The sequence below is a fragment of the Equus asinus genome, chromosome 2, assembly GCF_041296235.1.
Source record: "Equus asinus isolate D_3611 breed Donkey chromosome 2, EquAss-T2T_v2, whole genome shotgun sequence".
Classification (NCBI taxonomy): Eukaryota; Metazoa; Chordata; class Mammalia; order Perissodactyla; family Equidae; genus Equus; species Equus asinus.
This window is the reverse complement of record NC_091791.1, coordinates 99,964,706-100,106,101: the sequence shown is the minus strand read 5'-3', so window position 1 is coordinate 100,106,101 and position 141,396 is coordinate 99,964,706. Positions and strand designations below refer to the sequence as shown.

The 141,396-nt window shown below is 49.8% G+C and overlaps 2 protein-coding genes, 1 long non-coding RNA gene and 1 pseudogene across 14 annotated transcripts; 2 read left to right on the top strand and 2 right to left on the bottom strand.

Annotated features, from left to right (window-relative positions):
• Positions 1–29,740: 29,740 nt before the first annotated feature.
• Positions 29,741–45,121, bottom strand: LOC123281639 (uncharacterized). 2 transcript variants are annotated; one of them, XR_011497172.1, is made up of 5 exons: positions 44,803–45,121; positions 41,577–41,727; positions 34,363–40,318; positions 33,967–34,096; positions 29,741–32,675 (listed from the first exon to the last, which is right to left on the bottom strand). It is a non-coding gene; the product is annotated as an uncharacterized lncRNA (long non-coding RNA). The 2 variants fall into 2 exon arrangements; XR_011497173.1 differs by having other exon boundaries at positions 34,363–40,279.
• A 652-nt stretch (positions 45,122–45,773) lies between these two features.
• On the top strand, positions 45,774–108,061 carry ZNF710 (zinc finger protein 710). Of its 9 annotated transcripts, none has more exons than XM_070495119.1 (6): positions 45,774–46,186; positions 47,597–47,678; positions 97,402–98,890; positions 100,946–101,137; positions 101,636–101,810; positions 105,377–108,061. In XM_070495119.1, exons 3-6 carry the CDS (start codon positions 97,430–97,432, stop codon positions 105,544–105,546), a joined length of 1,998 nt encoding a protein of 665 aa, XP_070351220.1. In that variant the 5' UTR covers positions 45,774–46,186; positions 47,597–47,678; positions 97,402–97,429; the 3' UTR covers positions 105,547–108,061. The 9 variants fall into 9 exon arrangements, with proteins under 9 accessions (XP_070351220.1, XP_044617183.1, XP_044617197.1 ...); XM_044761255.2 differs by lacking the exon at positions 45,774–46,186 and adding an exon at positions 50,350–50,485 and having other exon boundaries at positions 46,496–47,678; XM_044761243.2 differs by lacking the exon at positions 45,774–46,186 and adding an exon at positions 50,350–50,485 and having other exon boundaries at positions 46,496–47,678; positions 97,362–98,890.
• A 1,540-nt stretch (positions 108,062–109,601) lies between these two features.
• IDH2 (isocitrate dehydrogenase (NADP(+)) 2) lies at positions 109,602–128,443 on the bottom strand. Of its 3 annotated transcripts, XM_070495128.1 has the most exons (14): positions 128,252–128,443; positions 127,209–127,386; positions 126,232–126,368; positions 125,377–125,430; positions 116,700–116,791; positions 115,557–115,722; positions 113,916–114,076; positions 113,689–113,832; positions 112,733–112,869; positions 112,398–112,549; positions 110,860–110,972; positions 110,601–110,698; positions 110,419–110,511; positions 109,602–109,962 (listed from the first exon to the last, which is right to left on the bottom strand). In XM_070495128.1, the coding sequence occupies exons 4-14, from the start codon at positions 125,405–125,407 to the stop codon at positions 109,875–109,877; spliced, it is 1,275 nt and encodes a 424-aa protein (XP_070351229.1). In that variant the 5' UTR covers positions 125,408–125,430; positions 126,232–126,368; positions 127,209–127,386; positions 128,252–128,443; the 3' UTR covers positions 109,602–109,874. The 3 variants fall into 3 exon arrangements, with proteins under 3 accessions (XP_070351229.1, XP_070351236.1, XP_014698066.2); XM_070495135.1 differs by lacking the exon at positions 127,209–127,386 and having other exon boundaries at positions 128,252–128,440; XM_014842580.3 differs by lacking the exons at positions 125,377–125,430; positions 126,232–126,368; positions 127,209–127,386; positions 128,252–128,443 and adding an exon at positions 124,646–124,887.
• A 641-nt stretch (positions 128,444–129,084) lies between these two features.
• Positions 129,085–140,754, top strand: LOC106832036 (acireductone dioxygenase pseudogene; annotated as a pseudogene).
• The last annotated feature ends 642 nt before the right edge of the window (positions 140,755–141,396 follow it).

Below are 141,396 nucleotides of genomic sequence, written 5' to 3'. Positions count from 1 at the left end.
AAGTCAAAGATCAAGTTGCCAGCAGATCTGGTGTCTGGTGAGAACCCACTTTCTAGTTCACAGACTGCTGTCTTCCCCTTGTGTTCCCACATAGTGGAAGGAGTGAGGGCGATCTCTGGGGTCTCTTTTTATAAGGGCACCAGTCTCACTCATGAAGGCTCCACCCTCATGATCTAATCATCTCCCAAAAACACCCCACCTCCAAATACCATCCCATTGGAAATTAGGTTTCAACCCAAGAATTTGGGGGGAACACAAATATTCAGTCTATAGCAGGTCAGGAGAAAAATAGATGTTTTATTTCTGTTTACAGTGGTATAATTTCCTGAACTGCTGTAAGTTATAAATAGCTTATAAGAAAAGAGAAAAAGTGTTCCTTGTGTCCAGAAAATAGAACATTAAAGAACCAGCAAAGTTTCAAACAAAAAGGCCATAAAGAATTTATAATCATCCTCATCAGTTTATTCAATCCTATGTAATTAATTCTTGTTCCGCTTGATCTTGTGGTAACAATTCTGTGAGTCCATTAGTTTCTTTATTAGAGTTCTGGAAATTTTTACCCAGTCCAGTGGTAAGATCTTAAAGTTACCAGAAACTTATACTTCAGAGTATTGTCAGAGTCTTTTCCACGGATCTCTGTGAGGATTAAGTACTTTGGGATTGTGGTTAATTGTAGAAGATTTCAGGAAAGCATCAGAGTAAAACAATAATTGTCTATGAATGACAAAAGACTTAAAATGCCATGGCTAAAGATCTGACGAGAGTTCATTATAACGCAATTGATAAGGAAATTTTGTTACTTCCGTGGGATACAATATTTTAAGATAGTAACTGGAATTATGACTGATTACATGGAAAATAAAGATATTGACAAATTTCTAGGAATTTCATAGAATTGCTGAAACGTTTATCTTACTAACACATATCCATACAAATATAACCTAAAGAAGGTTAAAGATTATTTTTTTACAATGATTCCCATGTAATTTAACATATAAAATAAATCTAATCAATTTAATATCTCTCTTTTTACCAAGTGAGTGAACAAATCCTTTGAGATTTTCCAGGGGCCCTCCAGAAAATCTCAAAGTTAGTTTGAAGTCAAAAAGACTTTATTTGGGGTTTGATTTTGTAAAGTTTGTCAAAAATGCCAAAAGGTTTGAACACTTGATTAAATAGGATCACAGATCACTATGAAACAATACTTATTAATTTACCAAAGTGACAGTGAAATATTTCAAAGGCAAACGTAGGAAGTAACATAGCTGAGGGGAAAAACCCAAACACCTGAGCCCTTTTAAACTTGAGAAGGCTTGGTTTTCATAACTAATCAAGGACCTGATAAAGACAACATGAAGCACAGGAAATTGTTTTGATAAGACAAAATAGACAGAATCTTTGTTTTATAGAAAAACTACTCAGCAGATTTTAAAAAACACACTTTTTGCAATCTCTTGTTAGGAATAGACCAATAATCCAAGAAAACTTTATCTTGTAATAGAGAAAGAAAATCAAACTTCCCTTTTGCATTGGTACACTATTGATATTAAAGCTCATTTAAACTCTCATAATAAATGCATTCAATTTTAGCCAGCTTAACCCCATGAGACAAAATTCTCTCTCTCGCTTTCTCTTTTTAACCTTCTATATGCATTTAGATTTTTGTCCTCTATTTTCCTCTTTCTCACTCTGAAACAACCCTTAAGCAATCTCTAAAATAAGACAAAATTGCTCGCCTTTTCCTTAACAAAAAATGCATCTTCGTACCTTATATCTTTCCTTAAAAACACACCTTACTTTCCTTGCACACTGCATATAAGATTTTTTCCTTTACCCGTGTTATTCTTGTAGCTCATTTAAATGTATTGATTAGAATTCTTAAATATTAGTAACCTTAATTTCCAGTGAAAACTAGGAAGTAAACAATTGTGAACTGTCTGTCATATATCAGCATTCTGTAGTAGATTAGTAAATTTATGAATATACCATTTCATAATTTCTACAGACATTTTTCCATAGTACAATTTTTCAATGTGGTAAAAAGAACATGCTTATTAACAGACCCACAAATCTTTTGTCTCTCTGTAAAAACTGAGATGCCAAAGTACATAAATTTAAATTGAAGTTGAGAAATTAATGTTTCAGTATTTCATTTTATTTGGAAATGATCTAGATATTCAATGAATATCTATCATTTAACTAAATTAGTATAACTTAAAGGTTTCAAGTTACCAAAAAGATTTTGGAAGCCATTTTTTAAGTAGATATATTATAAAAAATAATTATTGTTGAAAATTTCATTTATAAACTTTTATCCCACTTACATTTATTTAGTTCACTTGTTTTTAACAATTATGCTTGGATTACTCATGACATTTCATGAGACATTAAACAAAGCTAGCCATCATACTAAGTTTTTTTTGTTGACAAATCAGGCAAGTAATAAAAATCACAGAAACAAAGAACCTAAAATTTAAATATATAGCTCTCCTCCCCTCCGTTTTTTAATGCCATGTTTGGCATACACCAAGCAATTCATCTTTATTGCGCATTTTGTTCTTAGGTTGAACTTATGATTTTATAATCTTAACTCATAGAAATAACATAAGCATATTTGACTAATAAACCCAGGTAGAATAAAATTGTAAGTCTGCATTATATCTAGTGCTGACAACTCTGAAGACATACCTATTTTTATTTAATCAACAATCTTTATCTTTATTTACCAAAGATTATCCCACATTACATGAAACTGAAAAATATTCAGGTCAGTTTTTATTTTTTTAAAGTTTTAGGAAGACAATTTCTATAAACACTTATTTTTTAAAGTCAATTAATAGAGCTCTTCTACAAATTAAATTTTGACAATACCGTCCAACCATAGAAAAATACCATATGTACATAACATAAATACATAAACAAACAAATGCAAGTAGAGATTTTGTAGCTTTTATCCTAAATCTTAGCCACGTTTCTGGCAGAGGGAACAAGTTAAGATTACCTGCTCATGAGAGCTAAAGCTTTTTACCAACGTTTGTGGAGAAGAATTTTAGAATTTTTTATTGGCCTTGATATATAATATTTTGGAGAGTTTGGACTAAATTTTGGGCCAGGGACCCTTTGGAGACCCAAATTAGCAGTTTGTTTCCCCAAATCCTCCTTTTCCCTTCTTCATTTCTTTTAATCTCTGGTGGCTGTATTAGCCAAGAGTTATCTCCTTGGATGTTTACATTTCAAAGATATAGTAAGTTTTAATCTCAAAGGGACAGAGAAAGGATGTAAGTTTTCTGTAAGAAGGAATTCAAGGGGCCTACACGCCTATTATCAGAAATCTCAGGCAATTACTTTTTAATTCCCCCTCCCTTTTTTTCTTAAGTATAGGACAATTGTTTTTGCAATGTCCTGGCTTTGTACAGTATCTACAAGTGTCTTGAGGTAAATAAGAAAGGTACTGTGGTTGATGAGGAGGGTTGGAGTCATTAAAAAAAATTTTTTTAATGTGCTTTATTTTTTAGGGCAGTTTTAGATTCCCAGTAAAATTAAGCAGAAGGTATAGAGATTTCCTATATACTCCCTGTACCCGCACATGCATAGCTTCCCCGTTATGAACATCCCCCACTAGACTGGTACATTTGTTGCAGTTAATGAACCTACATTGACACATCATTATCACTCAAAGTCTGTGGTTTACATTAGACTTCACTTTGGTGGTGTACATTCCGTGAGTTTGTACAAACGGATAATGATGTGTATCCGCCATTACAGTATCATGCCGAATAGTTTCACTGCCCTAAAAGTCCATCATGCTCGCCTATTCAGCCCTCCCTCCAAACTCCTGGTACCCGTTTATCCTTTTACTGTCTCTAGAGTTTTGCCTTTTCCAGAAAGTCACATAGCAAGAATCATATAGCATATAGCCTTTTCAGATTGGCTTTCTTCACTTAGTAATACGCATTTGGAGGGGAGGAAAAAGCATTCCTTGACCTCCTTAGGATCCCTGGCTGAGCCTGAAAATCAAACTGACAAAGATTAACAGGAGAAAAGCATACAAACTTATTTACTGTAAGTCTTACATGACATAGGAGCCTTAATAAGGAAATGAAGACCTGTGTGTTTTTATCCAGATTTGATGAAATTGTGCACGAATATGCTAGGTTAAGGAGTACAAAGCAATTGTAATCAACTGGGGGAAACTGAGCAAAGTCTGTTTGTTAGGATTCTTCTTGGCATCTCTTTGTCTTCAGAGACAAGGATGCTCCTTTCCTCCAGGTGTAGGGAGAGCACCTCTCACATGAGGGTTTTATGATGTGTTTCAGGAAAGAAGAGCAAAGGGGAGAGGAGGTTGGAGTGACCTTCCTGTTTTTGCTGTTTTCTTGAATTCCTTCAGCTTGAAATATTCAATATGCCAAAGTATCATGTTTTGGAGTAGTGAGTCCTGAACTCCATCACATTTAAGTTTCTTCCATGTCCTTTTATGGCTCGATAGCTCATTTCTTCTTAATGCTGAATAATATTCCATTGTCTGGATATACCACAGCTTATCCATTCACCTAGTGAAGAACATCTTGATTGCTTCCAGGTTTGGGCAATTATGAATAAAGCTGCTATAAACATCCTTGTGCAAATTTTTGTGTGGAAATAAAATTTCAACTCCTTTGAGTAAATACCAAGGAATGCAATTATTGGGTTGTGTAAGAGTATGTTTATTTTTTTAAGAAACCACCCAACTGTCTTCCAAAATGGCTGTAGAATTTTTCATTCCCACCAGCAAAGAGTTCCTGTCGCTCCACATTCTCACCAGCATTTAGTGTTGTCAGTGTTACGGACTTTGGCCATTGTAATAGATGTGTGTGGTGTGTGTGTGTGAGGAAGATTGGCCCTGAGCTAATATCTGTGGCAATCTCCCTCTATTTTGTATGTGGGATGCTGCCACAGCATGGCTTGATGAGCAGTGTGTAGGTCCATGCCTGGGATCCAAGCCTGCAAACCCTGGGCAGCCAAAGTGGAGTACGCAAACTTAATCACTACAGCACCGGGCCAGCCCTCATTGTTGTTTTAATTTGCAATTCCTTGATGACATATGATGTGGAGAATCTTTTCACATGCTTATTTACCATCCGGTGAAGTGTCTGTTAAGGTTTTTGGCTTATTTTTAAGCTGGTTTGTTTGTTTCCTTGTTGAATTTTAAGAGTTCTTTATATATTTTGGAGAACAGTCCTTTTTCAGATGTGCTTTCGTAAGTATTTTCTCCCAGTCTACGGCTTCTCTTCTCATCCTCTTGACATTGTCTTTAACAGAGTATAAGTTTTAAATTTTAACAAAACCCAGCTTATCAATTTGTTCTTTCACGAATCATGCCTTGGAGCTTTATCTAGAAAGCCATCACCTTATCTAAGGTCTTGTAGTCTTTCCTCTATGTTATCTTCTAGGAGTTTTACACTTTTGCATTTTACATTTAGGTCCGTGATCCATTTTGAGTTAATTTTTATGAAAAGCATAAAGTCTATGTCTAGATTCATTTTTTTGCATGTGGATGTCACTTGTTCAGTATCATTTGTTGAAAAGATTATCTTTCTCCATTGTATAGCCTTTGCTCCTTTGTCAAAGATCAGTTAACCATATTTATGCAGGTCTATTTATGGGCTCTCTATTCTGTTTCATTGATGTATTTGTGTATTATTTGCCAAGATCACAGTGTCTTGGGTACTGAAATTTATGGCAGCTCCCTTGTATGCAACAAATAGCTTTCCACCTGTTGCTTTCCAAATTCTGTCTTTGACTTCTGATAATTTAATTACAGTGCGTCTCAGATTAGACCTCTTTGGAGTCAGACTAGTTGTGAACCATTAGACTTCATAACTCAAGATATCTATTTCCCACCCTAGATTTTAGAAGTTCTCAGCCATTACTTCTTTTTCTTTTTCTTTTTTTTCTGAGGAAGACTGGCCCTGAGCTAACATCTGTTGCCAATCTTCCTCTTTTTTTGCTTGAAGAAGATTAGCTCTGAGCTAACATCTATTCCAGTCTTCCTCTATTTTGTATATGGGTCACCACTACAGCATGATGACTGGTGTAGGTCAACCGGGGATCCGAACCCATAAATCTGGGCTGTCAAAGCAGAGTGCACGGAACTTTAACCACTATGCCAGTTAAGCTTTCTGCCCCTTTCTCAATCTCTCTTTTCCCCTGGGACTCCCAAATGCATGTATTATTTCACTTTACAGTGTCCTATAACTCCCAAATACTTTCGTCATTCTTTTTCAATCTTTTTCTTTTTGTTCCTCTGACAGGATAATTTCAAATGACCTGTTCCTTATCAAGCAGTTCATAGATCTCTGCTTCTTTAGGATCAGTTACTAGAACTTTATTAATTTCCTTTGGTGTTGTCATGAGTGCCTGAGTTTTTGTGATCTGTGTAGCCTTGCATTGGTGTCTGTTCATTTGGAGGAGCAGATATTTCTTCCAATCTCTGCAGACTGGTTTTAGTAGGTAAAGACCTTCTCTTGCCGGGTCCCAAGACTGACAGGACTGCCTCTGGGATGGTGGTAGAGCCAGATTGAAGCTAAGTCACATGGCTGCTGCCAGGTCTGCAGTTTGATCTGGTCAACAGGTTTATTACCAGAGGCACAGGCAGTCATGGTTTCCATTGGGTCCCTAGGCTGGTGGAAATGTCTCTAGGACCATGGTCAAGTGGAACTGAAGCCAGGTCACAGGGCCACTTCCAGGTCCACAGTTGGCTCCACAGATAACAGGCTTGTTACCAGGGTCATGAATGGGTTTAGCTCCTGCTGGGTCCCTGGATAAACTCTTGCTGGATCCCTGGGTGAGTCCCCAGGCTGGCAGGACTGCCTCTGGACCATGATAGAGTGAGGCTGGAGCTGTGTCATACGGCTGCCTCAAGGTCGACAATAGAGTCTATGGTTGACACGCCTGTTACTGGAGATGCCAATGGGCATGCCTCATCCTGGGTCCCTGTGCAATCAGGACTGCCTCCAGGATCATGGCTGAGCAGAGCCAAAGCCAGGCATAGGCTTGCTTCCAGATTTGCAGTTGGGTCTGCAATCAGCAGGTCAGGTGCCAGGGGCATGACAGGCGTGGCCCCTCCTAGTTCCCTTGCTAGCTGAGGCTGATGGCATTACCATGGATAAGCAGGCCTGGAGCCAAGTCCATAGGGGTTTGGGGCTGCTTCTGGGCCATGGTCAGTGGGCCGGCCACTGGGGTGCTGGGTCTGCTTTCTCAAAGCTGCCCTCTTCAGTCTACCAGGATCCCAAAGCTCCACAAAGGCACTTTTATTTGTGATGGCTGCCAAAGCATTGTTTCTGTTGGGGGATGAGGGTGGTAACCTTCTATTCTGCCATCTTGCTGACATCATCTTCTAGAGGTTTCTATTGAGATATCCTCAAGCTCAGAGATTCTTTCATCAGCCATGTCCAGTCTACTAATTAATACATCAAAAGCATTCTTCATTTCTGTTGTAGCGTTTTTGATCTCTGGCATTTCTTTTTGAGCCTTAGAATTTCCATTTCTCCGCTTACGTTGCTCATCTGTTCTTGCATGCTGTCTACTTTATCCATTAGAGCCCTTGGCATATTAATCATAGTTGTTTTAAACTCCTGGTGTGATAATTCCAATGTCCCTGCCATATCTGAGTCTGGTTCTGAAGTTTGCTCTGTTTCTTCTGATTGTGTTTTTTGCCTTTTAGTACGTCTTGTAATTTTTTCTTGACAGCTGGACATGATATACTGGTTAAAAATAACTTCTGTAAATAGGGCTTTAATAATGGGGTGTAAGGTTTGGGGAGAGGAAGAGCATTCTATAGTCTTTTGATTAGGTCTCAGTCTTTTAGCGAGCTCATGGCTCTGAACTGTGAACTTCATGCATGCGTCTTAGTCCCCTGCCCACTGAGGTGAGAGAGAATGGCTAGAGTGGGCTGGAGCTGGGCTTTTCCCTTCCTCCAGGTGGAACGCTAGAGCCTGCTAGAGTCAGATATTCTCTTTCCCCCGGGTCAATTAGGCTCTGATAAAACCCCAGCAGGTTAGGCTTTGGTTAATTAGTTTCTCCTGAGGGCAGATCTTATGAAGAACAGAATGCATTATTTCAAAATGATTCCTTTTTCCCTCCCCTTGCTGGAAGCAAGGGGATTTTTCTCTGATATTCACTGTGAGAATCAGGTAGGTATCCAGAAGGTAAAACTCACAAAATGACAGGGTCTCCCAATCACAGGGTCCTCCTGGAGTTTTAAACTCTGAGTCAGCCAAACTGAGCCCTCAGCCACTGCAATTCAGGTTTCCCTACCCTGGCACTAATCCCCACGCCCCCCTCCCCAGGTTGCAGCTGTGGTAAATTGTGATTCTCTCTATTTGACTGCTGGTCTCTCCAACTTTAAGGGCAGATGTTTGCCCTGTGACCTCACTTCTCTTATGGATCGAAGAAAAGTTGCTGATTTTTTCAGCTTTTTAGGATGGAGTGGTGACTTTCAAGCTTCTTACATGCTACACCAGAAACTGGAAGCCTTGAGTCATTTTTGTAAAGACTCCATTTGGAAGCCAAGGACTGTTGATTTTAATTCCTTCTTTTTCTCGCTTACCTGGCTATCAGTATTTACATATGTCTCATGCCTGCCCGAGTGCCTTTTGTAATCCTTAACTTTTGTTCAAAGTCTAATTTTTTGCTTTTTAATTTAAGGGAGTCCCTCAGGCTAATTGTAATGCCCTTTTTTGGGGGTCCTTTCTTTCTTTCTTTCTACCTTCCTTCCTTCCTTCCTTCCTTCTTTCCTTCCTTCCTTCATTTCCCTCCCTCCCTCCCTCCCTCCTTCCTTCCTTCCTTCCTACTTTCCTTCCTTCCTTCCTACCTTCCTTCCTTTCTTTCTTTCTTTCGTTCAAGATTGGCACCTGAGCTAACATCTGTTGCCAATCTTTATTTTTCTTCTTCTTCTCCCCAAAGCCCCCCAGTACGTAGTTGTATATTCTAGTTATAGGTCCTTCTGGTTCTGCCATGTGGGATGCCATCTCAGTGTAGTTTGATGAGCGGTGCTGGGTCTGCACCCAGGATCTGAACCAGCGAAACCAGGGCCTCCAAGGCAGAGAGCGTGAACTTAACCACTCAGCCACGGGGCCGGCCCCAGATGTCCTTCTTTTAATTTGAGCTTTCCATAGGTACCAGTATAACATTTATTTAGGATGAGAGCTCTCTAAAACTCTGCTTAGATATAAAATTTTTTCAAATCAAAAGATCTATCATCTGGCCATTAATAAATAGGATCTCCCAAGGACACCCATTCCAAATGCACCACAAACCAGAGAGCCTTTTTATGGAAAGACCCAGAGGCAACCTTCCAGACTTAGAGTAAATTTTTACCATGGATGCAGGAGGGGTCCCTGGAGCTGGTGCAGATGATGTATTCCCCATGATCCAAAAACGTCACTCCCAGGGATAGTCAAAGAAAGCAAAGACCTCTGTGTCATATGCGATAAGGAAACTCCAGCGTCCCACAAAAGTGAGAGGCCTTTAATTGCAAACCCACTAATCCGTGATATCAGATAGGCAATACAAGGATGGGATTTTCCCAGCACTGACAAGTAAGTGAAAGTAAAAGATGACAAAGTCTTCTTATGGGCTGTGACCCCTTAGATAAAGTCCCCTGAAAGATGGTGTCACCAGCTACCTGACCAGAGTTGCTTAAAGAGTTGCTTTGGCTTAAAGAGTTGCTTTTGGCTTGGGAGCTTAAAGAATTGCTTAGCAAGTGCAATCAGCATTCAATAGTTCCTCAAAGTTGCTTTTCAGGATGAACAGCTACCCACTAGCTTGAACCAGCTCAGACCAGTCCAAACCACACTGCAGTAATGATGCCTGTGCAGAAGAATGGAAAAGTGCACGAAAGTAACCTTGACCTCATTATAATATGAAAAACACTGCCCCGGGAGGAACTAAAGTCCTATTAACATAACATGCGACGTATGTGGAGGTGTGTATTTGAACTGCACATGTGCCAGCCCATGCCTGCCTCTACGTGGAATGATGAAACTTCCTTCTTGTTTATTCATCCCTTACCCCAAATAAAAAGCACCCACTCCCTGTGCTCAGGGAGCCATAGCTTTGTGAGATTCTTCCCTATGGTCACCATTTTATTTGCTGCATGCTATAAATAAAATTATGCTTTGTGTGACGATTACTTCTGGTGCAGTTTGATGAACTCGCCAAGGAGAAGACTCACGTTGTTCCAGTGACAATGGCACAGTCAGTAAGGCAGCGTCTCTGGTCCCCAGCCTGACAGCTGGCCACCCACAGCTGCAGGCCCCAACAACCTACACCCACCAGTTGGCAGAAAAACCAGGGAGAGTACATTCTCACTGGATCCAAGCCAAACTCTCAAGGCACAAAATAAGACGAAAGAATTTCACCCAGTTTTTTTTTATTGGTGACCCACAACAAAGTTTTCCAAAAAAGATGATAGACTGGTGAGAATTAAACCCACCAGTCTTTGAGGCCAGCTCAAACAACAGGCTTATAGGACCTATGCCTATGTTTTATCTTATAAGTCTCCCCATTATGGCAAATGACGCAAAAGACAAAGACAAAGAAAAATTATGTCTGGCCTTAGGAGAGAATCAGATCAAAAACAAATAGCCAAAGCTGCACAAACCCAAAGAACTAGTTCACAGAAATGTTTTCTCCTGTTAATCTAAATTTGGAGGGGAAAGGGGACAAAGAGAAATTCCTTCCTCGCTCTCTCAACCAGACACTACAGACAGACATTCAGAAGACTGGCATGGTAAGAATTCTTACCTTTTGACAGCTCTTATCTGTCCCAGGATCTCATCTGTAGGTTTCAGAGCGAGTAGGGTATCCCAGCCATTTGCTGTCCCTTTGTGATCACCAAAGTTGTAGGGGAGGAAAAAATGTTTCCGTGAAACGGACCATCATTAATTGACCAGGGCCCTGCAAATTAGACTGACAAAAAATTAACAAGAGAAAAATAAACAGAAGTTTATTAACATGTGCACAATGCATACACATAGGAGCACTCAACAGTAAGTAAATCAGAGGAGTGATTAGAATTTGGGCTTATATAGTATCTTAACAAAAGAACAATAAATTATAGAGAAGTGACAAGACAAAGAAAAGAGACTTTGAGCTTCTATGAGTGGCAAACTGTGGGAAGGTGAGTATACAGGGGAGGAGGTTTGTTATGTATCTCCTCTGGCACCGTCTCCAGACTGAAAAGAGTTTAGAGTTGTCTCTGTTGATGAAGAATCATCCCGTCCTACAAAGAGAACAGATTAGTGGCTACCAGGGGAAAGGGGGGCGTGGGGGGTGGGCACAAAGGGTGAAGGGGTGCACCTACAACACGACTGACAGACAATAATGTACAACTGAAATTTCACAAGATTGTAACCTATCATTAACTCAATAAAAATAATAATAATAATCTAGTTAAACAGGAAAAAGTCAGCGAGAGAGGGAGAAATTGGAACAAGAAGAAAGTATTGATTTATTTTGCAGAAATACAAATGTAAAGATCGAGAGAAAAAAAAAAAAGAATCGTCCTGTCCTTCCTGGTGGGGGCAGGTGGGGATAGTAGAGAGTTTTTCTTCTGTTTGCTTCTTTTCAATTGCCTTTAGCTCAAAACAATCCTTATGCCAGAGTGGCATATTTCTGGCTAGAATACTCTGCTATCCTTCACTTGTAACTGAAAGAGATGAAAAATCCATAAGAATTCAGAAGATTAGAACATTAGTAACACACTTGATTTAATTGATGTACATAGGACTCTGTATCTAACAATCACAGAATCCAAATTCTTTTCAAGTGCAATAGGAATATTGACTGAAATTGATGATATCCTGGGCCATAAAGCAAGTCTCAACACATTTCAAAGTATTAAAATCATACAATATATTCTATGACTGCAGTGGAATTAAGCTATAAATCAATTTCAAAAGGCAGCTAGAAAATCCACGAATGTATGGAAATTAAGCAATACACTTCTAAGTAACCCAAGAGTCAAAGAAGAAATCACAAAGAAAAATAAAAGATATTCTGAGCTGAAGGAGAATAAAAATGTGACATCAAAATTGTGAGATGCAGTAAAAACTGTGATTAAAGTGTAATTTATAGCTTTAAATACATATTAGAAAAGAAGATCAATTATCTAAGTATCTATCCTTAAAAAGCTAGAAAAGAACAAGAAAACCCAAAGAAAGGAGAGTTAAAGAACAAAGAGCAGAAATTAATAAAATAGAAAACAAACTTTGTTTTCTTTGGGAAAAAACTAATAAAATTTATAAGCTTTGTTCCAGAGAGAGAGAGAAAGAGGACACCAATTACCAGTATCAGGAATTGAAAAGAGAATATCATTATAAAATCTGCAGACTTTAAGAAGACAATAAGAGGAAACATGAAAAACTCTGCCAATAAATTTGAAAATGGACTAATTCCTAGAAAAAAAATAATTTACCGAAAATAGATATAAGAAGAAATAGAAAATCTGAATAGACTTACAACTAACTAGGAATTGAATCTTGTGTTAAATGCTTCCAAATATTTATTAAAGAAATAATTCTAATCTTAAGCAAACTCTTTCAAAGACTAGAAAAAGAAAGAATACTTTTATAACTCATTTTATGAGGTCTACATAACCTTTACACCGAAAGTACATTACCAGAAAGAAAAAGTACAGATAAATCTCTCTAATAATCATAGACACAAAATCCTAAATAAAATCTAAAATAAAATATTAGCAAATCTAATCAGCAATATGTAAAAAGGATAACACATCACAACCAATTTCAGAAACGCAAATTTGGTTTAAAATTTGAAAATCAGCATAATTCACATTAAGAGAATAATGGAGGGAAACAAATGATCATCTCAATAGATGAATTTGATAAAATTCATCACAAATTCATGATTTAAAACTTAACAAACTAGGAATAGAAGGTAATTTCTTTAATTGGATAAAACTCCAGCAACTTTTTAATAATAATATATTGAAAGCTTTCCTGAGACAAGGAACAATCACCTGTGATCACCACTCCTGTCCAGCTCGTACTAATGGTCCAAAAAGAAATAAAACAAGACAAAGAAATAAAGGTTATAAGGTTTGGAAAGAAAAAATAAAGTTGTCATTATTCACAGAAAATATGATTGTATATGTAGAAAATCCAGCAAAGTGTACAGAAAAATTATTAGAAATAAGTAAATTTACCAAGGTTGCTGGCTATAAGGTGAACATACAAAATCAGTTATTCTTTATGTACTGTAAGCAAAGAATTACAAAATGTCAATTCTCCCCAAATTGATCTACAGATTCAATGTAATGTCAATCAAACTCTTAATGGGATTTTTTTTTTTTAACAAGATGTGACAAGTGGATTCCAAATTTTATAGAGAAAATGGCAAAGTGTAAAGAATACCCAAGGCAATCATGAAGAAAAACAAAGTTGGAGCACTGATAATACCTAGTATCAAGACTTATTATGAAGCTATAGTAATAAGACATGTAGTATTGGCACAAGAAAAAACAAACAGACGAATGGAACAGAATAAAGAATCCAGAAACAGATAAACTGATGTATGGTGACTTGATTTATGATGCAGATGATACTGCAGACCAGTAGGGAAAAGAAGGTCTTCCTGATAAATGGTGTGAGGTCAACTGGATACCTATATAGAAAATGAAAGGAAGCTCAATTCCTACCTCATACAATATACAAAAATCTGTTCCAAGTGGGTAATAGATCTAAATAGGGAAGGCAAGACAAAAAAGCTTTTAGTTATAGTTACAGGTAACTAAAGCACTAGAAATGTGGCTAGTCTGAACTGAATGGGTTCTGTGTGTGAAATATACACCATATTTCAAAGACCTAGTACCAAAAAAGAATTTAAATATCTCATTAAACTTTTTATATTGATTACATGTTGAAATAATATTTTGATATGTTGGGTTAAATAAAGTATATTATTCAAATTAATTTCACCTGTCTCTTTTAATTTTTTTAAATGAGAATACCAGAAAATTTAAAGTTACATACATGACTTGCATTTGTGGCTCGTCTTATATTTCTAGCAGCTATGCACTGGAAGATAGCACAGGAAAAGATGTTTATAACCTTAGGATAGCAAAGATTTCTTTAAAAGGACACAAAGAGCACTAACTGTAAAAGAAAAGACTAATAAATTGGACTTTACAAATATGAATAACTTCTGTTCATCAAAAAATGATATTAAGAGAGTGAGAAGCATCAAAATTAAAAATATTTCTGCTTTTAAGGATACCATTGAGAAAGTAAAAAGATAATCCACAGAACGGAAGAAAATTTTTGCAAATCATATACCTGAGAAGGGTCTAGTATCCAGAATATATAAAGAACTCTTACAACTTAATAATAAAAACAAACAATCCAATATAAAAATGGGCAAAGAATCAGAATAAGCATTTCTTTAAAGAAGATATACAAGTGACCAATAAGTACATGAAAAGATGCTCAACATCATTAGCCGTCAGGGAAATGCAAATCAAAACAACAGTGAGATAACACTTCAAACCCAGCAGGATACCCATAACAAAAAAAAATAGATAGTAAAAAATGTCAGTGAGAACCTGGAGAAATTGGAGCCCTCAACACTGCTGATGGGAATGTAAAATGGTAGTCACTTTGCCACAGTCTTGAAGTTCCTCAAAAGGTTAAACACAGTTACTATATGACTCAGTAATTCCACCCCTAAATACATACAAATTTATATGTATATATCTCCAAGAGAAGTGAAAACATCTGTCCACATAAAAATTTATAAGCAAATGTTTGTAGCAGCATTATTCATAGTAGTCAAAAAGTAGAATAACTCAAATGTCCACCGACTGATGAGTGGATAGATAAAATGTGGTATATCCATAAGATCCATACAATGGAATGTTATTTGGCAATAAAAAGAAATGAAATACTGATAAATACTACAACATGGATGAACTCCGAAAACATTATGCTAAGAGAAACAAGCCAATCACAAAGGATCACATATTGTGTGATTCCATTTATATGAAATGTCCAGAACAGGCAAATCCATAGAGACATAAAGTAGATCAGTGGTTCCCTAGGACTAAGGTAATGGATAGATTGGGAGATGACAGCTAGGGGGTGTGGGGTTTCTTTTTGGAGTGATGAAAAATATTCTAAAATTTATTGCGGTGATGGTCACACAACTCTGTGAATATCCTAAAAGCCATTGAATTGTACACTCTAAATGGGTACATTGTATGGCATGTGAATTATATCTCAATAAAGCTGTTTTTAGAAAAGGGTATGATGGCAAATCACAGCATAAGAGAAGATATTCACAATACCTGTAATTGAAATAGAACTCATATCCAGAAAATATAAATAACTTCAGAAGTCAATAAGAAAAAAATAAAGACAACCCAATTGAAAAAAGAGCAAAAGACTCGAATAAGTATTTCACAAAAGAGAATATCTGAGTGGTCAATAAACATCACATCAATAGTCATGATGGAAATGTGTATTAAAACCATAATGAGATACCACTACTTACACATCAGAATAGCCAAAATTTAAAATTACTCATAATATCAAGAATTAGAGGATGGCCCATGGCCAAGTGTTTAAGTTTGTGCACTCCACTTTGACTGCCCAGGATCTCGCCGGTTGGGATCCTGGGTGCAGACATGACACCGTTCCTCAGGCCATGTAGAGGTGGCATCCCACATAGCACAACTAGAAGGACATACAACTAGAATATACAGCTATGTACTGGGGGGCTTTGGGGAGAAGAAAAAAATAAAAAGAAAGATTGGCAACAGATGTTAGCTCAGGTGTCAATCTTTAAAAACACAAAAAAAGAATTAACAAGGGAGTGACATCAGCAAGATAGTGGAATAGGTGGTCCCCAGCCCTCATTTCCCCACACAGAAACAATTAACAGCCATCTACAGACAAAAGTGCCTTTGTGGGAGCTTTGGAATCCAGGTCACAGTTTGCAAAACCCCAATGGAGCCCAAGACTAGGGAGGGCTGCTTTGAGAAAGGAGACCCACACTCTGGTGGCAGGCCTGCCAACCTTGGTTCTGACTGCAGACCTGGAAGCAGCCCTTTCCCCCTGTAGACTCAGCTCCAGCCCCACAGTCCTGCCGCCAAACCTATCCACCAAAAGACCTAGAAAGAACTATACCCGTTGGCACCCCTGGTAACAGGCCTGCTGACCTCAGACCTGATTGCAGACCCTGAAGCAGCCCTGTGACCCAGCTCCAGCCCCACTCTATCACGGTCCCAGAGGTGGTTCTGCCTGCCCAGGGACCCAGCAGAATCCATACCTGTCCATGCCTCTGGCAACAGACCCACTATCTGAGGACATGACTGTGGACCCAGCAGCATTATGACCTGGCTTCAGTCGTGCTTGATCATGGCCCCAGAGGCAGTACCACCAGACTGGGGAACTTGCAGAAGGTCCTTAGCTGCCAAAACTAGTCTGTAAAGACTGGAAGAGATGTCTTCTCCTTCAAATGCACAGGCACCAATGCAAGGCTACACGGGGCATGAAGAATCAGGCAAACATGACAAAACCAGGGGGAACTAATAAAGATCCAGTAACTGACCCTAAAGAAATGGAGATCCATGAACTACTTGACAAGGAATTCAAAATAATCATCATAAAGAGACTCAAAGGGCCAATGGGCTGTAAGAGAACACAAATAGACAACTAAACAAAATCAAGAAAACAATACATGAACAAAATGAGAAACTTAATAAAGAAGTAGAAACCATAAAAAAGAACCAAATAGAAATCCTGGACTGAAGAATACAATGACTGAACTGAAAAATTCAATAGAGAACTTGAACAGCAAACTCATTCATGCAGAAGAAAGAAGCAGTGAACTCAAAGACAAGTCTTTTGAAATTACCCAGCCAGAGGAACAAAAAGAAAAAGAATGAAAAAGAATGAAGAAAGCATTGGGGACCCCTTAGATACTATCAAGTGAAATAATATATGCATTATGGGAGTCCCAGAGGAAAACAGAGACAGAAACGGGCAGAAAGCTTATTTAAAGAAATAATGGCTAAGAATTTCCCAAATCTAGGGAGGAAAACGGACATCTTGATTTACGAAGCACCAAATAAATAAGGAACTCAAACAACTCAATAGCAAAAAACCCAAGTAACCTGATTTTAAAACACACAAAGGATCTGGATAGATAGTTCTCAAAAGAAGACATACAAAAGGCCAACAGATAAATTCAATTGTGTACCTTAAATATATACATTTTTTATTTGTCAATTATACCTCAATAAAGCTGAAAAAATTTTTGAAACTAAAAAAATTAATCAATTAACAAGGTCATGAAGCAACTAAAATTCCCCTATGCAGCTGGTGGGAGGGTACAATCATTTTGAAACATTGTTTCAGTGTCTATGAAACCTGAATATATGCACACCCTATGACCAGGTCTTCTACTCGTAGGTATACAACCAAAAGAAATACGTGCATATACACACCAAAAGGTATATACAAGAAAATTTATAGCAGCTCAATCCATAGTAGTTCAAAACTGGAAACAATCCAATGCGTATAGAAAGTAGAATTGATAAATAAATTGTGATATAGTCCTACAATGGAATATTATACAGCCAAAATAATGGATGAACTATTATTGCAACCATATGGAGGGCTATTATAAGTGTAACATTGAGTGAAAGAGCCAGGCACAAAAAAATTCATTGATTATGCAATTCCGTTTCCACAGAGTTTAAAAATTAGGCAAGACTAAAGTATATTCTTTAGGGAAAAAGCTCAGGTGGCACAATCCTAAAAAACAACCAAGAAATAACCAGAAAGGTATTTTTGTCAGGGAGGAAGCAGTGATTGAGAAGCACAAGACGGGCCTCCAGGCGCTGACGTGTATTTCTCAACTTGAGCAGTGGTTACATGGGTGTTCACTTTGTGATAAATTATTGAGCTAAACAGGTTAGTTTTGTATACTTTTCTGTATGCATGTTATATTTTACAATAAAAAAGTTTAAAAAGAAGAGTACTTACTAGCAAGGAAACATATTCCTGAAGTATCATAAGGTGAAAAAACTTACAAAACTGTTTATATGGCATGGTCTTAATTTTACTCGATGAATGTATTTTTACACGCTTAGGTAAATTAAATGATCTGGAGAGGCACACACCAAGGTGAAAAGGCAGTTACCCTGGGATGCAGTCACAGTGTTTTTGTTTGTTTGTCTGTGTCTACGTATTTCCTGGTCTTTCTGTAATAAGCCTTTATTGCTTTTCTAATAAGAAATAAAGTCATTTTGTAGTATTGGCCTGGGACTAAACTAACAGATCAATAGAACAGAGTAGAAAACTGAAAAAGAGACTCAATGGATATGAGAATTTGATGTGCGATAACGGGAGGATTGCGAATTAATGGGGAAAAGATGGGTAGTTGATTCATTTCATTGGTTCAACTGGCTAACAGTTGGGAAGATGAAGTTGAGCTCTACCACATACCATTTGCTAAATAAGCCCCTATGTTATTTAAATACAAACAAAAAACTTTTAACCATACTAAGTAAAAGCGTAAAATTTTAGAAGACAATATAAGCATGTCATCCCACAATCTTGGAGCAGAGAAGGCCTTTCTAAGCCTAGCATCAAAGTTGGCAAGCGCAAAGGAAATGGTTGACAGATTTGACAATATAAAACGATAAAAGTACAATAAATATATTTTTCACAGCACCATAGGTTCACAATTAGAACAGCTCTAAAATACTGAGGAATAAATTTAACAGGAAATGTGGAACGCCTATACGACAAAAACATGCAACTTCACTGGAAGTCATTAAAGAAGACAGAGAAATGGAGAGCTTGGCGGAGGGAGTGGAATTTACGCACCACAGCTTTGCTCAGATTTAGAAAGAGAGAGAGAGAGAACCTAAATGTTCACGAATGGATTGATCCTCCTGACTGAGTGAAGCGCGGTGGGACAAGAATGCGTCAGCTCTGCGCACCCCTTTATGTGCAGAGAAGGTTTCTCTGCCACTTCCTCTCACACACCCCGACTCTAGAGGAGGGGCAGTAGCTGAACTCTGATTGGCCCTGTTTAGCAGGGGTAAGGTCCCCGTGTTAAACGGACATGCCCATGCTTGGTCTTCCCTATGCTGCCCCTCCGTGCATGCCCTGGTGGTCTTGGAGCTCCCCAGCTGCCCTGGGGCTGACCTGGTTGTGCCTCACCTTCTGCCATCACCCTGGGGTCTGCTGACCTGCTCCAAACCCCCTTACCCTGGAGCTGGCCATATTCCCAGACTCTCCCAGGCTGTGCCCTGCGGTCCAGTTTCTACGCCCGAATCCCGTCAGAAGCTGTGGCAATCATGGCTAGGCCTGCTAGTTCAGATCAGCCTCCTGACCCAGAAGACACATGAGGACGCACGCCCACACAGTTGCAGTGTGCCTGCCAACAGGCAACGTCTAGTCATCGATTTATAACCAGAGAACACTGCAGCAATGTGGCATCACTCTGTAGGAAGAAGTTATCCCAGATGCTAGACCTGGATGATGTAAACAACCAAAAGCCATTAGAAACTCGCCAGGGAGGTAGAACAGCATATTGGTGAAGAACTCAGATTTCAGACGGCCTGGCTTCAAATCCGAGTTCTGCATCTAGCTATCTGTGTGACCTCTGGACACTTACTTAACCACTCTGTGCCTCACTTTTCTCTTCTGCAAAATATTATCCGAAAATACTATTACACTAGTATCCACCTTTCAGGGCTCTTAGGAGGAGTAAACAAGAGAGCATATGCAAAGAATCCTTAGAATCATGTTCATTGTTATCCTCATTCCAACGGTATCCAAGGGCCTCAGAGAAGCCCTGCTCAGGCGGGGCTCTCCCCCCGCAGCTGGCTGTCCTAGCACCTCTCCTGAGAGGCGCCCAGGAAACTGGAGAAGTCCCCTTCTGACACTCCTAAGCTGCTGTCACCTAGCAGTACTGGCTGAAACTCACTCCTGAGTGCTAATCGCAGTTGAATGGAACTGCTGGAAGATGGAGGCATCAGGGCACACACTTTGGGCTGGTTCTTAAGCCCAGGCCTCTCTGGTATAAGGCATTTGCTCAGCTAATAACAAAATGGATGTGCTTTGATCCTCCTCTGGCTGCTGATCCATGTCCATGAGCTCCTTTGGGAACTTTCTGGGTGACGGTAAGTGCAGCCTGGCTGTGGCTCCTTCTGAACCCCACCTCCACCCGCTTGGGGCTGACATCGACAGACGCCCAGCATGTGTTGCTGAGTGAAAAAGCAAAAGGCAGAACAGAGTGTCTAAGACAAGTATCGTTTAAGACATACATGCAAATGCATTTTCGAAATCTAGAAGGACGGATGCCAAACAGTTTGTGCTGGTTGTCTGGGGCGGGTTTTCCCAGAGACAGGGGCCAGGGTGTGGAGGCGGGGCCCTTGCACTGTTTGCTGTAGTCCCGTTCGTATTGTTTGGCGTTGCCACAGCAAGCATGTGAACTCTTGCTATTAAAAAATAAAGATTTTTTTTCGACAAACATCAGATCACGGGAAAATATTTACCACACATGTGGCAAAGGGTTAAAGCAATATCTATCAGTGTTTGCGGATAGAAAAAGTCGTCGGGAAGAATAGACTAAAACAACAGCGGCGAGCCCTAGAGGAGAGCTTAACGGGATATTTTCATTGTCTTCTTTACACCCTTTCCTACATTTTCCAAACATTTAGCAATAAAAATGCATTACACTTTTCGAGTCAGAAAAATAGGATTTTTAAATTGAAGGGAAATATAACAATAAAAACAGATAATTAAAGAGAAGATATGAAAGGAAACCAGAAGGCTTAAAAGGTTGGAAAAGATAGAAGGTACAATGCGACTGTTTAAAAAGGAACAATAATGGGAACGAGTCAGAGCGATAAAATGCATATGCTAAAATCAGACAAAAGAACAAGGTAAGATACTAAAAATCAATATGAAAAAATATTGAAAATCAACAGACAGAAAGGTTGTAAAGAAACCACTAGAAAGCAGACCAGTAGAGAGTCCTTGCAGGTTTTAGAGGCGGGGGACCCTGGTGAGGTCCAGAGCATCCTGATGAGAGCGGGGCTGTTCGTGGGGCTCCCTAAGAAGCAGAGGATGGGCTCTTTGGCAGCTCCGTCGCCACCCAGCAGCCAGGGCTCCAGCTTTAGGGCTCCTCCATGTTGTCTCAGAGTCCTGTGCACATCTGTCTAACCCACCCAGGCCTGCAAACTCTGCGAGGGCCGGTGCTGGGCTCCCAGATGCTTCGGCCCCTGCTAGATCTGTACCTTCCCCATCCCTTGCTCCAGACGACCCTGAGGCCTTCCAGCCTCCCCACCCTGGTGTTCTCAGGTCAGGCCTGCAGGGCAGCCTGCTGTGCAGCCTGGGTAAGTCCCCTGCCCAGTCTGAGCCTCCACTACCAGCCCACGTTACGGAGGTACTGTGGCACAGAGTCATCACACGATGTTTGCAAAGGGCCTGGCACACCGTAAGCGATCAGGAAATGCTTAGGGAATGAGTGCCTCTCAGTGGCATCCCCTTCCCCGGGTTGAAGCTCAGAAACCCAGAATTCCCCCGAGCCACGTCCCGCAGGCGCTGCTCTGCCTTCCCACGCAGCCCCTGAGAGCCCCAGCTCGCCCCCGCATCACAGAAAGCCCTAAGTTGCCCCACACTAACCCCAGGCCAGCCAGGAGGCTCACTGTGCAGAGGGAACACGGGGCTCCGTGGGCACGGAAGACGCCCTGAGAAGTGAGCCTGCAGCAGGCCCCTCCCCACCCAGACCCCAGACTTGCAGCCCCTGAGTGGCTGGCTCGCGATGCTTTTGTGGTTGTCAGTCAATATTTAGGGTGACCCTCCTCCCTAAATCACAAATAAGTCCTTCAACCTACAGCTGTGGTCAGCCCGGGACGGGCCGTTGCTGGTGAGAGCAGTGGAGCCTGTCGGGGGCAGGGGCAGTGCCTCTCACACCAGGATGAGTACACGAGTCACCTGGGAGCTCGTGCAAATGCACGTTCTGATGCAGTAGGTCATGGGCGGGCCAGAGCTTGGCATTTCTAACAGGCTCCGGGCTGGTGCCATTGGTCCAGGAATCCGCTTTGAGTGGCAGGCTGCTAGACAGTGCCTTCATGCCCGTGAAATCGTTACACCGGGAACAGACTCCAGACATCATGTTTGCCTGCTTCCCCTTAAGGCCAGGAATTCTTCCCGCAGCATTTCTGATGGCAGGACCGTGCCTGGCAAGTCCTAGGTGCTAAATTGATGTTAGTTGGCCTGAAATAAAATTATTTCCAGGAACAGGAAGCTCTTCTGGTGGAGGCAGGTCTCTCATGGTTAGCAAGCTCCTTCTGTCGAGCCAGCACAGGCTCCCTGAAACTGCCACCCACTGGCCCTGGCACGCCCCACGCCGCTTTGCCCGCCAGGCACCGTGGCGCAGTGCCGAGGCCCAGCGAAACGTCTGCAACCGAGAAAATGAACAATGAGCAAACAAAAAAGATTGACTCCAAAAGCGGAAAACAGCACGGTCACAGTTAATAAACGTTTGTCTGCAAAATGCAATATTTGTCAAACAGGCAGCTGCAATGTGACTTCTACGCGGTTAGATATAAATTATATTTCATTGTGGACACAGGTGCATTTTAATATGCTTCAGGCGACCTGGGGTGGGGCCTCCCAAAGTAAACGTGTTGCTGGCCCTCAGAGATCTTAGACGGCTGACTCTTTTCTCCCATCGGAAGTTGGCAATGGTGGCCTCCCCAGCTCACTCCTCCTCTAAGTTAAACCAGTTCCGCAGGTCTCCAGGCCGGGTGCGGAAGGGAACACGCCTCAAAAACAGCTCAGAATGCTTCCAATTTTTTTTCTTTCAAAAATAGCGGTGGAATCAGTATCTTTTTTTTGCAGAAAGCCTTTTTAATAGTTAGGCTTATTTCACTAGCATATGAGCTCAAAGAAGGTGAACATCACTCTTTCACCTTCTCATCGAATTGGTTACCAGGTCCCATGAATGCTTTCTTTTTACCATTTCTTGAACTCATCTACTCTTTCACATGTGCTGTTTAAGTTCGTGCCCAGATCTCGGTCACAGCCTCCTCCCTAGTCTCCTTTACACTTGTTTTGCCTTCTCCCATTTACCTTCTGTATTTCTGCTGGGATATTCTTTCTAAAATTAAATTTTAGGGAATCATCTCTCACACAAGATCGTCCATGGCTCCCCATTGCCCCCAGAGCAGAGCCCCGACTCCTTAGCCTGGTCCACAGCCCTCGATGCCTGGACCCTCCTACCTCTCCAGCCAGTTCCTGGGGCTCCCTCCCTCACCCCCTCCTAGTGATGTTGAACCCGTTGCAGTCCCTCTCCCCTCCAAGAAAAGGAGAGGCCATGCTATTTCTTGCCCGTATGTTTCCATGCACACGCTAATCTCTCTGCCTAGGACGGCCTTCCCAGGTGCTCCATCTAAAAAGCACAACCCTCCTTCAAGCTCAGTACATGTTTGAGGAGTGAGGGAGGGAACGACGAATATGTATGCAAACATTCCAAAACACACATGCCAAGCATTCGGTTGGGCTCTGGGAAAACAGAGGCTTAGAATCCCCTAATGTTAGAGCAGGAGGAAGGGGGCTCCAATCTCTCCACTTGGTGAGCAGGAAGCCTAGGACTGAGAAGGGCACTGACTGGTGTCCAACATCACATAGCAACTGGCGTCAAATCCGGGATGAGAACCCAGGCCTCCCAATGCCAGGCTGGACTTTCCTCCATTGCTCCACGCTGCCTTCCAACCACGGAGTGCTCTTCTGAGTGGCCTGTCATTCTTTGAAAATTTCCGTCACTCAGCTATCTACCCTGAGTACCCCATCCTATCAATGCCTTAGTTCTTTCCAATAAAATGCTGGAGTCATATGTCCACTTACTTGAGAGATGATTAGAGCAGTGATTCTCAAATCTGGAATATCTGAATCACCAGGAGAGGAGACTTATTAAAAATACAGTTTTCTGGAATCCAACCCAGGTCCGCTATATCAAAAACCAGGAAGGGCCCCAGACATATGTATTTTGTTTAAAGCTCCTCGAAAAGACCCAAGAAACTGGTAACACTGGTGCCCTCAGCAGAGGAGAACTGGAGGTTGGGAGACAGAAATGGAAGGACTTATTGTACTTTAAAAATTCTGAACCATGTGAATGTATTACCTTTTAATATATAGTATAATTTTTTTTTAAAGGAAAGAAATAGAATAACCAGACAGACGATCAATAAGTAAATATGGGACTTGAATGATAATATAGACCAACAGGACCTAACAGACCTATACAGAACACTCCACTCAACGACAGCAGAATGTACATTCTTCTCAAGTGCACATGGAACATTCTCCAGGATAGACCACATGTTAGGCCACAAAACAGGTCTTAACAAATTTTAAAAGATTAGAATCGTAGAAAGTATCTTTTCCAATAACAAGGGAATGAAACTAGAAATCAATAGCAGAAGGAAAACTGGAAAATCCACAAATTCATTAAAATTAAACAATCCACTTTTAAACAACCAGTGGCTCAAAGAATGAGTCACAAGGGAAATTAGAAAATACCTTGGGACAAATGAAAATGAAAACACAACATACCAAACCTTATGAGATGTGGTGAAAGCAGTGCTAAGGGAGAAATTTATAGCTATGGATGCTCACATTAAAAAGAAGAAAAATCTCAACTCAACAGCCTAAGTTTATACCTCAAGGAACTAGAAAAAGAAGAACAACCAAACCCAAGCCAGCAGGGGGAGGAAACAGTAAAATTAGAGCAGAGATAAATGAACTAAGGATAGAAAAACAATGGAAAAAATCAACAAAATTAGGAGCTGGTTTTTTAAAGCTCAGCAAAACTGACAAATCCTCAGTCAGGTTAACTAAGGGGGAAAAAAAAGATAGAAGACTCAAATAACTAAAACCAGAAATGAAAGAAGAGAGATTACAACTGATTCGACAGAAATAAAATGGATTATAAGAACATTATGAACAATAGTACACTAACGAATTGGATAACCTAGAAGAAACGGATAAATTCTTAAAAATACACACCTACCAAGACTGAATCATGTAGAAATAGAAAATCCAAACAGACCTATAACTAGTAAGGAGATTGAATTAGTAATCAAAAACCTCCCAAGAAAGAAAAGCCCAAGACCGGATGGCTACACTGGATAATTCTACCAAATATTTAAATAAGAATTATCACCAATCCTCTGTAAACTCTTCCCAAAAGTTGAAGAGGAGGGAACACTCTCAAACCCATTCTATGAGGCCAGCATTACCCTCTTACAAAAGCCAGACAAAGACATCACAAGAAAAGAAAACCATGGACCAATATCCCTGATGAACACTGACGCAAAAATCCTCAACAAGATCCTAGAAGAATGAGTTCAAGAGCACATTAAAAGGATTATATACCATGACCAAGTGCGACTGATTCTGGAATGCAAGGATAATCCAACATACAAAAATCAATCAATGTAATACACCACATTTACAGAATGAAGGACAAAAACCACATGGCCATGATCATCTCGATGCAGGGTAAGCTTTAAACAAAACTCAACCAACTTTTATGATAAAAACCCTCAACAAACCGGGAATAGAAGGAAACCACCTCAACATGATAAAAGCTACACATGACAGGCCGATGGCTAACATCATACTCAATGGTGAAAGACTAAAAACTTTCCCTCTAAGATCAGGAGCAAGACAAGAATGCCCGCTCTCATCACTTCTAGCCAACACAGTACTAGAAATTCCAGCTAGAGCAATTAGCTAAGAAAAAGAAACAAAATGTGTCCAGATTGGAAAGGGAGAAGTAGAATTATCTTTGTTCACAGATGACATAATCTTTTATGTAGAAAACCATAAAAAAGTGTTAGAATAAATAAATTCAGCAAAATTGCAGGATACAAAATTACCACATGAAAATTAGTTGTGTCTCTATACAGTGACACAGAACTATCCAAAAAGGAAATTAAGAAAACAACTCCATTTATAGTAGCGTCAAAAACAATAAAAATACTTGGGAATAACTTAACCAAGGAGGTGAAAGACTTGTACAAAGAAAAACTACAAAACATTGCTGGAAGAAATTAAAGGAGATACAAATAAACCAAAAGAGATCCTGTGTTCACAGATTGCAAGACTCAATATTGTTAAAATGGCATTAGCACCCAAAGTGACCCACAAATTCAGAGGAATCCCGATCAAATCCTCAATGACTTTTTTTGAAGAATTTTTTTTAAGAAAAATCTATCCTAAAATTCACATAGAATCTCAAAGGACCCCAAATAACCAAAACAACTTTGAAAAAGAAGAACAAAGTTGGAAGACTCACACTTCCTGATTTCAAAACGTATTACACAAGTAAAATAATATGGTACTGGCATAAACAGACAGACAGACCAATGGAACAGAATAAAGAGCCCAGAAATAAACCCACACATATATGATCGAATGATCTTCAACAAGGGTGCCATGATCACTCAATGGGGAAAGGACAATCTCTTCAACAAATGGTGCTGAGAAAACTGGACAGCCACATGTAAAAGAATATGGACACCATATACAAAAATTAATTCAAAGTGGATTAGGACCTAAACATAAGACCCAAAACTATAAAACTGCTTGAAGAAAACATAAGGGAAAAGCTTCATGACACTGGATTTTGCAATGATTTCATGGGTATGACATCAAAAGCACAGGCAGCAAAAGCAAAAACAGACAAATGAGATATCACCTCACATCCATTAAAAAACCAGAAAATCACAAGTATTGAGGAGGATGGGAAGAAATTGGAACCCTTGTGCACTGCTGGTAGGATTGTAAAATGGTGCAACTACTATGGAAAACATCATGGCAGTTCTTCAAAAATTTACATAGAAATACTGTATGATCCAGCAATCCCGCTCCTGGGTAGATACTCAAAATAATTGAAAGCAGGGACTCAAAGAGAATTTTGCACACTCATGTTCATAGCAGCATTATTCTCAATGGCCAGAGATGGAAGCAACCCAAATGGATGAATGGATAAGCAAAACGTGGTAAGTACATACAATGGAATATTATTCAGCCTTAAAAAGAAAGGAAATCCTGTCGCATGCTAACCATGGATGAACCTTAAGGACATTATGCTAAGTGAAATAAGCCAGGCACAAAAAGACAAATAGTGTAAGATTCCATTTATATGAGGCACCTAGGGCAGTGAAATTCATAGAGACAGAAAGGAGAACGGTGGTTGCCAGGGGCTGGGGGAGGGGAATGGGAGTTTTTGTTTAATGGGTACAGTTTCGGTTTTGCAAGATGAAAAAGTTCTGGAGATCTGTTACACAATAATGTGAATATAATTAACACTACTGAACTGTACACTTAAAAATGGGTAAGATAGTACATTTTGTTGTATGTTTTTTACCACTGAAAAAAATTTTTTTAACCATGCAAAAAACAAATGAGAAAAACAGGAAAGAAATTAAAAAAACTTTCTCAGATGATTCTGAAATGTAAGCCATTGGCCCAAAGCGATCCTGGATGGCTTCTGGGAGGAAGAGTAGCCTTGAGCTGGGCTATGAAAGGTGGAGACGTTTTGGTTGGGTGAAGAGAAGGGGAAGCTACAAAGGAAGAAACTAGTTCTTCTTCATCATCATCGTCTTAATCACCATCGCTGACACTTAGAAGTTCCTATCATGTGCGAGGCATGTGGTTCACATGTGTCTCTCATTTAATCGTCACAACAGCAACTCTATGACGTGGTCGCTACCAGCGCAATTTTACAGAAGAGAAAGCGGATAGCAGTTTAGGGGAGCCAGAGGGGTGACCCGTCTGCCTGAGGCAAGCAGTGCAGGTAGAGACGATAGAGACACGAAGGGAGGATGCAGATAGTCGAAGGCCTGACGCCAGGCAGAGACGTCCACGTGATGCCATGGAATGGGGAGGCATCACAGGTGCTTGAGCAGAAGCACGATAGGATTCCAGCCATGTCTTCAGCAGGTGCATCTGGAAGCAGCATGCAGGAAAGTCCTGGCTGAGCCTGTGTGCTCTGCACCAGAGTGGAAGCCAGATCAGTGCAAAATGGGTGACAAATAGATGTGCCAATTGGATGTCAAAGGAAATCAGCCCCTGAAGCAGGTGCCCGTTCTCCATCTCCCCTGCCACCGCCACTCCCAGGCCTCGCCTCTGAATGACTCGCGTCCACTGGGGCAGCAGGTGTCTTGGTGCCTGTCTTGCTCTGGCTGAACAGGGCCAGAGGGGGCGGGCTGCTGTCTCCTGCAGTTTGGTGCCTGGCACTGTGGGCATTGGTTGGCAGGGGTCTCCATCGGTCCCTGTGAGCACCCTCTGCTGGAAGCTTCTGGCCTGGCAAGTGTCTGTGGGCTCTGGGCGCTGGGCTTGGTTAGCTTTCATTTTTTGTTAGAATGATGGGATGTCTTTTGGAGCCCGGGGGATATAAATTACAGCCTGAGGTGTAATGACCTGAGGTTTCATAGAGGACAGAGTTCTCTGTCCCAGAGGCCTCTGGCCCCTCAGGAACCTCCCAAAATGATTGACTTCTCAAGGATTCTGGACTCCCTCCTGCTGCTGCTCAGCATGAGGCTTCAGCCCCCAAACCCATTCTCGGGTAGGGCCAATCAGGCAGAACCCTGGAACTCCTGGTGGCTTACTCGGGAAGCTGCTCCTTAAGAATGAAGACTGCTAGGGGCCAGCCCCATGGCCTAGTGGTTAAGTTCACTCACTCCCACATGCCGCAACTAGAAGGACCTGCAACTAGAATATACAACTATGTACTGGGGGGCTTTGGGGAGAAAAAGAAGAAAAAAAAAGATTGGCAACGGATATTAGCTCAGGTGCCAATCTTTAAGAAAAAAAGAATGGAGAATTCTAGAAATCCGATCTAAAAGCTGGAAACAGATGACCACGACAAGACAGCAGATTCCCGATCCAATAGAAAAAAGACAGTGGCGTCTGCTGTTACAGGATTCTTCCAAGAAGGGCCTCAGCCTCGCACCAGGAACACCTAATGGACTCATGCATTGAGCTGTGGGGTTTCCAATCTTCTTTCCACAGCAAAGCCCTGGAACGCTGCCTAGTGGGCCTTCCTGGCACTGAGACAGCCCTGCAGAGCCCAGGATTCTGGAGCCACAGCTGCAAGCCCGGGCTAATGTCCCTTCCAACCGTGAGAGTCCACTCTGCCAAGCTAAGCCAATCAAATAGCATTAACTGAAGGAAGCCAAGGACATCTGAAGAACAGACTTGCCCTTGGAGGGTGAAGAGTTCGTTTCTGCATTAACCCAGGCTGGATTCAGGGGGCCTTGAGTTTCTGATTTGTTTCTCCTCTTTTGGTAATAAAATAAAACTCATGGAAACTGAAAACGTGCCAGGGACCATCCTAAGTGCTTTAAACATGTTTCTCTTTCAACCCTCACAGTAATACTCCCATCCCCATGAATAAAGGGAAATTGGAAATTTCATAAGTGATCTGCCTGAGGTCTCCCAGCTGGAGGCCAGGATTCAGATTCAGGTCTGTCTGACACCTAAGTCGGCTAGTCTGCCTCCTTTCCTCCACCTGCACCCCTGCCCCATCTAACAGCCCCACCTCAACCACCTCCTCCCCAGGGAACCCAGCGGCCCCCCACCAATTCTGCATTGCTGCCCTCCCCATCCCGTACCCACCACGTCCATCCTCCAGGGAGTGAAACAAACATAGTGTTAAAAGTATTTAATGTGCATTGGAAAATGGCAGGACTCATACCGTAGAATATTTAGGTCATCGGGGCCAAAGAGGATTCTAGAGAGTTTTAAGTGTTTCCACATTCCACACTTCACTTAATCCCCACATCCATCCTGTGAAAGAGACAAGTGTTAATAGCCCCATTTCGCAGAAGGAACACAAGGCTCAGAGAAGCTGTGACCCATCCAAGGTCACACAGTTAAGGGAAGCATCTCAGCCACAACTAAAGGGATGTGAGCTTCCAGATGACGAGGTGCTGGCTAGAACCCAGCTCTTCTGACGCCTGGGCCTGCGCTCCTGCCATCAGCTCACAGAGAGCAGCAGCCTGCATAAAGATCTCCAGACAGCGTCACTCCACAGAGCTCTTCTCCGTAGCACATGCTGTTTTCTCATTATTCCTCCTCTTTTTTCTTCTCTTCCTCTTCTCTCACCATAAATTACATCCCTTGTCTAGGGAATAATTAATTCCACTTAAACAAAGATAACAGCAGCTTCCTTCCTGTGCTCACATAATTATGGACCATCACTTGTGTGGCCAGCGCATGGACACACCCAAGGTGTACCCACCCCTTGTTGAGCTTTGAACAAGGGACCAAGCAGGTCCACGTGTTAGCTCATTGCCTCCTCACGCAAGTCTCTGAGATAAGCTTCCATTTGCCCATTTTACAGATGGGGCAATGGAGGCTCAGAGAGGTCACTTGTGGCTTTTTCAAGGTCATACAACTCATAAGGGACAGAGCCAGACTGGAACCTAAGTAACCTGAAGCTAAAATCACGTTCTTCACCGCGTGGTTCCTACTGCAGAGTAGCCAAACCGTAGCTAGCTTTCGCCTTCTCCATCTTTAGAACCCTTCCAGTTAGCAGGATGCATTAGTGTGCTTATGGGTTAGGCCAGGCTGGGAGATATCTAAGGATAAGAATTATTATTTTTCCCCCCATATATGGAGTACTTACTTCAAGCGTTGTGCTTTACCCCATTTCATCATTCAGTCCCCACAGAGGCTTTGTGAGGTGGGTACTGCCATCCCCATCTTACAGATGGGATCACTGAGCCTCAGGGGGCTCAGTAACTTGCCACCGGCACACAGCTTGTGAGCAGTGAGCTGAGAATTGGACCCAGATCGGGCTGATGCCAAAGCCCTTGCCTTTAACCACCTTTCTCTTCAGCTTACTGCCAGGTTTACTATTCCTCCAAACATGGCATGAATTCTCTCTGCCGCCACAGATGGGCCAAGAGAGGCAGGTCTGGTCAGTCTGGCCATCAGGAGACTCAGAACACCCTGAATTCTCCGCCCCCTTGGTTCTGCCTGAGGCTGGCTGCCTCTCCCTGCAGGAGAACTGCTCCGGGATGCCAGATGACAGCTCGAGTGTCTGCTGGCGCCCTGGGAACATATGTGACTTGCCTATTTGGGGCTACAGAGGAGACTGAAGCTCAGACTGTTTAGAAACAGTTCCTTGTCTTTCAGCAAGACATGTGTGCAGTGTTCATCCTCCAAAGAGGGAGGAGAGGGGAGCATTCAGATCAGCGGTGGGGATCTGTGAGTCGGCCATGGGGCTCACCGATGCAGAAGCAAATGGATGTTAGAGAGAATGAGGGAACCAGTGAGTGCTCTTTTGGTTACTGAGGGACAGAAAACCCAACCCAACTGGTTTAAGCAAAGTGGATTTATTGACTCACAGAGCTGAAACCTCAGGGGTAGCTGGGGCCTCGAGTGCAACCTGATCCGAGGCTCAAAGGATGACTCCAAGTGCCAGCTTCTCAGCTCTCCTCCAAGTTGGCTTCACTTTCCTGTGATTGCAAGATGGCGGCCATAATTCCAAACCTTACACCCTCTCAGGAAAAGGAAAAAGGTAATCCAATAAGTCAAACAACTAATTGAGTTTCACTGACTCTAGCTGGCCTGACTTGGCTCCATAGTGACACGGGGAAAGGTGATGTGTTGATTGCCTGGTCCTAGGCGCATGCCACCCTTGGGAGTGGGTCAACATTCACCTGATTGCATGGACTTAGAGTGACAGAGTGGTAGTGCCCTCAAAGCAATATTGGGATGCATTATAAGAAGCAGGGTCAGTGGGTACTGGATGTCAGAAAGAAAGAGAGAAAGAGAGAGAAAGAGGAAGAGAGACAGACTCATAACAAATACAGACAAAAGAGAGACAGAGAAGAAGGAAGGAAGGAAGGAAAAGGAAGGGAGGGAGGGAGGAAGGGAGGGAGGGAGGGAGGGAAGAAGGAAGGGAAGAAGGAAAGGCAAAATTCCCTTTGGGGTGAACAAATTCACAGATACACAATTTTGTGGTTACGTATGCCCAATAGCTTCTAGACAGGTTATGCTCCAAACCCTCATTTGTAAATCAGTCTCAAACTCAGCACATTTTTACCCACTTGGGGAGAGGTGAGGAAGAATTTTTCATTGTAAAGTTCCCAAGCTAGCCTACAAAATTTTTGTTTAATCCATAATATAGTGGAAACGCTTGGATATTTGCAATGAAAAATAGAAAGCAAAACTTACAATCATGGATGATAGAGAAAAAAGATTTTGGATCTGAAACCTTATCTGTATTTGTTATAAGCGCTGATACTTGAGAGAAAGCAAGTTTAATTAATGAGAATGCGCTAGCAGATGGAGACTCCAGCGGAGGTCTGAAGGGGGCTTCCGCGCATTTCCAAGGGCTCAGGAGGTTGACGGTGGGGCTGCTCTCTGCTGTGCTGAATTTCCCGTCACATGTTACGGTTTTCCTCTCTCCTGATACAGGTGGATCAAGGGGAACACTCCTCTTACATCCTCTTTTTACAGGTGTAGGAGGAGGCTGTGAGTCTTTGCAACTCCACCAGGATTCAAGTCATCTTTGAGCCACAAATGGAATCCAAGGAATGGAGAGGAGGGCAGGAGACGGTCCCACAGCACCTGGGCAAGAAGTGGAAGGGGAGAAGCAGGAGAGGGGCTGGGATGGAGAAGACCTGCCTGACGTGAACGAGAGGCCCGAGGCCCGGCCTGCAGAGGAGTTACCTGCTGGGGGAGCAGGTGAGAGAACTGTCAGGCTCCCCTTATTTATCACAACCAGGAGATGCATGCAAACCCACATTTCTCCAGCAAGCAGCATTTCCCTTCTCAGACCACAAAGAAATATGAGGATAGCAACCAAGCCAAGCCTAGGCCAACCACCGCCCCCTCCATCCCCTCACCCTGTTGGCCAGGGAAGGCAATTCTCTGACATGCACGGTGCTGCTTCCGGTTCCCTGAAGCAGGCCGATTGCAGACACGCCTCCCTCTCCTTTGCCTAAAACACAAACCTGATCTCAGCACTTTGCACGCCTTCAAAACCATTCCAGGTTGCCCAGTGCCTACAGCAGCCTTTCTCCAAGTATACTCCTCAGAACCCTTATTCTTTCCTCCAACAAGTTGAAGAAATCCTCTATGCCATACCCGGTCTTAGAGAATCCCAACTCAAGATGACAAACTAAGGGCTCCAAGCAATCTTCCAGGGAAGGATTTGTTGCACTTTTTTACTCTGTTAATTCCTAACTTTACTTGACATAGAAACCCTTCCCGTGCATTGTCCTTTCACAAACACACTTTGGGAATCACAGGCCTACAAGATAAAGCCCACATACCTTCGCACGGCATCCAAGACCTTCCCCTCTGGCCACAAGCCCCCTTTCCAGCCTCACCCTCCAGGTTCTTCCACAGATGCACCTGCTCCCACTGTACTGACCACACACAAGTGCTTTGCACTTTTATTTCTCTAAATTTTTCTTCATATTATTCCTCTTTCCTTCCCTTTTCCTTTTTCCAAGTAAAATAGCCTTCCCCAGGAGCTCCATTCAGATTATTATTTTATTAACATGAATGACCAACATTTATTGAGCCTTCCAATATGCCGACCCCCACATTCAGCTTCCTCCACTGGGGCCCCCAAGCCTCAGAGCTTGCACAAGATGCCGACAATGAATCCATTGACGTCTACGCTTTGATGCCCCTTCCACTTGGCCCCCACAGCCCCCGTACCAATGAGGCTCCTCTCCCCTCGTGCTTATCCTACACCTCCTCTCCCTGGCTCGGGTCTCCAAATTCCCCCTCAGCACCTCCTTGACTCCTGGAAAAGAGCTTTACAGCATCTAGTTGACAAGAACCATTGAAACCCCCAGGTTCATTCATTCATTCATTCTCTAAATATTTATTGAGCCCTGGGACTCACAGGTTTTAAGGTAGACATGGGGGGCCGGCCCGGTGGCACAGTGGTTAAGTTCTCATGTTCTGCTTCAGCGGCCCAGGGTTCGCTGGTTCAGATCCCGGGTGCAGACATGGCACCGCTTGGCAAAGCCATGCTGTGGTAGGCGTCCCACATATAAAGTAGAGGAAGATGGGCACAGATGTTAGCTCAGGGCCAGTCTTCCTCAGCAAAAAGAGGAGGATTGGCAGCAGATGTTATCTCAGGGCTAATCTTCCTCAAAAAGAAAAAAAAAGGTAGACATGGTCCCCACCCTCCTGGAGCCACAGGCCAGGGAAGACAGACAGGAAACACAGTGAGTAATTGCTAATGCACGAAATGTTGCCAAGAAGTGAGGGGGAGGGGCCTATGGGAGAGACTTACCAGGGACTTAACCTGGTCTGGGGGTCCAGGGAGGGCTTCCTGGAGGAGACAAGGCCCCACAGGAGACGTGGGACAGCCCTGTGAAGGGCCGGGATGGGAGGACTGCGGAGCACTCAGGGACTGCAGTGAGCGCCGCGGGCGAGGGTGGCTCTGGAAGAAGCTGATGAGGAAGAGGCCAGGCCCAGGAGTCTCTTTGAAGACGCAGCTCAGTGCCGAGTCGACTGGCGAGGGTGTGGGTCCTGACTGGGCCACTCGCCTGCTTCGGGGCCTTGGGCCCATTTCTTAACCTCAATGTTTTCATTTCCCTATCTGCAAAATGGGGCATCTTCTCCAAAACCTGCCAAATTTAACAAATGCTTACTACACCCCAGGCATTTTTCTGAGCACTTTACATGATATAAGTAATTTAATTCCTACAGTAACCCTATGAGATAAGGTATTATCCCCATGTAGCAGATGATGAAACTGAGACACTGAATGACCCTGTGGAAGGCGACCCGGCCAGCTGGAAGCGACAGCATCTACTTACTGGGGCTGAGAGAGCTGAAGGCGAGAAAGCATGTAAGGCACTTCACACGGTGCCGGGCACCCAGCTGGGGCTCAACAACTCTTGCTGTGTATTTTGATTCACCCTAAGGGCAATGGGAAGCCATTAAAAGGTTTTAAGTCATTAAAAGGATATTGTTAAAAGAATGGGTCTGAGTGGTCCAGAGCAGATACAGAGAGTAGTTAGAAGGCTGTTACAGGGAGAGAGATGCTGGCAGCTGGACCAGGCCCGGGGAAGTGGGGAGGGCAATGACGACCTGAGAAATCTCTCCACGGTGGAACCAATGAGACTTGGGCGTTCACGGGCGTCGGGGGTGAAAGAGAGGGAGTGCCAGGCATCTGGTTGGCCCTGGATGGACAGTGATGCCATTGACAGGAGCCCAAGGTGGGGACAGGTTTGGCATGGAGACCAGAAGAGGATAAAGAGCTCTGTTTTGGACAAGTGGCATGTAAGGGGAACATACCAGTGGAGATGGCCAGCAGCCGCAGGACACACGAGTTCAAATCTCTGAGCTATTTCGCACTCATGAAAGGTTGTGCCTGACCCACGAGGAGGTCCTAACCCTCGCACAGCCCTTGGAGGGCAGCTCTGTTCTTGTCTTCAACTTAGAAAAGTGAAAACCGAGTTCCGGGAGGCTTTCCAGGGCCAGCAGGTAGCGGGTGGCGCTGGGACCTCAACCCCGGTTGTCCAGATCCAGAAGAAGAAAGCAGAGCCCTCTCCGTCCCACGGCAGCTCCACTGTGTGGGCCCCCACCATGTAAACTTGCATGGGCTCAGGTGCGAACACACACTGGGGGATCCAGGCAGCAAAAGAGAAGGTCCCTGTCCCCAAGGGCTTCCACTCTGTTCCAAGCACTTTCAAACCCCTTCGTGCTCATCAGCCCTGCCCACCTCACGGAAGCCCCAAAGCCAACCTTCCCGGGCTCTGGGGCTCAGTCCCCAGGAAAGGACGCCTGTGTGGGGCACTAGACAAAACACCCGCCCTTTTGTCTGCAGGCTGGGCCGTCCCAGCAGCTCTCTGCAAACTCTTTCTCCCCACCCGGCACCCTGGTGCAGAGAGGGCAGGGAGGTGACGTAGGGGCAGGACAGGACCACCAACCCCGTAGGATGGGATGGGCAGCCAACACCTGCAAAATCTCTAGTCAGGAGGATTCAGGCAAGGCCCCCTTCGGCCACCGCCCCCCACCCCTGCCGTGGGTTCCCCCAAGTTGTCTGTTTCCCCAGACTGAGCTGGTCCCGGGGCACAGAAGGGAGGGTGGAATCCTGACCCTCAGCGCAGCTTTCACTGTGGGATTTGTTTAAAAGGCTGTGAGCGTGGACATCGTCTTGCGGTCTCGCTTTCTAGCATCTTCTCTTCAATGACCTGACGCATGGTATCTTTTGACCATTTATCTATTAGGATTTTACAGTTTACAGAATCATTTATACCAGCCCTTTATATAATTTTTAAAAAGGGCTTTAAAAATATTTAACACAGTCTTTTTGTTTTTGTCGTGACTTTTTCTTTTAAAATTACACAAGTATTACATGAGTATATCCTTGTTGTGAGAAATTAAAATTCATACACTTCAAACAAAGCACATGTTCCCCGTTGCCCCCTCCAAATACTGTCAGTTTGCGTGTCTCCCTCCTGACCTCTTTTTAGGCATTTCCATATAAACACAGTCACACAAAAATATACAGTTTTGTTTTGTGTACATTTTTCTTCTTTATGTGGACATTATATTAACTGTGACTTCCTTTCTTTACTTAACAATATATCTTGAAGATAATTTTTGTTTTCTTAGCATGAAAATGTTTGACTTATTTGCATAATCAAAAATGTTTTCTTCCCTTGATTTCTTCTTTTGGATCTAAGCTTAGAAACTGCTTTCTTCTCCAGGTGTTTGAAAGTGTCTATTTTCTTTTCCTAACAACACTTCTATGGTTTGATATTTTATTATTATTATTATTTAGTTCAGATAGAATGTATTTGTTGCATTATGTGAGGTGAGAGTACAAATTTTTTTTCCTAACTTGCCAGCCACTCAAACCAAATTTTTTTTTTTTTCCTGAGGAAGATTCACCCTGAGCTAACATCTGTGCCCATCTTCCTCTATTTTGTATGTGGGCCGCTGCCAGAGCATGGCTGATGAGTGGTGCTAGGTCCGTGCCCGGGATCCAAACCCACAAACCCAGGCTTCCAAAGCAGAGTGCACCAAATTTAACCACTATGCCATGGGGCCAGCCCCCCAAAATAATTTTTAAATAACCCTTTCATTTCCTGATGATGGTACTTTATTACATGTTAAATTAGTGTGTGTATCGCTGTCTCATTTTGAACTATTTTAATCTATTAAAACACGTTCTAATGTGTTTTATGTCTAGAAGGACTATTCTCTCATCCTTATTCTTATTTTACAAAATTTTCTTTGAAATTTTACCTGTTTATTCTGCTAACTGAATTTTATAATCTTTTTGTAAATGTTTGGGAAAAAATCACGCAGATTTGCATTAATCCTGTAATGTGATTTGACCTCTCCATCTTTACAGCATTTAGCCTTTGCGTCAGGCATACGGTAGGTCTCTGCATATTCAAGTCTTCTCTCATACGCCTTAGGGAAAAAAATTGTAGTTTTCTTCAGGAAAGAAAATGCTATATTCTGGATTAATTTACATAACAGGGGGTTACTTAGGCCTCAAAACTTGAGAAGACACCCACCTCCTCCCCAGGAAAGCCACGTGGACTTGGAACTTTTGGGGACAGTGTTCCTGATATCTTTCTTAAATTCTTCTGCAACTCTTTTATTCATTAAAATCATATTTATTTTAAGTGCCTGCTATGTGCCAGGACCAACTCTGTGCAGCAGGGATGCGGCAGTGAGCAAAACCGTTTTCCAACAATTATCTCAAAAGAAAACGTTTAATTAAAAAAACACAATTATCACAAAATAAAAAGTTTCCTTAAAAAAACAAAACAAAGTTCTCTCTTCTCAGGAAGCTCACATTCTCGTGGGGAGAGAAGAGGGGAGACAAGTAATCGATCAGGTAGACGGCACATCGATGGTACCAAGTGCTGCCGAGGAGAAAGAAAGAGGGCAGGGCCAAGACGAGCGGCTCCGGAGAGCTGGGCAGGGGGCCTTGTCCAAGGGCCGTTTGAGCAGAAACTGAAGGAGGTGGTTTAGAGTTTCTGCTTCTGATTCTGTCAAAGAGAGAAACTTCTCTATTTTTTTTCCAGAAAATTATTTCCGTGAAGTTTTCGAATTTGTCAGCAATTTCACATAATATCCTTGTATACATTTAAAGTCTATTTCTCTTGTCATTTCCACCATTTCACCTTAAGTTCTGTTTGTTTCTGGGTTTTTGTTTTTTTTTTTTTACCATTCATTACATTTGTACATTGTATTATTTAGACTTTGTTTTTACAATGAGAACTACCTCAAGGACATATGTATTAATTCGATTGTTCTTATATTTTCTCATTTATTTTTTTCTGATTCTTTCTTTCCTCATCTTTATTAGGGTTTTTTTTTTAATATTTCTAAATTATTTAATGAATATTTTGTTTGCTTAAGTTTTTCTGGGTTTAATAATAAAATCATTTTAAAAGCTAAATAAATCTTTGAGTAAAGTTTTGCATGCATACTGTTGTTTTCCATAAATGCAGTTCTTTGAGTTATCTTCTAAATTAACATTTTATTCTTGATTTTCTCCTTTATCCTCCAAAGGCTGTTTTGGAGAATTCTAAATAGTTGATTTCTAACATTAATTTCTAGTTTTAGCATAATGTGAACATAAAATGTGGTCCATATGACATCTGTATTTCAAATTTATTGGGATTTTCTTTATGGTGGAAAACATGATCCATTTTTAAAATTATTTGCGGATCCTGGAAAATACGCTGAGTAACGTACAACCCATGCCAACAGCCAATACATCTCCAGGAACTGGGGAAAACAGCAAAATGCGAACAGGAAGTAAGTTTCAAAGAGGAAGTGATTTTGATACAGAAGGGACAAAGAACTGGCTTTTTTTAGAACCGACTGAAGGCCAGGCACTGTGGTGGGCACTTTGCATGTACTGTCCCATTCAATGTGAGGTGGGAGTCTTCAGAGCAGGAAACTGAGGCTGCGAGAGGTTAAGCAACTTCCTGCATTCTGTTCCCCTGCTCAACGCCCCATCCTCCGTGCTGCTGAGCAGGTTCCCACTTTTCTTTCAAGACTCGGTTTAAACATCACAGAAGGCTTCCCAAAGAGAAGACCTGTGTACCCCCTTCTGTTCTTGTATAAGGCATTGCTGGTCTGACATCTGTCACCCTTGGTTGCCTGGGAGACCCCTCAGGGTGGCCGGCACATTGTGGGCTCTCAATCTATGTTTGTTGATGAAGTGAGGAATAAAGGCAAAGGGGTAGGATCGAAAAGAGAATTCGCATCTGAAGATTCTACACGGCAAAGCCATCACCCCATGGCGCTCGGCCCCACCCCAGCCACGCAGGTGATGCCTGAGAGTTGACAAGTAATGCTACTAACATTGATAGCCTGTCCTCTTGCCAGAGTGCTTTCCTATCCACACGGCATTATCCTGCATGCATTATCTCATTTGATCTCCTTGGCCAACATAGGTCGCCCTAAGCCCATTTTCTGGGCGGTAAAGCATTCAGAGACTGAGTCTGGCCAAGGTCAAGAAGCCGGCAAGTCGCCACAGCCAAGAGTTCCTCAGACCCCAGTTAGTCCCGCATTCATACTCGAACCCAGGTCCTTCCTGACACTGAAGCAGACACACACACACACACCTTGCTGCCTTGGTGGAGAGGACTATAAATTCCCCTCCTGTCTTACTCATCATCACAGCTTCACAATGGAGTCTTTCTTTGTCAGACATGTTTAATTAATGCCTTAAAGGAAATTCATGAGTGATCCCTGATGTTACACACTCATTCATCCATCCACACTTATGGACAACAGACACATACTGAGCCCCTGTTCTGAATGCAGCACCAGGTACTGACTGGTCCTGGACACTGTGACCCAGGCAGGGGAGGACAAATTGGAGGGACCTTCAGAGCCACCCTGCCCACAGTCCACCCACTGCTTCCAGGCCCGCCTCCTCCTCCCCCATCCTCACAGTTCCCACCCCACACCTCTTTATCTCCCTTCACAAAAAGCCCCATTCTCTTTTTACACAATACACTGTCACAATAGATAGTCTATTCAGCCCGGAGCCCAAATCATCAGCAACCAGACGCTGGGTTCCTCTTTCCTTCTAGGTCTCTGAACATTTCCAGGGGATAAGAAGTCACTGCGTCCTGTCGCGTAACTTCCTGTCCGCCTGGCTGTTTGTCCTGAGGACTGGAAGCTCCATGCAGGCCTGGCCTGGGTCTTCGCACCACTGACTGTGGAGTGAATGAGAAGCCTGGATCTTGTTCTCTAAACTTAAAAGTTATTGTTTAAAAATAATATAATCATTACAGAAATTTGGCAAATACACCAAGAGACAGAGAGCAAAATAAAAATCACCTATAATTCCAACAAACAGCAATAACTCTTTAACTTGTTTGTATTTCTTTCCAAGTATTTTATATGTATTTTTTTGATAAATATATACGTGTATACAAAGTTAATCAAAAACATAATTCTGAAGCATATACAGTTTTGTATCTCGCTCAGTGTATTACATTTTCCAGGTCATTGAATATTCTTTAAAAACATGATTTTTAATAGTTGGATAGTATTACATCCAATATGCATGCTATAACTTCTTTAGACATTTCCTCATTGTTGAATACTTGGGTTATTTCCTTCCTTCCTCCTCCCGTCTTTTTTTGGTTTGTAATTTTTGCCAAAATAAGTAATACTTTGATCAACATCCTTAACACACATCTTCGTCCACATTGCTGATTCTTTCTCTCGAATAGATTTCCAGATCTAAAGTTATTGAATCAAAGGGTATAAACCTGTAAACTTCTCTTGATCTATTATATCAAATCACCTTCCAGGCTCTGCACTAATTAGACCCCTTCCCCACCACCACCATACCAATATGTGTCATCCTTGTGGCTTTTACGTATTCATTTGTTTTTAACTGTTTGGTGAAGCTGGCAGTTTCCTGTTTATGGTCAATGGCTCATGTTTTTTCAGCTTTTTCTTATTCTTATAATTATGCAAATAAGGCCAGTTAACTTATTGGTCCAAGTCATGATGGGAATAAAGCCGTGCAAATATGCACCCTTGGTGACAACAGAGGTGTGTGTGTTGGGGGGTGGTATTTGATGCACCCTGTCACTCATTACTCCTGGAAAAATAATTCACAAATATCATATGTTCACCCCATCAATCCATGCAGATTTTGCTTTCTTTCAGTTTTCCCCACAAACTGAGTATTCCTAAATTGTTGCCATACTTCTAAGGATTTTGAGCTGCTGCCCAACACTTCTCTGGGACTCCCATCATTAACTTAGTTCTCAGCGACTCTCTGCCAGTTCCAGGTCCCCCTCCCATCTCCCCCTGGGTCCACCTCTACTTTCTGCAGCCCCTTTCAATTCAACCCCAAGGTCCTACACCTTCCATTAGCTGGATTCCAGGTGGCAGGTTCAATACGGAAAATTGAATATTCGATATTGCCAATCCACCGATATTTTTAAAAATGGTTATTTGGTTCTGCCAACAAAAGAAACAGATTTTAATAATCACCTGCTAATCTCCTGGCAGTGACTCTGATGAATATGTCAACTGAAACAGTGAAGAGCTGTGTTTCCTCCCTTCTCTGAGTTTACAAGATTCGTCAGGTCTTCAGAGATGGCAATGAACATTCTGGAAGGTCTGTGGCATGCCTGCATCCTCCCTTAGGGAAATCATGAGGATTAATAAACCTTATAACAACAGACCTCCCTTCCCATCTCAGCTGTAGGGGAGCTCCCAAAACGCCTCCACCTACTGCTTCTGCATCCGAACAGCTGATTTCTCTCTAGTGTGAACCTGGAAATTTCCTTCCTGGGTTTGGGCACATCAGGCTAAATACTGGCCCTGAGTTTAGGCCCTTGCTGGTACCCCTGACATTCACACAGGCTTCGCAGTTTATGACGCACAGTATCACGCATTACACATACTATATTACCTACTTCATTGTTCCCAACAACCCCAGGAGGTGGACATTACTGAAGGTAAAAGGTGTCACAGAAGGAAGTGGGTCACCTGCCCAGACAGGTTCTCACAGGGAGGCAATCTGTGAGAGAAAAAGACAGTGGGGAGGTACGTGCAGGGCACAGTTGCTCTGAAGAAAAGTAGAAAACAGAGATGCAGACAGGAACTCCCAATTGGAAACTCTGGCTGCAAATTCTGGCTCAGTCACTCATAGCTGTGACCCTGGGAAGTTTTTCAACTTTTCTGTGACTCAGTCTCCTTATAGGTAAAATGGGCAGCATAGGACCCCTACCTGGCACAAAGGTAACTGAACACGTATGTCTCTCACAGCAGGTCCATAAAAGGGAACCACCGAAACCTCCCCTGGGTTCAACGATTTGTTTAAACAAATTAAGATACACGCATACCACAGAATAATATCATTCGCTAAGAATGATAATGGGGATGTTTGTAGACAGGGAAATGTATTTGTGACATATTACTGGGCAAAAATGGCTGCCATTCAGTAAGCATAGTGTTATGCCATTTTGTTAATTTGGTAAAAATAATGTATTTACATGTAAAGTCATTCATTTGCTTAACAACATTTACATAGTTTTATTACAATGTGCATTTACATGTAGATGCGTAGCTATAAAGTGTCCAGGGATATGCACCCAAATATAATGTCTCCACGGGGGTTCTTCTTCAGTTCTGCTTAGCTGATTTTCAAATTCTTTCACAATGAACTTGTGTCATAAAGAAATAACAGCAATGTGAAGTGTTTACAATGCAGAACTGGAACACTTGTGTCTACCTGGATCCAGGGGGCATCTCGCTGGTGCCCAGTTCCTCTGCAGGATGCTTGGGGAACGAGGAACCCAAGCAAAAGACTAAGAGCTTTTGACAGATTTAATTCGGGGGCTCTGGAGGAGTCAATAACCCCTTCGCCCCTTCTCTCCCCCACAGCGTGAACTTCTGTGTCTACTTCTCTCCACTGAGCAAACAGAGCCAGCTGCCTCCTCCTAGGGGCCCTCCTGGATTTTATGAGGCCCATTCTCTTCTGATTCCTTTGTTCTTCAGGCAGGCCATAACTCTGCTGATCAGGCCAGGCCTTCATCACCAGTCTCCATATTCCACTCATGTTCCTGAGACACCCTGGCCATCCTGATCAGACGCAGGTGTACCCCAAGCCCAGCCACCCGTTGGGACACAGGGCATCTTAGACGGAATGCTTCCTCCACAGCCAGCTCACTGCATTTCTGGCATGGTGAGTCATTCTGGTTCCAACCCAGAAGATAATCCCATTTCCAGGTGGTAAGGGCACCTCCCAGTCACTCCCCGATTTATAATAATAACAAAGGAAAGCTAAGATGTGTGGGCGCTTATGTACCAGACACTGTGCTGGACCTGCGCTCCTTAAGTCTCACAACAACACTGTGAGTCAGGTGTTTTCATTGCAGTGTTACAGATGAGAAAACTCAGGTCAACCGGCCCAGGGACACACAGCAAGTAAACCTGGACCCTGTCTCTACAGCCCTAGCTCTTCCTATCCCCATTTATCAGTGAGGAAACCAAGTCTAAGTCATCCACGAAGGCTCTCATTAAGGTCATGGGGTTAGCGAACAGGAGGGGCTACCATCTGAACATCTCCCTGATACCCACCCCTCCCCCACTCGTGCCCTGACACTGTCCTCACTCCCCACTCTCCTCCTCGTACTCCACACTGCAGCAAATACTTGTGGCAGTTCTAAGAATCTGTGAGAATGTGTTCTCCTGCCCTGGAGCCTCTAGACAGGCTGCACCTTCCCAGGCATTTGCCTGGCACGGGCTACTTGTCTAGATGTAACCTCCTCCAGGAAGCCATCCCTGACCACTCTAACCCAAGTACCCTCTTAGGTGCTTCCTTGGTCCATCCTTGCATGCATCACACAGCATTGTGGTTGCCTGTCTGCCAGTCTGCAAAGACCAAGCGAGGGCCGTGTATGCTATGGTTGCGTCCTGAGCACCCAGCACGGTGGCGGGCACAGAGCAGGTCCTCAGGAAGTGTGTGTTAAATGAATGCTTGACTATCTGAGCTGTGTTTTGCTTTGTTTGCAGATACAGCTTAGTTGTACTAAGTGGGAGGATATAAAATGACAGAAATGTGGCTTCCCGTATCTACAAAGCGGGGGTAGTGGGTCATCGGGGACTCAGTGCACTGATGTTAACATGGTGTCTTCCTTGCTAAGGCAAAGTTCCAGGCTACTGTTTTCTCACTCCCGGTCAGAAACAAATCACGTTCTGAGTGACTGGAGTCATTGCTCACAAGATCAGGAGCTGGTTGAGGTGGGGTGAGGGGCAGTGGCCTTGGGGCTCCAGTCTCTAAAGACCCAGGCCTCCGCGCTGGGGGGGAGGGGTGAAGAGTGGCAGGTCCCGTCCCGGGAGGCGGCAGTCACTGGGGGGGGGGGGCGGGGGGAGAGACAATGGGGCGCAGCATCTGCTCCTCGCTGGGAGAAGGGACCCTTCAGTGAAAAGCCGGGGAGAGCAGGGAAGTGTGGGAGGAATTGATGAGGAGAAGGGGTGGAGCCAAGGAGATGCAGCCGGGAGGAAGGAAGAGAAGGGGAAGGAAGAGAGGAGGGAGGGGAGAGCATCCAGCCTTTCCTTCCTCTCGATGACCTGGTCCCGAGCTGCGGCCTCCTCTGGCATTGTTTCCTGTGGAACCTCTCGGGGCCTATGACGACCCCACGTTTCTCCCCAGCCCCTGGCAGCAGCCCCAGCCCAAGGGCCAGGCATCCAGCAGGTGCTCAATACTCACTTGGGAAAATGAGAAATGTGGCCAACTTTGCTCTGGGAACTTTTCCCCTGTCTTCTCCCCACTTCTCCGGAGAGGGCAGAGCAGGGCTTGCGAGCACGCCCAGGCGCCCCACGAAGAAGTGACCCCTCGTGGCGGCTCTGCCCGGTTCTGTCCGAGGACTCGGGACGGGCCCAGCGTCGGAGCCGAGAGGCGGCTCGGAGTGGCGGGCGTTCTGGAGGATGGAGGCCGAGGGTCCGGCCTGCCAGGGGGCTGGAGGGCGGCCAGGCTGCGCCCAGCCCCGCGGCCCTGCAAGGAGGCGCCCCCAGCAGTGAGCCCGGGGGGCCAGGCGGGGACCGGGGCGCCCCCGAGGCGCCGAGCCCCTTCCTAGCCGGGCCGCACCCTCGAGCCTGCCGTCCAGGGCTCTGCAAACAGCTGTTGAAGGCTCTCCCGGTCCGGCGCTCTGCGGGGCTGAGCTCCGAGCCCATCTGCCTACTTGAGAAACCCGGCAGCGAGGAGCAGCCCGGCCTCCGGCGCCGGCCCGGGAGGGGCGACCGCGCGGCCCCGCCGCACTTCGGAGGGCCCGGCCCCCACTCGCCGCCGCGCTCGCCAGGGCGCCCGGCTGCCCACGGGCCCAGGCCCCGGGGCCCCTTTGTGCCGGGCCCCCCAGTGCCAGGCGAGGATCTGCCGCTCCCCCTCTCCCCCGCTTCAGTTAATCTTTGTTCCCCTTTTCTGCTGAGAGGAGAGAAAAAAAAAAAAAAACAGAAAGAAAGAAAAGGAGGAAAAAAGGCGTGACTTGATTTTCAAACGAAACTCTCCCAGCAAACAAAACCCTTTTAGAGAAATAAGAAAGGAGGAAGAAGGAAGAGAAAAAAAAAAAAGGAGAGAGAAAAGCCTGCAGGCTTTCCATTTGAGTGGGAGAGTTGAACCGAAAGAGAGAGAAAGAAAGGAAGAAAAATCCTCTCTGCGGTAGAAAGAGAAAAGAAAACTTGGGCTGACAAAAGGGGGGTGTTGGGGGGGTGGAAGGAAGTGAGAAAACAAAAGAGAGATAAAAGGGCTGCTTTTCTGTCTCTCTCTTCCTCTGCGAGCTGGCTTAGGAGGAGCTGTTTTGCATCCCTTCACGTCAGCCCTGCCTCATTCCCTTCTTCCAGGGAGGGAGAGAGAGGAGCGAGAGAGAGCGAGCGAGGGAGGAGAGGGAGCGAGAGGGGAAGAGAGAGAGAGAGAGAGAGAGAAAGAGAGGAGCCGGAGGGAGGGCGGCGGAGCAGGCGGCGGCGGCGGGCGCGCGTGGAGGCGGGCGGGCGGCGGGCGCGCAGCAGCAGCCCGGGCGGTGGGCAGCCAGCAGCCCCCGGCCCGCCCGGCCGGCCGGCCCGCCGAGGGCCCCAGCGCAGGAGCCGCGCCCGGACGCAGGGTGAGTGTCCCGGCGGCCCGCGGCCCCGGGCGGCGCGCCGGCGGGGGCGCGGGGGGCGCGGGGGTGGGTCGCGGCGGCCGCGGCCGACCCGCCCCCCGCCTCTCCCCGGGGACGGCGGCGCGCAGGCCCGCGCCGCGCTGCAAACATGTCGTCTTTCCCTTTCACTTCCACGTTCCCTCCTGCCGGCGCGCTGGAGGGAGCGAGGGAAAGCCGGGGAAAGAGGGAGAGAGAGAGATGGCGTCCGGGGGGCGGGGGGGGGGGAGGCGGCGAGGGGGAGGGGAGGGAGCGGGCGAGGGAGGGCGACAGCGAGGAGCGCGCGAATGCGAGAGAGGGAGGAAGAGAGGGGAGAGAAGCAAAAGGGAAGGGAAGCGCCGCGGTGGCGGCGGCGGCGGCGCGGAGGCCCGGCGGCCGCGGCGGCTCCGGCCCGCACGTGGGTGTCCGGCGCCCGGGGCGCTCCCCCCGCGCCGGTCGGGACTCTGTTTCCCCCCCTCGCGCCGCGCCGCCCCGCCCCGGCCGCTGCCCACAAACTTTCCTCTCCGCGCGGGGGACGCTGCGGCGCGTCCCCCCAGCCGGGCCCGGGGAGGGCTGCGCGCCGCCCCAGGGGGGTCGGGGCGCCCCCAGAGGGCAGCCAGCCGCCGCACGCAGGGCGCCGCGGGGCCCCCGGCCGGCCGGCGTCGGGGCGCCGCGGGCCGGGGACCTGTTGAAGGCGCTTGCCGCCGGGTGGGGTCCCCACGGCCTGTCTTTCGCCTCCCTGGCCTCAGTTCCCCTTCCTCGTCGCCCACTCTCTCCGTCTCCTCGCGGTCATTGTGCTAATTGGACGGAGCGGTGGGGTGTGATCGCCGGCGTCAAATGAGGGGCCCCGAGGCTGCCAGGCGGGCGCGGGGACCCGGGGACCGCCGGGGCAGCCCCTGCAGGCGCGCAGATCCCACAGATCCGGCCCTGGTGCCACCGCCCCCCTAACCGCGGACTTGCCAACTAGTGCGTATCGGGTTTTTTCCAACTTGCCTTTTAAGATGACTTTTATGGTCGCTGCAACTGCTTCCTTCCAGTCTGAGCTGTAGTTTGGAAAGATGTAAGAGGCCGGGGAGGTGCTTGCGTGGGTTTTCACTAACCCGAAACGGTCATTAATGTGCTTCTAAGCTCTGCGATGGTTCGAGCAAGGCGTCGCCGAAGCCTGGGTGCGTTTTCACAGGGACACTGCGAGATGCTTGTTCTTCCCGGGCTGAGCGGTCCGGTGAGGGACCATCCCGGTGGCCCACCCTTGACCTGCGGGCCGAGCGCCCAAACTGCTTAGGGCACCCCGAGCGCCTTTATTTCTGTGCAAAATGGAAACTCCCAGCCGGCGTCGATCTGGAGGGGACGGAACCAGTTCCCGTGGGCGCCTGGGAAATTCGCCAAATTCCCCCACAGGTGTGCGGAGAGGGACTTTGCACCCTTGGGGGTCACCCAGCCAACTTTGAAGCTGCTTTTTCAGTCCTGCCTTTGTACACATGTAAGTAAAAACAGTCAAAGTTCGTTTCTGCCAAATATGGGGTCCAGGGCCTGCATCCCTGTTGTGCCCTCACCGGGGGGCCTTCAAAGGACCCCGTCGGGCCAGGTGGGGGAGGGGAAGAAAGCCACCCCTAATTGTCATTAGACATTAGAAAATGTATTCTTAGTGTTTGTGATCAAAGCCATGCGTCTGATTTTGATTTTTGAGACTTCGTATGGCTGTCCCTTTCTCGTTTGTTTTAAAGCGAAGGTTATTTTCTAGAGCTTTCCTGGTGATTTTGTCTGCTGGCCCCTGGGCCACATGTCACCCCCTGCCAGTCACCTGCCAGTCTGGAAACGGGACCTCGAATTGATCACCTGTAGTTCCAACGGGCATTAGTGCTCCGATAACCCGCAGGACTCGGCTTTCCTGCGTGAGGGCAGTGGGGTAGAACTGCTTGCTTTTGGGTAGGGGGAGTTGGACATTTGGGTCACATGTTCTTCCCGCCAGGCTTGCCTGGTTGCCTGTGTGTCCATGGAGGGAGGTGCAGAGAGAAGAGGAGCAGAGGCTCCCTCTTCTCAGAGCAGATTCCTGGGTGAGTCCTTGTCCCGTGGTGTGTGGCCAGTGGGCTCTTGGTTCTGTCCTTGGGTCACTTCCATTCCAACCAGGCATTCCTACCAAGGAGACTTATTTTAGGCTCGCTGTCTGGGGACAAGAAGACAGACAAGGTCTGGAATGGTTTTCAGGTTGGAGGAAGGGAGTCTAATGGGACCACCAGAGATTTTGCGTGCCTTCTGTTTTAGGTTTGCCTTGTGGCCTAGAGATATTTCTATCAGAGTTGTTCTTGGAAAGCTGCAGTGTGAAGTTAGAAGGGAGTAAATAAAGAAAGGAGGAGCCAGGTGCATCTCAGAGGATGCTCCTCGTCTGGCTTGCTCACTCTCGGGTACCCAGGGCAGGGGCTCGTGTTTGTGGATTAAGGAATCTGACTCTGGGGACTCTCGTGTTAGTGGTGGTTGATCCCAGCCCTTAGACTTCAAAGCTGGAGGGGGACCTTAGAGGTTGTCTAAAAGAGACTGAGGCTCGAGAAAAACTCCATGCCAGAGACCACACAGTAAGTGGCAGAGCCGGCCCTGGAACAGGAGCTTTCAGAGCCCGCCCTCAGCGCTCTTAACAAGGCCACTGCTGCCTCTGCTCCTGCTGGGGAATCCCAATCAGGCTCCGTCCAGAGAATGTGGCTGTGAGAACGTGAAACCGTGGGTTGTGCTGCCCGCGTGAGACAGGTGGACGGAGCACCTTGTTTCCCAGGGGGGTTATACGTACTGTTCTGGAGGATATGGCGGGCCAGCGGGACTCCTGGGGGGATCCAGGGACTGCGCTGTACTAACACGCACTTCTTCAAAGTCCCCCGGTTCAGCAGGGCAGCAGTGTAGTTCTCGGGACGTTCCCAAGTCACACAGCACTTTTTGATCTGGTTGCTTTCTTCGTGCTTTGTACTTGTGTGTGGTTTACTTAGGATTGGTCCAGGGAGAAGGATGGGGATGTGAGGAAGGGCCAGAGACCTCCCACTGGAATGGCAGTTCCTGAGGGTGGGTGTCTTTCTTTGTTCATTGCTGAGCCCCTGGGCCTAGAACAGGGCCTGGCACATAGTGGGCCCTTGATAAATACTTGTTGAAAAGATGTCATTAGGCATTAGGAAGATTTCTCTCCTGAAGGAACCCGTGAGTGATGCACAGAGGCAGGGACCAGGGAGGTGATTGATGGGAGCTGCAGAGTTTTGCAGTGAGTCGTTGTTTCAGACACGTGCCAGGCAGGTAAGGCAGGAGGGGCTGGGAAGAGAAAATCCTGGATGGGGTGGAGCCACTGGGTGGAGACTTGTGCCAAACAATAGAGAGATCTTGAATTGGACTGGAGATGGGGAGAATAATAATAATCGTCTGTCTTGGGTCTGGCTTAGCTAAGCGCTTTGTGTGTCTCATCTCCCTTAGTCCTCACAGGTGCTAGCTACTGCACTGTTAGCCCCGTTTGGCAGAGTGGGAAACTGGAGCACAGAGGACTTGAGTAACTCATCCGAGGATGCACAGCTGGTATCTGAACCCAGGCAAACTGACTTCAAACTTCGCCTCCTAGAATGAGGATGAGGTCAGACATCTCTGCCTGCACCAAGGAGCCGGGCATTCAGAGCTCTGGGGTTCCTCAAAAGGATAGCAGAGAAAACCTGGAAGAGAAATTGCTGGTCTGCTGCAGAGAGAGGTGGTCAGGGCACATGCCTTCTGCCCCCTGTGCCAGAGCCTCGCAGCGCCCAAAGCCTATCAGGGAATGCTTATTGGGGGGCCTACCTATTCCCCCAGCAGGGCGGCTAGTACCAGATCAGGATTATTTTGCACTTGATAAAGATTTAGGAGGTTTTTTTTTTTTAAGATTGCTTTTCAACTTAAATTTTAGTTGGCACGTATTTGAAACCGGTAGGAATTTTAAAGGCAGAAATGTCCCTGTTAGCCTTGGAGACCTGCTGAAGGCGTTTTCCACGAGAATAAGCCCTACCCTCCTACTCCAGGATGCCCATCCAGGCTCTTCCCGACCACAGCAGCTTCCCTTTTATTGCTGGTCTGCTGGGCCCGTCCGCGTGGAGCATACAGGCTCCCTAGGAGACACACGTTAAATTAATAATTGCACAAATACTCTTTAATTACAGTTGTTATAAGTGCTTCAAAGGAAGAAGTACAGAGGCCGTGGGAGCTGATGATCAGAGAGGACAGGGATGGGAGGCTCCCTTGAAGAAAGGACGTTAACCAGCCACGGGAAGGGGGCGTGAAGAAGCTTTAACCAGGGTAAGGCAGTCCCTCCACCTCAATGTGTAATCTCTTGCTCCTCTGTATGTGGTTTGTGCACCAGCAATGTCAGCATCACCTGGGACCTTGTCAAAATGCAGAGGCTCGGGCCCACCCCGGACCTGCTAACGCTGCGTTTTGACAAGATTCCCTTGCATGGTAGAGTCTGAGAAGTGCTGATGCAATCGAAGTACTGAGCTGGAAGGTTCTCGGCTCTGCTGTGAATGTGTCGGGTGACCTCAGGCAAGTCACTTCTCTGGGTAACGAGGGAATTAGGTCGTCTCGCAGGTTCCTGTGGCTTCTCCGATCTCTGGCTTTTGTTGGTTTGTGCTGTCCCCAAGCTTATCGAGGGTAAGGACGCAGCACCGTCCTCTGTGGTGCCTTTGGTGGGGGCTGGTGGGCGCTGGTCCATGCTCTGGTCTGACTTCAGTAATCGCCGAAGAGGGGCCGGACCGTCAGAGCTTTGGGGAAGGATGGGAATAATTCACAAAAAGCATGTGGAGTTTTGTTGCACGAGAGAGTGTCTTAAGGTGACCCAGAGAGGATTTGACCTGAAGCGTGAGAAAAACTGGCAAATCAAAAGGGCTTTGGAGAAGAAAGGTGTAACGTTTCTGCCAAAAAGCAGAACCTAAACCGAGGGAAGGAGGAACCTGCCTGTGAACATGAGACTTGAAGAACGGGTACAGCGTTTTGTCTCTGAGATCCTCACATGGCTGTAGGGAGGTCCAGAGGGCTGAGCCCGGGGCTCCTTGACCCTCGCCGGCTGTGGGTGGGCTTCAGGTGCACCTGCAGCCATGCAGAGGGTTACTGTGGGTCCACTTTCCTGGGGAGAGGACCTGTAGCTTTCGCCAGCCTCCCAGGGGTTTTCGTCCTCCCAGAACGAAGGGCAAATGCCTTCCTTGACTGATGTCGCCTGGCTCTTTTATTATACAGCACTTATTCTGTGCCAGGCACTGTTCTAAGCACTTTCCGTTTCTTAGCTTGTTTAGGTTGAATAACTTTCCGGAAGTCACACACCTGGGAATTGTCAGAACCAGGACTGGCACCCAGGCAGTCAGGCCCCAGAGTCGCTGCTCGCAAAGCCTGCCTTAGTGACAGGGCAGCTGGTACTGAGGGAGTTCTTTTTGGTAGAACAGAAATTGAGATTACAGAGGCCCCCACTTTACAAGGAAGTGTCTCCCAATTGTTCACGCATAAAACAGAAAGCATTTTCCTCCGGAAACAGGTTACGAACAGCATCAGGTTGTCAGGCTAGCCCGTGAGAGCCTGTATGACTGTTGGGCCCAACTCGTGCCTGTTTGCAAAGATTGAGAAAACAAGACTGTGGGAGTACTCCATTAAACATTCTTGGATCAGACAGAAGGAGCTTGAAGAATTGCACCATCAAATAAGGGGAGTGAGATGGTAGCAGGAAATTGGGGTAGATTCTGACAGGACTTAAAGGGTCGTAGAGGCCAAAGCAGGGCCAAATGTATGTGGAATCAGCAGCTTCAAAAGGGAAAATAACTGGTTTTTATTACCTACTAATTAATGTGTGTAGACCTGCCCCTTCCCCCATCCCTAGTGCCTTGCCCCAAGGACAGAGGCCTTTTGTCTTTTATTCATTTCTGTGTGATTTGAATTTTTATCGGGGCGTATTATCTCTATAATCTATATATTTGTAAATGGAGAAGACGGTCTGTTAGAAGTGGGTCGGCCTCCAGGGGAGCGTTTGTTCTGTCTTCTACAACCATCATCGTAAAGGAGCTCCCGATATTAAATAAATGAGCTCTATTGTGTGTATATTTTGGGAGTACAGAGAGAACTGTTGGAAATATGTGGATTTTCAGCGCAGTCGGAAGCTGAGAATAAGAGACCACCGTGTGGCCCAGCTGCCCTCCCTTTCTGCCTCCCCCCACCCACCCCCCCAGTGTGGAGTAACTAGGGAACCAAGTCCGGTGAGCACGGTCACTGTGGGAGGCAGGCAAGTCCACCCTCCAGATCTCCGTGGCAAACAGCAACTTCTGTGATGACTCTTGGTTATGTGCGTTTTGTCTTCTGGGTGGTGCCTGAATGCCATCGCTGACCCATCCCATTCCCAGGCGGGCAGCAATGAAATGGGCTTCCCGATGGGGAAAGCTGTTCTGCATGTGTTTGGTAAAAAATAAAAGCCAAACGTTAGTAGCTGTTTTGTGCGGCACATCAGAATGTCCTCACAAGGACCACGTCCGAGCCGGCTGCTCAGTAAGCATCAGGGACCCTTTGGAGACTGGCGGTGCTGGTGGGTTAACCCCACCCTGTGATGTCCCATCCTGGGGCCTCCAGGCCCGCAGCCTCTCCTCCCATCTATTCACTATCCTCAGACCACTGTGGACTTGCCATTAGCCGCAAGCAGATCACCTCTGAAATTCTGAGCTCTTCCTGTCCCCTGACTGCACAGCCCTCCTTGGAGCAACCCTGCCTACGCTCGCCCCAAGCTGGGAAACCTGTGCCTACCCACCTGGGCCACGCGCCCACCGTCAGCCCCACCCCTCGCTCCCATGCCCTGCCCTGGCTGCCTCCCTAGGACCCAACACTGGGCCTCCTCCCTGCTTCCTCTCTCCCCACTCCTCTGCAGCTCCGAAACAGCAGAGTATCTCACCCCTACTCTGACCTACTCTCCAGAAGTCCTGGTCGCCTCCTAATTGGACCTGGTGGCCCATGTTGTGACCTCTGCTTACCTGACTTCTCCGGAGCAGGTCCTGTCCCAGAGAGTCTTGCCCCCGTGGGCTCTGAGCCCTCTTCCTACCTCTCTGATCCTACTTTTTCTGCCACCTCCCCCTCTCCTGGCCACCCTTTGGTGCCTCAGCCATGGTTCTCTGCTGCTTGCTTCCCTTCCGTGTCTGTGGTTTCAGCCTGCACGGCGAGGACTCTTGGCCTGTGTCCCTGTCCTCGTGTCTCCTGTAAACAGCTTAGAGCTGGGTGTACATTTGTTATGGTTTGGGACATATGTGGATTTCTTTCTACCTTCTTATTTTGGGCTTTCTGTTTCTTTTTCTGATTCTTCTCTGTTCATTCTTTCGTTTAAATTAATTGAAAGGGTTTTTTTTCTTTACCCCATTTTTTCTCTTTACTGCTTTGGAACTTATATGCTCTAGTTCTCTTCTTTTGATGCGTGCAGACTGCATAAGGCTTAAAGTTCATTGATGTCTGTATCTTTTTCCAAACAATACAGAGGCCTCGGGATGCTTTACATAAAGTGACTGTCATCCCTGCTCACATTCAGTGTCACACAGTGAGTTAGCTCCATCTCGTTTCACTCTTCAATACCACAGATTGGGCATTATTTTTAATGTTCTATATGCTTGGTTAACCTTTGCTTTGATTTTCCACATATTTACCATTTTGTTTACTCCTATTTCTCCTTGCATCTCAGGCCTTCTTTCTGGGACCAGAACATCATATGGTGAGGGTCTTCTAATCAGAAACTTTCAGTTCTTGTTTGGCTGACATTTCATTTCATGCTTATTGTTAAAAGATTGTTTTGCTGGGTATAAAACAGTTTGATGGTTGTTTTCTCTGAGTATTTAAAGATGGTATTCCCCTGTCTTCTGGCTTTTGTTGTTGATGTTGAGAAGTTGGTAGCCCAATTATTGTTCTTTTTAGGTAATTTCTTCTCTCTGGTTGTTGTTTTGGTGGTGGTAGTGGTGACGGTGGTGGTGTGTGCATGCACACACGTGTGTGTATGTGTGTTTTGCAGTTCACTGTAATATATTTAGGAGTGGGTTTTATTTTATTTGGCTAAAGATTCATTGGGCTTACTGAAACCAAAGTGGGTGCCTTTTATGAGTTCTAGAAAATCTTCAGCGTTTATCTCTTTGGATATTGTCTCTCCATCATCACCTCTTTCTAGGCTCTGCTGTGGAACTCCACGTGGGTGTATGTTAGACCTTATTCTATCCGTTATGTCCCTTAAGTTATTTTTTATTATTTTATTTATTATCTTTTGGGCTTTTTGTATTGTTTTCTGGGTAATTTCTTATTTCTCTTCCAGTTCGCTAGTTCTCCCTTCAGTTATCTCTAATTTTCCATTTAGCCCTTCCACTGAGGTATTTTTATTATCAATATTAACTCATGGGTTTTAATATATTTGATGGTGTTTTAATTCATTTCAGTTATTCTCTTTGGTTCTCATCTTTTAAGTTTGTAATCTGGATGGTCAGATTTTTTATTTCTGTGTTCCTGTTTTATCCTTTTTAAAATATGCATGATCTTTTTTTTTTTTTTAACAATCTCCTTCTCCTTACTTGTGTTTTTAAATCCCCATTTTATTCCCTTAATCATATTAAACATATGTATTTTGTATCCAGTAATTCCAGCCTCCGAAGTATTTGCAAGTATGGTTCTATTATTTAATGCTTCTGCTGATTGCCACTCATGAGGGCTTGTTTCCTTACGTGTTTCATGATTTTTGATTGTGAGCTTATGTTTGTTAGAATTCTATCTGTGATGGGGCTGGCCCCGTGGCCGAGTGGTTAGGTTCGCACGCTCTGCTGCAGGCGGCCCAGTGTTTCATTGGTTTGAATCCTGGGCGCGGACATGGCACTGCTCATCAAACCACACTGAGGCAGCGTCCCACATGCCACAATGAAGAATATAATACAACTATGTACGAGGGGGCTTTGGGGAGAAAAAGGAAAAAATAAAATCTTTAAAAAAAATAAAGAAGAATTCTATCTGTGAGAATTCTTCGAGGTGTGGGATGAGAGTACATTCTTCCAGGAAGGAAACATGTTACCTTCTGCGAGACACCTCAAGGCCCTCAGATGGGTCCATTGTTTTTAATAACTCTTAGCTTGCAGTTTTGAGGACCAGAGCCCAAACCCACACGAGGGCCACCAATGACCACAGATTCTCAAAGGAACCTTTTTTTTTGAAACTCCACCCACAGCTAACACTAAGCTAAATTACTTTCTTCCAGACACCCCGCTTGGTTCCACTGTTCTCTTATTGCCAAATTCCTTCTCTCCATATTCAGACAAAGTCCTAGTCCATGTCAGGGCCAATGAAAAACTCTGCATCTTCTGAGCCTTCCCCATGCCATCCCTTGCAGAATTAGCCAGTCCTTCCACATTCATTGGCTACTGTCACCTTACCTCTTAGTCTGTCAATATGTGTGGTCAGACCCCACACTGGCCTCTGAGCTTCTTGAAAGCTCAGAACTCTGTCATTTATTTCTGGAGCCCCAGTGCCTGGTTCACTGTTGGGCAGAGTAGTTGCTTAATAGGTATCTATTGATTGAACAGAATTTATAACAAAATCAATACTCCTCTTCCTGAATAGTAATTTTTTTTAAAGTCACAAGCACTAACCTACCCCAAGATCTTGGCTAAGTCCAGTTCACCTCTTTAGATCTCGGCGTCCTTAGCTGTCAAATGGAGCGGTGCTTCTGAGATCTCTGCGTGCTCTGAGATACTGAGATTCAACGTAACTGTTGGTCAGGGTGACATGGATCAACTCTGGCTCACAAATGGGCTGAAGGAACAGGAGGGCTGTGGAGAGAGAGATCACAATTCTGAGGTCACGGGGCATGAGTTGGAAGAGAAGAAAGAGAAGGGACTCAAAGGTAAATTAATATGAAAGAAAGATGGCATTTTAAACTTTGTGACTTGAGACAACTTGATGGCTGTCTAAAAAATGAACACATTATAACAAAATTAATTTCAGATGGATTAAAGATGGTAAATAGAAAAAATGAACTCAAGGAAAATACCTCCTAAAATTGACTTAAAACTCAGAAACCGTAGAAGAAAAGATTAATGTATTTGACTTTGTACAAGTAAAAAATTTCTGTGACGAAATCAACATAAAACAGTCAAAAAAGTCTCGTACTTCTCAAAACTGGGAAAACATTTGGCAACATATATCAGAGATAGAGCTAATACCCTTAATACCTAAAGAGCCCCTACAGATCTATAAGAAAAAGACCATTGACCCAATTTTTAAAATGGGCTAAAAATGTGAATGGTTCACAGAAAAGGCAGTATAAGTGGTTCTTAACCACATAAGAACGTGTTCAGCCCACTGGTAATAAGAGAAATGCAAGGCAACTCTGCTATGGAGAAGTGACACTGGGAACAGATACTTTCATAATTGTCGATAGAGTGTAAACTGATACAACCTGTATAGGGAAGATTTCGATGGTACTTATTAAAATTAAAAGTGCGCAAGCCATTGCACTTCTGGGAATTCCTCTCACAGATATGAGCGTACATGCGAAATGATGCATTTTTCAAGATACTTCATTGCATCATTGCTTGTAAAAGAAAAAAAAAGGAAACAACCTTAATGTCTGTCAGCGGAAAACTGGTAAATAAATTATCCTACAACCGTACAGTGCAGTTCTGTGCAGCTGGAGAAGACAATGGGAAAGCTCCCTAGGCATGGGTGTGGCTGCTCAGATCGTTTCTTAAATGAGCGAGTAAGGAACAGAATGCCTGGCTCGGCACTGGTTCTGCAAGGACACGTAGGAGTCTGGTAACAGGGTTTCCCACTGCAGGGGCTGACTTTTCATTGCGTGCCTTTTTCTACGTTTTGAATTTTATACCTTGAGCATATACTACCTAATTTGAAAAAATATTTTAAAGAAGGAAAGAAGGAGGTTAGGGTGGGAAAAAGGGAGGGAGGGAGGGAAGAAGGCTCTCACCTTTGCTCTGCATCTTCTCATTGGCTATTTTAGTTACTCTCCTCAGCAACCGTGACTGAGGCTACCTTTCTTTTTTTTTTTGAGGAAGATTAGCCCTGAGCTAACATGCGCTGCCACTCCTCCTCTTTTTACTAAGGAAGATGGGCCCTAAGCTAACATTTGTGCCCATCTTCCTCTATTTTATATGTTGGACGCCTACCGCAGCATGGCTTGAGGAGCAGTGCGTAGGTGCGTGCCTGGGATCCGAGCTCGCAAACCACAGGGCCACTGATATGGAGCGTGCAAACTTAACCATCATGCCACCAGGCCAGCCCCTAGGCTACCATTTTTATAGACCAAGAAGCTGAAGCTCAGACTTCTGAAGTGACTTGCCCCAGGTTCGTGGAGAGAGCCTGGGAACCTGGCATGGACTCCAGTTCTCACTCCAGAACCATTGGGCTCGTGTCTGTAGGTCAGTATTTTCTTTTCTTGTTTCCTTCCTTTATTTTTAACTGACATCTCATTGGTCTGGGACCAGTGGCTGTACACCATGGCCTAGGCTCCTCCGTCCCAGGGGACAGAGTGTGAGGTTCCATCCTGCCTCCTCCAGCTGTCTTGCTGGCTCACGAGTGCCTCCGGGGCAAAGCTCAGGCAGTAGGTAGTGGAGCCAGCCCAGAACCCAGCCAGCCACATCAGACACAGGGAGGAGGATCAGGAATGGGCTTTGAAGTTCCCAGCTTTTATCAGAGTGTCTGAACCTGAACATTATGTCAAGGGAGCTTTTATTACTGTCTGTGAACTGGCCTCAGGTAGGTACCAGCTGCTGCCAGGTGCCAAGGGAGCACTTCCTGCTGCCTCCACTTTGTTCCATGGCGGGGAAGTTTTCGGGGCTAAAGGCACTTGGTACTTGGAAGATTCTGGAAGAATAACTTTTTCTGTCTATTTTTCTATTGAGAGGTGCAGTTGGATGGCATCTCTTTAATTAAAGGGAGGGAGCGTGGTTTTTTGTCTCACAGAAACACCTGTGCCGTTTTCAAAGTAACGTATTGCCTGCTTCCTCTTTGCTGAAGGGCAGTGCTGTATGGAGAACAAAGCTAAAGGTGTTGGCCATATATAATAGAAGGCAGTAATTTATAGGATACAGCTTCACCTGGGGGGAGAATTTGATGTTTTTAAGAGATACAAAATCATCCAGCACCACCTGTCCTGGTGTGTGGTGTCGTATTTATTCTCTAAGTTGGAGTCATTTCTTAAGAAAGAGGAGAGTCCTTTGGGGCTGAGGAATGCTCGTGGGGGTAGGACATCTTCAGGATCCGTGGGCCTGAGCTGGCACATCCAACACCCCATCACCGTGCTCCTTGGCATCTCTAGGGAGCATGCATCCCAATGACCCACCCCGTGTGTGTGTGTTTGGCCAGGGGAAGTGGAAGTGCCTTGACCATCACAGAGCTGCGCCCGTCAAAAGTTTGCACCCAGCTATTGGCTGAATGCACGGATGGATAGGAGCACCCAATAAACATTTCCCAAGGGACTCATTTTGATATTTGAGATAGACTTTAAAGCTTCTGATGGTAAAGAGGACTGGAGAAATTTAGACATCTCCCGTTGCTCCTCAGGTTTTCCTGATGCTTGAATAATTAAGTCCGTGCCCTGTGGAATTTTTCCTTCCTGGGCTCTCGGTCCTCTCTCTCACGCGCAGAGGCCAGCTTCTGTAAGTGGTACACTCTAAATACTCTTAAGGCCCTCCGAAGTGTTCCCTTCCATTATCTTCTCACACTCTCACTCATTCTCTGTAAGGACTTCTGTGTGACATCAGCTGAGCTCTTTTGCGTCAGCTACACAGCTTATCAGAATTTCTCTTCCAGACCCCTGTTTTGGGGCTTTGATACCTTCGTGGTAAAAATTCGTTCCGTGTCTCCAGGTAGATGAACAAGTCTCACTCAGGACCTGCCTTTCCTTTTCTCCCCCTTGAATTCACGGTCTAGAGAGATGGCCGTTGTCCTCTCCTTGATCGAGGACACAAGGAACGCTTGTTCTGCCTTCTCCCACCTTGGCCCCTCTGCTGGCCCTCCTACCCTCCCCCAGCCTGGACGGAGGGTTGGGTCCAGGGTGTCCTGGGGCTCGGCTCCCCGCGTGGCCCTCGCCCCTCCTGCGCTCACCCGGGCCTTCCGGAGGATTTTGATTCCTGCTCACTGGAAACCACCTCTTAGTCCTTGAAAATATTCTTAGGTGGTTTTGAGATGTCTTTGGCCTGTTTTGTTTTCAATCCAGTTCAGATTTGAAGGTCCGAGAAATGAACAGCCCCTTGGATCTTAGATCTCTTCCTTTTGTTTTTCAGAAAATAGCTTTTATTGATTTTTTTTCTTGTTACAAAGAGATTTATAGTTGTTGTAGAAAATTTAGGAAATACAAACAATCGAAGAGAAAAAAATAAAAACCACCTATAATTATTATTTGAGTATATTCTATACCCTTCCAGCATCTTTTTTAATTAAAAAAATGAAATTATACTGTATGTACCATCATGTTAGTTTTTTCTCTTTTTTTTTGCTTTTACTTAACAATGCTATTAAAATTTCCATCGTGTTACACATTCTCCACCAGCTTCTTTAAAGGATTGCATGGTATTCTTTTGAACAGATGGACCATAACATATTTAAGCAGTCTCCTACACTGAGGTTGTGTCCTCTTTTTCTCTCTTATAAAGAATGCTGTGGTGAACATCTGTGGGTGTTTTTGCCCACAGCCTTGATTATTTTCTTTGGCTACATTTCTAGAAGGGAATCACCGGGCCAAGGACACATTCTAGAGACTCTGGATTTAGTCGGTTAAATTGGCCTCCAGAAACATAGTATAGTATTTTTGATTCCTTCAGGTGAATACTAAGTCTTATTCTTTTAAAACCTGGTCGTGCGTTTTTAAGACACCGCTTTCGAACTGTTTCACGCAGGTTCGTTCTTAAGAGTGGCTGGCCTGGGAAAGGCCCGAGGGACCCAGGGCACAGCTGATGTGAATGAGAACCTCCTGTTCTTGCCCCTCTGTTTGCAGTGGGACTTGAGGGCTGAGGCCAGAGGCCTTTCTTGTCTCCTCTGACCAGGCAGTTGGGCAGGCTTGTGGCTCCCCCGGGAGACCTCGGGGTGCCCATCCTTCCAGTGCCTGGGGCAGAGCTGGCTTTGAGGATTCCAGTCTCTCAGAGAACTTAGGTCTTTGTCCCAAAAGGATGCTCAAAAAACAAACATCCTGCCCTAACTCCATAGACCAAGGCTGGTCCCCCTTGGACCAGCTGGGTTGGTGTTTGCAGGCGGAGGTGGGACGGAAGATCTTCTGTGCAGGCCTCAGACCCTGCCCCACGGGCCCCGCCCGGGGAGTGCCTCTGCCCAGACCTGCAACCCTGGCAGCCCGGCTTCTCAGCCGTCGCCTTGTGGGGGCGGGAGGAGGTTTGATGGAATTACTGAGGAGGAACATTTGCTTAGGCTAAATCATTTGGGCCTTCCCTGTCCAGCTCCTTACTCGCTCTTCCTCCTTCTCTGCTCTCTTCCTCCTCCATACCAGCACATTCTCTCTGGTAGTTGGTGAGGCCTCGGAGGACCTTTCTTGCTTCTCAGCTTCCTTCTTGCCTTTTTGCTCCTGGTGACACCCAGGCTGGTGCCCACCTTATGGACCTGACACGTCCAAGCACATCCCCGAGCTTTCCGAAACTGCATCTGCTCTGCGCCGGGGCCCGGCCCCTCGTCACCCTCCTGTCCAGGCGGTGCTGTCCCAGCCGAGGCCTGGCGCCAGCCTGCCCTGCCTTCTTAGACCTAGTGGGAAGGCCACGGTGGGGGGACGAGCTGCCTCCCCCCGAGAGAGACACAGCGTGCCAGCTGCTGCCCGTTGGGCTACGAAAAACAGAAACAAAACCCCAGCCCCTTGAGATGGGGGACGATTCCGTTTCTATGAACCTGACAACTCCTGTGCTGGAGACGAGAGGCACGGTTGGGAGAGGGAGGCTGGAGGTTTCCCCTGGGGTGGGCTTTGTTTAAAATTTAATATGCTCTTCCTTTCTCTCACTGCGCGGGCTTCTAGCTCCTTTGTCATTTTAGCCCCGTTATCTGTCTGGTGGAGGAGATCTCTTATCTGCCCAGGACTGCCTCTCTTCCCGGAACGGCCCATCCCATCCCACACTCTACACACCCCCATTTGGGACAGTGGTACAGGTCCCATCTTGCAACCTTAGAATCCAGTGAAACTTGTCACTTGGCTTCTTAGCCAATTAAGATTTGGGGGAAATGAGTCTATTTTCAATGGTGTTGGACCCATTAAAGGCATAAAGAGTGGGCACCTTGGTGTCCTGTGGGAGAAGGTGTGGCACCCAGCCCTTAGCAGTGTGGCCAGCACTGGGTCCAAGGGTGGGGGTTTCGGCTCTGGGTGGCCCGAGATGAGTCGAATGTTTGCTCCCATGTGAGTTCCAGCTTCTGACCCGGCACATTCTGGGCCTTGGGGAGTTCTGCAGGACAGAAAGTGGAGCAAACGTAGAAACGCAGAGCTGCTCTCTTCCCCACAGGCAGGAGCAGATCTCAAAGATCGCTCCCCTCAGACGTGGGCTGGGAGGCAAGGGGAGCACCTCAAGCCACAGGTCTCAGGATCAGAGGAGACCTGGCTTTTCCTCTTGGCTCTCTGTCTCCTGGCTCCAGGGATCCAGAACCCCGCCGACCGAGCCTTGGTCTCGCAGCTGTGTAATGGGTCCAAGAGCCTGCTCTTCATGGCTGTGCTCTGTGCTGTGTAATCCATGGTTATCATTGTTGCCCGTGGACCGTGGGGCTGAGAAGTCAGGGAAAAGCCCCGCGCCATCCTCAACCCTCTTTTCTTTTACAGATTTCCCTTGGTTATCTCTCTATTCCTTCATTGAATCAGCACACATTTTACCAAGCAGCTACCATGTGCTAAACTCTGTGACCAAAAGGGGAACAGCATGGTCTCTGTCCCCAGGGATGTGTGCAGCAAGCCCGCCTGGTGGAGGTGGTGTTTCCCTGGGTCTCAGCAGGCAAGGGGAGCAGGGGCACTCTGTTGGGGCCCAAAACTTGCAAAGGCAGAAAGAGCAGGCGCATTTGGAGCATCAGTGTTGGTTTGGTGTGGATGGGAGGGAGGGTGTGTAGGTGAGATGGTAGAAGACGGAGCTGGAGGTATAGGTAGGGGCCAATCTGGGAATGTGTCCAAAGGCTTGGACTTCATCCCGAGGCCTGGGGCAGGCACCAGTGGGTGCTGAGCCAAGAAGCCACATGACTCAGGCACAGACCAGGGGACTTGGGGCTTGTGGTGGTGTTAAATCCATGTGGGGAGAGCCCCGTGGAAATGTTGATCTGAGAATTGAGAAACCTTTCAGAGGAGTAAGTATAGTCCTTCTGCTTGTATTCTTTCTCATTTCACCCAAAATTTCTGCTTTTCCCCGGCTGTTTACAGATAATTTACAAAAGCCTGTTTTCTATGCTTGATTGTGTTTCTTAAAACTAACCCCAAGAAATAACCCCAAGTAAAAATTTTCCACCGGAGTGTGTTCTTAATACATATTTATAGTTGCTGAGTTGATGTGAGAATGTAGCCAGTCTGTCAAAATGTTGCACAAGTGCGTGAGACCTTCAGGCTGGCTCCCCCGATCCCAGCCAGGGAAGGAGAAGGACAACGAGTGTTTGCTGAGCACCTGCTCCGGGCCAGGCACTGGCTGGACTTTGAATTCAGGGGACTCTGCAAGAAACCTCATTCCGGACCCATTTCAGAGACAGGGAAACTGAGGTTCATGCAGATGGCCACTTTTAAGGCCTTGCACCTGCAAAGGATGGTGGTGGGATTTGAACCCAGGTGCGACTGAGTCCAAAGTTCACACTGCATCTGTTGAACCACCCAACTCCTAGGACACACCAGAAAAGTAAAGCAGGAGATGCAGAGGTGGGTCGGATCAGCCACTGGAGAGCCTGTTGACTTCTTGATAAAAATGAAAGCTAAAACACTTGCCCTCTCCCATTCTCCCTAAGCAAGTTCTGCTGGCTGACACGCGGGGAGCACCCCTTCCCTGGGGAGCGTTCCTCCAAAGGGTAATGGCTGCAAGCCCTTGGCTGTGTTCTGATTCACGTGGTTCAACCCACTGTGTAGACACTGCATGGAGCATCGGCAGGAAGCTGGGGCCTGTAAGTGGCATCAGGCTTAAACATAGACATACTTGAAGGTCACTGCCAAGCAAACAGCCAGGGTGGTGGGCAGAGCTCTGCCTGGACGTAGGAAGCCACGGGCAAGGTGGGGGGAGGGGGAGAGGGGCAAGGTTTTTAGAGAAAGGATGTCTGTGGCTCTTTTCCCTGGTGGCATCATGAGACCCTCCTCAACTCCCCTTGCTGAACCCAGACCCAGGCAGTGAGCGTTCCCAGGAGACAGGACACTCCACTGGGGGGCTGGGCACATGCTAGCATCTCTTAGCCCATCACTGCACCTCCTTTAGGCCCTCCCACCTTTGCTTGGCCGTTGTAATTCATTCCCTGTGGGAAAGTGCACCTCCGTCCATATTCTCTTCCCTGACTTTCCAAGAGGGTCTTCCCCACTCTGACTCGGGTGACCCCGGACTCTCCACCAGAGTGGACAGGGCTCATTGGAAGCCGTCAAGACATCTGAAGGCCCCTTCCTCCTGGGCACACGTCTCTCCCTCCTCTCTGCCACTGTCTTCTCACACAGAGGATTTGGGTCAATGAGATGGAGGGCAGAGAAAAGGAGAAAGACCCCGGTGGGAGACGACTCCTGGTAATGGTAATAAACAGGGAGGGGAAGTCAGCCCGGTGGCCGGCAGGGCTCCTGTGCAGTCTTGCGCTCGTTGCGTGCTTGTCAAATGATGGGTCCGCCAGCACCACCTCGCCCCTGCCCTTAACACCTCTGGCCACACACACCTCTTCTCTCTCTCTCTCATCCTTTCTCGCTCCTGCTGCCTCTCCCTCCCATCCCCGCTTTCTTCTCAGGGTGAGCAGTCATGGAGCAGGCTGCTGGGTCTCTGGAGTGTCTGTCACACACACTGACCAGGCAGCTCTGTGGAAGTACGGCCACCCTCCCCTCTGTCCAGAGCTTCTGGGACCAGGGTGAGCAGCAGGACCTGGTGGAACATCTGAGGGGAACATCAGCCACCTTTTCCATTTCCGAGGGCCAGAGTTCCTCTGAATTCAGACGGGCTCTGGCTGTTCACCTTGGGTTGAAAATGCAGGTTTTGGGGTGGGGCCTCAGAGATCACGTTGAGGAAGAAAGAAAAATAAAAGCCCGCATGGATCAACTGTAATACTTGGATCTCGCTGTTTTTTCCCTTTGAGGGAAAACTCCGCCATCCCAGTTTTGGGGTGATGCTCATTTGAGAGTGAGGAGCGTGGAGAGATGAGGGTGGTTCTCCTGGGTGCCCCCCGGGAATGAATTTCCTTTTCCTCCAGAGCCAGAGTGACTGTGGGACCCTCACAGGGCCACCATCTTCAGGTGTCAATGCTGTTTGGGGTCCAAGTCCAATTATTTCTCAAATTCTTCCTGGTAATTTCTTACCTCTCTGGCCAGGGGGAGCTTTGCAAAGACAAAGCTCAGAGCAGATCATTTCTGCTACCAAACCTTAGGCAAATAAACATTTAAAGAAATCTTGTTATTAAAGTAGTAAGTCTTAGAGAGAAGGTTTGAGGGGGTTGGGCCAGTGGCATAGTGGTTAAGTTTGCACGCTCCGCTTCAGCGGCCTAGGGTTTCGCCAGTTCAGATCCTGGGCACAGATCTACACACTGCTCATCAAGCCATGCTGTGGCAGCATCCCACGTAGAAGAACTAGAAGGACTTACAACTATGTACTGGGGCTTTGGGGAGGGGAAAAAAAGAGAGGAAGATTGGCGACAGATGTTAGCTCAGGGCCAATCTTCCTCACCAAGAAAAGCATACCTTCAAAAAAAAAAAAAGAAAGTTTGAAAATACAGAAGAGTGTAAAGAAAGTAAAAATTCTCCATAATCTCAACAATGAGGAATGACCCACACTGTCTAGAACCTTTATATATTTCCTCACTGTCCTTTGGAATGCACATATGAAAATATACTGTATTTTAAACATGGTTACAAGCATGTTGAACTTTACAGCCTTTTTCCTTTGACATCACAAACATTATGGCAAGCAAAAATTTTTAAAAAGCACTTGAGCTTTGCGAGCGAGCATATGCTTTGCAAACATTTCTGTCAGCCACCAGTAAGCAACTTGTAAGAAACCACGTGCTACCCAAAACAGAAATTGTGCCAGTCTGGGAGTCCTTTGTTCACCATGCAGTAAACCTAGCCAAAATACTGTAAATTTAAACAGACTAAAACTAAAACCCAACCACTTGAAAAAATTTAAAACATTCTCCTAAATTGCTTTTGGGTCAAGGAAGAAATAAAGAATATAGTGACGAGTATTTAGAAAGCATTGAAACCCAGAATGCCATGTAACCAAACCTGTGGGAGATATTCTCATAGCCTTAAATGCTTTTATTATTAAAAAGAGAGAGAGAGAAAGAATAAACCAAGCATTCAGCCTGAGATCTTAGGGAAAAAAAGAATGAAAAACAGCCCCTGAGGAAAACGGGAAGGAAAAAAAGAGTAAAGATAAAAGCAGAAATAAATGAATTAGAAAACAGGAACAGTGAAATTAGCAAACATATCCAAGAGCTGGTTCTGTTTTTAAACAAACAATAAAGTAGACTAACCTCTGGCAAATCTACTGAGAAATAAAAGAGAGAAAAGAAAAAAATAATAAGAATGAGAAAAGGGGACATTGCAATAGATAGATTTTTAAAAATAGAAATGTATGCACAATAGGCTCAAATTTGAAAATCTCAAATGAATCCTTTTCTGAAAATGTATGTTGCCAATTGAGAAAAAATTTGTGATCGTATCAAAGCACTGCCCCCTCTACCCAAAGAAGACCCTGGTCCCAAGTGTTTTTGCTAGGTAATTATTTCCAATTTGATAATGCTGATAACGTTAAGCTCTTCCGTGGCTTAGCAAAAGATGGAGAGCTCTCCAATTCATTCTACAAAGCAAAATAAACCTGATATTAAACATGGCAAAGAGACCATATTCAAGAATGAAAATGCTGTGTCGGAAATAGAATTCAAGAATATATTAAACAAGTCTTCCACCGTAACCCAGTCAGGCAAGGAGAGGGGAACTGTCGATATTAGAAAAGCTTAATATAGTAACCACGTCATGCTAATGGGTGAAAGCAGTAAAACGGGATTGGGTCCAATGTATGTGGAGGAAAATTGATTAAAATCGAATAACCATTTCTACCTAATCAATACACCGAAAAAGGAATAGAAGGGTGCCTTCTTAGCATGATTAAGAATACCTATTTCAAACCAATAGCCAATGTGATCGTGAACAGTGAAAGACCAGAGGCATTCCTATTGGAACCAGTAACAAATTGCATCACGTCGCCATCACTAGTTAACATTGCCTTTAAAATTCTAGTCAACATGAGAACACTGAAACAGAAGCACGTTATAAAGGAGGAGGAAACGTAACAGCATGCGCAATTTATACCAAACTTTGGACTAGAGGTTGATTTCTAAAGTTTAGAAATCAAAAATCCTCAAAAAATTCAGCAGATTTGACTACATTTTAAAAAATCGTAACTCCTATGTGAAGTCTACAAGACAACTGAGAGCCTGGGGGAAAGAAAGATCTTATCAGAAGACACGGAAAGGGTTAGTATTTTAATTCTACCAAGATCCTATACATATGAGTTTTAAAAATCAAAATTTAAGCTTGAAGACAAAGTGAACACTATATAATTAGCAATAAATACCCAACCTAAATGCCAGATGATGGCCTCCTTGAGGTCAGGAACCAGGTCAATTCACTGCGTGACAGATACTGTATTGAATTTATATTTGTCGAGCAAATCCATGAAGGCAGTGCAAGTTTTAGAGTATGATACCATTTTTTACCTTTTAAATTAGAGGTTTTCTTCAAGCTTTTATGGTGAAAATTTTCAAATATATAGAAAAGTTGAAAGAATAGTCCAGTAAATACTCATACACCCACGCCTGGAGATAACAGATGCTAACATTGGCCATATTTGCTTCATCCATGCATGTATATATTTTTTTCCTGAACCTTTTTTTTTTTTTGAGGAAGATTAGCCCTGAGCTAACATCTGCCGCCAACCCTCCTCTTTCTGCTGAGGAAGACTGACCCTGAGCTAACACCTGTGCCCATCTTCCTCTACTTCATATGCGGGACGCCTGCCACAGCATGGCTTGCCACACGGTGCTATGTCCGCACCCGGGATCCAAACCGGCGAACCCCAGCACACCAAAGTGGAACGTGCGAACTTAAACCTCTGCACCACTGGGCTGGCCCCATCTGAACCATTTTTAAGTAATTTGCAGAACACATATCACTTTTTCCCTGAATACGTCAGCTCGTGAATCCTAAATCTCCCAAAATTTAGCACTCTGTGGGGAGGTTTTGGAAGCTGCTGCACCGTGCTCCAAGGGGGTCTGTGCACATCGCCCTAGTCCTTGAGAAAGTGTTCAGTGCGCACAGGCGTGACCGTCTGACATGTAAGAGCAAAGAAAGCACACATTCATTATCAGGCCCTGTGCTGGGTGTTTGACGGATGGTCTCCTGTTTGATCCTCTCCACGACGGTATGAAGGAGACGTTATGCCCATTTTGGAGGAAGTTGAAGTTCAGAGAGGTTAAGTAACTTGCTCAAGTGCACACAGTGGCATTCTTCACCCCAGGCCCATTTGACACCATGGGATTATACAACACTTACCTCTCCTCTGTATCTTCTTCTCTGCATGAATGCATGAAGGCATTTCGTGGGCAGTGTGGACAAATCGGAAGCCATCTGAATGTCCTGCAGTGCGGGAATGAGCGGGCAGACGGTGATCTGTGCACTCGTGTGAATGTTCTGTGTACAAATATTCTGATTATTGATCGTGAACATGCAACATGGAAATTGCATGTGTCGTCCAGGTGAGAGAAAACAAGCAGGACAAGAGCTTATACACACCGTGACCCAAACCATGTGAAAACCACGTGCTTGGAGAGGACCAAGAAGAGATACACAAAAGTGGTTGGGTTAGGATGAGAAGGAGTATTAATTTTTTTTTTCTCTTTCATCTTTTTCAAACTCTTTGCATTGGGTGATTTTGTTAATTTTATAATAGAAATTTTTAACCCAAAATAGCCATTTATACCCACTTTCAAGTGTGTAAGCTCCTGGCAAGGGAAGGCTCTGCTCTGTTGATGGCTATTCTTTCATTTTCCGATGACCAGCCCCATGCCTGACATGTTATGGACGTAATAAATGTGCTGGACGAGTGCCCACTGGGAAACCTCTCTGAGAGGCTTGGCCCAAGAGCGTGTTTGCAGAGAGCTTCCGCCAGCTGGCCTCCGCGAGAGCAAGCACAGGCCAGGTGTATGTCATGGGCTGGGGTGTTTGCTGGGTGGGGAGCTCTCCTGGTCCAAGCAGAAAGGGGCTGCCAGGGTGTAGGGACCCTTCTGGCCATTCAGCACCACCACGGGCATTTAGTGCTAATAAGAACCATGTGGGATAAACAAACTCCGGCTCATCCGGAAACAGATTTTATGTCATTCTCAGACTTTCAAAATTGATAATAATGTTGTATGAACAGCTGTTATTTATTGTGTGCCTACTAGAGGCCAGGCTAGATGCATTTACAAAACCATTCCCTCGTTTCATTGTCCCAACCACCCTAAGAATTTGCAACTGTTATCTCCCTTTTATCGATGAGGAGACTGAGGCATAGAGGGTTCCAGGGTAAGTCTCAGTTTTGCCAAGAACTTGACTTTCAGCAAACCATAAGCCTTCAGGGCTTTGATTTCCTTGTCTGTGAACAACGGCAGGTGACGCTAGTTGAGTGTCTACTATGTGCCAGGCCCGGCAGAGCGGAGAATGTGAGGCCACCTTCAACAAACAAGCAAACTGGATCAACTCCACTGGCCTGTCTATGCCAGAGCTTCACACAGCACGTTCCCTGGTGGGATAAACCCAGTTGGTTCTGTTTGTTTGGGTTTGTTTTACTTTCCCAAGACCAAATCTTTTGAGCCACTGGTCACACCCCGTCACTCCTGGTTCCTAGACAGCAGGGGCATCTTCAGTGGCCGTGCCATTTGTTATTCCCTGCTGGGGAGCTTGTTAAAATGCGGTTCCCTGTGTCCAGCCCCAAATTCACTGGATCTAGGCGGGACCCAGGAGTCTGCATCTTAAAAGACCTTCAGGTGGTTCCGAGCTGCCAGTCCTGTTATGGTCAACTTGGGCCAGCCGTGAACTGTTACAGTGGCCTTTATCCTCTGAGATTAAACCTGCAAATGCTTGGGCTGTTATCAACCGAAGCCCGTTTTCATCTGGAGGGACCCAGTGGCGTTATGAACGTGTGTAAGGATGGCAAATTTTGTACTCTGTACTGGGCACTTGTAAATTTCTCATTGACAGAACATTCTCTTCAAACCTTAGCTCCATGGAGCTCAGCAGGCCACGTGTGGTTGCGTGTAAATTCCAAGAACACTTAAGAAACTTAAATATATTATTTTCTGTCTTTAAGAGAGAAGAGAGGCAGGCGAGATGACCGTGGAAAATGAAACATCCCCAAAAAGTGGCAATCGAGAATGCATGTTTGAAATATTAAGAAAGGGCAGATTTGAGGCTCTCTTACCTATCAGGAGAATTTTCATCTAAGAGGAAAGAATACATCTGCATTTAAAGCTCTTAAGTTTAGAAACACTGTCGTGCATTCCTAGGCCAGTGCTACACAAAAGGACGGCCCGTGGACTGATACTGTTCTGCACAGTGTTAGCAAGCCAAGAGAAATCAGAATGAAGCTTAGAAACTCCTAGTTTGACGTTGCCATGACGACATCCAAGCAGGTGATGGCGGCTGCATCTTGAACAGGGTGTGGACCACTGTGAGCATCACTGACTTCGTCTGGCAGTTCACGGGACCTGGAGCTGCCTGTTAGTGTTAATTCTTCAAGGGATTCCAATAAAGCTGATCCTCCACTGCAGAGAGTTTGAGAAGCTCCGGGTATGGTGAAAAATGGTGAGAGTTTGCAGTGGGAGGTGTGCTCTTAAGCTTAAGAGTAGAAAGTAGGAGACGAGTTGGGGAAACGTGGAAGACTTCTCACTCCCATCCTCCAGATCCCAACAAGCAGTTCCTGCAGACGGGAGTCCGCTGCCACACCAGCTGGCCGCTCTATTTTGAGCCCTTCCGCTTGTCCCATAGGATTCGTTGAACCCTGGTCATGGAGCCCGTGGGAGAGATTTGCTGCTCCGGGCTGGAGCATGGTGGTTCAAGAGATGGCCTTCGGAGCTGTGACCTTGGTCCACTGACTCTGCTTCTCTACAATTCAGAGTTTAGAAAGGGGAATGACAGTCCCTCCTGGAAGGGTTCTCGTGGGAGACAGAAGTAAAATAACATGCCAGGGGCTCCGCACACTGTCTGCACTTGGGGAAGGGAGGGTCTTTCGTGTTGTTTTGTCTACATTATTTGAACGAGTGGATTGCATTGTGGGTCTCCAGGAAGTTGCCAGCCGCCCTCCCTGTTTCCGAGTTCCTGTGTGTGTGCGTGTGCATGTGTGTGTGTGTTCTGTGCCCTTGGTGGTGGTGGCGGTGGTGGTGGGGTTGTCAGGAAACAGCCATCAGTTTCCTGCTGATTAACTCAGTTCCTGGAGGGCCCTCCCTAGCAGCGAGGGAAGCCTGGCCTGCCTCACCGACCTGCTCTCCCGGCTCTTCTGGGAGGCCCACGTGCCCTCCTGCTGCCCAGGGCCCAGGACACCCTCGCAGGCCTGTGGAGCCTGCCTTTGTTCTGGTCCGGGTGCAGCTGCCTCCCGTTTTGCCTGCAGGTGTGTTTCCCTTGCACACCTGGCACCTGTGGGACTCGGGCCTCTTCCAAGTCACCCCCCCCCAAGTTGGGCCTAAGAGGTTTTGCTCTTCTGAACTGCGAGCCCTTGGAAATGGTGGTGTTAGGGTCCCCTCCCTCTGCAGAGAAGGAGGCCTGATGGCAGGGGTCCCAGGAGGGAGCCCAGGCCAGGGCAGCAGACCCCAGGATCTGCCTGCGGGTGGAAGGGGAGTCTGGGGGGCTCTGCCTTTGGTCTTCAGAAAGGAGGTTCTGGCAGCAGGGAGAGGCTAGGGTAGTGTTGGGATTTGGGGGTCCCTGGCCTGCATAAAGGATCAGCAGAGTAAGGGAGCCCAGTTGGGGGAGGGGCTGGGTCTGGTATGAGCCCGTGGTCATGTGCTGGGCTGCATCTCCTCTCCACTGCACTTGGAGACTTGGCGACACCATGCACAGTGGTCCCTAAAATGTGGGGGCCACAACATGAGGCCATGGTCCTGGTCCTAAACAGTTCAGCTATCTGCAGGGTACCAGTGCCGAGCAGAGGCTTCCTCCTGGGACCCCCAGCTCCCCCAGCAGCAGCATCCCCTCCCTGAGCAGAGGAGCCCAGCTGTCGGCCAACAGGGGAAAGCTGGTCTCCCGGCCGGCACTGGGTGTCAGGCTGCTGCTTGCACTGGGGCCGGGCCGGGACCACCTTGTGCCTGGTGTGTGTGGCAGACCCTCACAGCTTCTTGAATGACTGCACTTCCCAGCACACATGCCACTCCGTGCACACTCCCCGAGCCCGGCCGGCTCTGCGAGCTCTGCGGCTCCTCTGCAGCTCTGCGGCTGGGCCAGGAGCCCTGTGCTCGCTAATCCCCGGGCTGAGTCAACAGCGTCGGCCGCGTGTTTGGTTAGCAAACAGGGAGCTGTGCCGGGGCAGGGCGGCCCACCGCCTCTCTGCTCCCACCTTTCTAGCAAAATGTCCTCTGCAAAGGTCAGCCAGGACCAGCTATGTAATTTGCGGGGGAGGGCCTGGTGCAAAATGAAAATGAGGGCCCCTTCTTTGAAAATTAGAATTTCAAGACAGCAACAGCAGAGCGTGAGGAAGCCGGGCCCAGGCCGTCCTCGGCCTGGGGCCCGTGGGACTGCACCCTGAGGTCAGCAGGTCCCCTCCTTGTGAAGTTCTGGTCCTTCCGAGTGTGGCAAAATTGGGCTTCTCTTTGGTGGAAGAGGGACTTTACATCCAAACCAGCTGCCAGCCCTGAACACACTGTCCCCACCCTGTCCCACAACAGCTTTTCTCAAGGCTGGAGTGACTTCCCCCTCAACTTCTCCTTTCTGTGCTTCTCTACCCCGGTTCCCCCTTTCTTTGTAAACTCAGAAAGCTTTTGAGAGCCTTCCTCCCTCCCTCCCACTCCTCCTCCTTCTTTCTTTCTTCTCCATCCTCGCTGCCCTCCCCCCTCTCTCCCTCGCTTCTGTCTGGGGAAATCCTGTCCCGTGTTTGCTCTATAGCGTTTCCCATCCATTCATTTGGTGCTGTTTGATTTTAATGTCCCTTTGAACGCCATCAGCCTCCGGGAGCGCTCCTTGGGCTTCCGAAGCCTCTCTCTGAAGTGGCTCAAGCGAGCACCTTCCCCCACTGAGGGACATCCCTTCGGTGGCCTCTGGCTCTGTCCAGATGGTCTCTGCCCGTTGGGAGCCTGGAATGAATTCTCATTGTTCGCGTTCATCACTCACCACCTCCTCCCCACATTCAGCTGTCAGCCCTACTGGCCACAGGGGAAAGAAAGCCTGCTCCATTCTTCCTTATGACACCCTACAGGCCCTGGTGACAGACCTGGCCTCAGTTCCCAAAGACAGCGGCTTCCACAGCTCCCACCCAGGCCTAGAGCTGGGGGGCGGGCTGTGTGAAGGGGTTAAATAGATATGCCTAGTGGGACTGTGTCCCGGCCTTCCCTCGCACTCTCCACACAGTAGCCAGAAGGATTCTCAAAGCAACCATTGGTTCCTGACACTTCCTTGCCTAAGACCCTCTTCTGGTTCCACGATGCCTGAGAATGGCGTCCATATCCTGTGTGTGGCCTGCAAGGCCCCACCTTCCCGGAGAGGCTGGCAGCCCAGGGTTGCTGAAGAGACGTTGAGCCGCACCTTGAAGGATGAGAGAGGTTTGGGAAGATGGAAAGAAGGAGAAGGAACTTTACAAGGAAGGGATGGCTCAGAGGACAGGTGGAAGGTGGAAGTCGAGAATGGCTGGGGAGAAGGGGACAGCAGGACTGGGGAAAAGTCTGGCTCAGCTCTGAGGACCTGGTCTCTGGGAGATGGTACTCAACCTTGGTGCACATTCGAATCAAGGGAGGTGCTTTTAAAAATTACCAGAGACTCTGGGGGTGGGTACATCCAGGGTCTATGTGTCTGCTCAACCGGGGCCACAAGTCTGGGCATCCCCTACGGGCACTTCAGGAAACTGGCAGGAGTCAGCTACCACTCTTGCCCGCAGCTGGAATGCACTGGGACTTTTCTGTGTTGATGGGAAGGCCACCTTGCTCAATCATGATGGGAAGGCCGCCTTGCTCAATCAGCTCTGAGCCCCTGGCCAGAATGAACTAAGGGAGCACTAAGCAGAGATGGGACCCCTGGAGAGTCAGTTGGAAAGGACCCTGTTCAGAAGGGGAAACTGAGGCCTGATCACCAGTGAGTACCACGACCCGGTAGCAGAGCCTGGGGTTTCCAGCCTTCGCCACCGCCTGGCGAGGTGAGGGCTAGCTAGAACGGAACAGGGGCGGCATGCTTCCGACTGTTAGAGCATCCTCAGCACTCATAATCCCCACCATCTGGGTCCTTTTCTCTGACCTTCAAATGTGGGGTACCAGGATGCTTGCTTGAAGATGAGGGAGGAAGGGCTTCTGCCCTCAAAGAACTCAAGATCTGGGGGTGGTGATGGGCCCAGGAAGAAATCTGCATGCTGTCTCCAGACCTGTAAGAGACAGGCTTGAGGGAGAAGAGATGCGTTCCCCAGGGGAAGACTTGATGAGGGGGCAAAGATGCAAGTGAGAGTCTGAGTGTAGTGTCTACCTCCTTAACCCTTCAGGCCTGGCTTTCCTGCCAAGATGCTGAACTAAATGCAGGAGCCACTAGTCTGAGCCCCGGTATTGATTTTCCTCAGGCGGCAGGGCTGGGCGGGGCCGGGGCAGCTAGGGCCCGAGGCTGGTTTTGCACAGCCCTGACTGTGCACCCGAGTGCAGTTCAGACACTCTTTCCTGTGTGCGCCGTGCAGACTGGGAACACTGCGGTAGCCCATCTCTTCATCCCGGGCACGCCGCTTTCTGCGTTGGGCAGCTTGGGTAACAAACCAAAGATTGGCCCAACCGATGCAAAGAACAAGACACAGCTCCCCTGCGTGGTCTGTTTTCTCATACCTTTTTGTGCTGAAAATGTCCAGCCTAACAGAAAAGCTAAGCGCTTTCATCTAGATTCACCAGTCATTGCCATTTTGCCGTGTTTGTTTTCTCTTACTCTCTTTCACGTGGTTTTGCTGAATCATTTGAAAGTGGGTTACAGGCAGCACGATGCTTCACCCCTAAATACTTCAGTGGGGGTCTTTTAGGAGTGTGGATGTTCCCCTGCATGACTACGATAGCATCATCACACCTAAAAGATTGTTGTCATTCAGGGTGGATGGTCCCCGACTTAGGATGGTTCAGTTTAAGATTTTTTGACTTTACGAGGGTGCAAAGCCACATGCATGTAGTAGAAACCTTACTGTGAAGTTGAATTTTGATCTTTCTTGGGCTAGCAATATGCCTTACGAGCCTCTCTCGTGATGCTGGCCGTGGCCGTGAGCTGCAGCTTGCCGTGGGCCCTGTGATCACGAGGGTGGACAGCCGATACAGTTCCAGCCGTCTCTACCCCGACAGCCGTGCTGTTTTACACTGTCCGTACAGTAGTCAATAGATTACATGAGATATTCAATACTTTATCATAAAATAGGTTTGTGTTAGATGACTTTTCCCAACTGCAGGCTAATGTAAGTGTTCTGAGCACGTGTCAGGTGCACTGGACTAAGCGAGGATGTTCGGTCAGTTAGGTGTATTAAATGCATGTTCAACTTACAATACTTTCAACTTACGATGGGTTTTTTGGGCTGTAACCCCATCGTGAGTCAAGGAAGATCTGTAATATCATCTGATATGCAATCATACGCCACATAACATTTCAGTCAACCACAGACCGCATATGCAGCAGTGGTTCCATAAGATGAGTACCATAGAGCCCACGTGTGTAGCAGGCTATACCGCCTAGGTTTATGTCAGTGCAGTCTGTGATGTTCACACAATGACGAAAGCTCCTAAGGATGCATTTCTCAGAACATGTCCTCATCATTAAGCGACCCGTGACTGTGCAGTCCTATTCAAATTTCCCCAGTTGTCCTCCAAAAATATATTTTAGGCTCTTTTCCTGATCCAAAAAGCCTCATGTGTTGCATTTGGTTGTTACATTTCTTGAGCTTCTTTTAATCTAGAACAGTGCCCTGCTTTGTGTGAGTGTGACAGTGGCCTTGCAGAGTCCAGGCAGGCCAGTTGTCTTGCTGCATGGACTCCGGCTTTGTCTGATGGAGGACGCTCAAGTTAAGTTTGCATAGTTTTGAAACTCACCTGATGATTGCTTCATTGTGTCTAAAAAAGTCCTAAGGCAGAGGGTACAGTTGTCCCCTACCCCTGTGTGAATTATGGGATATCCTGTCCAGCCGCCCAGAAAAAGAGGTGGCTTTAGTAACATTACATTATATTTACAAAATGTGTCAGCTGACCGTAAAGGTCATTGCACCTGACCCGCAGCATCCTGGCCCGGTTGGGCAGGCATTCTCTTTATTTAGTGCATGGGATTCTGAGAGGTTGTGGCTGTGCCCAGGTCCACAGCATGAGGCGGAGCAGAGCCCGGCCCTTCTGACCCACCATTCTGGGTGGCAGCTGGGAGATGAGCAGAGTTGATGCCTTTGCTGTGCTTGTCCCAGGACTGGGTACGTTACCGACCTGTACCCAACATGTGCATCTCTGAGGCCTAGACTGAGAATGTTGAATGTACTCAAATATGGTCTAACGTGTCTTGATGACGCCGAGTCATGCTTCTGAGTCTAGTTACTGAACCATGGGCTGAGTGCTGGAGTTGCCTGCCCCCCCGAAATGGTCCCAGGCTGCCATGTGATGATTTTCATCCCGCACCATTGCTGTCAGCTGTCACAGTCTCCAGCAACAGTGTCCCCTCCACCTCCCTGCTCCTCCTCCTAATTCTCACCTCGCATCTGCTACAGTCTGGAAAGCCAGATAGACAGGCTTCTTAGAACTGAGTCCAAAGGCTGCAAGTGAGGGGCTCTGTCCCGTGGAGGGAGGAGTGACCGTGACACCAAAGACCCATCTGGGAGACACCCACATCGGGTTGACTTCTGAGCTTTCTGGTATACTCTACATTCTCTATTCTTGGGGGAATTCGAGTTTCCCAGAGAAGAGACCTCTGGACAAGTGGGGCATTGCTGTTCCATGATTCAAGTTTAAAAGGCTTAGAAAAGACCATAACGTACAGCAGAAGTGGCTGCTGGGAACGATGGGCACGTGTGTGTGAGTACCAGGGCACGAGGGCACCGTGGACGCAGTGACCATGATGCTGGGTGCCGTGCAAACTCAGGCTGGGGTTTGTGAGGGGTCCCAGGGCTCAGGCCGACGCGCTCTGACCACCCTGCTCCCCGTGCGTGAATCTGCTGCCGTCGCCCACGTCGGCTGCATTAATACACCCCCCGCTGTTCCTCAGGGTCTGGGCCCCTGCATGGCTCTAGGAGCACCCTGCTCTCTGGGTCTCCTGGCCTCCAGGAGAACGGTCTCTAGTGCTTCAGATCTTGTTGTTAAAGCCACTGGCCCATATTCTGCAGGTTTTTTCCCCAAGGTACTTTCTCTCCATTCTGTTCCCCCTAACCGTGTTCCCTGGGGCAGGCGCCCACTGGATTCTGTTCTTCCTTGAAGAAATTTCTATTCTCATAAACATATACGCATGGCGCCCTTTCTGCTTCTCGGCTGAGTACTCCAAGGAGATCAGAGTGATCCCAACTTGACTTAACGTTGGCTGCTTTACCAAGCCTCTTTTGTTTGTTTGCTTCCTTTTAATTTTGTTTTTTATCACAGTAATCCATATGCATCTTTTTTGATATCAGACAATACCGAGGGGCTTATGAGGATGGAGCAGCAAGCCCCGCGCCCCCCTCGCTCCCCCACTCAAGCCCTCCCGACGGTTAACCATTTTCGGTTCTTTTAGTTCCTCCTTTCTGATATTCACCTTCATGTTTTGAACGAATATGTTTATCCTACTACTTCTCAGTTTACCAATTTTAGATGTTATCTGTTGCCTCCGTATTCTTGCCTTTCCTGCTAATATCATTCTGTCACAATTTGGGAGTAAATCCACAATGTAAATATGTTCCCTGCTGAGTTGTTACCTCCTTAAAAAGAGTTAATTATTGTTCACCAGCTTGATTTTCTCTGTGTCTGGCTCCGATTCTTCCCAATACACCAAAAATTGAGAAAACACCCATCAGATATTTGATCTATTTGTTCACTAATGGATTCTGGGGTTTTTTTCTAGACACTGGGGTGTCTTGCCAGTGAAATTCCTTAAAGCTTTTTTCAAAACAAATGAAAATTTAGTTTGTTTAAACTTATTAAAATAACTCCGTGGTGCCTCTTTTGAGAAATCTTCCCTGATCCCCCGCCTCCCCAAGGCTGCCCTCCTCTGGGCCTCCACGGCCCCCCGTTCTTGTCCTCACACACCCTGTAGCACCCTGAATTGTCACTGCCTCTTTTCTTGCCCACTGCTCTCCCTACGCTCCCCCCACACTATGAGTCCTTGAGGGTCTTATCTCTGCTGTCTCCCTGGGAATACACAGGAGCTGGCTGGCACACAATAGGTGCTCAATAAATGCTTGTTGGATTGAAATGCAAGAGTGGTCTTATGGTCCTATGCTCTGGGGTTCCGTGACCTTGCCGACCCTGTGCTCCCTGGCATTTTCCACGTGGCCCTGCCCTCCTGGTAGGGTTTGGGGGCCCTTTGGGGTCTGTTCCAACTTAACAACAGCCTTTTCCTCCCAGGTCTGTGGTGCATGCCTCGCCCACCCTCCCGCTGCACTGGCCTCAAGCACCTCAGGGCCTTGGCTTGGTCCTCCTCGCTTTGTAATCCCAGCCCGCACCGCTGAGCTTGGCACAGACTGATTGCTCAATAGATGAGTGAGGTTGAGGCTCGCTCAGTCGATCAATCGATAAGCCAATCAGCCTTCCTCCACTCCGTCTCTGTCCCCAGACGTTTCTCATTATCCGGCATTCGGATGATCAGAAGGAGAAAGGAAAAAGAACGCTGTGCATAAAGGCGACCCCATTTCAGGTTTCTTCATGACTCATCCAGTGTGGAAAGACAGCAGGAGCAGGAGAAGGAAAGAGAAAGGAAGGGGGACCAGAGGGACATTCTGGGAGACGTCCGGTCACTAGATGAGCTGTGTGCAGGCAGGGACCAGCCCGGGCACTGCCCGCCTCTGGGCTCAGCCCCAGGCACAGCACGCCGTGGATACCCAGTCAGAACTGACGTCTGACTGCAGGAAGGAGGGAAGGGCAGAAGTCCGAATCCAGGCCTGTGTTGCAAAAGGGGCAACTGTCCGGACCCTTTTTCCTCTGGGGCACCTGTCCATCCTGCAGTCTCTGGGTCCTGGCTAACTCAGGAAAGTGCTGATCCGCGATGTGGTAATAAGCCTCAATATCCACAGAGGCCCCTCCCTTGTAAGGACACCGATTGACAGCTGGCACCCAGGGAAAAGGACGAATGTAACCTCTCCCTCCCGGCCCGAGGGCCTGGTGCTTCCTTGGAGCAGCCCCTGGAGAGGATACCCCATCCTCAGAAAGTCCTTCATTCCCCCTGTGCCCATGCCTGCTGTGTGCGCCCCGCAGCTGGAGATGGAGAACTGCGCAGACACAGCCCAGGCCAACCTCCAGGCTCACTCGCACCCTCCTCCCCTCCCTCCTTCCTGGCCCCCAGCTCTCAGCCAGAGCAGGAGATCCGAGAGGGCCAAGCCGCCTGCGGAGACCAGGCTTCTCCACCTTGGCTCACCCGGGACCCAATGGGAGGAGGCCACAGCCAGGCAGCCAGGGCCAGGGCAGGGGTGGCCCACCCTGCAATCAAGCTGATGGCCGCTGGCTTGTGCCCGCTGCTCCCAGAGAGCGAGCACTTCTCTGGTAGGAGCCGTGAGTTTGGGGGGAAGCCTTTAAAGCAACTCTTTGATGCATCCCCAGTGGAAGTGAATTTATTTTTTGTACTTTTCGGAATTAACTCGCCATTCTCAGCCTCTCCCTCCCTCCCTCTCTCCCCAGAAAGGAGAGAAGGAGAAAAGAAGAGAGGGTCTGCATTGTCGCCGTGATTGGCACCTTCTGTGAATGAGGGGTCACCGCGTCGACTGCTCCTTTTCAAGCGGCCCCTTTCTCCCCTGCACGCCGTATTCACGCCGGAACGTTCTTTCTCTCAAAGCTTCTGTCTTTCCCTCCCACTTTGAGTCTCTGCCTTCCTTCCCCACTTTCCTGCCTTTCATTCTGAGCTCTCGCCACCTCCCTCGGGGACCGGTCTCTTGTCGCTCTCTTTATTCCTCTTTTCTTCTTCTTCTATTCAGTTCCTTTTTTTTTTCCTTTTTGCCTCTCTCTTTTTTCTTTCATTTCTTTCTTCTTTTTCTTTTTGAATAGTGCTTCTGTTTTCCAGGGACGGGACGAGTAGAGAAGTCGGTTTGTTTGAGGAAGGGAGAATGTGAATGTTTTTACTTTTCTCCATTGCTCTAAATGTGTAAAAAAAAAAAAAAAAGCCACCATGCAGGAGACGGGGTTCCTGCCTGGAGAGGGCAGGGCCTTTGGGAAGGGACTCTGCCAGAGAGAGGGAGCTTTTCATCACAAGTCGGGCCGTTCTCTCCGAGAAACCCCGAATCAGTCACCAGGGCCGGCTGTCAAGGGCCTGGGGCTGCAGCCTGCAGGATTCAGACCTGGCCCTGGGGGCAGTCTCACTTTCTGCCTGGCCCCAGGGTGGGCCTCGATATGGGGGTGAGGATCAGAGGTGGATGTGGATGCCCCAAACCTCCCTCCTCTGCCGACGGGGGGCTGGCTTTCCCAGCGAGGGAGCACCCAGTGGGGGCCGTGGGAACATGGTGCAGGGGCTGAGTGTGAGCAGGAAGGCGGGCCACATGCAGCACCACCATGGTCTAGTGTGTCCCCGGCTGCAGGGGGACGTGGGCCCCATGGAAAACGACGTGGAGTCCTGGAGGGGAGCCTGGAACAGCAGAAAGGAGGCAGCTGGGACAGGTGGATGGCTCCAAGGAGGCAAGCGAGCCTTGGGGTTTATACAGGTGGCAAATGATGGAAGGTTTGACATCGAGGAAATGTTGTGGGGGCTGGGGGTAGAGGGACAGGTCTGTGACATCAGCACGGAGATGAGAGTCGGGGTAGAGGAGTAGGTCTGTGATATCAGCACGGAGGTGAGAGTTGGGGTAGAGGGACAGGTCTGTGACATCAGCACGGAGGTGAGAGTCGGGGTAGAGGGACAGGTCTGTGACATCAGCAGGGAGGTGAGAGTTGGGGTAGAGGGACAGGTCTGTGACATCAGCAGGGAGGTGAGAGTTGGGGTAGAGGGGTATGTCTGTGACATCAGCACAGAGGTGAGAGTCGAAGCCACGGGAAGAGGGTTTCTCCAGGGGAGCGCCTGTCAGGTAAGAAAGCCAAGGCTGAGGCCTGAGCCCCGGACCACTGGGATGGAAGGGGGAAGAAGTGGGCAGAGAGAGGGGCAGCTGTGAGTGGCCAGAGCCAATGGGGACAGCAGGGCGGCTGCCAGGTCAAGAGGAGGCCTGAACCAGAGCCTCTGCGTTTGGCAAAGGCTCACCTGTGACCTTCGAGAGGACAATTTAGGTTCAGTGGAGGCAACAGAGAGCAGGGGTTGAGGAGGCGATGGAGGCCGTAGGACTTGAGCTCCTGTTCAGGGAGTGGAGGGAAGGCGAGAGACCGGGCATCGGCAGGAGCTGCAGCCTGGCCGTGGTGCCTGCGAGGGAAGGGGTGTGAGTGGAACAGGCTTGACCGAAGGGGGATGGGGGGCAGGCCTAGAGGAGACAGGGGCTGGCTCTGAGGCCCATTTCTTTCCTGCATGGGGAGGGCCTCAGGCTGCAGGCCTGGAAGATGCTTCACCCCTCCTCAGAGCGTAGGAGAAAGGGGTAGGTTTGCAGCTCTAGGTTCCCGGGACCATGAGGACCTCAGTCTAGCCCAGAATTGCCCAGGGGCCCCAGGAATGGCCAGAACACTTGGGGAAACAGGGAACTCTGGGAAGGAGGCCTGGGCTGTGCGGCCTGGGCGACGTGGATCGAGGGCTGCAGGCTGGGGTGTGCCGGCTCAAGCCACTGGGCCTGGAGATCTGGGCCCTTGGGGCCTCCGCAAGCAAGCCCTCTGTCTCCTCCTCTGCCACACCCAGCACGGCGGACTCATAGTGGGCACCTCCTAAATGTTTGTCGGAGAGTGAATTGAGTTTGTCCTTAGCAGTGGAGTGGACACAGCACTGCACACGGCCAAGTGCTGTGTAAATCGGAGAGGCCCATACCAAGGGGGGAGGGGCAGCGAGGGAAGGGGCGACATCCTCCCCAAGGAAGACAGGCAGGGCCCATGCAGGAAGGTGGAGGGACGAGACGGTGCCAGGCAGGGAGGGTGGCACGAGCAGGAAGGGGTGGTGACCAGGCCAGACAGCAGGCCCAGGTCGAGGAAGAGTGTCCGGGAGTGAATCTGAACCCCCCGGAGAGTGGTTTCTTCAGGAGGCACATGGTGAGCACCCACTGTGTGCAAGTTTGGTGGGTGACACACGCTTCAGGGGAGGAGGGCCTGGGGCTCCAAAGGGCTGGGGAGAAGGCTGTGTCCTCCCTCTGCGTCCAGGTCACTGAGACAAGGTGACGTGGGAAAAGGTGGCATGAGTGTGGCTGTCTGGGGACCACAGGGGTTTCCACTCCAGGAAAGGGATCACGATGCCCGGGGAGCGGGGCACCATCCCTGCAGAGTCTCTGAGACCGGAGATCCGAGACTGAAGCCAGGTGGGGAAGGCCACCACGACCCTTCCTGGCCCCTTACCTGCTTCTCGAGACACCTGCTGGCAAACACCGAGCCTGCCAGAGAGCCTGCCAGGGCGGGCCGGCTGCCCATCAGGTTTTTCCAGTTCAGGCAAGAACATCTCCCCACACCCCATTGAGGCGCCCACACGCCCTGGCCTGGAGATGAAAGGGGACCCTGTCCTGTGAAGGCAGCTGGTGCCTGGCAGGGGCACGGGGCTCTGCATTTGGGAACAGCCTTTGGAGGCGGACATGGTTCCTGGGCCCCAGTTTCCAGGGTGACCGAGGACCGGGTGGTCAATCCCTCCTTCGAGAACTGGCATCAAGGAGCGTGGCTCCTCCAGGAACTGGCTTTGTGGCCCCAGGCAAGTTACCCAGTGCTAATAATAGGAGCCACCAGGCCTGGTGCGGGTTCTGCTGCCAGCACTTTGCATATTTCACTGGGAAGGCAGGTGCTCAGTACCACCCCTGTGTAGCCGGGAGAGAGTCACAGCCCTGGGAAGTCGCAGACCTGGGATCTGAACGCACGTCTTCAGGTCCCAGTGTGAGCTCCAAACCACTGCTTCTCAATCTTTTCTCTTAATTGTTATGATTTCTAATCCTCGCAGACTGGTGACTTATCAACCCTTCCTGGCTATCATGGCAATGTCAAATTGCTATGGAAGTTTCAAAATGCTACTGTCATTGCTGTGGAAGCTGTCACCAGGAGCACAGCTCTGAAGGCGTTCTTAACCTTTCTGTGCCTCAGTTTCCTTATCCGTAGGACGAGGGTGATGGTCAGCATTAAATTAGATAATGCACTTCGAGTTGGCACAGGCTGGCACTGTAACTCTTAGGACCACCAGCCAGTCCGCTGACATCTGGATTTTGCCATCTGTCGAATGAGAACAAGAGGGTTGCCCACACAGATGCTGCCCGTATGGATACCTGCTCAGAACCCAGCAGGGAGGACCCCGTGGCATCATGCCTGGGAAGCGCTTTGTAAACTGTAGAGGGCTGTGCCGGGGTGAGTGGACGTGCTCCTTCCCATGCCCAGCCTGTCTTTCTGAGTTCCAGGAGAACTTGTGTTTCATCCTGCGCTGTGGCACCCAGCAGGGACTCCACCCTGAGTGCTCCTGGCCCAGGACACTGCCCAGCCAGTCCTTGCCTCTCAGCAAGGTGAGTGTGTTGTGTGTGAGTGTGCTTGATTTTCACACAGGAAGCCTCCTGGGCATTTAGTGTCAAGGAACAGGGGCCAGCACAGGGGGGTCTCATTCTCGGAGTCTCCCCTCCACCCTGTGACCCACTGGGGCTGCTTTTGCTCAGGGGTGAGATGAGAAGGTGCCCAGGGATCCCAGAAGAAGACTCCACACTCTGGTGAGGAGAGCTGGGTTTTGTAGTTTGTTTAGGAGTTTGGTCTTTTGAGCTGCCTTAATGAGTTGTGAAATTTCGCCTAGTGTCTGTGACGAGGGCTTCTACAAGCCGCCGCAAAAGCCCTTCCCACCTCTCCAGGGCTCCACTCTGGCACTGGGGTCCGGAGCGCCTGTCCCTAGGCAACCCAGGGCTCTCGCGTGAGCCACAGACTTGAGCTGGAACCTCCCTTTGAGTCCAGGTTCTTCTCCAGCATCTCTTTCCTTGCATCTGATTTGGTTACTTTTTCTCCCCAAAAAGAGGAGCTGCTTTTCTCAAGTGGCCATGCTCCCGCCACCCCTTCGTGGAGTTTACTCCAGGTGTTTCCAGTGCTAAGAAGAACATGCCGGGTCTCTCAGGGCCCTGGGTGGGTCACACCGTGTGTGTACATAGAGTGCAGTGTAGAAGTAGGAAATTACCATTTACCAGACGCCAGCCCCCAGGCCTGGCGCTGTCACCCGCATAAGCTTATTTAACCTCTCTGTCATCCTGCAGGAAAGGCAGCTGTTATCCCATTGCACAGTTGAGGAAACTGAGGCTCTGAGAGATGAAGCAGCTTGTCCAGGGCCGTACGGGAAGTGGCCGAGCTGCCTCCAGAGCCTCCTGCTGCCCTTAGTCAAGGGCCTGCCCTGAGGGTCCCCAGACCCCACAGGCTGTCCGCACAGCAGGGTGAGTGGTGAGGACACCATCACCTCCACCACAGACACCTCTAGTGAAGGCCAGACCTTTGCTTGTTTCATAATAGTCACCTCCACTAAAATCATTTTGGCCTTTGGGTCACAACTCCACATGCGTTTCAGTTTTAGCGCCTGGGGACACGTGGCCCAGAGCCCACCGCTCTACAGATGAGGTCTTCTAAAGCCCCTAAGTGTCATCCTTTAGGATCCGGACTGAAAAGAAAATCAGTTTCCACTCTGTGCTGAGCTGGCCACTTGAGCACTTTCTCCTCTGCCATGCGTGGGCCGCCCCTCTATGGGGACCTGCCCTCCACTCTCCTTCCCAGGCCCCACTGCCCCTCCAGCCAGGCCTCCCCAGGGATTTTCTTGTCTCTACCCTCCATCCTCTTGCTCCCCTCTTCCAGCCTGCATCCCGAGGCCCACTTCAGCCCTCCCCATTAGCTCCTGGTAATAGACAGATGGACAGACCCACAGCGCAGCGCCCGGCTGGGGCACCCCATCCTGTGGCCCCAGCCTCCTCCTGCCTTCTCTGCCGGGTCTCTCCCCTGAATGTCTCAGATCACAAGTGCATTGTGGGCTCCCTCCTTCCTCATGGCATCTTCCCTCCCCAGCTAGACTTCGGGGGTCCTCAAGTGGGCATGTGCACGTGGGCTTCCCCCCATTTCATGGTCCTGCCCCTCAGCTCATCATGTGAAAGTATCGTCTGGTCGGGGACTGAGGGAAGCGTGCATTTGCACGTTGTTCCTGCTCGCCGCTGATGACAGCGTGTGTGGTCGGCCGTATGTGTGTGATGTCTGCGTGTGTACACTGTCAGCCTAAATGTTTCGCCAGCTATCCCTCCCCCAAGGAGATACATGGAGGCATTACGTGAATGAGAGAGGCATTCTGTGCTCATCTCCTGGCATAAATCTGTACTCAAGTTGGATGTGTGGGTGACTGCAAAATAAATGTTGATTACGGCATCGGCTTCAGGAGGCAGCCGCTGCCAGGGGCTCTGCCGGGGTGGAGGCCCTGGGATGAATCACGCAGCTGCTGTGGGAAAGAGGGAGAGGGCTCAGTGCCCAGGCCACGCTCCTCGCCCGTGCTCGTCCCTCGGCACCTTCCCTGCCATCTCTGTGCTCATCTTTCCTCTCTACCTTCCTTCTCCATCCTGTGCCTCCAGCCTGGGCAGGCTGTGTGCATCTCTCCCTGCATCTCTTCTCGCATCTCTAGGCCTCCCCAACCCCTCTGCCTGCCCTTTGTGCACCGAACACTCGGATCATGCTCCCAGGGCTAATGGGCTCAGTGAAGTCTCCTAACAACTCTGGGAAGTGGGCACCGTTACCCTGTGTCACCAGTGAGGGCACTGAGGCTCACACAGACTCACATGTAAGGGATGGGGCCAACTCCGCAGCCCATGCTCTGAGTCTCCGTTGCCTCCAAAGTGCCAGTTTACCTGGAAGAATGTTCCCGACCCCTTAGGTTTAAAAAAAAAAGCAAAGTTCCATTGTTCTTCTGTGGTACCCCACACATTTAGTGTGTCTTTCCTCTCTGATACTTTGCTCAGCTCTTCCGTGGTTTTTAGTCTTGTCTCACTAGCCAAATTGTGAGGTCGCTGAGGGTGGAATCTTCATGCCCCACCAGCCGCCGGCACAAGCCTGGCCCGTGGAGTAGATAATGAGAAATAACAATAATGGCCATAGCTCCTCGTGACTGAGTCCTCATGATGCACCAGCCTTGTCATCCAACACTTCATTCCCCTTAGCTCCCTTACCTGAAAAGCACAAACATTTAAGTTACACCTAATAATGGAACCCAAGCTCCACCTATTCTCTGGTGTGTCTGGTGACCTTGGGAGGGTCATTCAACTCCTCTGTGCCACTGTCCCTGCTTTACGTACATGACCTCCTCAGGTACAAGTCTGGCCTGAAGGAGGGGCTCAATACATGGTGGATCCTTCTCATGTCACTATCCCCATCTTACAGACAAGGAAACCGAGGCCCAGAGAGGCCTCTGGGACTGAGGAAACTGCCCAAGGCCACACAGCTCGGCAGTGGCAGAGCAGGTGGTGCCGGCCAGCCTGCCAGCCTGAGGGCCGGGTCCTTCTCCCTCGGTTCCTCTACAGAGCGAGGGGCTCTTCCCCATTCCCCCATCTCTGCTGCTTCCCCTCTCCTCCTCCCCAGGCCTGCTCCTGGGGCTCCTGAGGTGCTAAGCCAGCCTTTTAGGGGAGAGGCAGAGCTGTCATGTCATTGGCACCTCTGAGGGCTCGGCAGGCCCAGAGCATCTTGGGGCCAGGCCTTGCCAGCTGCACCCAACGGGGCCAGGCGGGAACTCCTCCAGCGGGGCCTTTGGGTCCCGGGACTTAGGGGCGGCCGGTACCTCCCCCTGGCCTAGCAGCACGTCACAACTCCAGCAGATGCTCACACGGCCTGCAGGGCTCCCGAAGGTGAGGGCCCCCTTCTTCTCCATGTGACTTTCGTTTCCTGGCGGACTTGCTCCCGTTTTCCACCAGCCCATCTCTTCTCTGTCACTGGGATGCTGGGCCCACAGCCATAATCGGCTTGCCTGGTTTTCTGTGGTAAATCTCTTTGTTTCTCCTGTCGCTTCTGATCACTCCAGATTAAACACAGAAACATAGAAAGCAGGGATTGAGAAGGCTGGCCCAGGGGTCCGTGTGACCCTCCCCTCCCCTGAACACAGGAAGAAGGAAGTAAAAGGGGAGAAACCTGATTCTAACCAGCTCAGATCCTGCCTTTACCTCCTACGTGTGATGGCCTTGCCAAGCCTCAGTTTGCTCATCTGTAAAATGAAAATTAAAATGCCCATCTCCCTGGGTGGCCTGGATCGTGCGCCTGGTCCATGACAGAAGCTCAGTAAGTGATGGCTGAAAGGAAATTGAAAGCTGCTGACAACCGTCACTTCTGCCTTACACTGTGGAGACACAGATGCAGTTAGCAGAGCCCACAAGCTTTGGAGTGTGGGGAGCTGGGTACACTGAGCATCCGCTGTGTGCCCGGGCCAGCGGCCAGGCACTGTGTCTTGTTCACGCCTTCCCGCAAGGCAAGGTGGGGCCTGGAGGAGGAGCACAGAGCCGTGGGTGGGTGGGCTCTCCCTGAACTGCGGGGGATTCCTGCTGGGCCAGCACTGGGAAGGATGCTGGGCCTGGCTTAGCCCACCCTCTAGGTCCTGCCTTGCTCTGTCCTCAGGGGGCCTCCAGGGTCTCCCCCAGCCCGGCCTCAGGGAAGCAGGGCCAAGTCCCGAGGGTGAGCCCTCACCCCCTGGACACCTGCCACCTGTGTGTTCTCTCCCTCCCTTCCATAGCTGTGGTCAATAGAGAGCCCGCATGGTGGCAGGCAGGGGGTCCATTCTGGGATTTGTCTGAGTCTGACCCTTGGAGATGACCTGAGAGAAAGAAGGCTGGGACTGATGAAATGGGTTTCTTTTTCCCTCCTTTCTTTCTTTCTTTTTTTTAAGCAAGAGATAAATAAATGTCGCCCTGAGATGACAAGAGAACCCTGAAGGAGATAAAAGGAGAGTAAAAGGGAGCGAGAGACCAGAAGCAGAGGACAGAGGGGGATCTGGACCATACACTGCGATGAGGGGAGAGATGAAAGAGGAAAGAGAGATGGGAACGCAGGACCGAGCGGCAGAGAGGAGGATGGGGTTGCCACGGAAACGGAAGGAGGGGAGGAATGGAGGGAGAGGAAGACGGGATGGAGAAGCAGAGGGCTCGGTGCGGGAGGGGCCTGAGACGAGGCTCCGTGAGGAGGAAGGGAAGCCAGAGGGGCTCCCAGAATCAGGCCCCCCTGTGGGGAAACTGAGGTCAGCAGGGGAAGATGACAGGAACCCGGAAAGCTCATCCCCACCCAGAGCTGGCAGCGTGCAGACAGCTGGGCCTGGGCCCTGGGCTGACCCAGCTGGGGTCTGCTCCACCCAGCCTCACCTTCCACAGCTGTGGGATGGAAATGGCGCTCCCTCCCCAGAGGGCTGCGTGGAAACCTGGAAACGTGTGTGCTCATCACAGGGCCTGACCGAGGTCAAGCCCAGTCCATGCTCCTGGTGTTTCTTCATCTGTGGTTCTTATCTTTGTCCCGTGAACTTGTGAGCCCTAGTTTTGTTTGTTTTCCCCTGTTACATTCAGCTGGTCATCTTTGGGTCCAGCAGAATGTACTTGTTTGGGGTACAAACGTGCTTTTTGCTTCTGGAATTGCAGGAAACACACAGAGCCTTCCAGAAACATGAGGCCTGCTGTCCCTTCCCCTGGGAACAGGCACTGGTCCTGAAGCTCAGAGACAGGAAGTCCAGGCTGGGGGCGGGGGTTCCCACCTGGGGCTCAGTGAGGGGCCTCTTTTTTTTCTTTGCACTCAAATATGGGTCTTCTCAAAAAGGGCGACGATTCCTTCTCTGTGTGCACTCTGCTAGGAACACAGCGGCAAGCATACTGACAGGTTCTCCGCCCTGGCCTTGTGGAGTCTCTGATCTAACTGTGATGCCAGAGATTGAGCGAGCAATTATACACTTGAATCTATCATTAAACATGTGACAAGGTCCGAGAAGGAAAAGTATTGAACTTATCACTGCTTAGAGCTTGAGGGACCAGACGTGGTTGGGGAGAAGGGAGTCAGGGAAGCCTGCCTGAGGCAGTGATGCCCGAGTTGAAAGCTGAAGGATGAGGGACGAGGAAGAGTATTCCAGGCACGGGGAACAGCATGTGAAAAGGGTGTGCGTACAGGAAAGTCTGTTAAAGAAAATGACAAAAGCCTGCGTGGATGGAGGGGTATGAGTAAGGGGCCATTGGTGTGCTGTGAAGATGCCACGTAGGCAGAGACCAATTGAGCAAGCTCTTATAGGTCCTTGGTGAGGTGTCTGGACTGGCTGCAGACTGGCAGCCTGGTGGGGATCCTGGGTGGGGTGGCCGCCTTGTTTGACATGGATGGAAGGAAACACACCGGGAATCAAGGGCTCTCGGGTTAGTCCCCGTCGTGGGGTGTGAGCCTTGTGGCCTCAGTTTCCACATCTGTAAAATGACATTTGGGGACAGGAGGGTCCCCAAAGTTCCTTGAAGCCCTGCTGATGAGGATTCCAAGACCCACCTTGAGGGTACAAGCCAAAGTGGCCAGGGCGAGGGGCCTTAGGGAGGCCACTGTCCTGCTGTGGGAGAGCCCCGCTTCCCTCCTTTGTGATAAAGAAACAGACATGTCTGCCCCGGGGGGCATGTGAGGCGTCAGCTGGAGAATGCCAGGCCCACAGCTCCTGGGGACCAGGTCAGAGGGCCCGCATGGCTCCGTCCCGCCCCGGGGGCAGCTGCCCGGGTGCTGTGTGTGGCTCTGCGGGTGGCTGGCATTTGCCTGGGGAATGTGCGCAGCGGATGCCTGGTGAGTTTGGGCAGGCTCGTTTTTGCAAGGATCAGGGACCCACCCAACTTCCTCAGGACGCGGGGACAGCGAGGGCCCCTGAAGGGTCCAGGGCTCCTGGGACCCCTGAGGGTGCCTCAATCCTCCCCTGGGGGCGCCCCCGCTCCCTCAGGGCCTCTGCCTCCGGGCTTGTGCCCGACCCCACCTCTGCGTGTTCCTTGGGCTCTGCTCCTATCGTCGAGGGTGTGATGTTCGATGCTTGGCTGTGTTTCCAGGAGGGGAAGCTGTTTGGCCTGAGACACTCAGGGGTGTGGGGAGGCGCCGGCCTTAGGTCTGGGCTCAGCTCCTGTATGAACCGCCTTGGGGAGGACACGGGGGGCTGCATTGGGCAGCCCTGGGCTGGGGGTCCGGCAGCTGCCTTAGGGGAGGGGGAGGAAGGAGCCCACCTGGGGACGGTTTTCACAGTGTGGGGGGGCACGCTTAATTCACCCTCAAGGCCAGGTCACTATGAGAGTGCTCATCAGCTCTTACTAATTAATTCGGAAACTCAGAACCCTTTGGGGAGCTTTGGGGAATGGGATGCTAGGCCCCACACCCAGAGATTCTGGTTTGACTGGCCCGGGACGAGGCTCGGGCACTGGTCCTCTAATCAGACAGTGCCATTCGGACCCTGTGGAGCCAGGGCCAGTGGCCACTCTAGGGTAGCCAAGCCCTCCCAGGATGGGTCTAGGAGCCCCCAGGCCGGGGAGATCAGCGGGGGAAGGGCTCTCCCAAGAGGCCTTGCTGTGGGAGGGACTGTCCTGCCTGCAAGGGTGTCAGGTGTGAAGAGCTCAGAGCTCCTGGGCCCAGCCCCTGGGGACTCTGCCAGAGCAAGGCCCTTCTCTGTGCAGCCTGGAGGCCACCCCTGGCAGGGAGGCAGCACTGTCCTGGAGGGGAGGCAGGTCAAGGGGCAGAGAAGAGCAAACCTTGTGTAGACCTCTCAGGCAAGGCTTTCCCCGTGGGTCTCATTTGTCCCTTCATTCTGGGTCCATTGGCTTTTTCTCTTCCCCTGTCCCTACTCTGGTATCTTTCTCTCCTCTGCTGGACCCACTCTGTCCCCCTATAGACCCTGTCCTCTGGAGGGGACCGTCTGGTGGGGGAGATGACCCACAGTCAGATACAGTCATGAATCAACGTGACTGTGTCAGGTTCTCCAGAGAAACAGAACCCGGAGGACGCATATGCAGAGAAAGAGATTTATTTTAAGGGATTGGCTCACACAGTTGTGGGTACTGGCAAGTCCGAAGTCTGCAGGGCAGGCTGGCACCTCAGGCAGGATTGCTGTGAGACGGTCTTGAGGCAGAATTCTCTCTTCTCTGGGAAACCTCAGTTTTCCTCTCAAGGTTTCAGCTGATTGGATGAGCCTGTCCACAAGAAGGAGGGTAACTCGCTCCACTTAAAGTCAGCTGATTATAGATGTTAATCACGTCAACAAAATGGCTCACAGCAACGTCTAGATCAGTGTTTGACTCAATAACGGCACCACAGCCTAGCCCAGTCTGCACATACAATTAACCCCATGTTCTCAGGCTGTGAAAGAGGCCCTCACCCCGCCCCCGAGGCTGAGGAAGGTTTCCCAGGAGGCACTGCCTGCACTGAGTCCTAAAGGATGAAGGGATGTTCACCCAGTGCAGGGAAGGGCAAGTCCTAGAAGAGGAGCCTGTGCAAAGGCCCCGTGGTAGGAGATAGCTGTGTGTGTGTGTTTGTGTGTGTGGTGCAAAGCGACAGGAAGCCTTGATGGAGGGTCAGGCAGAGCCTGTCTGGGGCAGCCTTGGGCAGCCAGCTAAGGCATGGGAACTCCACCGTCTAGGCCGTGTGGCTGAGTGTGGGCTTCTGAGCCAGCAACCTGCATTCTAGTCCTTACTTTGCCAATGTCTCTGTGTGTGACCTTGGACCAGTCCCTTCCCTCCCTGGGCCTCAGTTTCCTTATCTATAAAAAGAAGTGGCTATGCATGGTGAGCATCAGGCCCTCGTGTGGTTTGTGGGTTAGTAGCTGTGTGTCAGTGGCCCAGCCACTCTGGCTCTTGGTGGCGGGGCTCAGCAAATCTGTCCACAGAGAAAAGGGGAAGCTGAGGCAGAGAGAGAATCCTGTAAGGAAGAGACTCACACCGTCCCCCCGGCCGCCCTGCCCGCACCCCTGACGCCCCATCGCGTTGGCCTCGCGCTGCCGAGTCGAGTGAGGCCCTGTGGGCCGGGAGAAGTGAGACTGTGGCAAGGAGCCCTGAGGTTTGCACAGGCTCCAGCTTTTGCTTTCGCTTCCTCTTCCTTCCCGGGGGTTTCCCTTTAAGGCTGCCTCGAGGAGGGCACAGAGGAAACAAAGAGGGTGGTTCTGCCGCACGTTGAAGTCCCAGGAGTGTTTCACAGCCCTGTGCACCCCTAGGACTTCCTTTCCCCTCCCTGGGCCCAGCTACCTGTCCCGCCCCACTCCAGGCTCAGCTTCTCCCCAACCCAAGGCCTGGGGCTCCCAGGGACACAAGGCTCACACACACATGCATGCACACACACACACCCCCCGCAACAGTACAGCTGCTGATGGGCAGAAAGATTCAGTTGCAGGACTGGAGACCACAGCCTCTGAGCCGCCTGGTGATTCAAGGCCAGCATGAAGGGCCCAGGGGCAACCTGTCCTCCCAGCCTATGCCCGGGGCCCCGAGGAGTCAGTGCTGGGGAGCAGGCTCTCAAAAATCGCCATTAAAGCAAGTCGACCACAGGATGTTTGGTGACATCCCAAGGCTGGGCTGGCAGAAGCCACAGCGCATTGCCATGTCTTCAGTTGGTTTTTGAGATGTCCCTGGGGGTGGGAGTGAGTCAAAGAATAGCCAGGTGGTCACCAAGTCCTGTTGGTTCTTTCTTCAAAATGACTCCTGTCCCGCCAGCCTCAAGGCAGCCCAGGCCTCGAGTGCCACCCACCAGAGCTCTGTCCCACCGTCTGTGTTCCAGGGACACTGGCCGCCTGTAGCTCCCCGACCCTCCCCTGAGAGCAGGGGTGTGAAAAGGGGGTCTTAGGGAGGGACCCTGGATGACAGGCAGGTAGGCCAAGGGCCTTGAGGGTTAACCTAGAGGTTAACCCACCCTTGAGGTTCCAAGAAGCCTCTTGTGCCCATTTTACAGATGAAGAAACTGAGATCCTGAGGGGTCAGGTGGCTTGCCCATAACAGGTCACTCGTTAATTCATTTGACAAGCTTGTGTCACTGTTCACAGGAACCCCAGTGGAGCAGTAGATGAAGTAACAGGGGAGGCCTCTGGGGGGCCCAGGTCCCTGCGCGGGTGGCACAGGCCTCCTTCTGGACCTCAGAGGATGAGACTTGGGTCCCTCCCCATGGGGGCTGGCCTAGCCCTCAGGCCCTAGAGCGGGTGATGCTGAGCCCTGGGAAATAGGCCAGCCCTGGGCTTCTGGTGTCACCGCACAGTCCCTCCTCTCTCTCTGCTCTCCTCCTTCCCCTCCCCCTCCTCTGCTTTTGTTTCTTGGCCTCCTCAGCCTCTCTCTCTCCCTCCCTTCTTCCCTCCCCTGTCTCATGGACTCCCCCTCCCCCTTCCCTGTCTCTTCATTTTCCTCCTCCCTCCCTTCCTCTCCCTCCCTCCCTCGCTCCCTGTCTCTCTCTGCTGTGGCCTCCCTTCCCCCCTCCACTCCCAGCACAAGTCTTTAAACTACAATCAGGCAGCTACTCTATTTCCCTGCCTTTGCCATTTCCTTTCTCTCCCCCTTGGGGACCGAGGGGGCCTGGCAGGAGGCCCATGCGTCCCTGCTGGTGGACGCCCCTCCCGAGCCCTGGAGAGCCCTGGAGAGCCCCGGGCAGTCTGAGCTCCCCTTCCTCTTGGACATTGTGGAGAGCTTTTGTTCTGAGACCCAAGCTCCAGGAGTAGGGAGAGGCCTTACCCTGGGGAGGGAGGGGCCTCAAGGGCCCCCCCCCCAGCAGATGACAAAAAGGGGCCTTGTTGGGGGGCACCCCAGCACACAGGTGGTGCGCACCTGGCAGGCTCTCCTCCTGCCCTGGGCAGCTCCATGCCAGGGCATAAAACAGGAGGGTTGGAGCTTGTGAGAAGGATCCAGAGGGGGCAGTAGAGCAAAACGATGGCCCAGAGGAGGAATAGTGATGCCGGGGTTGCAGAGCCTGGCTCGCCACTGCTCATTTCTCTGTGTGATAGACAGACAGAGCACGCATGCGAAATGCAGGTAAATTAGATTCCCTCCCTCGTCTTTCTCTTGGCCTCTGTCTCCACAAACAGAGCCCCTCCCTCCTACACACACACACGCACATGCACACGCACGCACGGCCTGCCTGGCCACCCTGCCCCAGGAACCGGGCAGCATGGACATGAGGCCCAGCCCACCCCATAAGCCCCATTAAAGGTGTGCTTACAGGGCACTGTGTGTCCCGGTCGGGCAGGTGGCATCCACTGTAACAGGGAGCAGGGGCCTGCCTGGCCAGCTGGCAGATCTGGATGAAGCCTTCAGGAAGAAGTGCTGTCTGAGTGGAGACCCAGGGGGCCCTCTGGCTGCCCTCTGGGGGTTCCAGTTCCCCAGTCTGGGTGGGCCCCTGGACCAGCCAGACAGGAACAGGCCTGAGGCCTCACATCGCAGTCTGCCCAGGGCCTGCCCACGCGCTCCCACTGGCTCCTCGTAATCTTGGGTGGGCAGGGGCACCTGTGAGCCAGGAGGCCAGGCCCAGAGCCAGGACGTGACCTCCCAGGTAGCATAGCCGAAGGAGCAGAGCAGGGCGACAGGGCCAGACAGGTCCAGGGGCAGGCCCAGCTCTGCCCCTGACTGACAGAGCACTCTTGACATGTCACTTAGACCCGTTTCCTGGGCTGTGAAATGGGGTGCACACCACACCCACCTGCACCCCCAGTGGGGTTGTTGTTAGGATTAAATGTCTCGCCTGGGACCTGTGAGCACTCAGTAAGAGGAAGCTGGCCCTTCCACCTGTCTGTGGTTCCTTGTTGGCACTCCCACGTCCCCCCAATTTGGGCATGCATCACACAGGGGCACGGACTCTGGGCAGGTCCCCTTTCAGTCCTCAGCACCAGAGTCAAAACCGCCCGCCTGTCCCCATAGGGAGGGCTCGCCAGGTAGCGGGGGGCAGGCTCGGCTTGCACCAGGGGTCCTGGTGTGATTGTCAGGAGTGGTCCCTTTCACGCTCAGGAGCTCCCTCCTAACAGGGATGGTAAATGCCCCTCCCTGCAGGGGACCACACCAGCCCTGTGCCCAGCTCCCACTGGCAGGCGCTGCCTGACTTCTCGTGGACTCCTCCACCGATGGAGCCATGTTCATGGTTCTTCGCTCCCCTTCCCTTGAGGTTTTGAGGAGGAGGTGGTGCCGGGTGTTGGGGCTCGGTTGGAACAGACAGGGAAGGGAACTAACATCCACACTGACAGCCTGACCTCATCTCCTCACTACACGCACTCGGGCACTGCGTACCCCTTCATAGAGACGAGGAAACTGAGGCTTGGGACACGGCGGGGCATGCGCCGAACCACAAGAGAGCAAAGCCTGGATTTGGACTCGGAATCCAGGGCTGAGTCCCTGGCATGGGCCCCACTGTTGAAGGCCAGTTTCTCCCCTCTGCTGGGCCTGCCTTTGGGGAAGTCCAGAAAAAATGCGGAGTTTGTTGTTTGTTCAAACCTGCAGCCGACACGAGGGCTGCTGCCGGGGGCTGCCGGCGCCGTGTCAGACAGGCCGCTGCGGCCAAGGCAGTGCTGCTTCCCACCGGGTGGCTGTGGTGGGCACAGCGGCCTCCTCTATGGCCTCCAGGTGGCAGGGACCCTGCCTCCTCCGCCCTGCACCTCCCAGCACAGGGCCTTGCCCATGGCGGTGATTCAGCAGATACTTCTCGCACAAATGAATGAATGGATGGATGGATGGACGGACGGACGGATGAATGAATGAGCTCTTGGTCCCCGGAGGATGTCTGCTGAATCACCCAAACCTTTGCTGAATTTGGGACCCCAGAATGGAGAACTGCCTCCGCTCTGTGGCTCTCATCAGAAACGGCCTCTTCCAAGATCGGGGCAGACATAATAACAGTGATTCCTCACTTGCCGAGGGCTTTAGAATTATCGGAGCCCCTTCACCCACGTCCTGTCCTCCGGGCTCTCACAGCCCTTCCATGGGGAGGTGTCTTCATCCCCATGTATTAGATGGGGAAACTGAGGCTCAGAAGTGACTTTGCTTAGTCATTTGTTAATGACAGGGCTGAGACTTGTGGCCAAGCTGGCTGACTCCCAGTTGAGTGCTCTTTCCAGTGGGTGGGTGGGCGTGGTCTCTGAGTCAGGTTTAGCCCCTCCAGCCTGTTCCAGATGGACTGGTGTCAGAGGTTCCATTCCATCTCACCCCTCCCCGAGAGCCCCACTTTCAGCTTAATAGTTTAATCTTTAGTGTCCCTTTCAAGGAGGCTGAATTCCTGTCTAGGGTATTTTATTTTTAGTCGGCTTCAGGAAGGGGAAGCTCCGCTGGGCTGTGGGGGAAGGGAGACACCAGGCCGGGCGCCGGTTTCCTGAGGAAGGGCCGCCGCCGCCAGGCCATGTGCCTGACCCCGGTCCTGGGAGGAAAGCAGGCGAGGCGGGCAGGAGCCACCCCAGTAATGTCTTTCCTCTTCTCCGTGGAGCGCCTCTGACATGCGGGGCGCTGAGCTGGGGGCGGGGGTCCAATCACAAGGAGTGTCCGAGGCCAGGGAGGAGGCCCTCCCACATCCGGGATGCACTGCTCCCTGGGCCACCAAAGTCCTGGGGAGGCCCTGAACAGGTGGAGTTTGGGAGAAGCCTGGGAGGCTGGTGGGAGGAGCCAGGAGCTCAGTGGGGTGGGGGACCCGGCAGCATGTGAAGGCCAGGCTGCAGAGCTCACAGGCACAGCTGTAGCCCCGAGAAAGGCAGGAAACACCCGGGGTCTGGACCTGGGCAGGTGGGCACATTGGCTCTTTTAGAAGAAGTGGTTAGATCAGAGAGCGTGACCATGAACCTGGGATCCGGTTTTAGCATTCGTTTCCCAACAGTTGTCTCAGACATGTTAGCCATCACAGAGCCCTTCTTTCCAATCAGATCTTACCTAGAATTCCAGTACAAATCAGATAAAAGCTATGTTTTTCCCATCAGTATAAATTTAAATATTTAAATTATAACGTTTAGCTCATCAAGAACAATGACCTGTGGTGACCACCACAGACGTTTAGCATCAGGCTGACAGGTGGGGAGTGCCCTCTGAGATTGGCCTCACCACCTAGTTTATTTTTTTGCATTGCCTTGTTTTTGCCCGGTATATATATATATTTTTTTTTTTTTTTAAAACCAAACACCTCGTTTATATGGCTAAGCCGTCGCAGATGGTGACAGTTGGTTAACACCTCACCGTACAGTCTCAAGGTCTGTGCAAAATTAATTACCTTGGCAACAAAGCCAGCAGGGCAACTGAATGTGTAGGAATGCAGTCTATATTACATTTAAGTAGATGGGTTTTCTAAAATAGGTTTTTAAAAATAGAAGAATATTTTTTGCGACACTGAATCCGAATTTTGAGGCACTCCTGAAGGATGCGAGGAACATAGTTTGAGAACCACTGATGAGACCCACCCTCCCTGCCTTACAGATGGGAAGACTGAGGCCAGCCGCGGGGGGCCGGGGGGGGGGTGCCGGCAGGGCTTACTCCGGATCCCTAGGAGATAGAGATGGTCAGATTCACAGAGGGTGTCCTTGCTCCGCGTAATTAGCGTGTCCTGTTCCCAAGGCAGGAGTAGAAAGCGGTCAGGGACAGACACCGGAAGTCGCCGAGCCCTTGCTGAATGTGTGTCTGTCTGTGGTCTGTCTGTGCAGTGCCGAGCAGCCGTAGTGACGTTCCCTTCTGCTCCCACAGCGATGCCCTCCTAGCCAGCCGCCGAGGGATGGAGGGCTTCATGGACTCAGGGACACAGACGGATGCCGTGGTGGTGCTGTCCTTGGCTCAGGCTGCCGTGCTGGGCCTGGTCTCGGAAAATGAGCTCTTCGGAGCCACCATAAGCGCCGAAGCCTTCTACCCGGACCTGGGGCCTGAGCTGTCCGGGGCGGCTGTCGGGGAGCCCAGGACCCCGGGCCCCGACGTCTACCAGCTGGCCTGCAACGGGCGCGCCCTGGAGGAGCCGGCGGAGGAGGAGGTGCTGGAGGTGGAGGCAGCCTTCGAGAAGCACACCCGGCGGAAGACGCGGCCGCCCGTGCGCCTGGTGCCCAAGGTCAAGTTCGAGAAGGTGGAGGAGGAGGAGGAGCAGGAGGTGTACGAGGTGTCCGTGCCCGGCGATGACAAGGATGCGGGCCCCGCGGAGGCTCCCGCGCAGGCGGCCGGGGGCGGCTGCGAGGCCCTGGTGCAGAGCAGCGCAGTCAAGATGATCGACCTGAGCGCCTTCAGCCGCAAGCCCCGGCCGCCGCGGCCTCCCGCCCGAGCACCCCGGCCCGAACTAGCCGCCGCCGCCTACGAGCCCCACTTCCCCGAGCCGGCGCGCCACGGCTTCCCCGAGCCCGGCGTGGCGCTGCCCGGGCCCGAGGCCTTGCCGTCAGATTGCGGCTTCGAGCCGGCGCCCCTGGCCCCGCTGAGCGACCCCGAGGCTCCCGCCATGGAGTCCCCGGAGCCCGTGAAGCCGGAGCAGGGCTTCGTGTGGCAGGAACCGGCCGAGTTCGAGGCGGACGCGGCAGGCTCGACGGCCGAGCGCCACAAGAAGGCCCAGCTGGACCGGCTGGACATCAACGTGCAGATCGACGACTCCTACCTGGTGGAGGCGGGCGACCGCCAGAAGCGCTGGCAGTGCCGCATGTGCGAGAAGTCCTACACGTCCAAGTACAACCTAGTGACGCACATCCTGGGCCACAACGGCATCAAGCCGCACTCGTGCCCGCACTGCAGCAAGCTCTTCAAGCAGCCCAGCCACCTGCAGACGCACCTGCTCACGCACCAGGGCACGCGGCCCCACAAGTGCCAGGTGTGCCAGAAGGCCTTCACGCAGACCAGCCACCTCAAGCGCCACATGCTGCTGCACTCTGAGGTCAAGCCCTACAGCTGCCACTTCTGCGGCCGTGGCTTTGCCTACCCCAGCGAGCTGAAGGCCCACGAGGTGAAGCACGAGAGCGGCCGCTGCCACGTCTGCGTCGAGTGTGGCCTGGACTTCTCCACCCTGACCCAGCTCAAGCGCCACCTGGCCTCCCACCAGGGCCCCACCCTCTACCAGTGCCTCGAGTGCGACAAGTCCTTCCACTACCGCAGTCAGCTGCAGAACCACATGCTCAAGCACCAGAACGTGCGGCCCTTCGTGTGCACGGAGTGCGGCATGGAGTTCAGCCAGATCCACCACCTCAAGCAGCACTCACTCACCCACAAGGTAAGGCCTCCTCCCGCGGGGCCCTGGCCCGCAGGGGCTCCTCCATGGGGGCGCTGCCTTCTCCTCCTCCAGCCTTTCATCCAGTGCTTCCCGAAGGACCAGATGAGATCACTGAGGTGGTAACATACATGGTACACGGAGGAACATTTACTTTTACAGTTACGTATTTATTTTGATGAGCATTAGGAAAAAATATAATTGAAGGTAGCTTTTGAAATAGTAAAACCTTACTTGTTTAAGAAACCTTTTGAGGGAAATGTTTGCGGAATGCTGGCAGGCCCCAAGGAACACAGTTGGAGAACCACTGAAGTCACCTACCCTCCCTGCTTTATAGATGGGAGGACCGAGGCCGGGATGCCACGGGGAGACAGATGAGATGGTCAGAAGTCCAGAGGGCTTCCTTTGCTCCTCCTAACTATAAACGCCTCTCACAACCTGTGACTTCCCTTTAAGAAAAAGCTGAATATATTTCCTTTTTAAAGGGAATAAATGTAAGGAAAAATGTTTGTTATGGAAAAGTCCGATTCGGTCTGGAATATGGCTAAACCCGGCAAAACGGTCTGTGGTGATGGAAAATTGAACAACACTGTTCTGCTCGCTCTCGGGTCCCACAGTCGCCCTCTGGCGCTCGGCCTGGCTGTGGTTTCTACCCGAAATCCAACCCACTTCACGCTTTGAAGCCGAGTGTGCAGAGCCTCCTCTCTCCGTTATGGCAGCCTTAGAGATGCTCCAGGTCAAACTGTGTCCTTCCCTCTCCCGGTGGACCCTACAGTGAGCGGGGGAGTAGCAGCGTGCCAGGCCAAGCCTGCAGCCTTCCCCAGCCCTGGGAACTTTTTCCGCTAGAGCAGAGATGATGTGTAGGTTTCATTGCAGGTGCTCCTGCAGTCACCTGGTGTAGCTGCCTAGAGTGTGATGTTAAGAAGGATTCTGAGGCCGAACCTGGGGCTGGCTGGAAACCAGAGGATTGATTATTAATGCCTGCAGGGGTGAGCGTGGAGAGTGACAAGTACATGTGCTGTAGACCTGCCATCTTTCTTCTCTACTAGGGAACTTAAAAATCCCTGCAAGCCCACAAGCTGTTGAAAGATAAGTGAGACTGTGAAGAAAAGCTGAAAGCAAAAGTCAAAGGCTAATAAAATTGAAAACGTCCCTGCCCTCAGCCTAAATGTGTACAGTGTGCATAGCATGCGCTTACAGAGTAAGCTCCCAAAGGGCAGGGCCCCCTGGTGGTCATTCACATCCTCCATGTGTCCAGTGAGTGTACAAGACGTGTGGCCCGTCTGCTAAGAGAAACTGACGTGGAAACCATTAGGTTGTAATACGAGACTTTGCACCAAGAGAGCCATGGGGACAGCGGCTGTGACCACAGAAACGTGTCTGTCCCACTGGGGTTCTACTGAACTATCCAGCAAAGAGATGAGCCCGCAGCTTGTGCCCTAACTCTCCTCCCCAGACGATGAATTGGACCCTCTGTGCCCAGCACCTCTCCTGCTCGGGGCTCACCTCCATGGAGAAGCGTGCTGACAGTCCAAACCAGAGGGTTCTCCCCGGAGTCTTTGTCTCCGGGGGCGCTGTCCCAAACTTCATCGATGATAAGAATCACCTGGGGCCATGTTGGGATTGCAATTCCCTGGGCCCACTGAGTGGGAGTCTCCAGGGAGCGCCTGAGCGGCTATGCGGTCAAGAGCTGCAGGTGGTTCTTATCACCAGGGGGCTTGGAAAGTGCTCAGGGGTCAGTGGATGGGCTCTGGTGAATGAATGAATGACCTGTGTGGACACCTGCCCTGGTGGGCAGGAGACAGCAGGTATGTGGGTAGGACCAATAAGACCCAGCCAATCTCTACCTATTACTGGAAGGCTTCCTGGAGTAAGCGGTCCTGCCCCTAAGTGGACATGCTCCCAGTGCTTTTAATTAAGTGGTCCCTGTTCAGAACCCTCCAGGAAGTCATTTCCCAGAACTGCGCACACTCTGACGCTGCGGTCCCTACGCACACACTTCCAGAGGCCGTGCCCGTTGCGTGCCTCTGACCATCCTCCCCCCTCCCTCCCCCGCAGGGCGTGAAGGAGTTCAAGTGCGAGGTGTGCGGCCGGGAGTTCACCCTGCAGGCCAACATGAAGCGGCACATGCTGATCCACACCAGCGTCCGGCCATACCAGTGCCACATCTGCTTCAAGACCTTCGTGCAGAAGCAAACCCTCAAGACCCACATGATTGTCCACTCGCCCGTGAAGCCATTCAAATGCAAGGTACCAGGCCGCGGGGCCCGAGGCGGGACTTCCCCACGGGCGGCCTCCGGTCAGCTGGACTGCAGCGGCTGAGACCCACCGAGAGCCGGCCTGGGCTGAGTGAAACCGCCTGGGCTTTGGGGGCTGGAGTGGACAGTGGGGGATTCAGGTCCCACAAGCTGCTGAAGTTGTGTTTTTTCAGAGTTTCAGGGGTGGTGACGGTCGCAGTGCAGCCACAGGGAAAGAGCCCAGGCCTGGCACTCAGTGCAGTCAGAGAGCTGAGCCCTGGGTTTCTGATATCTCCAGCTCAGAGGGAGTGGGGCAGACCCAGAGGAATGGTGGCCAGCAAGGGGTGGTTTGGTTCTCAGCCTCTTGGGCCTCTGGTGTCACATAGGAAAGGACAAGGCGAGCGCCGTCCATAGCGAACGGGCCTCCAGCCCAGCCATGGAGTGGGAGTGGGCTGGGGTTTGGGGAGGCCGGGCTCCGCACAGGCTGAAGGTGCTGGCTGGTGTGTTCCAGGTGTGCGGGAAGTCCTTCAACCGCATGTACAACCTGCTGGGCCACATGCACCTGCACGCGGGCAGCAAGCCCTTCAAGTGCCCCTACTGCTCCAGCAAGTTTAACCTCAAGGGCAACCTGAGCCGGCACATGAAGGTCAAGCACGGCGTCATGGACATCGGCCTGGACAGCCAAGGTGGGTGGGCCATGCGCAGTGGATGGAGCAGGAGCAGTACCATCATGGGACACTCAGGAGCCTCCTGTCCGGTCAGGGGGGTGGGGAGGCTGGCCAGGCCTGACACCTCCTTGGGGTGGGCTCAGGTCTGGGGAGGGGGCACCTGGGAGGGCCGTCATGGTGATAATGAGAGGATACTTGTGTATCCTTCAAAGGACTTAAGTGAGTTCACATAAACAATAATAATAAAATAACTACTAACATTTATTGAGTGCTAACTGTGTGCCAGGCCTTTATTAACTCATAGGACCCTCACAGAGGTCGGCCCTTTCATTATCCCCACTCTACTGATGCAGAAACTGAAAGTCAGGAGTTAGGTAACTCACACTAGACTGCAACACACAGGAGGTGACGGACACTTCATCTCATTACTACGAGATGACATTTAAAATAAATGGATGGGAAAGAAAGTAACAAAAGGGAAAATGACAACTGGAAAGATAAGGGAGAGCCAGGTAAGGTCACAATTCCAAGTGTACCATGGGAGGTCCTATGGACATGCAGAGGGGAGCTGTGAGCTTCCCAGCAGCCAAGGCAAAGAGTGTAACACAGTCAGTCACACTCCTCATAGTGCCTGCCAAAGAGAACGTAATGCGCATACTCGAGAGGGTCCCCACCTCTACAGTCGGTCGGTTTCATGGGCTGTTATAACATCCCTAAGTGTCGGTGACAGCCTCTCCCCGCGACATTCATCAGTAGTGGAAGAACTTTAGCCTCTCTGGCCTTATTGTGAGGAGGAGCCCACGGCACTTCAGGAAGGCTCCTTGTACAGTCTGCTGCTCTTTGACTTTCTGATGCTCCTTCTCAGACAAACTAGCTGGGGATGGGCCTCACCAATAACCGGGGAGCTGACCTGCCCTTAGGAGATTACTCACTAACAGTCGATCAGTTGTCAGGGGCTGGCTGCAATCGCCCTGATTGGGTTCTGCAGCAGCTGACGAGTAATGGCCTGGGTTTTCTGGCAGAAACAGGTCTGCTCAGTTTTCTGTTCTCGTGGGTGAGGATGAAACCCTGTTGGCTGCTCATCCATGCTCTCTGTAGCCCCTTCCTATTCTAAATGCGGTACAAGAACCAGCAGCGTTGGCATCCCCTGGGATCTCGCTGGAACTGCAGACTCAGCCTCCCCTAGACCTGCTGAATCAGAGTCTGATTCCAGAAAGATCCCAGGTGACGTGTGTGCACAGTGACGTTTGAGAAGCGTGGAGCTAGAAGGCGGTTTGCAAACTTCAGTGTGCATCGGAATAATGAGGAGTCTTGTTAAATTGCTGGACCTCCCCCCCCAACCCCCCCTGCCCCCAGCTTCTGAGTCTGTGGGTCTGCGGTGGGGTGGGTAAGAATTTGCATTTCCGACAAGTTCCCAGATCGTCCGGAAGCTGCTGGTCAGCGGCCTCACTTTGAGACCCTTTGATCTAGACGCTGGAGGACTGGTTCTCAGACTTGGCAGCACATGGGGAATTTTTTAAAATGCTGACGCCTCAGTCTCGACCCCAGAGATCTGGATGTAACTGATTTGGCACGCAGCCCCGGATCAGGACTTTTCAGCGCTTTAGGTAATTCTATGTGCCGTAGAGTTGGCACACCTAGAGCCGCTCCTCTAGCGGACCCGCCATATCTCGAACCCCGCGGAGAGACCAGAGCAGAGCCCGTGCTCCTGGGGGTGGGTAAGGCGCAGGCTCTTTCCATCTCAGGGCAGGAGGGGGATGTCTTCTTCTCCTGAGCCAGATGACAGAGAGGAAAGCGGGGATGGTGCTGGAACAGCTGGGACCCGAGTCCGCCTGCCTCTTGCGTGTAAGCTTGATCTGAGAAGCCCAGGCTGACGCTTATGCAGGAGGAAGGCCGTGTACACTCTAGATGGAACCACCTAATAAACTCCGGGACTGTCACGTGGGAGGTGGGTCGATGTCCTTGTAAAAAATGGTACAGACTATTTCCTGGGGTCAGCTGGACAGGACCAATAGAGTCAATGAAGAAACAAAGCAGGGTAACAGAGATCCAGAAGTTTTCCCCAGGGTGCTCCATTTAGCTTGTTTTTAATCAGCTGCATGATATGAGGGTCTGGCACTTGGCTTGGAGGAAGAGGCGCCTAGGGTCTATAAGATTTGAGACCATTGGCCTTGTTTTCTTGTCAGGAAGACTCACAGTGTGTCAGATGCTCTGGGCACAAGTAATAGACACCCCATTCAGACTGCCTTAAATAATAAGGTAACAGACTTAAGAAATGACTTGAAGTCCAGGCCATTTTCTGGGTCTGATTCAGCCCCTCACCAGTGAGATCAGGTTGAGGCTCCCTCTGTCTCTCCACAGCATTAGCTGTGATCTTCCTCATGGTCACAAGATGGCTGCCAGTGGCCTGCAGAGCAATGTGCTTCCTTGTTCTCATCCAGTGGGAGAATAAGAGCCTATTCTTTGCTCTGTGAAACCAATGAGAGCATTCTGAGAACTCACCAGCAGGCCTTTCTTCATGGTTCATTGGCCAGAACTGGGTCCCATTCCTATTCCCGACCCACTTAGTGGCAAGAAGTGGGATTACCCTCAGACCAGTGGGTCTCAATTGCAGATGAGTTTGCCCCCCGCTGGGCTGAGTCTGCAGCTTGCCAGAACACATCGCATCTAGGTGGACCGGGGCAGAACGCATGTCGGGGCTCAGCCACAGCCCCTGCCAGCCAGCCTCCCAGGGTCCCCAGACAGGACCGGGCCCCCTCCCTCTGTGAGTCATTGGAAAACAGCCCTAGGCCACCTCCATGGCGTTTTCCCTCTGGCTTTGTTCTAACACTAAGAGCTTTACAACAGGATTTTTATTTGATAAAATCACAAGAAGCCTCTTAGAGTTCTTGCCTCGTGCATCTTTCTTAACCTACCTCAGTGTGCGTGCGTCCTTGGAGAGCGAGGCCCGAGGAGAGCACTGGGTAGGACCGGTTCAAAGCACTAATGCTGGCAGGAGGTCAGAGAACCAGCTCCCTCCGGCCATCGGAGGCAAAGCAGCACAGCGGATCAAAACGACAGCACTTGCTGGGTGCCCTTTGGCAAGCTGATTAACCTCTCTGAACTTCCTTTTGCTCTGCTCCGGGGGGTTGCTGCGAGCATGCAGGGATCCTGTGTGTGAAGGGCCTAGCACTCAGTAGGTACTCAATGAGTGGCATCACAGAGACATGACGTAGAGAGGCAGGCTTTCATGCGGCAAATGACTACGGGTCGTAGGACGAATGGGAGACATTGCAGAGAGGACAGAACTTGGGCTCAGTGACTTAGGAGGGCAATAGAAGCCTGACTCAAAGAAGAGTTCAAGGCTGGGCCTGTGCCCGCCCCGCGCCACACACAGCTTCAGGGTTCAGCTCTAGTGACCCATCCAAGGAACCACAGGAGCCTTGGGGCCTCCCCGAGCAGGAAGGCCAAGAGGCAGCTGAGAATCCTCTAGAAGCGATGCCCGGGAAGTCTTTTCTTCAGAAAGGCCATCTGCTTCCCATGTGGGAGTGGCTGGCTCTGCCCACTGGGCGGCTTCCGGGCCTGACTGCGCCCCTCTCTTGCAGACCCCATGATGGAGCTGACGGGCACCGACCCATCGGAGCTCGACAGCCAGCAGGAAATGGAGGACTTCGAGGAGAACGCCTACGCCTACGCGGGCGTGGACGGCGGCGCCGAGGCCAGCGTCCTCACCGAACAGGCCATGAAGGAGATGGCCTACTACAACGTGCTATAGCACAAGCTGGGCTGCCCGAAGCCGGCGAGGCGCGCCGGGGCGTGGGGGTGAGACCACGTGCTGCGGGCTGCCCCGCCCGCGGCGAGAAACAAGCTACTGCCCCACTGCCCTGAGCCCTGCCCGCCTGCCCAGCCGTTTGCACCACTAGGGACATCTAGACCAAATGGAGACTGTACTACTGGCCTCAGCTGTGAACCGGGCCTGGGCCCCAGGCGCTCCAGGGAAGGAAGAATGACACAGGAGGCCCGGTCTGGGTCTCCGTGGCCTGCTGCTGTGGGCAGATGGGAGAGATGCTGATGGGGGCCACTTGGGGACAAGTGACAAGGGCACAGGTTCTCAGGTCTCTCCGGGCCCAGCAGAGCTGGGGCAGCCAGTGTGGGCAGGGCCTTCCTGCCGGCTCCTCAGGGTCCCGACGCTGGGGCAAGAGATCGTTGAGCCATGCCTTGTTCCTCCTCTGCACCGATGCCTGCCTCTCAGGATGTCTGAGCCCCTGTGCTGGTCAGCACTGCCCCGCACCCCCACCGGCCCCTGGGCTCCGAAAAGCCCCGGCCCCAGAGCCCCCGCCCCCGTCCTCAGCCAGCCAGGTGGCGCCCTCTGCCTTCTACCTCCTGGTGCCTCCCGCACCCTCCTCGAGCCAGGTGTGCATGCACCCCAGTCCTGGCCTTAGGAGAGCGGGGTACAGCCCAGCCCCCAGCTAACACCCTCTCCAGTCAACTCCCAGAAGGCCCCCGTCTTACAGCCCTGTTTGGAAGTAGGTGTCCCTAATGTGGATTTCAACAAATGTCATCCAGTTCTGTCTTGAACTGGGGCACCACACCAGGGTCCCCCAAAGTGAACAAAGCCGGGATGCGCCTTGCATCAGGCACGCGCTAATAACACAGACAGAGGACCCTGAGTGAGGGGCCGGGCACAGTGAAGGGATCATGAGGGGCTATCCTCAGAGGAGGCCGAAGACCACCTGTATGCGGGGAGGGGGGCTGGAGTATTTTCTTAAAACAAGTATCCATTTTGAGGACGGGACAGCCAAGAGTCAGCAGGCTCCCCGGGAAGAGCAACATATATAAAAAGGAAAATGAAAACCATAGAGAAAACAATTTTTTTGAGCAATGGGGTTATTTTGAAGGTAATTTATTTTTTCTCCCTTCCAATTCTGTGTCACCTATTATCTTTTCTGACGGAGATCATTTTCTTTTCCCCAGCGGAAGCTTGCTTGTGTGCTGTGCGTGCTTTGTGCCTCCCCCACCCAGAGCGGCCTGGCCAGGCAGGACGCGGGCCTGGAGGGGCAGCTGCTAGCAGGAAGCCTCAGGCGGCCAGGGCGGGAGGCCAGAGAGGCAGGGCTGAGCGGGCCCTCCCCCTACCCTCCAAGCCCCTCTTGCTGATGACCCTCTGCATCACCCCTGCAGTGGCCAGGGCCGCTCCATCCTGCTCAGCCAGCGGCTCGCTCCCTCGCTTGCCCACTCATTGCCTCTGTCCCCACACCAGCTCCTGTCCCTGGAACCCCAGACAGGCCCAAGGCAGTGAAATAGCACATTCAGGAATGCCAGGGCACCCAGACTCCTGCCCGCTCACCTCCTGAGGCCTCAGAGGGGAGGGGCAGGCAGGGCCGTCCCCAAAGGCACAGAAGGAGGTGAAGCCACCAGCTTCAACCCAGAAACCAGGCAGCGGGGGCGGAACAGCCAGGGGTGGGATAACCAGTTTGAAATACAGCTACCCCCCCAGGCTGTGTCCTTAGTGAAGGACCAAGCTAGGCCTCAGGGTGGCCGGGATCAGGTCTGAGGGGGAGCACAAGGGGCCTCTTCCTTCTCTGCTGGAGTTGGTGTGAAGCAGCAAACAAGAGGGCTGGGGGCTCACGGGAGCCTCTTCCCAAGTGTGGCTCTCCAGACCCCGAGGCCCCCCGGCCTCCCAGGTGCCCGCCATGATGACCCTCAGGTGGCAGTGACGCCGTCACTGTAGAAAACATTTTCTCCTGCTGAGCAGAAGCATCGTCCCCTGCAAACTACCTCTTCCCACAACGTCTTTGTCCCCTGGTACCAAAAAGAACCCTGTACCTCCACCCCTTCCTCCTCCTCTTTCCTGCCAGCCCAGTGGCCTTGGTCTTGGCAACCCACGGGAGAAGGTCTGGCCCCCAGGGTGGGGCTTTCCTCCCCCCCCACACCCCGCCCCGCCAGCAGCGCGGCCCTCTGCGAGGTTCCATACTTGAACGCCCCCCTGCCCTGTGCCTTGGACCTGGGCAAAACTTCGAGAAGGAAGCAGCACAACTCACGACTTGAGCCGGGGGGTGGTCTCGGCAAGGCTCCCGTCCTCACTCCTGCCCGACCTTTTCGAGAGAGGCGCACGCGGCCTCTTGGGTGACTTGGAAACTCCTGGACGAATTCCATTCTAACTTATTTTGACATGTATACAAACCAACTGTTTAGAAATTCCACTTGTGCAAAGCCCTACTGTGTTTTTACGTTCCTGTTTAAAAAGAGAAGTTTACTTAGCAATAATTATAAATAAATGGATATTCTTTAGTGAGGTGACTGCGGGTGCTTCTTCCCATGGTTCTTGGGGACGAGATCCTCACCCCTCCCCCGGAATAAACTGTCGGTAAGGCTTCCCAGCCCCACACAGCGGGGCATCACTCTGCAAGGACCTGGAGGAGACCCAGACCAGCCTCGCACTGGAATGGCCACCTGCAGGGCCAGGCTGCCACGGCGACCTGCTCCAGGCGCAGGAGAGGGGGCATGGGCCAAGCCCCCCCAGAATTCCCACCACTTGCAGAGAAAAGCCACTGCCCCTCCTTACCCACCAACAGAGCACCAGGACAGACGCCAGCTCACAATGCCAGACCGGGCTTCTGAGGCTGTGCATTCTGGGGAGCTGCCAGCCCTTTGCAACTGATGAGCAAGAAGGGGCCAGAAACCTTGGACCTCCCCGCAGGAGCTGGGCCTAGCAGAGCCAGCACACCAGCTTTTCTTTCCACGGCGCTGGGAGCTGGGTGCGACTACTGAGGAAGAGCGGTTGTTGGAACGGAAGGGGGCCACCAGTGTGTGTGTGGGGGTGTTAGAGCCCATCTCAAAGCTACCCAGGTTCCCAAGTGTTGGGTTTCAGGAGCCGTGAGAGTTCCCCCAAAATCTGGGAAATGGACTGTGGGCTGCCAAGTATTTATTTCATCAAGTGAAGATGACACAACTCTTCCCCAGGACATTTTAACACCCAAAGTACATTACAGTCATGCGTCGCTTAACGATGGGGATCTGCTCTGAGAAACGCACCCTTAGGCGATTTTGTCATGCGAACATCACAGAGTGCACTTACACAACCCTAGTGGGTACAGCCCACTCCACGCCTCGACTCTATGGTACTGATCTTATGGGACCACCGGCCTGTATGCAGTCCGTCGTTCACCAAAGCGTTGTTATGCGGCACATGACTGTATGATCAACCCCTGCGTAAAAGATGACCCTTTAGTTGGATCTAGTCAGCTTTCCAGCATCTTTATAACCTAACTTTTCTAGTTTTGTCAAAGAATGGTGAAGATGAACCCAAGCCTGGGACCCACTTGCCTCGACTGCGTGGGGGCCCCCATTCACCCTCCCCACCCCCAGCCTCAGGCGGCTGTGGAGGAGAGCGGAGAGGCAGCTCCTGGCTGGGACCTGTTTTGAGGACCAAGAGAAGGGCAGATAAAGAGGCCTGGAGATATTTAAGAGGTTAAAAGCAACAAAGGAAAAAAATAAATAAAAAACGTAACCAGATTCTATCGGGAAATAACAACAATCCTAAAAGGGAGAACAGGATATAGGAACCGAATCGTGCCGGGAAATTCCAGGGAACCACAGGCCTGCGTCCCAAGAGCCCCGGCGGCAGCCCAGGCCACTCCTGTGGACTGCAGGGGGCTCACGCCGCTGCCCGGGCCTCCTGCCCCCGCCCTGGTGGCCCTCTGACTGGACAGAGGCCTAAGAAGGACACTACGGTGGCCTGAAGCGCTCGGGTCTGTCCCTGGCCGAATCTCGGAGCCCTCGGCCTTGTGCTGCGGCCGCCTCCTTCCCCTCAGGTACACACACAGCAGACGGTTTTGTGAAGAGCTCTTTAGTAGCTAAATATGGCACCATGTGCTCCAGGGGTGATATAAATTACAGTATGCGAAACATACTGACCGGCTGAGGTAAACAGGCTGCTGCGGCCTCACGTCACCGTGAGGGCAAACACAGACAGAGACTTCTAAAAACATCTCGCTTATAAAAAACGTCCCCCACAAAGGCCTCCTGCGAGGGGCTGGGAGCAGCCGCGGCCCGCCCGCCCGGCCCAGCTTGGCGTCCAAACGCGGCCCGCGGCGCCCCCGCCCGCTACTGCTGGCCCAGGGCTCTGTCCAGGCTGCTCTTGATGGCGTCCAGGAAGTCCGAGGTGTTCAGGAAGTGCTCGTTCAGCTTCACGCTGCCGAGAGAACATGCACATGAGGGGCCCCCCGGCCCGACCCTCCCAGGGCAGAGCCTCTCGTCCCCCCATGGGGAGGGGCACACCCAGGCCATAGGTCAGAGGTTACTTATAGCCCACGGCCAAAGGGCCACGGCAAACTCAGCAGGACCTTGCTAGGGTCTGTTTGCTTTTCTAGGTGACCAGGCAACTAGGCACAAGCCCTCCTGGGAGATGGGTGCGGGAGGGGTGGAAAGGCTCTGAGCCCCTGGCCTCAGGCATGAGGACCAACTCCTGGGCCTGGTCTGGGAAGGCTTGGCCTGAGGCATCCCTCAGGACCGTGGACCTGTCCTGCCCCAAGCCCCAGGCAGCTAAGCTGACTCAGGGGAGGGCCTCTAAGAGGGGTCCTCTGGCTTCTTCCCACCCAGCCCTGAGGTCCCGGAAGGCCAGCCCTGCCCTCTTCCCCAGGCCACACACTTGCTGAGGCCGTGAATGCAGCCTGCCAGGTCCTTGGTCATGGCTCCGCTCTCCACTGTCTCGACGCACACCTTCTCCAGCGTCTGGGCAAACCTGCAGGGGACAGAGTGAAACCCCAGCTGTGCAGAGCCAAGGTCCAGAACCTGCCATGGGCCAGCTCAGACCCCACTCTCTGCACTCACCTGATGAGGTCCTGGTTCCCGTCCAGCTTCCCCCGGTGCTCCAGGCCACGCGTCCAGGCAAAGATGCTGGCGATGGGGTTGGTGCTGGTAGGCCGGCCCTGGGGGTGGGGTCACAGGGGGATCAAGAGCTGAACCAGGCAACGAGGGGGCCACTTGGATGGAGCTGCCCATCCCTAAACTGACAGGGCCAGGCCCGTCTTGCCAGTTGGTTCTGGGCCCCTCAGGTAGATGGGCATGTGGCCACGGGCCCCACACTCACCTTTTGGTGCTCCCGATAGTGGCGGGTGACCGTCCCATGAGCAGCCTCAGCCTCGATGGTCTTCCCATCTGGGCAGACCAGCACGGACGTCATCAGGCCAAGAGAGCCAAAGCCTGAAGAGGGGGAGGACCCTCAGCTCAGTGCCAATGCCTTTCCTAGGACCCCCAGGGTGGAGCCCAGCAGCCCTCTTGCTGTCATAGCTGCCTCTCAGCGGCTGTTTCCACCCACCCCCAACTGTATGGGAGGACAGGACTGTCCACGCTTGTTGTGGTCTCCAGTTGATAGCCACTCAAAGGTGGCTATCATCAGCCCGTTGGCATACATCTGTGTCCCCACCGCCAGGCGTCCCAGAGCCTGTGGCCCCCAGGGCCCGAGACCCCACAGAGCTCTGCCCACCCAGCCTGGCTCGTGACCAAAAGGCTCATTTTCAAGCAGAAAGGATAAAGCCTGCTCCCGGCTAGGCCACCCCCATCACTTTATCTGCTGCTGTTTTAGGCTACTTTAAAGCTTTGTGACTTATTTCCAAATTTTTGCAAATCCAGATGTTGACCTTTTCTGTTGTCCAGGTCTCCCGGGCTTCGAAAGTACTCCATGGCACCAAAATAAGGAGGAAAATTACTTGTCTAAGAACTTCTGCTGTGGGGGCAGGGGAAGGGGGACGCCTTCTCCATCGTTACCTGCACCTTCCCACTCACCGACTACTTATGTACATAAGGGTAACTTTCATGCCTTGCTCTTGCCTGCTAGGGCTTTCCACCCTTCCATCTGAGATGGGAAGGGTTCTAGAGAGAGGATCACCACTGAACTTTTCAAAATAAAGCCAGAGGTTTTATAAAGCATTGAGACCCGCTGCCTTTCATCGCAGCCTGGTGTGGGCCTCCTTTCTCCTCCCAGGGGCTGGACCTCACCCCATCCCACGTGACCGTGCTTCTCCATCCCTATGTTTTACACATAGCTGACTCCCACCACCTTTCCTGCTCCTGCTCCTGTTCCCAACACGACTGGATGATTTCTCACAGTTCTTCTCTAACGGCCTCACCCACGCTTTCTGCTGCAATCCAATTCGTCCTTCAGAACACCCTAGGGCTTGGGGGTCTGCCATCTTCCCCACTATTCTCCTACATCCAAAAAGGCTTACTGTGCAAACCAAATTCTCTGTAATTTAAAGAACATCCAGTTCTGCTCGAGCCAAACCTAGTCCAAACCTGGAGCCAACACAGTCACGGGGCCCCTGCATAGACAGGAACAACCTGAGAGCGGACACACCCAGCCCTTTAGAACTTGAATTCCTGTGTCCTTTCTCTGTGTCAGCAGCCTTAGTAATACACCAGTCCAAACGTAATTTGTGTGGCCCTTCCTCACTCAGAGGCCAGGGAGCTCCTGCCCCCTGCTGTCCACAGGGGAGCCTGCAAAGGGCAGGCAAGCCGCAGTCCCGCTGCTACACTGGAGAAGTTTTCTACCAAAAGGGTCTGAAAAGCCCCCCAGCCAACAGAAGACCAACAGTCCATCCCCACAGGGAGCAGGTGTTCCCAGCATACCCTGGGCCAGGATATCCGACTGCACGTCTCCGTCGTAGTTCTTGCAGGCCCACACAAAGCCACCGGAAGACTTGAGGACCTGAGCCACCATGTCATCAATGAGCCGGTGCTCGTACCAGATTTTATTCTTGTCAAAGTCGGTCTTATAGTGCCTGCGAGCAGAAGGGCCTGTTGTGGGGAGAGGGCAGGAGGCTGACAGGTTGGGGATCCCTCCCTGAGCCTCAGAGCTGTGCCGAACGCCCTGGGACAGCGAGCGCCCCGGTAGGATGGGGCTGGAGGCACAGGGAGGAAGGGCTGTGGAGGCCCTGGGGAGCAGCAAAGGGAGAGGCTGTTACTTGTCAAAGATCTCCTGGAAGATGTCCTTGAAGCGCCCGTCATAGGCTTTCAGAATGGTGTTCTTGGTGCTCATGTAGAGGGGCCACTTCTTCTGGATGGCATACTGGAAGCAGCTGTGCGCGAAACCGGAGATGGACTGTGGGGACAGAGAGAGGTCCCTGGCATGGTCCCCCGGGGCGAGGCCCAGGTGCCAGGAATGGCCTCCCTTCCTCCCGTGCGACCCTCTCCGCAGTCTGGGTTAACCCAGCCCCCCTGGAGGGAGCATCTGTCGGTGCCAGCCCCGCATCCTCCTCCCAGCTTCCGAGAGGCAGCGGCCCCCAGCTTTGCTTTGGAAAGCATCTCCCCCTCCCCAATTCTTAGACCATATGGCTGGGGGGGGGGCTAACTCCCCCAGCCCCCCCGCCAGTCTCTAGAGTCCACAGTGTGTCCTGGTTTATCCAGTCAGGACCCTTCCTCTCCTGGGCCTCCGTGATCGGCTCAGAGATGGTCGTGCAACCTAGGCCTGGCACTTTTGCTGGAACCATGAGCAAAAAGGCTCTTTTCTGATGGGGTAGCGGAGCTGGCAGGGTGCCTAGAGCTACTGGTGGCCACTTCTTCACGGCCTAAGGAGGAGGCCAACGACAGAGGAAAGGAAAGCCAAGAGACGGGGGACAAGGAGGGCATAGGTGTTTAAAAGCCCAGCTTGTTCAAGCCAAGAGTCCTGACAACTAACAGGCCCCCAAAGGGGCATCAGTGATGAGCACGGGAACTTGGGGAGCAGGAGCATCTAGCTCAGCCGGGGTCTGACAGCACCCTCTACACGGGGCCCCCTGAACACGTCCAAGATGCACCTGCTCATGGGCCTCTGACCTTCCTCAAGCCACTGACGCAGGAACAGCCAGAATCACAAAGCCAACGTGGCCCAAGGACAGGCTGGGAGAGGAGGGAGCTTGGGAGCCAAGTGCCGGGGACCCACCTTGTCGGTGTTGTACATGCCCATGCCCACGCCACCGTCAGGGAAGTTGTACACCTCCCACTCCTTGGCACTGCTGCCGTCCTTCGGGGTGAATACTATCTTGAACGTGCCGGCCCGGTCGACGACAAAGTCTGTGGCCTTGTACTGCAGAGACAAGAGGGCGGCTCAGGCCAGGGGCTCCGGATGGGGGTCCCAGGCCAGCAGAGTCCACACCCGCCGCGGCCAACCTGGTCGCCATGGGCGTGCCTGCCAATGGTGATGGGCTTGCTCCAGCCAGGGACGAGGCGAGGGATGTTTTTGCAGATGATGGGCTCCCGGAAGACAGTCCCCCCGAGGATGTTCCGGATGGTTCCATTCGGACTCTTCCACATCTTCCTCAGCTTGAATTCTATGAGGACAGAGATGAAGTGGCGTCATTGGAGCCCCCACCTTCCAACCAGAATTTGAACCCCAAGCAAGGCTGCAGCCAGATGGGGGTCCTAAAAGTCATCCTGGGGAAGCAGCAGAGCCCAGAGGATGAACGTGTGAGCTCAGGAAATGGATCTCCTGGCTTCAGGGTTCAGCTCTGCCTCCCCTCACTGTGCACCTTGTGCAAGTGGCTTCGCCTGGGCTATCAAATGAACTTACTGATAAAATACCTAGCCTGTTGGGTTGCTGCAAGGACTGAATGGGCTCACATGGTAAGTGCCCTGTCCTTATTCCCACATCATGCTCGGACGGGGCAGGCAGCACACGGCCTCACGCCGGACGCCCTGGTTCTAGCCCCAGTCCTGCCACTACCCACGGTCCAGCCCACGTTACTAAGATTGTGGCCCTCTACTTCCTTGCCCATAAATGGGGATATATAAACTCGAGGCTTCAGGAGAAATAAAAGAAACCCTGTGACAAGAGCTTACACTAAAATGCTTCCTCTACGCTGAGGTCAGTACAACCCGAAAGACAGGAGGAAGCAGGCGAGTCTGGAGATGAGTGCTGAATGCTTTCTTCTAGCTCCCTCGTTGCAGGAAGTAGGGACGAGAACTCTGCAAACTCTAAACCACCCTCTTTTTTTTGTTTTTTTGGTGAGGAAGATTAGCCCTGAGCTAACATCTGTGCCAATCCTCCTCTACTTTGTACATGGGATGCCTCCATAGCAAGGCTGATGAGTGGAGTAGGCCCACACCTGGGATCAGAACCTGAGAACCTGGGCCACCGAAGTGGGGCACGCAGAACTTTAACTACTCAGCCACAGGGCCAGCCCCTAAACCACCCTTTCTTGAATGATCCACACCTGGCCCCTTTATCCACAAACTGGTGCCATTTCATGGAACCCTCGAGAGCAGCCCCCAGAACCAGGGATCAGCAACCAGTCCAAGCCTGGTGGGGGCACCTCCCTGAGACCCCTCCATGGCCACAGTGCAAGGGGGCCGACCTGCAATGCCAGGACAGTGGCAGGACACAAGCGACCCTTTCCAGAGTCCTCTGGGGCTCTGAAGGATGCAGCCTGATACACAGCACTCATCTGGACAGAGGCAGCCCAGTCTCTCTGAAAGCCTGCCTGCAGGACAGCCCAAGAGGCCAGAGGAGCGAGCTGCCCAGAGGCTATCCTTACTGAGACAGCGTCAGCACTAGCTTCCTCCTCCACCTCCTCCTCACTCAGAGCCACACGGCACAGCAGCAACACCACTGGCCTGGGAGCAGGGCACATGGATTCTGGTCTGAGCTCTGCCACACCCTAACTGTGGAACCTGAGGCCAGCCCCATAGCTGCCTCTCCCAAGCCTTGCAGAGGGACCGCTAAGGCTCCACTGTCTACCAGCCCTCCCCAGAGAGACTGGGGTCACGTCCCAGCCCCACCGCCCCAACCCACCCCCCTCCACGCCCTCGCACCTTCCACACGGGCCTCATCAGGGGTGATGGTGGCACACTTGACAGCCACACTGTACTTCTGGGTGGCCAACGCAGAGTCGATGGTGACCTGGTCGTTGGTCTGGTCACGATTTGGGAGCCCCAGGTCGAAATACTTGAGCTGGACGTCAACGTGGGGCAGGATGAGCTAGGGACAGGAGGCCAGGGCAAGGCATCAGCCCAGATGACGGTGACTCAGGGGCATGAGGAGAAGTCTGCGGGCCATGGCACGGACAGCCCATCAGGACAGGAAGCAGGGAAGGCTACGGAGGGAGGGGGCAGTGCAGCACAGGGCTGGGGTCAGCCATCCTCAGAGGGGCCAGACCAAAGCCAGCAGGAGGCCAGGGCTCTGGAGAGAGATTGGCAGACCAGGCTGTGGCCGTTGGAGGGCTTGTCTCCTAGCGTGGACCATCTGCCCCCGCGATGGCCCATTGACTCAGCTGAACCCCAACTCCAAGTGCACCCAGATTTTTCTAATACAGTGGGCTCCCTCTTCTTCCCCAAAGAGAAGTGGTGGTTCTTGACCTTCTTCTCGTGACGTACACACAATGCAGGGGTCTGCACATGGACGACACACTCTCCTCAACAGACTCACACCACAGCGACTTTGGAGAAGCTGAGCAGCCCCCCTGGGAACCACCTGCCGTGGTGGCTCAAACGTACCTATCACTATCCTACAACACCCACCACGGCCACGACTCCCGGTGACATCCTGGAACTGCTAAGAGAAGGTTAACCACGTGCACAGCTGCGGGCTGCGTCTTTGCCTGCACACGAGCCCAGTTCTCCGTTCCCTCCCTCGTGGAAGCACACTGGGATGCAGCAGATCAAAACGGTATGACAGAGGATCCGCCTTGCATCTGCACACGTTTATGGCAAAGCATGCAGGCCTTGGTACCAGCAGGAGACAGACTGCTGAGGACAAGCTGCCACACGTCATCAGAACCACAAGTGGGCTGGACACGAAAGAAGGGTGGATGGGGGAGACAGACAGGAACTGCTGCTGCCCACCGGGGTGACGGGTGAGTCCCGGGGACCCAGAGGGGGCCGAGGAAACGTATGCTGAGACTGAACACTGTGCCTGGCCAGCCGCCCAGAGAGCTGCCCACAGTGGGAGGGAAGTACCTTCTCTTTGATGAACTGCCAGATGATACGGGTCATCTCATCGCCATCCATCTCCACCACCGGCTTTGCCACCTTGATCCTCTTGTCGGCATCTAGAACCAGGCACACGCAGCGCATCACGCTCCTGGGGAGGTTGGTGGGGGAGCCCCTCTCCTCCCCGGCCAGACCCACCCTTCTCCAAGGAGGGGGCAGGGGTCAGCCAGGGTCCAGCCGCCCAGTATTCACTCTCCCTTCTGCAGGAGCAGCTCTCACATCACTGGGGGGACCTGGATCCCCCACTGAGTAGGGCCAGCCAGGACTAGCTAGAAAGATGCCAGCCTGGCTAGTCAGATCCCCTGCCCCTGAATTGGAAGGCAGAAGAGACCAACACAGAGGATGAGAGCCAGCCGGGGCCGCCGGGTCCAGTGGGAAGCCGGGGAGAGGCTGCCCACGGGCTCCTGCCTCCAGTGTCGAGGGGCAGCCCGGAATCCCCTCTTGTCCAGGACTCGGTTCTTTAGTTTCCCTGCAAGTCTATGAGCTACCCCATGTCCTTCCGGTAACTTCCTCTCAAAGTTAGCAAGTCATTAACTCTGTCCTTTGCTTGCAACCTGAGAACCCGACAAACTTGAAGTGAGAAAGGAAATTGTCCTGAGCACCTCCCAAGTCCCTGATGGTCCATCCCGCCCTCTAGATGATTCCATTAACCTCAAAACCAGTCCCAAACGGAGTGTCATTATCCCCACTTTAAATGTGGGGAAACTGAGGCTCAGAGAGGTTACCTGCTTACCTCCCAAGGTCACAGTTTGAAAACAGAGGACTCATACTTTGCACAGTGGGAAACACAGGCCTAGGACACCTGAGCATGCAACTCAGAACTCCTGACCCAAGCTGGCTCAGGCCGGCCAGTCCTGCCAGAGAAGCAGCCAAGGACTGGACGAGGGGCCGACCCAGGGCCAGGGAGATGGTGGAGAAGGAAACAGGAGCTGGGGGAGGTTCTTCAAGGAAAGTCTGACTCAGGAGAAAAAGCAACCGTCTGGGAAGTGAATTCCAAAGGAAACTCAAGGAAATGGCCCATTCAGTTCATCGAGGCAGTGCAGGCAGTGCTGACCCCGAGCCTGTGACAGACGGGGCACCGAGCGCCAGCAGGGTCCTCTGCCCACAGGCTCTGGAGAGGCAGCGACCGCAGAGCAGGGCAACAAGATCCATGCCAAACCTGCAGTCGGGCCTCAAGTCAGCAGAAGTCTCGCTCGCTGCTGAAACCCGGGTAGAAACAGGACCCCTGAGAGCTGGGCCCTCTCCCCAAAGGAGCCCTCCTCGGCCCTCACTCGGGGCCCATTTACCCTTATGTTCCCCACAATCCTTACAGATGTAGTTATGGGTCCTCCACCTCCCCGTAGATTAGACCCAGCAAGTCAGAAGAGGGGACAAGGATGTTCACTCGAAAACACCAACAGTCGAAGAAGTGACATTGGCCAGGCTGACAGCACGGGACAGGAGCCTATGAAAAACAGGTCTAGGAACTAAAAACGCACGGCCACTGAGGGACATCTAAAACAAAAGTGACAAAAGCCCAGTAGACCCCATGCATGTCACTGTCCTACAACACACACCACAGCCACGACTCACGATGACATCCCGACCCACGAAGAAAAAGGTGAATTAGGGCAGCAAAATAATTCGCTTTCCAAAGATATGCAAACAGATTTTTTTTTTAATCTAAAAAGAATCTTAGAGATCATTCCAGGAGAAAAATGAGACACAAGGAGCATGGCTTGTGTCGGAGACAGGCTAGAACAGACCCCTGGCTCAAGCGCAGCCTCTGGGTGCCCTTGTGGGTCAGCTGCAGAGAAGCAGAAAGCAAATAGACTGTAAATAGTTCAGTCCCCAGGGAACAAGGTGGATGCTGCTGGCACTGCTCTACCACCCTTCCCAAGATGCAATGGGCTTTGGACCCAAGCTGCAAAATTCCTTCACCTTTTCTGGTCTGAAGCTTCAGTAGAAAGGGCTTCAGGGCCTGCAGTCTACTGTGGTGTTGCCGAGCTAGCTGAGTTTTTAGGAGCATCTCCTATGAGTTAATCTGATGAGAGCTAACCAAATTTTTAAAAGTATATTGAACCTGCCATAATCAGGATCCCCAAGGAGATTCATTGAGGGGCCGGTCCTAAAGGTTTCTGCCTAAGCCTGGGCTCCACACAAGTTTTGGGCTTCAGGCACAGCAGCCAGTGGGGCTGTGGACACCACACCTCCTCCACAGAGGAGTTCGACGTCAAGATCACAGCAGGCAGCCCTCGGTGCTGTGCATGCAGCTGTCAAACCCTCAGAGACCTCGGAGCCCAATTATTTATCAGGTGCTAAGCACCTCTTCCTGAAACACGTAAACCACAACAGCTGGGCGGCTGTGGGAGCCCAAGCAGCAGACACTCATTTTGTTCAGCGCAGGTATTGCTTTGGGTTTGTTTTTTTTAATGTTAATTGATGACCTAGGTTTAAAAATCAGGAACGTTCAACAACAACAAAAATAACCCGATTAATAACTGGGCAAAGGACTTGAATAGACATTTCTCCAAAAATGATACATAAATGGCCAAGAAGCACATGATTCGACATCACTAGTCTTTAGGGAAATGTAAGTCAAAACTACACGATACCACTTTATACCCATTGGGATGGCTACAATTAAAAACACAGAAAATAACAAGCGTTGACAAGGACGTGGAGAAATTGGAACCCTCGTGCCCTGCTGGTGAGAATGTAAAATGGTGCAGCCATAATGGAAAACACCATGATGGTTCCTCAAAAAATTCAAAATAGAATTGCCATATGATCCAGGAATACCACTTCTGGATATAGACTCAAAATAATTAAAAGCAGGGTCTCAAAGAGATACTTGTGCAACCATGTTCATAGCAGCGTTACTCACAACAGCCAAGAGGGAGAAGCACCCCAGGTGCCTATGGGTGGATGAATAGATAAACAAAATGTGGTATGAACCTTCCAGAGAAGAACAGGATTCTAGAAGCTAATCCAGGAAGGTTAAGAAAAACTTTCCTCCAAAAGGTTATATGATGTTTGTGATTCCAAGTTTTTCCAAGACTGGGCTCCCCACCACTTACACATGGATGCACTTGCTTTGAAACTAAAAAAGGAAGCACTTGCATGTTTTAATGATCGATCTGGACCTACCCCAATCGCTTTTGCTGCTTGTTCTTTTGTTTCAAATTCCATGAAGGCAACTTCCCTTGGATCTCCACAGACTTGTGAAAACAACATTGCCACATTTCCCAAAGACACTTGCAATCCAGCTGTAAGTAACACTTCGGCCAACAAATTAGAAGCAGTCATAAATATGTAAGGATTTAATAACTATATTGTCTAAGCTTTTCACAATTTCTATACCTTACTCAGAAGGTCAACAAATATTAACTTGAAATTTTTTTTTTAACGTGGTATATTCAGTGATCCCTGGTATCTGCAGGGTACTATTGGTTCCGGGATCCCTCATGGAGACTAAAATCCACAGGTGCTCAAGTCTCTTATATAAATGGTGCAGTATTTGCATATAACCTACGCACATCCTCCCGGATACTTTAAATCATCTCTAAATTACCTGTAATACCTAAGACAATGTAAATGCTATGCAAATAGCTGTTGTATTGTTTAGGGAATAACATCAAGAAAGAAAGTCTGTATGTGTTCAGTTCCGTGTACACGTTCTGTGGACGCGGAACCATCAGATATGGAGGCTGACCGTACATACAATGGAATATTATTCAGCCTTAAAAAGGAAGGGAATTCTGCAGTATGCTACAGCATGGATGAACCTTGAGGACATTATGCTAAGTGAGACAAGTCAGACACAAAAAGACAAATACTGTAAGATTCCACTTATCTGAGGTACCTAGAAGACAAAATCATAGAAACAGAAAGTAGAACAGTGGTTGCCAGGGGCTGGGGGGAGGGGCGGATGGGGAGTTGTCTCCCAGACATACAGTTTCAGTTTTGCAACATGAAAAGCTCCGGAGGCTGGTTGCACAACTGTGTGAGTGTGCTTAACATTACTGAGCTGTATGCTTAAAAACGGTTAAGATGGAAATTTTTGTTATGTGCTTTTTACCACAATAAAAAAAATAAGAAATTAAAATTAAAATTTTTTTTTAAAAATTTAAACCAGTCCAAAAAACCCAGGAGATTTGACATAAAAAATCCAGCCTCTCTTGAAGGCTGAGTTGCTTCCGCCTCACCGAGCAGATGCTCGTCCCAGCCGAGCGGAGCACAGCCCCTCCCTTCAGTCCAGGCTGCCAACCGCCCTCCAGACTTTGCTCAGCCAGTACGGCAGAGACAGCCTCTGGGAGACACGTGGTGACAAGCGACCTGAAATCCCAGAAACAGCAGCTGGGGCTATCTGAAAGCCTGCAGGGGACAGTCACCAGGAAACCTTCCGACGACGCCTTGCACAAACACGGTCCTCGTGGCTAGAGTGTGGGATGGAATTACACCAGTCCCAAGAGGCCCATTAGGCCAACCCTCCTCCCCGTTTGGGCCTCCTAGCACCCAACACCATGTAAGGATTTCAAAACCTGTCCCTATTCAGATCTGCTTGCTGCTCCGCACCCAGGGCCCCTCCCAAGACGGCCGCCCCAAGAGTCACTGCTTTCACCACATTCCTACCCACGCTGCTCTCAGCAGAGACCGCTCAGCCAGCTCGGCCCAGCAGAAAGCGGGGGGAGGCCCCCAAGGCCCGGAGCTCAAGAAGGCAGCGCAGCAATTCCAGAAGAGACTCTACTGTTTTCCTCAGTGTCATCCTTCAGTGCTCCCTTTCTCTCACACCCACATCCGAACCATCAAAAAGTCCAGTTGGCTCTTCCTTCAAAAGACATCCAGAATCCAACTACTTCTCACTCCCTGCAGTGCCACCACCCAGGTCCAAGCCACCACCATCCTCTCTTGTCAGATGATGACTATGGCCGCCTACCAGATCCCGGAAGCCAGGTGCTCCTGTTAAACTGTAAATTAGGCATGACACACCTCTTAAAACCCTGTAAAGCCTCCCCTTTCACTCCGAGTAAAAGCCAAAGTCCTCAAAAATGGTGTGCGAGCTCCACATGGCCCCATGGTCCGACCTCATCTGCCATCACTCATCCTTGTGCACTCCGAGCCACCACGGGCACCGGGCACTCCTCCCTCACTGCTCCTCCCACAGGCAAAGGCGCACGCCTCCACCAGGGTTCTTCCCCTGATAACTAAGTGGGCTGCTCCCTCTGCGCCCTCACGGCTTCTTTCAGTGAGGTCTTTCCCGGCTGCCCCAGCCAAAGTTTCCTGCACACAGTCCTTGCTCATCTGTTCTCTTTAGTTCTTGTTACCATATATGATGCTAGTCAACCCCCACCGTGTTGACTGTCTGTCCCCGCACTAGAATTTAAGCTCCATAAGGGCCAAAATCTTTCCTCTCATTCCCAGCTCCATCCCCTTGCACAGGGCCTGACACACAGTCGAAGCACAATATTTGTTGAAGGCATGAATGAATGTCAGCTCGCAGTCAATTAGGCCGGTGGTAAGGGCTGCCCTGCCCTCAGCTTCTGTGAGGATGACATGTGCTCCGTCCCCTCCCGCCCTCCTGGCATGCAGTGCCGCACAGAGGCCAGGGAGTTCCCACCATCAGACGGTACCAGACCATCACAAACGGACACGGTGGCATCTCTGCCTGACAATGGGCTCCCAGCCCTGGAACGGCTCACAGTTTAGAGCATATTCATATTTGCAATCTGCTGGCATTTCAAACATGGGTTAACAGAAGTGGTAACCCCAGTGCAGGCCGCAGAGCCTGGCTTCCTGTATTTAGACAGCCGTTTCCAGCACCTCATACCCTGAATGCAATCAGCACGAGACGCCTCAACCTTACAGAGAAGATTTCGGAGCAGGCCCCAAGCTTTCTAGAAAGGCTCTCCCTCAAAACCTACTGGGCCTAAACATGACCACCCAAAACCGCTCTGGTGAGACGGCGGTGGTCTTCAAGGCTCAGCGAAGAACACATAAGAACTCTCCTGGTGGGTCTGCAAAACTTTGAACCATCATGAAATAATTTGCCCTGGGATCTACGAGTGCAGGCGAGTCACCAAGATCTGAAAAGTTAAGGGGCAGGGTGAGAAAAATAAGAAGCTCCTGGGCTAGGAGTGGAGCAAAGAAAGGCTGGATAAGTAATTCTTCCATTGAGCAGTTACGCAGAGCGCACCCTCATTTCCCCAAACTCTAACTTATCAGAACCACCACCAGCAGTCGCTGGCGGCCTAGGACTTGCAAAACTAGAGACGTGTGTGGGAATTGCCCGGCAGCAAAAACACCAGACCGTTTGGCCAAAAAATATTCTTTCCTTGTCATCAGGGGGAATGCCAAGTATTCTGTCTCCAGCAGTGTTGCCAGGTAACAAGCTAGCAGAGGTCACAATTTATAGCCTTGAGTCCAACTAAAATACCAGGCATTCAGCCCCTTAATAAGCAACCCACTTGGGGACTTCTGGAAGGACCTGCAACTGACTGCTCTTTTTATGTGTTACCAAAATTCAGGCCCCAAAAGGGGCTTTGTTTTCTTGTTTGTGTGATTTTTGTTTCCTTTTTTACCATCAATGCAGAAAAAAAAGGGGGAAAATGGAGAATGTATCTAACTTCCACCATACTTGGCTGAAGGTGGTGCCATATGGCAAACGTTGGGGCCTGAGGGCACTTGGAACCTTGGAGTTGCAGGGCTGACCCCTCACAGAGACAAAGCCCAGAAGGACAAACGCAGAAATGCCCCTTTCTCCTTGGCAGGGGACGTGGGGGCGCTGGGGCCCAAGTTCTTCCCCTCCCTTCCCCTCCCCTCCCCCACCTCCCAGCTCCGGTCAGCTGCTCGAACACTAGGTTAAAGATTACCTACACTACAGTGAAGCCAGGCCGCCGGGGCCCCACCCCCTCTTCCGCCCTCTCCTGGCTGACCCCAAGGGGCTCCCGGCCAGGTCGGGATAGGGGTTTCCGTGGCAACAGGCATCAGACAGGACCAAGGGACCTAGCCTGTTCCCTGCCTTTTGCAGCTGGCGATGGAGAGCCAGGGCGCAGACCGATGCCCACAGGCCAGACTGGGCAGCCCGTGTTGGTGACGGAGGCTCAGCCGAAGTCCTGCTTATGTCTTCTTGCCTAAGCAGGGAGCTAAGGGTACCACGGAGCTGTGACAGACGATCCGGGAAAGTGACATTTCGGCGCGCGGCTGCCAAGTCTCCCAGCCGGGTGAACGGAGCGGGGCCAAGAGCAGCGCAGAAGCCGGCGAGCGAGAAACGGGCAGGTCAACCCAAGGAGAGGCCCCACGATGGAGCCTCCAGTGCGGGGACAAGGAGAAGGGGGGCGTCCAAACAAAAGGGAAAATAAAAAGGACGCTCCTCCAGCTGTCTCCTAAGAGGCTCCAAAAATAGCTGACGAGGGCCTGGCAGCCAGGAGGGAACAGAGCGCGGCCGGCTGCAAAGGAAGGGGAAGTGGATGCCTCCTCCCTGGCCGCCTTTGTCTGAGCAGACTCGGCGCCGCGGCTCTCCCTCCCAGGGAGGCAGCGGGCCGGGCGCCCCAGCCCCACTCGGCCGCTCGTCTCCTCCAAGGGCGCACGGCGGGCAGGGGACCCTCCGGGCCCGGGACACCTCAGCACCCGCTACGGGAATATCCGGGGGCGCAGAGCAGCCTGGAGCCCCCGGCCGCCCGCGCAGGGCCGCAGGGCCAGTATCGCCCGGACCACCGGTTGCCACAACCCTTCCAGTCCCCGGCCCTGCGCCTGGCGCGGCCTGGAAGCTTGGGCAGGGGAGATCGTTCCCCTGCCCCGGCTCTTTGTGTGCCCAACCCCGCCGTCCCCGGTCCGCGAGCCGCCCGGGTCGCGCTCCCCGGTGCCCATCTGGGAGGCCGCCACGTCGCGGTGCCGGGCGCGCGCCCCGCCCGGACCCTCCTCGTGGCACTCACAGTGGCGCCGCGGCTGCTCCTGCAAGCTGGGGCCTGTCAGGGCTGCCGGCGCCCAGGCTGGCCCGGAGCCGGAGGCTCTACAGAGCGAGCGTACGACCCGCAGGTAGCCGGCCATCCCGAGCAGGCGGGCGGACGCACAGGTCAAGCGAGATGCTAGCGCCAGCTGCCCGGCGGCGGGCGGCTGGGACCCGGCCGGGCCGGAGCGCGGGCAGGACTGGGCGGGGCGGCCAGGGGCCACCACGCGATTGGGCCTCGCCGGCGGGTGGGCGGAGCCCTGGCCCGGCCGGACTCCTCCCCCGGCCCTGCACCAGCCGGGATCCCGCCCCCGCGCTCAGCCCGCGCTTCCACCTAGCGGCGGGAAGCCCAGCCGGCAAGGGCGAGGGGCGTGAGTGTGACCCACCCGGACGCGCGAGCGGGGATGGGAGCTGGAGGATGAGGGGAGCCGTTAGCGAGGCTGAACCCCTCCCTCCAGGAAGCCCCATTGGAACCAGGGTCTCATTGCTGACACATCAGCTTCAACCGAAAAAGGCAAATCTGAGCAAACTCCTGGGTCCTTCGTGTTTGCTGGGCTGAAACTCCAGGGCGCATTACCCGAGTGCGGGCTCCGCGTTCTTGAGCTAAGACCACGGCACCCCAATTCTCCTCCAGCTGGCTCTCAGATCCTCCTAGCCCCTCCACGGGTTGTGAGACTGACCAGAGTCTAAAGCTGAAACCCCTCCTGTGCTTCTCACCAGAAGGTCCCTCCTCGGAGTCACTCAGCATCGCCAGGGTCTGTTTTCTCTCGTCTGAAATGAGAATGATAACAGTCCTAGGGCTGCCAGGAGACCTGGGTGAAATAACGTATGTGGAAGGCCTGGGGCACACCCTGTGCTCCCCGGCCGTTGCACCAAAGCTTATCACGTTCCAGATGGGAGCTCATGCAGCCAGGCCTGAATAAACGCAGCATGTTCCGGGCAGACAGTCCCATTTCTGCCCGCTCTCGTGCAAAAGAATATTGACTGGTTCTGCAAGAAACAAGCAAAGTCTCTCTCTCTTGCTTCCCCCTTTTTCTTGAAGTGAGACACCAGCCGGGGGCTGGGTTTTATTTTAGACAAATCTGACCCCAGCCCCCTACTTTGCCAGTCACACCAACTCGTTCCAAATACTAACAACCTCTCTGCCCTGTGTTCCCAGCTCTCCCCCTCACTGCCTCCCGGTCAACACGGCCAGATGGAGCTGAGCCAGGAGAGCGACCTTGAATTACCGGCTTCAAAGCCCAGCCAGGCAGGGCTACTGCTTTGGCCCCGAGAGCCAGCAGACTGGCCCAAGGGGAGGCTGCTTTGGGCCCCCGCAAAGTCCGAGGCCTCAGTTGAGAGCCTGTTCTCGGGCCAGCGTGCCCCGGAATGACCCATTATGCCTTTCACTCTTTTCCCAGTTCTCTTGCTCGAAACACAAGCACAGCCCATGGAGCCTCTGGTATTTGGTTTTCATGCCATCCTGGTATTACCAGGCACCTGGGCCTCAGCCCATCCCTGAAACTGGGAGACTGGACGCCCTGAGGGTCCTTCCAACCCAGTCAGATTCAGCGCTGTATGTCAAGTACTTACACTCTCACTTCTGAGCTGGTTATAAAGAAATCACTGCCCATGCCAGGGGCTCATCTGTTCCTCTACGTGGTGGACCAGGGCGTCAGGCCTGAGAGGCAGTCCTGCAGGCTCCGAATGTTCCAGAATCTGGCCTCTGCCTGCAGCAGGATCAAGGTGGAGGCACATGTGTCCTTTGCAAGCAGAGCAGCAGCCCAGGCAGTTGAGGCAAAGTCTTCAGATTAAGCTGCCTCTCACTGTTCCCAGGGCTCAGCTCCATGCCCGCCTTCACCATACAGTGCCCATTTGGTGAGGCAGTCACTGTCAGCACCATCGACTCAGAGAGGTTAGGATACTCGCTTAAAGTCACACAGCTGGAAAGTAGCAGAACTCTAGTTCATATTCATACACCTGGCTCCCAGTTCATTGCTCTTTTAAGAAGAAAGAAGAGGACACCAGAGCCCCTAGTTATTGCACTTATTTGGAATTCCTGGTGGTGGTAACTAATGGCCCTAAAAGCCACTGCAGAGAAAGATGGGGTTTAAAGGAGAGGTGCTTAGATCCTCCAGTTTGGGGTCAACCCTTCCCTATTTTTAATCAAACCCCAATTAGCTATTGAGTCTAGGTGACATAGAAGTTCCCCGTGGAGGCAGAAAAACGCACATCACTCAGTCTCTACTCCGGGAGCCAAACACGCATCTATGCGATCATCACGAACCAGGCACAAGAGGAAGGAGTCCCAAGATGCCAGAGGCCTCGCAAGGAGAAAGTCATCACTGATGGGGGCACCCCTGTGAGCTCAGGGCACAAACACCCATCAAGTTGGCTCTCAAGGGTATTTAAGATCTGGGAGGAGGCTGGACAGGCAGGCTGGCAGAGGTGAGGGACTGGCGCTCCATCCAAGTGGACGCTCCAGGGCATTAGTTTTGCCGTACCTTTGCAGGCAGCGGGCAACATGTGGCAACAGCAGTGAGGGGATGTTGGGGAGTAGGGGCTCAGACCTGGGGAAGGGAGACCAGGGTCCCTGAACCAGGGGCAGGCCTGACACGGGGTCCTGGCAGCACCCTCCAGAAGGGCAAGACTCCAGAGATGATGTAGAAGTGGACGCAGCAGGAATGGCAGCTGGCTGGATTTCGGGCGGGGGAGGAGTCAGAGTGACTCAGACTCCCATCCCTGGAGCTGAAAGAATGGTGATGCCATTATTAGAAAATAGGAGGAGGAGAGGGTTGTGGGAGAGGTGTTGATAGCAGAGCTATTTGTGGTCATCTCTAAACTGATTCCCCTGCGGCAGTCTGTGCTCCCTCCTCCAATCCGCCCTCACGGCTGCTTCCACTGCTTCCAGCACGCCACCCTGAAGCACAGCCCTGAGCCGTTCCTCCACAGCTCAGAGACCTGCAGGAGCTCTCCACTGCCTGATACACTACAGTCTGACAGTCTGTAACATTTATGGCCTTCACCTCCCTCACCACCTTTCTCTTCTATTTCCTCTCCCCGAGAACCTGAAATTTAGCCATTCCCCTGAGTAGCCCGGGACTCTGAGCCTTTGCACCATCCCTTCCTTCCACCAAGTGGACTCTTTCCATTCCTCATGGCCAGACCCACTCATCCTTGGTGGCCAAGTCCAGGCGCACCTTCTCAAGCCTGTACTGGGGGCGGGGCGGGGGTTGGGGGACACACCGTTCCTTTACACCTGAGCTGTCACCCAAAGTGAACAGCTCCCCAGACCCCTCTCCCTCAATAAAAGAGCAGAGAATCCTACTCCGGTGTTCAACTTTGTAAAATAAATCTCTGGACAATTATAGGCAGAGTCCAGAAACAAATTTGGAAGATTTTAAAATTCTATTTAACTGCATGACATTTTCTTTCAGGTTGCTTAAGTTAACCCTAAAAATTCCTAATAAAACTAGAAATGCAAAGTTGGAGCAAGGGGAAATCATCGAAAGGCAATAGAAAGAACCAGAGGCGACATTACCGTTTAGCAGCAGTTTCCCTGTTTGCCGACATCATTTGTTATGACGTCTCATTGCCCGGGCAAGTCACTTACCTTCTCTGAGCCTCGGTTTCTTCATCTGCAGATGAGGATAATAACACCTACTTGTAGTAGTTGTTAGGATTAAATAAACTCATGCGGATCAAATGCTTAGCGTGGTGCCCGGCACACAGAGAAGAAACCTGTTGGTGGTGTTAATATTATCCATTCATTCACATCCACTCCACATCTTTTCACTGAGCTCCTGTGACATGCCAGGCATGACCAGGGATGGACAAGAGGGCACATTCCAGTCCGGAGAGGAGCTCGGTCCACAGGGGTGTCAGGGAGATGGATGTGTAAACAGGTCATTTCAAAATACAGTGGATGTGGCTGGAGGGAGGGTTGGTTAGTTCAGTCCCTTTGGAAGGCCATTCGCCAGCATCCATCCTTTTATAAAATGCTCATACTCTTTCTTCCAGCAGTTCCACTTTGGGGACTGACACCACAAAAACACTCACCAAATCGAGGAGAGACTATGTGTAATGTGTTCGCTGCAGCACGGTTTGTGACAGAAAAAAACTATGAAAAATATGTGTGAAATATTGAGGGCATCCAAACCAAAGTGGGGGGAGGATTATGGGAGATTCTCAATTTTCTACTTCAGTTCTGCAGGGTTTGAAATATTATATAACAAACATCTATTACCTTTGTAACCAGAGAAAGAACAATTAAGATATATATTTTTAAATTTTTTAAAACAAATCGTCACAGTAACTTAAGTGCTGTACAGAGTGGCTCACGTCCCAGCAGCTTCCTTTGGATTAAGGCTTCTCCCCTGGTCTTTCCGTCCTGGGGACACGGAAGGGTTACAGGGGCTGGAGGAGGGGAAGAGGAAGTGAGGTCGGAGGGGAGGGAGGGAGAGAGGGAGGGGCCCCGCGCGGAGACCGGGCTGCGGCGCCCGCGCCTGGAAGCTGGACGCTGGACGCTGGACGCTGGAAGCTGGAAGCAGCCACCGGCAGGTGCGCCGGAGGAGGCCGCTAGGCGGTTCTTGGGGACACAGAAGGACGAAAGGGCAGAACATAATGTGGAGTTAGGTGGAGATTAGGACAAGATGGTGGGACCTGGAACAACGGTTCTCAGATGTGGTCCGCGGATCCTGGAGGGGGAGGGGCGCGAGTATCCGCGAGCTCAAAACTATTTTCGTAATGATCCTAAGGCCGAACCATGAGCCTTTCTCACCGTATTGACATTTGCACGAGTGGTGCAAAAGCAACAGTGCGGGAAACAGCTGGCGGCTTAGCGTGAATGAGGACAGAGGCACCAACTAGACCGGTAGTGATTTTATTGCTCATTGCCATGCCCTCTCCGTCTTTTTTAAAAAAATGTCTATTAATAAGGTATCCTTGGGTATACATCTTTCTAATGTTCTATATAATAAAAATGGGAAGTGGGAATGAAGCCTTGTGCGGCAGACCTGAGTAAGATGGTGTCTCCCGGGAAAGCCCTGAAGCTTGCTGGAGCCGTGAGCTGAAGCAGCTGCTTTTTCCTTGTAGCTGGAAAGATTAACTGATAGAGAAACCATAGTGATTCAGACCTGCATGTTGGCAGATATTTTCTCAAAAAGAAATGAAAGGAGCTGGTCACTTCAAGAAAATAATTGACATTATTTTTTGTCAATGATACAATTGGAGCTTTCAAGGGAAAATTAGAATTTTGGAAAACTTGTCTATACCACCCTGAGCTGGAGAGCTTCCCAATTCTTAAAGATATTTCTAATGAGATTAGTGGTTTTATCAAATGTGATTTTTTTTCATATTGTATAATAAAATGTGTCAACTTTTGGAAGATCTCCATACCTCAGTGATGCGATATTTTCCAAATGAACAATGCATGAGTGCATGAGTAAAAGATCTATTCAAGAATGGATTTGAAAAAGGAAAAATAAAATCTTTTAAAAAAGGGGGCCAGCCCCGTGGCCAAGTGGTTAAGTTCACACACTCCACTTCAGAGGCCCAGGGTTTCGACGGTTTGGATCCTGGGCTTGGACATGGCACCATTCATCAGGCCATGCTGAGGCGGCATCCCACATGCCACAACTAGAAGGACCCACGACTAAAACTATATAACTATGTACCGGGGGACTTTGGGGAGAAAAAGGAAAAATAAAATCTTTAAAAGAGAATGTATTTAGGGGCCTGCCTGGTGGCGCAGCAGTTTAGCAAGCACATTCCGCTTCTATAGCCCGGGGCTCGCTGGTTCGGATCCCGGGTGCAGACATGGCACCGCTTGGCACGCCATGCTGTGGTAGGCATCCCACATATAAAGTAGAGGAAGATGGGCATGGATGTTAGCTCAGAGCCAGCCTTCCTCAGCAAAAAGAGGAGGATTGGCAGCAGTTAGCTCAGGGCTAATCTTCCTCAAAAGAAAAAAAAAGAATGTATTTGAATGTGACAAGAGTAGGAAAGGTGCATAGATGTTTCAGATTCCACGTTGCAATTAACCTTTGAGAAACTATCACTTGTACATTTTGTTATAGTAAAAGAATGCCCTGGATGGGGCCTCACCTTGTCCTGTGAGCAGCCCATGCAAGTCAGGGTACCCCTGGTGCTTAGGGTGCCCACCACGCCCACATACATCCCCTCAGGCCTGGACCATGGTGCAGCGCTGGTACATGAACCAGTCCCAGGACGACTTGACGTGGCCCCACAGCCTGGAGCCACTGCTGCCCGCTGTGCCTGGAGCAGCTGTGCCAGCTCAGAGTCCTTTACTGGAAGCTGACAAATATGAGAATGATCCAGAATTAGAACAGATCTGAAAAGAGGAACTACTCCTAGATGGACATAAGAGCCATATGCAAAGATAAACTGCCAAATTGTGAAAAAAAGATGGAGGTGTTTTATGAGGAAGGAGCATCTGCACTCGGATGTAAGATTTGCTGCATCCTGGAGGGCAGCGGACACTTTGATGTAAGAGGACTAGTGGATCCAGATTTTCATGGAGAAAGGAGACATGATAACTCTTCTTGCAGGAATTTATCACTGCTTCACGGTGGATGAGAAGAACTACATGACGCCATGTGGCTGTTTGTGGGAGGAGCAGTGTGGACCTCGTACAACTGGCCAGCTGACCATTTCTAGGCTCAAGCACGTGAAATTTTTGGCATAGACAACATATTGATGCTTCCTGGGAGCTAACACACCCTTTGTAAAGATCCCAAACGTGATAACTGAGCAGAAAATCAATCACTTTCTCTTTGCTTTTATATCGTAGGCTTAAAGCTAGATTATCTTTCTTTTGCAAGATTATTTGATCAGACTTTTTTTTTTTTTTTTGAGGAAGATTAGCCCTGAGCTAACTACTGCCAATCCCCCTCTTTTTGCTGAGGAGGACTGACCCTGAGCTAACATCCATGCCCATCTTCCTCTACTTTATATGTGGGACACCTACCACAGCATGACTCAAATGAAAGTTTTATCTCCTGAAATGTAACTGCTTAGATGCTCTATCTGGACATGATTCTTAGACTTTGAACCAGCTTATCAGTCAATGCCATGCCTGCCTTATAAGAAGCTTGTGGTATAAGAAATATATTGGGTCTTTGTCCCTGGTTCCTGGCACAGAGCTACTAAAACCCTCGGAATTTCCTAAGTGACAGGAGTGGCCTTTGTTATTCATAAGCAGCCCCTTTGAGCATCCCTGTTCCACTGAGACTGAAGCTCCTGTGCTCAGGACCCTTCTGGACCTCGCTCTGTGTCCTTCCTCATCTGGCTGTTCGTCTGTGTCCTTTATAATAAATGAGTAAATGTAAATCCAGGTTTCCCTGAGTTTTGTGACCTGTTCTAGCGAACTATGGGCCCCGATGAGGGGGTCATGGGAACCCCCAATTTATAGCCAGTCAGTCAGAAGTACAATTGTCCTGGATTTGCAATTGGCATCAGTCTTATGGGGCTGAGCCCTTAATTTGTAGGATCTGAGGCTAACTCCAGGTAGATGGTGTCAGAATTGAGTTAAATTGTAGGACATTCATTCCTCCTGAGAATTGGAGAATTACTTGGTGTGGGAAAACTAACTAGAAAGGTGTAATGGTAGATGATATTACTAACCAGATAGAAGACACTTTTTTCTCCCAAAATTATGCCTCGGAGTGAGGAGTAGTAAGGGGGAAGAGCTCTCCTATTAGGGCACACTCTCAGTGGCATATGCCACATGCCACTTGCAACTTGCCTGTTCAAAATAAAGAAACTGCCTTAATTTAAATTTGTAAAAAGGCCACCTGTGTCTGGCCCCCCTCCTGCTGCACTGAAACCTCAAATTCCACAGACTTTGCATGAGGGCTCTAATTCTGTACGCTGCGTGTGCTTGTTTTCTCATCTCTTATTCTTTTTAAATTCATGCTTAACTACTCTGGGAGAGAAGAGCTGTAAACAGTTTTAATTAAACCATACTTATAGAAACCGACTTTCTTATACTCTATGCGTTTGGCATTGCTGTTCTTGAAAAATTAAAAGGTCTTTGATAAATGGGGGGGGGGGGAGAATATCCTCAGTATCTGAAACAGCTGTAAAAATACTCCTTTCTTTTCCTTTCCCAACTACATGTCTCTGTGAGGCTGGATTTTCTTCATATACTTCAACCAAAACAAACTTCAGCAGCAAACTGAATGCAGAAGCGAGCGCGAGAATCCAGCTACTGCCAGTAAGTCAGACACAAAGAGATATGCAAAAACATAAACAAAGCAACGCTTCTCGGTAAGTTTTTTGTTTTGGAAAATGTAGTTATTTTTAAATGACTGAATAAATATTTTTTTTAATTTCTGCTTTAACTTTTACTTCTGTAAATATGGTTTTATATAACCCATATAAACAAAAGCTCTTTGGAATCTTCAACAACTTCTAAGAGTGCAAAGAGATCCTAACACCAAGAGCTTTGAGAATTATCCTGGCTCAACAAAAATGGGGACCATGTTATCAGACACGAGAAATTTACCATTTATGCAATAATACTATATCAAATATAACCTGCATTTTTTTTTTTAAAGATTGGCCCTGAGCTAACATCTGTTGCCAATCATTTTTTTTTTCCTTCTTCTCCCCAAAGCCCCCCAGTATGTAGTTGTATATTCTAGTTGTAGGTCCTTCTGGCTCTGCTATGTGGGATGCCGCCTCAGCATGGCCTGATGGGCAGCGCTAGGTCCAAGCCTAGCATCTGAACCGGCGAAACCCTGGGCCGCTGAAGCAGAGCATGAGAACTTAACCACTCGGCCATGGGGCCGGCCCCTGTAGTCATACTAAATTGTCCCAAAAATTCCTTTAAGTGTGGGGAGGGAGTCTGGGATCCAGAGTCTAATCAAGGATCATGCATTGCATTTGGTTGTCATGTCTCATTTGCTTTCTCTAGTCTAAAGCAATGCCCTGGTTTTTTGTGGGTGGATGGGTGGAAGGTGTCTATAACCTTGCTGTTTATTTTTGAAGAATCCAGGGCAGCTATTTTGTGGAATGTCCTAACAATTACATTGCTTCTTTTGTCTGATACTTTCCTTAACATTAGATTCAAGTGAAACATTTTTTACAGGAACATTACATAGATTGTGTCATTCCCATTGTGTCACATTAGGAAGCTCCCGGATGTCCGTTTGTCCTATTTTAGTTATGCCTGACTAGGTTCAGGAACTGTCTTCCTGATGGCCATTTCATATTTCATTGCTCTAGGGCTATATGCTCTGTCTTCTTTGGCACTTAGTGGCTCTTTGTGGTTCCATATGTGGCCAGATTTGTCAAATGTGGTCAAATGTGTACTTGAAAACAAAACATACAGCTCCCTAATTGTATGCAGACTTCTGCACCTGTCCTTTTAGAGCATGCTTGTCGGTTGTTCTTCAAATAACCGTAGGTTCCTCACATCTGTATTCTTACAAATTCTTATCAGCTTGATCTGTTAGTTTCCGGGAGAGGTGTGAACATCTCCCAGTGTGGCTGGGGATGTGTTCCTTTCTCTTTGCAGTTCCATCCACTGGTGCTGGATATATTTTGAAGCTGTGTTGTTAAGTGTTAGATTCATGTCTGTATATTTTTCTAGTGAATTATTCCTTTTATCATTAGTAGTAATGATCATCCTATACCTAATATTGCTTTTTGCTTTAGGATTTATCTTGGGTTATATTATATTGTGACACCAGCTTTATTTTGGTTGGTATTTGCCTGATATTTTTTTTCATGCCTTTTACTTTCCCTTTTTTTTGTCACGGTGTTTTATGTGTATCCACATGTAGCTGAAGTTTCTTTTTGTAACATACTTGAAAAGTCTCTGTCTGGGAGGGTGGGGGTCAAAAGGGGTGATTAGGCTCACATGGTGATAGACTATAATTAGTTTGTGGGGGGTAAACATGATGTGATCTACACAGAATTCAAAATATATTATGATGTACATCTGAAAGCTGTATAATGTTATAATCCAATGTTACTGCAATAAAACATAAATAAATATTTAATAAATAAATAAATATAAAAATTTAAAATTAAAAAAATTTTTTTTAAAAAAGGCTCTATCTTTTAGGGGCCGGCCCCGTGGCTGAGTGGTTAAGGTCACGCACTCCGCTTCGGCAGCCCAGGGTTTTGCTGGTTCGAATCCTGGGCGTGGACATGGCACCACTCATCAGGCCATGCTGAGGCAGCGTCCCACATGCCACAACTAGAAGGACCCACAACTAAAATATACAACTATGTACTAGGGGGCCTTGGGGAGAAAAAGGAAAAGTAAAATCTTTTTTAAAAAGTCTCTGTCTTTTAATAGATACATTTAAACTATTCACATTTATAAGGATTACTGAAAATTTTTACTTATTTCTATCACTTTATTTTGTGTTTTCTATTTGCCATATTTTTCTTTTACTTTTTTCCCTAAGTTTTATTAGCATATACTTGACATACAGCGCCGTATAGATTTAAGGTGCACGGCATAGTGATTTGAGTAACTCTTGCTTCTTTTCACATCCTTTTTAATTTTCTATTGCTCAATCAAGATTTCTTTAATGTCCTCCAGTCCCCTTACTGGTTTAGAAACTGTATATTTTATTTCTACTGGTTTAGAAATTAAATTCTTGACTTTACAAAGTTTAAAACTCACTATTTTCTCTTTTTTTGGGGGGGGGGAAGAGCAGCCCTGAGCTAACGTCTGTGCCCATCTTCCTCTATTTTATATGTGGGATGGCTTGATGAACACTGTGTAGGTCTGAGCCCAGGATCCAAACTGGTGAACCCTGGCCCACCGAAGCAGAGTGATGAACTTAACCACTAACCCACCAGGCCAGCCTCTCATTACTTTCTTTATCCTTCTTAAAAATATGAGAAACTTAGATGATTTCTCTCCAATTTCTCCTCTCCTATCTTCCATGTTATTATTCCATAGTATTTTAGTTCCACCGGGTCTTCTGACCCCCCTCTTTTGTTTCAAACAGATTGATCAACATGTTTGCTAGTTTCTTGGTTCAGCATTGTGACTTGCATTCCACTCCTACTTCCTGGGTTCAGTTTCCTAGTAACTGAGGAGCATGATTGAACAGGTCTTCCAATAAAGGTCTGTGCATAATTGACTTTTCTCTGTCTCAAATTTTAATTTTACCCTCACTTTTTTTTTTTACTTTTTAATGAAGTATAATATATATATATATATATATACACATATACAGAAAAGTACACAAATTATTAATGTACAGTTTACGAATGTTCACCCAATCACTAAAACATAACATCACCAGCACCCCCAAACCCCCCTCAAGCTGCCTCCTAGGCACTAACTTCCCCAAAAGCAACCACTATCCTAACTTCAACTAAAATGGACTGGCTTTGCCTGTTTTTGTTTTATGTAAATGGAAGCAATCATACAGTATGGACTCTGTTGTGTCTGTCTTCTTCTCAATGTTACATTTGTGAAACTCATCCATGTTTTTGCATGTAGCTGTAATTTAGTAATTCTGTTGCCATATAAAATTCCATTTTATGAATCTGCTGGAATATGTGTATCCATTCTACTATTGATGGGCATTTGGGTTGTTTCTAGTTTGGGGCTATTACTAATGATGCTTCTGTAAAGGTCCTGGCACTTGTCTTTTGCTGCACATTTGTATGAAATTCTGTTGCATGATACTTAAGAGTGGATTACTGGGTCACAGGGTACACACAGGAGCGTTCAGCTTTAACAGACACTGCCAAAGAATTTTCCAAGTGATTGTCTAATTTATATTCTACCAGCAATGGATCAGAGGTTCAGTTTCTCTACATCTTCACTCATACTTGGCATTGTCGTTCTTTTCAGCTTTAGTCATTCTCATGGGTATATAGTGGTATCTCACGGTGGTTTTAAATGGCATTTCCCTGGAGACTAATGAAATGGAGCTCCTTTTCAGATGCTTATTTCCATTTGAATGTTCTCTTTTGTGAAGTGCCTATTTCAAGTCCTCTGCCTGTTTTCCATTGGATTGTCTGTCTGTTTGTGATTTGCAGGAGTTCTATATACATTCTGATATGAGTCCCCTTTTTGGATGTATGTATTGCAAATGTCTTCTACTCAATGGCTTGCCTTCTCACTCTTATAATATATATATTTTTTTTTAAGATTTTTTTATTTTTCCTTTTTCTCCCAAAGCCCCCCAGTACATAATTGTGTATTTTTAGTTGTGGGTCCTTCTAGTTGTGGCATGTGGGATGCCGCCTCAGCATGGCCTGATGAGTGGTGCCATGTCCACGCCCAGGATCCAAACCAGCGAAACCCTGGGCTGCCAAAGCAGAGTGTGAGAACGTAACCACTCGGCCACGGGGCCAGTCCCTAAATATTCTTCTACAAGATTTTTTTTTTAATAGCTGCCAAATAGGCATCACGTGCCTCTCCCTAGAGCAGGGGCTCTGCAATCAGACAAGCCTGGTTAATCTCCTGCCTTCATCCTCTACAGGCTGTGTAACTTTTAACAAGTTATTTAAACACTCCGGGCTTTAGCCTTCCTGGGAGGTGCCCAGGTCTAGACCTGGGTGGATACATAATTGGATCTCAATCCCTAATAAATAGCTGATTGGTTTAGAAGCTTTGCATCAACTGAAACAGTGGATCATTAACTCAAGAACAGTTATTTATTCATTAAAGTCCCCTAAAGACCTGGGATAGGCCATATTTCATGAGTCCACAGTTTTATTGCATGTGACTAAGAACAAAAACACTGCATTAAAATGAATGCCCTGTGGTAGTTGAAAGGCAAAGTCAGCATTGGCAGCATGAAGGAGTGGCCACTGAACCGCTTAACCATATTCCCTTGTCAGATTGTCAGATTCTTCCCTTTCTCTAGAGGCTGTGGTTAAGAGAGGGTTCCAACCTTGTCTTAGCTGGTTGCCTTAGGAGAGAATTGGTTGATTTCTGTGTTTCACTTTATCATCTGTAAAATGGGTAGAGTAAAAGTTCAATACCAACCTCAAGGCGATGTTGTGAGGGTTAATGAGTATTACGTGAGGGAGGGTGTGACAAGTGTTAGGTGATCAGTGGTGGCCACCATTGTTGTCACCCTCGGTGGGGTACAGACCAGTAAGATGTGGACATGTGAAGCTGCTCACTTCATTACTGAAGTGGGGAAACCCAAAAGGCTGGAAGGGGACGTGAGTCCTGTTTATCTGGGACCGGGGCGGCCCAGTGGCACAGCAGTTAAGTGTGCACATTCTGCTTCAGCGGCCCAGGGTTCACCGGTTCAGATCCTGGGTGTGGACATGGCACCGCTTGGCAAGCCATGCTGTGGTAGGCGTCCCATGTATAAAGTAGAGGAAGATGGGCACGGATGTTAGCTCAGGGCCAGTCTTCCTCAGCAAAGAAGAAGAAAATTGGCAGCAGATGTTAGCTCTAATCTTCCTCAAAAAAAAAAAAAAAAAATCTAGGACAGATGAGGAACACTGAAATTCATGAGAAGTAGTGAAAGACAAAATTCCTGACATCAGTTTGTCCACTGAGGTGCTGGCAAATGTTTTTAACAACCAGCTCTATGTAGGGTGTGTGTGTGTGTGTGTGTGTGTGTATGCTGACTTCCTGATATAAACGCTTCCGCAATGGCTGATTTCAAACTACCAACATAACATCACTGAACACAGAGTCGTACAGATTCCCATTATATATATAGTATTTCCACCATATAGATACAATAGATATAAGTATACTCAAGAGAATAGATACTAGTCAAATAAATAAGAAGTGGTAAGTTTTGAGTCTTTTAATATAATTTACTTAATTGTAAGTTTATATAACAGTTTTTAATAATGGCTGTGTTTAACAACTGGCTTGTAAAATTCCTGAAAAATTAACATTTGGCTCTCATAAGTCTATACGAGCTGTCTCTAGCCACCACTGAATTAGTCCACTGGTCCTCATTTGGAGCCTTAATCGTGGACAAAGAGTAGTATTCATGTTTAGTTCAGGACCTGGCACCCCGGCAAGTGCTAAGTAAGGGCAGAGTCAATGTACTTCTAAAGACCAGTGCTCATTCCCTTGGTAACTGGGTCTCCTCCCCCAGGACACAGCCCAAAAGGTGACCTTTTCCTTCCCTGGCTCTTGGCTGTTTATCATTCTGATCTGCCAGCACCTCCCCCTGTTCAGGATAGACTATCACAGGACTGCCTGGGACGTGCACGGAGGGCATCCTGGCCAGCCGCTTGCCGGAACTCATGTCAGATGCCTGCAAGGTCATCCAGATGGCCGGAAGGTGAACAGCAGCCCTGGGAAGGAGCTGCCTGCTCCTTGCCTCTCAGCCCCATGACATCTGTATTTTGGAGTTTGGAGTGCCTTTGGCACACAGACCCCACCAGTCCACTGCCCTCATGAGTTTCAAAACCTGGATCCACGCTACCACTTCTCAGTTTAACCTCACGTCTCTCCATTGCTTCTCTGCGCCTGCCAATAGCAGAGAGAGTCCTAACAGACTACATGCACTGGGCGCTCGCTCTAGAATTATCCCCCTTAAGCCTCATAACAACCCTATGAAGTAGGTACTATCCTTATCCCGGGTCTGTGGATGAGAAAGCCAGGGCTCAGGGTGGTGTGCATGATTACCCACGGTCGTAGGGGGAGGACCCAGTATTTTTCCTCTCTCCCTCAACTGTCTTCCTTCACGTGGTAATCTCAGTTCCTGCATGATTATTTTGCGTTCTTTAGCTTGTTGCGTACTGCTGAATGTTCTCAGCACCAACGCGGTTGTGGAAGCCACGGGTCTGAAAAGATTGCTCCAGGAGACAGTGTGCTGTGAGGATGGAGGGGGGGAGAGGAGGAATCGCTGATGAGATCCTGGGGGACACTGACGCCTAAGGGGCCCTGAGGAAGAGGAGACCCAGAAGGGCTGGCACAGAAAGTGCCAGATGTCCAGGGGATGGTCTGCAGGGGGGAAGCTACAAAGTGGACGAGTAAGTGAGCACCTAAAGGTGTCCCCTGGACTTAGCACTCCAGAAGCCATCGGTGACCTTGGCAGGGGCCTTCTTTTATTTCTTTACCAAGTGGGGAGGAGACTGGAGCAGGCAAAGCAGGAACCTAATAGCAGTGGGTTGAAGAAAGGCTGGGAGGGAGCAAGGTGGGCTCAGCCAGTGTAGACTTCTCTTCCAGGAATGAGGAAGCAGCAGGGGGATGCTAGATGGAAGGATGGCTTTGGGGATTTGGGTTTAGGTTGTTGTTGTTATTGTTTTTTTAAACTGGGAATATCCTTAGCAAATTTATATGCTGAGGAAAAGGAGCCGGCAGAGGTAAGGCTGAAGATGTCAGTGAAAGAGGAGGGTGAAGGCAAGAGGTGGCCGAGGCCACACCCTGAGGGGTCCAAGCCGCAGACTGGAGAACATCCCTTCCTCTCGTGGGGAGGAGGGAGCTGTGACAGGTGCTGTCCGGTGGCCTCTATTTCCTCTGACAAATGGGAGACAGAGAGTGATGGGGACCAACAGAGAAGAGTGGTGGAATTTGTAACAACCTGTTTGGGAGAACAGGAGGAGGTTGCCAAGAGACACAGCTGAAGGGCAGTGGGCGGTCTCCACAGGTGTCGCGTTGTCCCAGCAGCGATAAACCTAGGCTTCTTTGTGAATGCTGGTTACGTCTGTAGCTCTTAAGCTCCTTAAGCTCATTCACCATCTCCTTTCTTATTGGTTTCACCAGCAGGAGGTGATGCTTTCTCCAGGTTCTAAGGACAGCGCATCATGGCCACCCAATAAAAGGTGCACGAGGTGTCTCTGGATTTCTTTCCACCATATAGGTTACAAGATGCAGTCAGCTGTCTGCAACCTGGAAGAAGGTTCTCACCAGGGCCAGCCCTGGTGGCCTAGTGGTTAAGTTCAGCGTGTTCTGCTTTGGCAGCCGGGGTTTGGTTCCCCACTGAAGACCTACACCACTTGTCGGTCAGCGGCCATGCTGTGGCGGCGACTCACATCGAAAAAGAGGAAGATTGGCAACAGATGTTAGCTGAGGGCAAATCTTCCTCAGGAAAAAAAAAAAAAAGAGGGCTCTCACTAATCAGTCAGTGCCTTGATCTTGGAATTCCCAGCCTCCAGAGCCATGAGAAATAAATGTTTGTTGTTTAAGCTGTTCATTCTACTGTAATTTGTGACAGCAGCCCGAGCTAACAGAAAAAACGCACCTAGTGACTCCACTCACAGAATGAGGAAGTTAGTTGTTTTGCCCAGAACAGAGCAGGACTTTCAGCTCTAGGTCAGTGATTTTTCCACTGCAGCACGGGACGTACCACAAGGTACCATGGCCTCCAGAGGTCTCCGTTTACTTGATCAAACAGAAAATACGTCCTTGGAATTGGACTCAGTGCAGGTGTGGGAATTCATCGCGAGCACTGGCCCTTTTCCTTTGATCCAGATTTTACCGCTTCCATAATTTAGATCTGAGTTTCTTTAGGAGGTGGACAGGCTTCCTCTCTGATCTGTGGGTACTGGGTACACACAGCCCACCTGGAAAGAACTCTGTGTTCAATTAGTCAGGTCTGCCAAGGGCAAGGCAGTAGGAGAGTTAAGACCTATGTGCTAAATATTTGCCCAAGCTAGTAAGGGAGGGGAGGGGAGGTGAGAGTCATAAGGATTAGTTTTGCAGAAAAGCTTGGAAAAGGATGAGATTAAAGATTCCACAGAAGTCTTGGTTTTTCAGTTTGCTCACTGGGCAGTTGAGAGTAATGGCTGCTGATTGAGAATGTTTATGTCTATTTGTGGGAGTCAAGG

What these genes read in the sequence shown, in the direction of transcription:
- ZNF710 (XM_070495119.1), top strand. Translation starts at nt 97,430, where the DNA reads ATGGAGGGCTTCATGGACTCAGGGACACAGACGGATGCCGTGGTGGTG. An exon ending in AGCACTCACTCACCCACAAG is followed by an intron (nt 98,891 to 100,945) that starts GTAAGGCCTCCT and finishes CCTCCCCCGCAG; the next exon opens with GGCGTGAAGGAGTTCAAGTG. An exon ending in CATCGGCCTGGACAGCCAAG is followed by an intron (nt 101,811 to 105,376) that starts GTGGGTGGGCCA and finishes CCTCTCTTGCAG; the next exon opens with ACCCCATGATGGAGCTGACG.
- IDH2 (XM_014842580.3), bottom strand. Translation starts at nt 124,760, where the DNA reads ATGGCCGGCTACCTGCGGGTCGTACGCTCGCTCTGTAGAGCCTCCGGC. An exon ending in GGAGCAGCCGCGGCGCCACT is followed by an intron (nt 116,792 to 124,645) that starts GTGAGTGCCACG and finishes GCCTGGTTCTAG; the next exon opens with ATGCCGACAAGAGGATCAAG. An exon ending in ACTATCGGGAGCACCAAAAG is followed by an intron (nt 110,699 to 110,859) that starts GTGAGTGTGGGG and finishes CCCCACCCCCAG; the next exon opens with GGCCGGCCTACCAGCACCAA.